This window comes from Schistocerca gregaria, chromosome 3, assembly GCF_023897955.1.
Source record: "Schistocerca gregaria isolate iqSchGreg1 chromosome 3, iqSchGreg1.2, whole genome shotgun sequence".
Classification (NCBI taxonomy): Eukaryota; Metazoa; Arthropoda; class Insecta; order Orthoptera; family Acrididae; genus Schistocerca; species Schistocerca gregaria.
In genome coordinates this window covers 566,684,362-566,828,540 of record NC_064922.1, presented here as the reverse complement: position 1 = coordinate 566,828,540, position 144,179 = coordinate 566,684,362, and the positions used below count along the sequence as shown (strand labels likewise).

The window sequence follows — 144,179 nt, the reverse complement described above, 5'->3', positions numbered from 1 at the left end:
GTCACTGGCACCGAGCGATGGTTGCGCGCCTGCTTCACCCGGCTGCCGCTGGTGCCGGAAGCAAACGCTACGACGGAGGATCGCGCAGACCCGCCGCCAAAGGAACAAGCTGCCTGCATGGGCTCAGTTTGATGGCTCCCGGCTGCGCTAGATGTGCTCGTACACGGAAGAGGAAGATTCTCAGCGCCTACAGACACAGAGCTCAGAGAACAGGTACCCCGCCATTCAACCAGCAAACTCCAACAGGCGTTCAAAACACTCCTCCCCCGCCGTAAAGCGGTTCAGGAGGCGCTTCCCTGATGTGGGCCACTGTGACATTAAAGTACGAAAATTGGCGTGACCAGTGAACAAAAGCGCCGGCCCGGTATTAGCCGGGGGAGGGAGTGGCGAGGGGGGAGGGGGAGGAGGAGGGGAGAGGAGAATGGGGAGGGGGAGGGGCAGGGACGCCAGTCCAGCGATATCTCGGTGATTTTCCTTTGAGTCTACTAAAGTCAGAGCCTCTCTTCCTACCTGTCCCGCTCACTGTAATTCGCCCAGCCCAGTGACAACACCGCTCCGTAACGTACGTCCTCGGCAAAAGCAGGCATTAAAGAGACCGCAGAAAAACACAGAGAAATGGAGGAACGATCCATCAGCTAAGTATAACCAGAGCAACAAGTTGTCGAGGCTCTCAGTACCCAGTCACTGACATTTCACAACATTAACCGGCACGCAATCAACAGATACAGATGGCTGTAATTTCGCGTACACAAGGTATAAAGGGGCACCGCGTTGGCGGAGTTGTCATTTGTACTCAAGTGATTCATTGTGAAACGGTTTCCGACGTGATTGACGTAATTATGGCCGCATAAAAGGAATTAACAGACTCTGAATCCGGAATGGTATTTGGAGCTAGATGCATGGGACATTCCAATCCGGAAATCGTTAGGGAATTCAATATAACGAGATCCACATTATAATGAGTGTGCCGAGAATACCGAATTTTAGGCAGTACCTCTCTCCTCGGGCAACGCATTGGTCGATTGCCTTCACTTAACGACCGAGAGTAATGGCGTTTGCTTAGAGTTGTCAGTGCTAACAGACAAGCAACAATGCGTGAAATAACAGCAAAAATCAATGTGGAGCGCACGACGAAAGTATCGGGTAGGACAGTGCAGCGAAATTTGGCGTTAATGCACTGTGGCAGCAAACGACCGACATGTGTGCCTTTGCTCATGTCCAAATCGGTTGGACTCTAGGCAACTGGAGAACTGCGGCCTGTTCAGATGATACCAAATTTCAGTTGGTAAGAGCTGACGGTGCTCCAAGTTGTCAACAAGACACTGTGCAAGCTCTTGGTGGCTTCATAATGGTGTGGCCTGTGTTTATGTGAAATGTACTGGGTTCTGGTATTGTTCGTCTACTTGGATACCATTTGCAGCCATTCGTGGACTGAACGTTCCCAAAAAAATATGGAGTTTTTACGATGACAGTGCTCCATGTCACCGGCTCACAATCGTTCACGGTCGGTTTGAAGAACATTCTGGTCAATTTGAGTGAACGATTTGGCCACTCAGATCACCGACATTTTTTCCGCCTTGTACCAACTCTAAGGTCAGATCGATGAGAGGATTTGGAACAAGAGAAGGCTGATGAACTTGCCTGTATTTCCGAAAATGCATGATTTCCATGCTGGAGACCATTCATTCAGTCATACATTGTTACAGAGAATGCGGTCTAATACGCACTGTGCCTTGCAGCCACAGTTACAGTATGTGCTGAAAATGATTTCCATGTGCCTCAACGCATGCATGTACGCGCCGTAGCACGTTCTGTCTCACACGTTCACAATGGTCAGGTAGAATCCGAACAGTGTCAAAGGCAGCATGAATAAGCTGCTCCAGAGTCTCCACATCTGGAATGGGCTGTGCATGTAAGATACTTTTGATACGATTCATAACTAGAAATCGCACGGATTGAGATCCGGTGAATGAGCAGTGCAAACAACTGGACCCCCCTTGTCAGATCCATTGACAAAGGAAGACACGATTGAGATGCTTCCGGACGTTAAAGGCGAAGTGGGCTGAAGCACCATGGTGTAGCAGCCACACAACCCTTCGAATCATTACTGGCACTTCTTCCAGTAGGGTAGGTCTCCTAATGCAACCTTGCTGCCCGCCACCCGTTGCCATTTGCCTTTCCGTAAGTGAACACCATGTCGGCAGGCTCTCGATTCGAATATAGAACTGTTGTGTTCAACTCTGTATCACATCCACTACAAGGTGAGTTAGCAAGAGGAGTGAATCGGACAAAACATTACTAATGACTATGGCAGGAGAGGGCCCTAGGTACGACGTATGAGGAACAGTACCACCTTCTAGGAGGAAACCATGTATACTGTAACTGTGGATGCATGGTACAGTGCGTAATAGGTGCAGTCTCGGTAGATTAGATTAGAGATTAGATTAGTTTTTCGTTCCATAGATCCGTGTTGAGGAGATCCTCGTGGATGTGGTACATGTCACTTTTTTTAAGCTGAAATAATAATAGTATGAATATATACAATACATCATTTGTTTCTATTAAAATACTCGTCAATGGAGTAGAAGGAGTTGGCCACTAGTAAGTCTTTCAGGCTCCTTTTAAACTGATCTTTATTTGTAACTAAATTTTTTATGTTTGCTGGCAAATTATTGAAGATGAGTGTTCCTGAGTAGTGGACCCCTTTTTGTACTAACATAAGTGCTTTCAAGTCCTTGTTCAGATCATTTTATTTCCAGTATTGTATGTATGAACTGAGCTGTTTGTTGGAAAAAGAGATATATTATTTAGGACAAATTTCATTAAGAAGTAAATATACTGAGAGGCAGTAGTTAGTATACCCAGTTCTTTGAAGAGGTTTCTACAAGACGTCCGTGAGTTTACTCCACAAATAATACGTATTACACGTTTTTGGACGCTGAAAACTTTTGTCTGACTTGAAGAGTTACCCCAAAATATTACACCATATGACATTATGGAATGGAAGTAGGCAAAGTATGCAAGCTTTTTCACTTTTACGTCGCTCTGTGTCTGCTAACACTCGAATGGCAAATACAGATTTGTTATGGCGTTTCTGCAGTTCTGTGGTGTGCGCCTCACAACTGAATTTATTATCAAGTTGTAATCGCAGGAATTTAAGACTGTCAACCTCTTCTATCTGCACTTCTTCGTACTTTATGCGTATGCTGGGTGGAAACCTCTTACAGATTCTGAATTGCATATAGTGAGTCTTTTCGAAGTTTAATGTCAGTGAGTTGGCTTTAAACAATTTATTAATATCCATGAATATATCATTAGCAGATCTCTCTAGAACTACACTCGACATACTATTTATTGCAATACTTGTGTCATCTGCAAACAAAACGAACTCTGCTTCTGGCAGTGTAACTGATGAGAGGTCATTAATGTACACAAGAAAAAGCAATGGCCCTAAGATGGATCCTTGTGGGACACCACATGTAATTTCTTCCCATTCTGATAATGACTGATGACTTAATTCACTAGTCCCTTGCACTGACACCCTTTGTTTCCTGTTAGCGAGGTATGACTTGAACCATTTTGCAGCACTGCCCGTGACACCATAGAATTCTAATTTATTTAAAAGGATGTTATAGTTTACACAATCGAATGCCTTTGACAAATCACAGAAAATACCTGCTGCTTGTAACTTGTTATTTAATGAATTTGCTACATTTTCACTGTAGGTGTAAATAGCCTTTTCGATATCAGAACCCTTCAGAAATCCAAACTGTGTTCTTGGTAATATGTTATTTGTGGTCAGATGGTTCGGAAGCTGCCTGTACATTACTTTTTCTAAAATTTTTGAGAAAGCTGACAAAAGTGAAATCGGTCTGTAGTTTGATAGCATCTCTTTACCCCTTTCTTGAATAGAGGCTCAACATATCCATTTTTCAGCCAGTCAGGAAATGTCCCAGTTATAATTGACTGCTTACACAAGTAACTTAGAGTTGTACTAAACTCACAAGAACATGCCTTTGTTGATATTTCATCATAACCACTAGAATGCTTTGTTTTTAAAGATTTTATTATGGAAGTTATTTCTTTTGGTGAAGTGAGTGATATATTCATGTACCTGAAGCTATTTTTAAATGGTAGTTTCAGATATTCAAGGGCGTTATTTACTGATCCTGACAATACCATTCTATCAGTAACGGATATAAAGTACTCGTTAAATAGATTTGCCACACTATGCCCATCGGTTACTAATGTGTCATCTACCCTCAGTGCTATTTGCTCCTGTTCCTTTCTGAATCTACCAGACTCCTCTTTCACTATATCCCATATTGTTTTTATTTTGTTCCCTGACATTGCTATCTTCTTCTCATAGTGCATTTGTTTAGATGTCTGAATTACTTTTTTAATATTTTACAGTATTCCTTGTATTTAGCTAAATCATCAGCATTGGAGCTATTCTTGGTCGGCAGATACATTTTCCTTTTTGTCTTACAGGAAATCTTTATTCCTTGTGTGATCCATGGTTTTATTATAGACTTCTGTTTAATTTGAGTAACTTTTAGAGGAAAACAATTTTCAAACATGGTACTGACATTGTTCATGAATGTGTTATATTTTTCATTCATGTCATGAGCACTATAAACATATTTCCAGTTCATATCTTTGAGCAGTTTTCTAAAACACTCAGTTTTTGGTTGATTGAATACTCTCCTGTACTCAGATTTAGCTGTCTTAATAATCTGCTTAGAATTTACGTCTAAAACAAGGAGCTGCATGTCATGATCTGATAGTCCATTTATTACAGGTTTTATGATATGATTTTGTTCTTTTGATTTGTCTATAAAAATATTATCAATGGCTGTCCTTGAGGATTTAGTGATCCTAGTTGGAAAGTTTACAGTGTGAGTTAGATTGAAAGACAACATTACTGACTGCAGTAAATGTTTACTGGAAGATGGAATTAGAAAATCTGTATTAAAGTCGCCAGCAATTAAAATTTCTTTGTTTCTTCCTGTTAAATAACCCAAAAGAGCTTCTAGATGATTTATGAATAGATTATAATTTCCTGCAGGTGCTCAGTAAATAGTTACTATTATATAGAATCTGTTATGGAACTCTACTTCTGTAGCACATGCTTCTAGATGCTGCTCTAAACAGAATTTATCAATGTCAATGTTCTTGAATTTATGGCACTTTTTAATAAAAGTGGCAACTCCTCCCCCATCCATATCTACTCTGCAGAAGTAGGAAGCCAGCTTAAATCCTGAAATGTCTAACATATCTATACCAGTGGTCACTTGATGTTCAGAGAGGCAATTCAGGTAAGAAAGTGTGATTGAATAAATGATCTCTAGCCTGGCAACCATTAGATCTTTTTTGTTCTGTGTCCTCTCATCGATCAATCCCTATAGCGGAAAAAATCACCCTATGTATGAGACATAATCGAGAGGTCAGTTCGCACTCAAAATCCTGCACCGGCAAAACCATCGCAGTTATGGACGGATACAGAAGCAGCATGGCTAGGTATTTCTGCAAGGGTTTCCCAACGACTTGTTGAGTCTATGACACATCGAGTTGCTGCACTAAACCGGGCAAAAGGAGGTCCTGTACAATATTAGGAGGCATCTCATGACCTTTTCCGCATCAATGTAAACATCACACTCGTAATGAAAGTCAAAGGATGGCAAACCGAAAGGCTAAAAGGGCTTGACACATTTCAAGAGATTATGTTATTAGCACCCCCTCTACTGAATACCGTTTACTACTACTTAAAGTGAAAAAGCTACCATGCCATGATGGAACTGCAGTTACATTTTATGCTGACTGCGCTGCAGAATTACCTCCTTTCCCATCTCATATTCATCAAGAATCTCTTGTGCAACGCATAATCCCATTCGTGGGGAAAAGTGTGTTAATGACCCATGTATAAGATGACCCATGTATAAGATGCATAGAATTATATATCAATATCGCAGACTTCGCTCTATTGCAGGATGTTAGAGTATATTCTAAGCTCAAACATTGTGACTTTCCTGGAGGAAAACAAGATTCTCTCACAGAATTGCAACCAGTGGAGGATAACTACTTTTCACAAACATGTGACTGGTCTGAGAAATATTTGTCTGACAGAACCCAGTGCTCTACAGAAACGAAAGTAATATCAGGTGTTTCCCAAGGACTTGCACTGGAACCTCTGGTGTTTTTAGCACACATGAACGATTTACTAGACAGCACTATAAGATTTTGCACTTACGATGTACAAAACCGTATTTTCCTTGGACGATCTTAGGAATTTGATCAAAATTTCCATTTTGGTTATGAATACCTCTTCTCCTTAAGGGTAGATAAGGATCACATAACGTCTGTAACGCAGATAAATGTCCCTTTAGTATCTTATTACAGCGTTGACGGTGAACATAATTGAGAACGTCAGGTCATGTAGGTATTTAGGGGTGAAAGACTACATCCCTGATGTAGTCTTTCGCCCCTACTGTTCAATCTGTACATCGAAGAAGCAATGGAGGAAATAAAAGAAAGATTCAGGAGTGGAATTAAAATTCAAGGTGAAAGTGAAGAAAAATTACTTGATCTGCTAATAGAACGAACAGTGTAATGTGTACAGAATATGATGGAGAGTAAATCAAAGAAAGACAAAAGTAATGAGAAGTAGCAGAAATGAGAACAACAAGAAACTTAACTTCAGGACTGTTGGTCACGAAGTAGATGAATTCAAGGAATTCTGCTACCTAGGTAGCAAAACAACAAATGACGGTCGGATCAAAGATGACGTCAAAAGCACACATCACTGTCAAAAAGGGCATTTCAGGCCAACAGAAGTCTACTTGGAGCAAACAAAGGCCTTAATTTGAGGAAGAAATTTCTGAGAAATGTACGTTTTGAGCACAGCATTGTATGGCAGGGAAACATGGACTGTGGGAAAACCGGAACAGAAGAGAGTCAAAGCATTCGATATGTGGTATTACAGACAAATGTTGAAAATTATGTGAACTGATAAGGTAAGGAATGAGAATGTTCTGCACAGAATCGGAGAGAAAAGTAATATGTGGAAAACACAAGGAGAAGGGACAGGATGATAGGACATCTGTTAAGACATCAAGGAATGACTTCCATGGTATTAGAGGGAGCTGTAGAGGGGCAAAAACTGTAGAGGAAGACAGGGATTGGAATACATCCAGCAAATAATTGAGGACGTAGATTGCAAGTGCTACTCTGCTACTCTGAGATGAAGAGGTTGGCACAAGAGAGGAATTCGTGGCGGGCTGCATCAAACAAGTCAGAAGGCTGATGGCTCAAAACAGTAAATAAATAAAATGTGTCCAATATTATGTAAGTCAGCAGCATTTCGCGGCTGTTTTCATTGAAGGTAAAATCTTATAGGAAATTAGACCACCTCATATTCCTCTTCAATGTCTTCTACACAATCGACGTTTCGACCCTTCTGCTGGGATCTTCTTCAAGATCTTCTGGTACTCACAGTTTCCTGAACAGCTAACCGTGAACATCGAAAGAGCCAGCAGAGGGGTTGAAAGGTCGATCGTGTAGAAGAAACTGAAGAGGAACATGACAGGGCCTAATTTCCTATAAGATTTTATCTTCAATGTGCAGTTTTTATAGGTTACAGAGATACAGCTGTTTAGGGAGATACGTTTTCAGTTCCCGCGTTGGTATTCCAGTTGCTATGTGTTAAATTAACGACTTTTATATTTGTTTTGAAATTCAAACTTTAAAAGTGTGCTTGTGTTTACAAAATTAAAATTTTTAGTGGTACCTGTTATTTTTTGACCGTACCGCATGTATTTACAAATGCTGAGTATGCCGGTATGCTATTTATGAACGGGTTTTGTAAAGGAAACCCTGCTCATAATAATTTTAAAGAGTACTGCAGGTGATTTCCTAACCACAGTGGACCAGATTAGACAGTATTTAGCTAGTCGTGTCTTCACTAAACTGTGTGAGACTAATGTAGTGCCCAGCAGTAATACTTTATCTGAACGTGGATGAACTAGAAAACATTGTTCAGATGGTAGTGCCCAGTCCTTCAAAAAGCAAACGCAGAATTTCTACCCGTTTCGTTGGATATTACGAATGTGCGGCCTCTATACTTGTCATTCACATCGGATTCAGTACTTTCGAGAAGGACAATGATGTAGACGATCGGAATTGTGTCGTTGCCTAGTTGCAAATGGCCGAACAAACTTATTAAAAATGTTTGGGGATGAAGGCACTTTCACACGCGAAGGTATCAGTAACACTCGTAATTCACACCAGTTGTCCGACGAAAACCCACTTGTTTTGTGGCGACGGATTTTGCAGAACGCTTCTCTGTAAATGTGTGATGTGGTTTGAGAAGCAATCAGTTGGCTGGGGTTGTTATGGTACAGCATACATAAATGATTTGGCAACTTTGACTCTCGCAGGCATACGTACAATCAGGTGCTGAATCTTTCTTGGGACATGGCAGTCCATTCTTCACGGAGTGCTGCACTGAGGAGAGAGATCGATGTCGGTCGTTGGCGCTTGGCGCGAAATTGGCGTTCCAAAACATCCCAAAAATGTTCTACAGGATTCAGGTGCAGACTCTGTGCAGGCCAGTCCATTACAGGGATGTTATTGTCGTGTAACCATATCGCCACAGGTCGTGCATTATGAACAAGTGCTCGGTCGTGTTGAAACATGCAATCGCCATTTCCGAATTGCTCTTCAACAGTGGGAAGCAAGAAGGTGCTTAAAACATCAATGTAGGCCTGTGCTGTGATAGTGCAACGCAAAACAAGGGGTGCAAGCCCCTCCATGAGAAACACGAACACCAACGCCTCCGAATTTTACTGTCGGCACTACGCACTCTGGCAGAAGACTTTAATCGGGCATTCGCCTTACCCACGCCCTGCCATTGGATCGCCACATTGCGTTCAGTGATTCGTCACTCTACATAACGCTTTTCTACTGTTCAGTCGTTTGTTGTTTACTCCTTACACAGAGTGGGGCGTCGTTCGGTATTTACCGGCATGATGTGTGGCCTATGAGCAGCCGCTCAACCATGAAATCCAAGTTTTCTCCCCTCCCGCCTAACTGTCATGGTACTTGCAGTGGTTTCTGATGCAGTTTGTAATTCCTGTGTGATGGCCTCGATAGATGTCTGCCTATTACACATTACAACCCTCTTCAACTGTTAGCGGTCTCTGTCAGTCAACAGACGATGTGGGCATGCACGCTTTTGTGTTGTATGTGTCCCTTCACGTTTCCACTTCACTATCACCAGTGGACCTGGGGATGCTTAGGAGTGTGTAAATCTCGCGTACTGACGTATGACAGAAGTGACACCCAATCACCTGACCACGTTCAAAGTCCGTGAGTCCGCGGAGCTCCCCATTCTGCTCTCTCATGAAGTCTAATGATTACTGAGGTCACTGATGCTGAGTACCTGGCAGTAGGTGGCAGCACAATGCATCTAATATGAAAAATGAATGTTTTAGGAGGTGTCCGGATACATTTGATCACATGGTGTAGATGTAGATCTAAAGAGCTCCGTTAACTAAGACTTTCTTGATAGTGAGTTTCCCGTGTTGTTGGACGAGGTTCCTTTGGCTACAAGGATGCATATATTCTGATCGTCAGAAACACCCCAGCTAAGCCTAACAATATCTGAAAGGCGGATCAGACTTTATTCCTTTAGAATTTTGCCTGTGTGGGGTGGTCGAAAGGGAAGTCTACAACGATAAGGAAATGCAAGAGAGAAATTGTCGTTCCGATTACGAGTAGTAATGTCCTTATAAAAAAAGACAAGGCGACCTGAGAAGAGCTATATGTGGTGTTGTCAACAGAATCCTAAAGTGCACTGAAGTCGAAGGTGGAATTTGTGAAAATCAACTTTCAACTTAATCATTTGCCTTTGCTTAATATCATCTACATTTATTATAGGCATTTTGACGGTAATAAAAGCTTCTGTACAGATGCACATTACGTCCGAACTCTTGTGGGAATCAGGTAAAGCAGCGAGCAATGAGGACCGTTGATGTTACGTGTGTGGTGTGCCACAAGTTGAGAATCTGGGTTGGAAGTTACTTAGTTGAATAGTTAGTTGCATGTTCCATAGACCATTTGAACGATTCTTTTGTTGAAATGATGTGGAACGAGTAGGTTACATTAATGAATGCATTACCGTTTTATTCCTACTTACGCAACTACACTTTTTGTCTGTCTACAAGTTTTTAAGTACAAATTCGTCAATGGAATGGAAAAAGTTGTCCAGCAGAAATTATTTTAAATTAGATTCAAAATTTTTCACTGTCTGTCAGACATGTTATGTCATTGGCCAAATCATCAGAAATTTTTTATTGCTGCATAGAACGAACTACTCTCTTCTCTTCAATATTCTTTATTTGTTTGGATTATATTCAAACGACTTATCTTTGTAACCAATAAAACTGGACAGATGTTACATCTTATATAGAATGTTTTACTGTCGTCTACCGCCACCTAAAGTATTTTCTGTTCCGCCTGATAAACTCAGTATACGTAGATGAAGAATCGGGTAAAAAATTTATGGCACAGTTTTTTACTAAAAGAACGAACTAGCTGATAGGACAGACACATCTTGATGCTTCAAGGAATAGTTTCTTTAATAAAGTAGGTAAATACGTGTGCGGGAGGAGAGGGAAGGGAGGAATGGAGGGGGGGGGGGGGGGGGGGCGTTACAAACTGTAAGGCAGGCCAACAGCGTGACTGTAGCAAGCAGACTCAAGTGTATGTAGGTTGTTTAATAGTTATGCAGAGAGGAAGAGATCAGTGAAGGATAGATTAACATGAAGGGCTGCATGAAACTAGTCTGTGAACTGAACTACGACATTACTCTAAAAGCCTTTGTGTGGCCGCTAACGACAGCAGAGCATTGCAGTCTTTAAACCGCAGCTCGTAGACTTCTTCCGTTTCTGGAAAGCAGTGGCTGGCCTTGCTTATTGCGTAACTACCGGCTAAGCGTTGCCCCTGCCTGTATACAATACGTCAGCGACTGGAGTTCTGGAGCGGGAACATTCTCTTCTCAGAAAGGACAAGAGCGCTGCCGCACCACGGACAAGGGCGAGGGGCAGCCCCGCGCTCGCTGCAACGCAAGAGACGTCACTTCTGGTCGACACCGTGAGTGTAGTCCCATGCTGCCAAAGCGCCTAAATTGCGTTATTCACTTTGAGTAACTGAGCGTTAGAAATATACGGTAGTTTTCCAGCTTTTGACAAGTGAGTAATAGCTAGGAGCAGCAATGTTTGGACTGTATTTAGCGACTGCTGGCGTTAGTAGTGTATCTCTTATTGTACACGATCCTATCACATTAATGTGACCACCACCTATGTTCGACATCAACTTGAAATAACCTCTCACAGACAGCAGGTGGAAACACTATAAGTGAAGGGTATATAAAGTGAAGGGTATATAAAGTGAAGGGTATATAAAGTGGAGGGTATATAAAGCGTGTCGATGGGACCTACAAAACAGTGCAGTCATTGTCGTAATGCACAAGTAGTGTGATTTGCCTTATGTCCAAAACAATACGATCATTGGCTTTCGGGCCAAGGGTGGTAACATTCTCGAAACGGCTGTCTGTAAACTGTTCACGAGCCGCCATTGGTAAAGTATACCGTGCATTGCAAAATGGCACTACTCAAAACTGGTGCTGAGGCAACTGTGTGCACCACGAGCGGTAAATGGCAGGGGTCATCGATTGTTGCGGAGATGTCCACGGGCAGACTGACGTGCAACTGTCGAGCAACTGACCAGCCAGAAGATCCAAGGGGCAACCATCAGTGTTTCGTCAATGATCGTTCAGTGGACGTTCCTGCATATGGGCCTGCACAAGAGTCATCTGGTTCATGCAATCACGCTGACTACTGTTCGCTGGCGACGAAGACTGGAATTTGCATGCCAATACCGCAACTAGACGTCCACCGAGTCGCGACAGGTGGCCTTTTCGGATGAATTACGTCCTGCATTCCATCGAACAAATTGCCATTGGTGTGTACAGTGTGAACCGTCTGAAAACAAAAACCCTGCAACAATTTTTAGAAAGGTACAGGTTGGATGAGGAAGCTTTATTGTCTGGGAAATGTTTCCAGGCATCCCTGGGTGATCTTGTCATACTGTAAGTCACAATGGATAAGTATGCATGTATCCTCAAGGAGAATGTCCATCCCTACATGCAATTTGTTTTTTCTCAGCACAATGACATCTACCAGCAGGACAATGCAATGTGTCACACAGCTCACAGTGTATCTGCCTGGTTCAAAGAGCACCAGGATGCGTGCAGTAAGATAGTCAGTGAGCATTTGGGAAGTACCGACAGAGACGTGGAGTCATGCTGACTACGGGTTTCTTATTTGCATATCCATGTCTGAGCAGCCTAATCGATGTTGTCCCACAGATTCTCGACTCGGAATCTGGTGGCCAGGGGAGTATGGTAAACGCATCCTGGTGCCAGAATGAGATTTTGACTCTGCAGTGGAGTGTGCGCTGACATGAAACTTCCTGGCAGATTAGAACTGTGTCCCGGACCGAAACTAGAACTCGGGACCTTTGCCTTTCGCGGGCAAGTCCTCTACCAACTGAGCTACCTAAGCACGACTCATGCCCCGTCCTCATAGCTTCACTTATGCCAGTACCTCGTCTCCTACCTTCCAAACTTTACAGAAGCTCTCCTACGAACCTTGCACAACTAGCACTCCTGCAAGAAAGGATATTGTGTGTGAGTGGGGGTGGGAGGGGGTGGGGGGAGGGCTGAGTGTGTGTGTGTGTGGGGGGGGGGGGGGGGAGGGGGTGCTTGTGCGGGGGTCATGTGTGTGTGGGGGGGTGGGGTTGCTTGTGCGGGGGTCATGTGTGTGTGTGTGTGTGTGTGTGTGTGTGTGTGTGTGTGTGTGTGGGGGGGGGGGTTGCTTGTGCGGGGGTCGTGAGTGTGTGTGTGGGTGGGGGGGAGGGGGGGAGCGTGTGTGTGTGGGAAGGGTGCCCACGCTGTCTATTCTGATGAAGGTCTGTTAGGCCAAAAGCTGTTTGACAGTCTTTTTGTTGTCTCTATCTGTGACTGAGCATCTCCACTATATGGAGAGTAGCAACTATCCTTTTCATAATATTGTAAATAATGTATAAGCCTTCTTCCACCACTGATCCCAATGCTACAGTTTCACCTGACAAGGTGCCCACAGAAGATATCGGAGATATTGTGATGAGCAAAATTTTCATCAAGGTCATCCACCAAGAACCTTCAGAGGGATACCTAGAGCCTTATACTGAAAAAAAGGGGTCAATAGATCGCGTGTTGATCATGTACTGTTCAGTAAGCCCTTTTATAAGTGTGTTGTCATGAATCTCAACTGAGTATACAGTTCATTTCAGTCAACTGCATAACTCGTAATGTAAGAGGTACACAGAAGTGTAGTCCTTAAGCACTCTTACAAAGTTATGTGCCACAACAATCCAGTTAAATTAAATAGTAATTATACTACCACTAAAATTGGTAACCTGACAAAGGGTTTGAGGAAGCATAAAAAAGTGGTTAAATAAATATGCCTATATTCAAAAGAAAGCAATAATATTTTTGTCTCTAGAAATTATAAAACTTGAAAAAGTCTCTCTTTTCCCCCAAGAAATTGTTGGTACAAACAAAAAAACAAATTTGTTATCTGTTTCACACATTTTGTGACACCACCTGAAATAAAGTGCAAATTTGAATCTTTATGCATAAACTTGGTGCTCTCATCCAAAATTAAACCAAACACTTGTGATTCACTGTCAAAGACAGTAGTTCCCAAACAGTAAGGTAACTGGAGTGTCATTTTTACAAAAACAGAATGGGTTTTCAAATTCTGACATGAAAACTTACCTATATTATGTGATCAAAAGTATCCAGACACATGGCTGAAAATGACTTACAAGTTTGTGGTGCCCCCCTTCGGTAATGCTGGAATTAGGCATGGTGTTGATCGACCCTTAGTCTTGATGACAGCTTCCCCCCCCCCCCCCCCCCCCCCCCCCCACACACACACACACGTTCTTGCTAGAAGGTTTCTTAGGGAATTGCAGCCCATTCTTCAGAGAGTGCAGCAATCAGGAGAGGTATTGGTGTCGGTTGGTGACTCTGTGCAGGTCAGTCCATTACAGGGATGTGATTGTTGTTGTGGTTGGCAGGAGAGCCAACCATGTTTTTCTAAAGGAGGCTGAAATGCACGCGTCTCAGCTCACGCAGGCTGGCGTGAGGTCTGGAACATGACAAGGGAATTAGAATTGAGGAAAAACGGACGTAGCTGGTGGAATACTTAACTTTAATCCATTTATGGAGAACGTCGCTCTTTATGGTACATGATTCACAATATCAATAGTACAGATACTGGCACCTTGCTAGGTCGTAGCAAATAACGTAGCTGAAGGCTAGGCTAACTATCGTCTCAGCAAATGAGAGCGTAGTAGTCAGTGAACCATCGCTAGCAAGTCGGTTGTACAACTGGGGCGAGTGCTAGGAAGTCTCTCTAGACCTGCCGTGTGGCGGCGCTCGGTCTGCAATCATTGATAGTGGCGACACGTGGGTCCAACATATACTATCGGACCGGGGCTGATTTAAAGGCTACCACCTACCAAGTGTGGTGTCTGGTGGTGACACCACAATTGTCATGTAACCACTCTGGCACAGGCTGTGCATTATGAACAGGTGCCAGATCATGTTGAAAGATGCAGTCACCATGCCCAAATTGCTCTTCAACAGTGAGAAGCAAGAAGGTGCTTAAAACATCAATGTAGGGCTGTGCTGTGATGGTGTCATGCAAAACAACAAGCGGTGCTGTCCCCCTCCATGAAAAACACAACCACACCATAACACCACCACCTCCAAATTTTACTATTGGCATGTGACGTTCACCAGGCATTCGCCATACCCATTACCCTGCCATCGGCTGGCCACACTGTGTACCATGTTCAATCATCCAACATTTATGCTCCTTATGCCAAGCAAAGCATAGTTTGACATTTACCTGCATGATGTGTGGCGTATGAAAAGCTGCTCGACCATGAAAATCCAAGTTTTCCCATCTTCTGCCTAAGTGTCATACAGGCCGATTCAAAAATTGTCAACAACAGATGGCGCTGCGGTCTTGGGAAACTCTATAGTACGATATTTTCCACATATCCACCATGCGTAGCCTACACTAGATCGCGTGTTCGTAGTCTCTGAATGAAATTACCCGAAACCTTTGACAACGTGTTCTGGCAGAATGGCTTCACATGCAGATGAGATGTACTGCTTCAGCTGTTCAATTGTTTTCTGGATTCTGGCGGTACACCTGGTTTTTCAAGTGTCCCCACAGAAAGAAGTCACAGGGGTTCATGTCTGGCGAATAGGGAGGCCAATCCACGCCACCTCCTGTATATTTCGGATAGCCCACATCACACGATCATCGAAATATTCATTCAGGATATTAAAGACGTCGGCCGTGCGATGTGGCCAGGCACCATCTTGCATAAACCACGAGGTGTTCGCAGGTGTCGTCTAAGGCAGTTTGTACCGCCACAAATTCACGAAGAATGTCCAGATAGCGTGATGTAGTAATCGTTTCGGATCTGAAAAATGGGCCAATGATTTCTTTGGAAGAAATGGCGGCCCAGACCAGTATTTTTTGAGGATGCAGGGACGATGGGACTGCAACATGGGGCTTTTCGGTTCCCCATATGCGCCAGTTCTGTTTACTGACGAAGCCGTCCAGGTAAAAATAAGCTTCATCAGTAAACCAAATGCTTCCCACATGCATATCGCCATCATCAATCCTGTGCACTATATCGTTAGTGAATGTCTCTCGTGCAGCAATGGTAGCGGCGCTGGGGGATTGCCGCGTTTGAATTTTGTATGGATAGAGGTGTAACTCTGGCACATGAGACGATACGTGGACGCTGGCATCATTTGGACCGCAGCTGCAACATGGCGAACGGAAACCCGAGGCCGCTGTTGGATCACCTGCTGCACTAGCTGCGTGTTGCCCTCTGTGGTTGCCATACGTGGTCGCCCTACCTTTCCAGCACGTTCATCCGTCACATTCCCAGTCCGTTGAAATTTTTCAAACAGATCCTTTATTGTATCGCTTTTCGGTCCTTTGGTTACATTAAACCTCCGTTGAAAAATTCGTCTTGTTGCAACAACACTGTGTTCTAGGCGGTGGAATTCCAACACCAGAAAAATCCTCTGTTCTAAGGAATAAACCACGTTGTCCACAGCACACTTGCATGTTGTGAACAGCACACGCTTACAGCAGAAAGACGACATACAGAATGGCGCACCCACAGACTTCTTTGTCTTCTATACCTTTCGCATCACTTGCAGCGCCATCTGTTGTTGAAAATTGTAACTACTGTAATTTCGAAAGTTTGTCTGACTGAAAATGTACTGTTGTCCCAAGCATATTGCAACAAATGGTGTATTTCTATCGCTGCTCATTTAGTTTTTATTGCCGTTTCAAATATACCGGTCATTTTTAAAACACCCTGTATATGGAGTTTGTAATTCCTGTGTTATGATGTGGATAAATGTCTGCCTATTACACATTACGAACCTCTTCAACTGTCGGTGGTCTCTGTCAGTCAACTTCACTATCACATCGGAAACAGTGGACCTAGGGATGTCTAGGAATGTGGAAATCTCGTGTACAGATGTACGACACAGTTGACACCCAATCACCTGACCATGTTCGAAGTCCGTGAGTTCCACAGAGCACCCCATTCTGCTATCTCACGATGTCTAATGACTACTGAAGTCGCTGATATGGTGTACCTGACAGTAGGTGGCAGTACAACGCACCTAATATGAAAAACATTATGTTTTTTTTTTTTTTTTGGGGGGGGGGGGGGGGGGGGGTCCGGATACTTTTATGGCAATTACTGCTGTATTATTTTTATAATATTACATTTAAGGAGAAAAGCCTCTACCCCCCCCCCCCCTTCCATGAACCATGGACCTTGCCATTGGTGGGGAGGCTTGCGTGTCTCAATGATACAGATAGCCGTACCGTAGGTGCAACCACAACGGAGGGGTATCTGTTGAGAGGCCAGAGAAACGTGTGGTTCCTGAAGAGGGGCAACAGCCTTTTCAGTAGTTGCAGGGGCAACAGTCCTGATAATTGACTGATCTGGCCTTGTAACACTAACCGAAATGGCCTTGCTGTGCTGGTACTGCGAACGGCTGAAAGCAAGGGGAAGCTACATCCGTAATTTTTCCCGAGGGCATGCAGCTGTATGGTTAAAAGATGATGGTGTCCTCTTGGGTAAAATATTCCAGATCTCCTGGTGGGGACTACTCAGGAGGGCGTTGTTATCAGGAGAAAGAAAACTGGCGTTCTACGTGTCGGAGCATGGAATGTCAGATCCCTTAATTAGGCAGGTAGGTTACAAAATTTAAAAAGGGAAATGGATAGGTTAAAGTGAGATATAGTGGGAATTAGTAAAGTTGTTTGGCAGGATGAACATGACTTCTGGTCAGGTGAATACAGGGTTATAAATACAAAACCAAATAGGGGTAATGCAGGAGTAGCTTTAATAATGAATAAAAAATAGGGGTGCGGGTAAGCTACTACAATCAGCATAGTGAACACATATTGGGGCCAAGATAGACATGAAGGCCATGCCTACCACAGTAGTACAAGTTTATATGCCAATTAGCTCTCAGATGACGAAGAGATTGATGAAATGTATGATGCAATAAAAAGAAATTATTCAGATAGTGAAGGGAGACGAAAATTTAATAGTCATGGGTGACTGGAATTCGATAGTAGGAAAAGGAAGAGAAGGAAACGTAGAAGGTGAATGTGGAATGGGGTTAAGGAATGAAAGAGGAAGCCGCCTGGTAGAATTTGGCACAGAGCATAACTTAATCATAGCTAACACTTGGTTTAAAAATCATGAAAGAAGGTTGTATACATGGAAGAACCCTGGAGATACTAAAAGGTATAAAATAGATTATATAATGGTAAGACAGAGATTTAGGAACCAAGTTTTAAATTGTAAGACATTTCCAGGGGCAGATGTGGACACTGACCACCATCTATTGGTTATGAACTGTAGATTAAAACTGATGAAACTGCAAAAAGGTGGGAATTTAAGGACATGGGACCTGGATATATTGAAAGATCCAGAGGCTGTAGCAGAGCTCAGGGAGAGCATTAGGGAACGACTGACAAGAATGGGGGAAAGAAACACAGTAAAAGAAGAACGGGTAGCTTTGAGAGATGCAATAGTAAAAGAAGTGTAGGATCAAGTAGGTAAAAAGACAAGGGCTAGTAGAAAAGATATTGAATTTAATTGGTGAAAGGAGAAAATACAAAAATGCAGTAAATGAAACAGGCAAAAAGGAATACAAACGTCTCAAGCATGAGTTCGACAGGAAGTGCAAAATGGCTAAGCAGGGTTGGCTAGAGGACAAATGTAAGGATGTAGGAGCATGTATCACTAGGGGTAAGATAGATACTGCCTACAGGAAATTTAAGGAGACCTTTGGAGAAATAAGAACCACTTGCATGAATCTCAAGAGCTAAGATGGAAATCCATTTCTAATCAAAAAAGGGAAAGCATAAAGGTGGAAGAAGTATATAGAGGGTCTATACAAGGGCGATGTTCTTGGGGACAGTATTATGGAAATGGAAGAGGAGGTAGAAGAAGATGAAATGGGAGATATGATACTGCATGAAGAGTTTGGCAGAGCACTGAAAGACCTGAGTCAAAATAAGGCCCCGGGAGTAGACAACATTCCAATAGAACTACTGATAGCCTTGGGAGAGCCAGCCCTGACAAAACTCTACCATCTAGCAAGCAAGATGTATGAGACAGGTGAAATACCCTCATACTTCAAGAAGAATATAATAATTCCAATCCCAAAGAAAGTAGGGGCTGCCAGATGTGAAAATTACCAAACTATCATTTTAATAAGCCAAGGATGCAAAATACTAACACAAATTCCTTACAGATGAATGAAAAAACTGGTAGCAGCTAACCTTGGGGAAGATCAGTTTGGATTCCGTAGAAATATTGGAACACACGAGGCAATACTGATCCTATGACTTATCTTAGAAAATAGATTAAGGAAAGGCAAGCCTACACTTCCAGCATTTGTAGACTTAGAGAAAGCTTTTGATAATGTTGATTGGAATACTCTCTTTCAAATTCTGAATGTGGCAGGGGTAGGAAGCGAAAGGCTATTTACAATTTGTACAGAAACCAGATGGCAGGTATAAGAGTCGAGGGGTATGAAAGGGAAGCAGTGGTTAGGAAGGGAGTGAGACAGGGTTGTAGCCTGTCCCCGATGTTCTTCAATCTGTATGTTGAGCAAGCAGTAAAGGAAACAAAAGAAAAATTTGGTGTAGGAATTAATATCCATGGAGAAGAAGTAAAAACTTTGAGGTTCGCCGATGACATTGTAATTCTGTCAGAGACAGCAAACGATCAGGAAGAGCAGCTGAATGGAATGGACAGTGTCTTGAAAGGAGGGTATAAGATGAACATCAACAAAAGCAAAATGAGGATAATGGAATGTAGTCGAATTAAATTGGGTGGTGCTGCAGGAATTAGATTAGGGAATGAGACGCTTAAAGTAGTAAATGGGTTTTGCTATTTGGGGAGCAAAATAACTCATGATGGTCAAAGTAGAGAGCATATAAAATGTAGACTGGCAATGGCAAGGAAAATGTTTCGGAAGAAGAGAAATTTGTTTACATCGAGTATAGATTTAAGTGTCAGGAAGTCGTTTCTGAAAGTATTTGTATGGAGCATAGCCATGTATGGAAATGAAACATGGATGATAACCAGTTTGGACAAGAAGAGAATAGAATCTTTCGAAATGTGGTGCTACAGAAGAATGATGAAGATTAGATGGGTAGATCACATAACTAATGAGGAGGATTGGGGAGAAGAGAAGTTTGTGGCCCAACTTGACTAGAAGAAGGGATCGGATGGTAGGACATGTTCTGAGGCATCAAGGGATCACCAATTTAGTATTGGAGTGCAGCGTGGAGGGTAAAAATCATAGAGGGAGACCAAGGGACGAATATACTAAACAGATTCAGAAGGATGTAGATTGCAGTAGGTACTGGGAGATGAAGAAGCTTGCACAGGATAGAGTAGCATGGAGAGCTGCATCAAACCAGTCTCAGGACTAAAGACAACAACAACAACAGGAGAAAAGCAACTATACAAAACCTTCATTGCTTTTCCTCCTACATTACTCAGTTGTTGTTTTTATCCACTGCTTCGTACTAAGCACTTGTGTAATTTTACTGGTTTCAAATAGCATCTTGAAACTGGAAAAGTTTGAACCTACTTAGAATGTAAACTCCAGTAAACACTAACATTTAATATTAGAGTGCAAATATTTTGGTAAGTTGTAGGAGTTAATGAAGGAAGTATTCATTTACTTTGAATAGTTTTTTAGACCAGAATATAAAACTTCAAAGTAGAAACTGCAGTCAACTGGGGTGAAACATAGCTACAGGTGGCATGGGCATCATGATTAATGAGGAAGGCAGTGGGAGGGTTGGTTTGTTAAGGACAGCTGACAGCTGATTGAGGGAGGCAGCAAATGCAGTGAACAGGAATGTAACCACAATGAGCTCATTCCACAGCTACAGACAGCAGGATGAAGGGGGAGAGGGAGGGGGGAGGGGGGAGGGGGGGGAGAGGGGGAGATAGAGATAGGGGGGGGGGGGAGAGAGAGAGAGAGAGAGAGAGAGAGAGAGAGAGAGAGAGAGAGAGAGAGAGAGAGAGAGAGAGAGAGAGAGAGACTGGTGCAGTGCTCAGTGCTCACTGGTGCATACTGTAGATTGCGAGGGAGAAACAGAACAGAGAAAGGTGGAGGTTGTGGAGAAGAGGGTGTGACTGCAGATTAAGTGAAATTAGGGTCATAAGGCAAATGTGGAGGTTAAGGCAGGGCAGGTGTTGCAGAGATTGAGGCAGGAGGATTACAGGATAGAAAGCTGTTTTACAAGGACAACTAACATGTAAATAATTCAGGAAAACTGGTGTTGGGGGAAGGATCTAGATGGCACAAGTCGTGAAGAAATCAAGAATGGTAAGCTCAGCAGCATATTGTCCCATTGGGTTGTGAACTCTCCTCTTGGGCACAGTTTTGCAGTGGTCTTCCATTCAGGAGGACAGTTGGTTGGTGGTCACGGCCACATAAAATGCCGTGCATAGCTTTTATAGCAGAACTGCTATATGGTATTCATGGGTCACAATGCAGAGGCATCTCTCCATCCCATGTGGGGAGAAAAGTAGAACTGTCATGCACAAGTCTGTGGCTCTCTCCATTTATTGATTGATTTACTACCTTCACTGTTAAAAGATTCAGCTTGTTTTGCACGGACTCAAATTTGCATTTGCATTAACACTTTGGCCGAGTAGTCCAATGAGAAACATGGATTTTGAACAGTATTTTCAAGCACTTCCTTTTTTCTAGCTGATTAATTCAATGGATTATAAAAACATAGTGAAACAAAAGTATTATCTTGAATGATTCTGGGACCTTCGACATGCCTAAACTGCCTGGTTCCTTTACTAGCCATTTCAATTCATAGTTTGCATCAACAAAAGTAAACAAACACTGAAAATGTGCTTCTAATTGAAACAGCTGCTTCCACTGCTGTTCAGGTGATGCAGAATCATTTGTCTACCATCTAAAGACCCCCACACATTGTGTGAAATTCCACCTCACTTCAGTATCTCTCCTGACATCCAACCACTCTCCTCTAGAGTTTAGAGACTGAAGGTAAACAAAAATTAAACTAAAATATCCACGTACTTTTGATAAAATAAGATGTTTTCTCACTCCTCATCAAACACATACATGAGCATATTCAGAAAACAACACATATTCGTATACCCTGGAACTATTGACTGTAAATGTTAACCATGAAATAAGTGTCTGATTTTCCAGATAATGAAAAGTTAAGTGGTCATGAACTTACTTCACTGTAACTTTCCTGAGACTGTCAGAACCTGGCAAACGTCTGGGGCAATAGATTTCTATGCATTAGATATCTGGAACTGGAACTTTAAACTGCAATAACTGTCCCCAGGAGCAAAACTTTGAAGTGTCAGATTAATCCTTGTTACAACCGGTATAGTGTCCCTGTATACAGTATTTTCTTTCATTGTCAATTGTCAGACATAGTAGAGGGAGAAGAGCAAGTAATGGTATGTAAATGTCAAAGAGGTAGGTAAGCATGGAGAAATTAAATGATCTTTGCCCTATGTGTTGTCATCTTTCTATTAAACAATCTATGGTCTATGGTCTATGAGTGCATACAGTAAGTTAGTTGCTGGAGAGTAATTTGTCTAGAGAATTTGTGTATGGCAGCAGGTGGTCAAGGTTGGATGAATTTTGCTCATTAAGTCTAAATAACAATGCTCAAAAGTATATTTCCCTAATTGTGAAGCACAAGGAAAAGTGTTATTTAAATTTGTGAAACGATTTCAAGAATATATCAACAATGTGTTTTGATTACAAATGAGACAACAAGATAAAACCCATGAACTCCTGCAAATCCAAATATTTTGCCAATATTCTACAAGGAAACGATAAAGAAGACCCCCGACGTGAACCACAAGAAACAAAATGTTCAAATGTGTGTGAAATCTTCAGAAATGTGCCAGGAAGTGTCAAACGTTACCAGTGTATTTTACACTTGAAACCTCACAAGACCTCCTAGTGTACCAATAGCCAGAAGACTAGCAGAAGACAAAGAATTATACAAAATGGAAGTATGTAATGTTATTGAAAGAAGTACTTGTCTTTGCAATAACCAACTTCTTGTAACTTTGGAGAAAGATGAAAGCGTGAGATTGGTGCTGACAAGTTAAATTTTTAAATTGGGAAACGCACCATCCTGAAAATATTGATCAGTTTTTACAAAAATTTAGGAACACACAATTTGTGTCAAGCATCAATGTGACCTAAGGATTTCACGTTACTTTTAGCAAAAGATTCAAGAAAGTATACTGCTTTTTTTTTTTGTAATGGTCATGGTTATCAATACTGTGCTGTACCATTTGGTTTGATTTCATCTTTTGCTTAATTTATTGGAGCTTTGGATCATGCACTTGGTAGAAAACATGTATCACAACTGACACTCTATAGATGATATTTTGGTAACTGGGCATGATTGGAATGAACATCCAAGTTTTGAAACAAGTATGCAATAAACTTAGACTAGGGAGAATGACACTTAAATTAGAGAAATGCAAATCTACTGTACTAGAACTTCAATTTTTATGTTATGTTACTACTAAAGATGGGTTTCTTGCTGACCCTGAGAAAACAGAAACCGTTTACAGCACCACATTACAGAAAGCAGTTAATGTCATTTTTTTTGGCTTATATGGATCTTATCAAAAGTTTTTTAGTAATAGGTTTGAATGCACCATGTTTGAGAAATTGAGTTAAGAAGAACACTGTTTGGCTTTGGGGTGATGAATGTCAGAAGGCTTCTGAATGTATTAATAAAGAATGAAACAGCCAACACACACACCTAATTTCAGTTTGCCTTTTTGCTTACACACTGACAGCAGTAATTATGAATTAGGTGCTCAGATATTTCAGGAAAAAGAAATTAATTGTAAAATTACATACTGTCTAATTGCTTGTGGCAGTAGAATGTTACTCCAACATGAAAAATCTTACACCATTACTGAAAGAGTTATTGGCTAGTCACTGGGCATTTCACAAGCTTCAATATTATCTGTTAGGTCATAAAATCAAAGTATATTCAGATCACAAAGCATTAACTTACTTTCAAGAGTGCAGATTACACCATGAAAGACTCACAAAATGGGGTATGGTTTTACATAAATTTGACTATAAAGTGGTCTACATCAAAGATACTGACAATGTTGCTGCAGATGCTTTATCTACGTTCCTCTTAGGTGCAGTTAAGGAATTACATGATCAGGAGGAGGAAAAGGAGTTTAAGATGAGATATATGAAGGGTGTTCCTGACGATAAAGTCATTAGAGCTGTGTGTCACAGAATTATGAAAAATCAAAATCATCTTCCAAACTGGGGGTTAGTCAAAAACTGTTTAGATAAAGAGTTGGTATGAAAAAATGGATAAATTTTACGAAGTACACAAAGGTATGCTGTTTAGGAGAAGAGATTCTGACTCTGATAAAGTTATGTTGGCCAGCGGAGGAAACTGAAAAATTAATCGGGTACACTCATGAATCATATGTACATTGTGACATTCAAAAGCTAACACAGTATGTTTACTTTTACAATATGGCTAAAAAGGTAACAAAAGAATTGTCATCCTCTCATAGACATCAAATAATAAAGGTGAGTAACAGGACTTGTCAAGGTGAATTGCAAAGCATCATTCAGGAAAAACCTATGGATTTTGTAGCTGTCGACTTCTATGGATCTTTGCCACAGCGTAGAGGTGATCACAGTTACATTTTTGCTATGGCTAACATCTTTTCCAAATTTATAAAATTGTACCCTGTCAGATGTGCCACACAAACAGATTATTTAGAAGACAAGGATTACTTTATAAATGAAGGAAAACCAAAAGCCATTCAGTGAGATAATGGATCACAGTTCACATCCAAAACTTGGAAAGCATTTGCTGAAAGAAAAATAGTTAAACACATTTTGATTTCAGAGTATAGCTCTTCATCAAACCCTGCAAAAAGATACAAGAGAAACTGTTCGCCTTTGTTGTACACATTGCATTCACAAGCTCCTATCTGGATTGAACACTTTAGTGATTTTGAAGACATAATGAATAACTTACAACACAGTTCTACTGGATTTACACCTTTTTGAGATCCGTGTATGTGCGGATGGATGTGGATGTGGATGTGTGTGTGTGTGTGTGTGTGTGTGTGTGTGTGTGTGTGTGTGTGTGTGTGTGTGTGTAAACCCACATCCTTTCGTCTTTCCCTCTTTCCAAGAAGCAACCGTCGGTTGCGAAAGCTAGAAATTTTGTGTGTGTGTTTGTGTGTTATTTTATTGTGCCTGTCTACCGGCACTTTCCCACTTGCTAAGTCTTGGAATCTTTGTTTTTAATATAACTTTGTATGAATTTAGATAAAATTTGAGTCAGGTATTTGTCTGACTATTTGTGCCAAAGTATATGCAGATATGATGTCTTGATGTCATGACTGTAACCTAAACTTCTTGTACATTAAATGCTTGGTGAGCACAAGGGCCTTAGCTGCTGTTGTACATTACCTGCTAATTTTATGTACTACAGCTTCTTCTGCTAGCTTTGAACCTATCAATATTTCTTCTACTGTCAATGCTATCTTTTCTTTCTGAAACCATCAATAATCAAGGAACAATTGCAATTTACCTGGAAAATGTTTAGCTATAAAATTCTCTCTATTGATTTAACATTACATAATGCACTTACTGTGATACAAACTTCTAATCTATGCTTTGAATTTTGATATGTACCACACTTTTGAATTATTCTTTTGTAAACTGAAGTCCACTAGGATGATAATGTAGCTGAGAGGAGTAGATACAATGGAAATAATAAGAAAGTAATATTTTTCAAACCTGTGTATACTGGAGAGTAAAGTGAGACTAAAACTTCTGAGGTGACTTGGGTAACTTCTTGTTAATAAATGGGTTAACTGTATGGAGGAAAAATAATAAATGTGATACTGAGTTGAAATTGAGATAGAGATGATGTATTGGGTTATCATAGAAGAAATGTTGAACTCAGTTACTGAGAAGGATGATGTTTTTGGTGCTTGTTGCACATATTTGTAGAATGAGATAATTTGTGATGAATAAGGAGCAGCTTTATGGTAAAGAAAATGAAGCTTAAACACAATACAAAAAAACTGATTCTGCATTATGTACAAAAACGTAGCTATAGCAAAGGAAGGAAGGTCAGGCTTAAACAGACTTAAAAAGGCAAGTGTTAAAAAGTTAGTGTATAGAACAACAGATACCAGTTGGAATGGTCATGAGTAGCTCACATGGTGCCTGAATTTAAAAGGTGCGCAGAAACTAATACGTCTGATTAATAAAGCAAACCTTTCAAAGCAATATTCCTATACTTACACTATAATATCTAACCAAGTAGCTAATGAACTACAATAAGCACGGTATGATACAGTTTCTCTTTTTTCTTATTACCTGTATTATTTATTGTGTCTTCTATGCTATGTACTTTCGTATTATTGTCATTGTTGTATTATCCTAGTTCTGTGACAACATCTTTCACATTTTACAATCCACTGTGTCATCCACAAATCCTATTGTGATTGTGATTGTGTCCTCAGCAGTTAGTGATAATGTGTCATATCTGTTGTAGCTATCTCCAGAAATATAAAATGATTGTGAAGCAGTATGAGGATGTGCCATACAACCCATCATGCTAAAGAAGTACAGCAGGAGAAACTCTCAATGGTATGGAGAACAGGTCAAACGAGCCCTTCATGAAGAAAAATAAAATGTACTATTTTGTTTTGTATAAATATAATAATTCCAGTCCCAAAGAAATCAGGCTTTGACAGATGTGAAAATTATCAAACTATCAGTTTAATAAGTCACAGATGCATAATACTAATGCGAATTCTTTCCAGACGAATGGAGAAACTGGTAGAAGCCGACCTCGGGGAAGATCAGTTTGGATTCCGTAGAAATATGGGAACAGGTGAGGCAATACTGACCCTACGACTTATTGTAGAAGCTATATTAAGAAAAGGCAAACCTACATTTCTAGCATTTGTATACTTAGAGAAAGCTTTTGACAATGTTGACTGGAATACTCTCTTTCAAATTCTGAAGGTGGGAGGGGTCAAATACAGGGAGCGAAAGGCTATTTACAATATGTACAGAAACCAGATGGCAGTTGTAAGAGTCGAGGGACATGAAAGGGAAGCAGTGGTTGGAAAGGGAGTGGGACAGGTTTATAGCCTTTCCCCAATGTTATTCAATCTGTGTATTGAGCAAGCAGTGAAGGAAACAAAGGAAAAATTTGGAGTAGGTATTAAAATCCATGGAGAAGAAGTAAAAACTTTGAGGTTCGCCGATGACATTGTAATTCTGTCAGAGACAGCAAAGGACTTGGAAAAGCAGTTGGACAAAATGGACAGTGTCTTGAAAGGAGGATATAAGATGAACATCAACAAAAGCAAAACGAGGATAATGGAATGTGGCCGAATTAAGTCGGGTGATGCTGAGGGAATTAGATTAGGAAATGAGTCACTTAAAGTAGTAAAGGAGTTTTGCTATTTGGGGAGTAAAATAACTGATGAAGGTCGAAGTAGAGAGGATATAAAATGTATACTAGCAATGGCAAGGAAAGCGTTTTGAAGAAGAGAAATTTGTTAACATCAAGTCTAGATTTAAGTGTCAGGAAGTCGTTTCTGAAAGTATTTGTATGGAGTGTAGCCATGTATGGAAGTGAAACATGGACAATAAATAGTTTGGACAAGAAGAGGATAGAAGCTTTCGAAATGTGGTGCTACAGAAGAATGCTGAAGATTAGATGGGTAGATCACATAATTAATGAGGAGGTAGTGAATAGGATTGGGGAGAAGAAGAGTATGTGGCACAACTTGACTAGAAGAAGGTTGGTAGAACATGTTCTGAGGCATCAAGGGATCACGAATTTAGTATTGGAGGGCAGCGTGGAGGGTAAAAATTGTAGAGGGAGACCAAGAGATGAATACACTAAGCAGATTCAGAGGGATGTAGGCTGCAGTACATACTGGGAGATGAAGAAGCTCGCACAGGATAGAGTAGCGTGGAGAGCTGCATCAAACCAGTCTCAGGACTGAAGACCACAACAACAACAAATTGTAAAAGTGTAGACAGAACAGTTCCCTTTCTGATTTCATCAGCCTGTTATCAATCTCATGCTCACATTCTGACTGATGGGCTTGTGTAATGAAACTGGTCTGATTACTACGTTTCATGTACCAAGTGTAATTTCCAATACAAGACATTTTGTCACGTGTTTTGCAGTTCCCTTTTTCAGTTGTCATATATTTTGTAAATATTTCTTGTAAAAAAATTGTTTTGATTATTTTGATGAATGTAAATGTCCGAGGGGTATGTAGACCAGAGAAATTTAATGATCTTTTTTTACCAGTTTGTTATCTCTGTATTTAGTAATCTATGGTCTATGCTTTGGTAAAATAAGTAAGTTGCTGGGAAGTTTTTGTCTAGAGAATCTGTGTATGGCCACGTGTGATAAAAGTTGGGTGAGTGTTGCCCATTATCTTTAAACAACATTGCTCGAAAGTATCTTTCCATAACTGTGAACCACAAAGAAAAGTGTTACTTACACCTACCACTCCAAATATTTTGTCAATATTCTACAGGAAAGCGAGAAAGAAGACCCCTAGATGTGAAGCACAAGAAACAATGTAGAATAATTTTACCAGTTACGTAACAATTATTTTGATCGATCAACATTTCTAAATTTTCGACCATGTTTGCTCACTGTGCTATTACAAAGGACAAAATATATGTCCTGAAAGTCAGTAGAGATAGAATTTAAATAATTTGAATCAGCAATTATATGATGGGGGAGGGGGAAGGGGGGGGGGGGGGCAAAGTATGCAATTCCTATCACAGCAAATTTAATGGATCTGTGTTTGATGTTCCATATTTTGTTCCTTTCCTTTCTGCTACTGTTAAAGCAAAGTCATAGAATTTAGTGAGCAATGAATTAAACTACCATCATTTGTCTTGAAGTTATATTAATCAGTGTGTTTAGTATCAGTTGCCTTACACAGTTTATTCTTTTCATGTTTAATATTGCTAAACAGTCTTTGCTTTGATTTGCAATTCGTTTTTGTGTATAGAGTCTTGGTTTCTGATGATAGTTAATTTGCAACATTACTTCTACTTTGCTTTCTGTTTTCATTAAAGTTAATCTTTTGCATTAAATAGAGCCCTCCCCCTGGTACAAGACTCTCTTATTGCAAATGTTAATCACTCTGTCTCCTGGCATCCATCTAAAGGAAAGCTGGATTCCTAGTGTTGTAAGAATATTTTTAGGAAAGAACTGAATTGTCACCTACTTTGTTCCCTTAACCCCCTACTGGCCATTGCCCCCTTTTTGGGACACATATTTTACTTATTTCTACGTAAGCAATGGAGCTTTTAGCCTTTATTGTTGCACCTGTAGGTTCAACTAACTGCTATAATGCCTGTAAACGTAAAATAAACAACTTTTTTTCTAAGTACTTCACGTCAGGAAAATTATAAACTTCCCGATTTTTTGTTCTCACACTTGGCAGCACTGTATGTCTGCTGGTAGTTCCTGGATGAAAATGAGCTGTGATTTAGTTGTCTGGGTGTGTTTGTTATGATCATATGGATGTCCCTGTAAGATTAAGTATACTTTAGGTTTTTTCAAGTAAAGCAATATCAATGTATTTTATGCGTCCGAATAATGGGACAATGGCATGTTACACTATCATTTATTGTTGATGTGCTCTGTTCTTGTATACACATATTATACAGAGAAGAATTGCACTTGACATTCTTTATATCTGCTTTTTTCATATTCTATTCAAATTTTACGATTCCAACAGGATAAAAACATGCCGCGTGGACTTACACTTGAAGAAATTCTAGCAGAACTAGAGAACCATCAAGAGAATGACGAAGATGATGACATAGAATTGGCGGTTATTCCACCCGATGCAGATGTAATAACAGATGAAGAAGACATTGACGAAAATGTACTGAACAATGAGTCTGTTGTATAAGATGTAAAGAAACTTCCACATGGGAAAAATATATTAAAAACAAAGATTCCAAGACTTACCAAGCGGAAAAGCGCCGGCAGACAGGCACATGAACAAAACACACAAACACACACACAGAATTACTAGCTTTCGCAACCGATGGTTGCTTCTTCAGGAAGGAGAGGGAAAGAAGAAAGGATGTGGGTTTTAAGGGAGAGGGTAAGGAGTCATTCCAATCCCGGGAGCGGAAAGACTTCCCTTAGGGGAAAAAAAGGACAGATGTACACTCGCACACACACACACACACACACACACACACACACACACACACACACACACACACACACACACACACATTCATCCGCACATACACAGACACAAGCAGACGCGTGTGCGCGCGTGTGCGCGCGTGGGCGCGCGGGCGGGCGCGCGGGCGGGCGCGCGGGCGGGCGCGCGTGGGCGTGTGTGGGCGTGTGTGGGCGCGCGCGCGCGCGAGTGTACATCTGTCCTTTTTTTCCCCTAAGGGAAGTCTTTCCACTCCCGGGATTGGAATGACTCCTTACCCTCTCCCTTAAAACCCACATCCTTTCGTCTTTCCCTCTCCTTCCTGAAGAAGCAACCATCGGTTGCGAAAGCTAGTAATTCTGTGTGTGTGTTTTGTTCATGTGCCTGTCTGCAGGCGCTTTCCCGCTTGGTAAGTCTTGGAATATATATATATATTAAAAACAAAGATTCCAAGACTTACCAAGCGGGAAAGTGCCGGCAGACAGGCACATTAACAAAACACACAAACACGCCAACATAACAAAATATATTTTATGCTAACCAAAGAAGAACTAAAATCATTTATTGGCATACTACTTCTGAGTCGTTATCCTAAGCTTCCCCATGAGAGTATGTACAGGAACAGGCTCCCAATGTCGGTGTTCTTTAGTCTTCAACTCCATGTCAAGAAATAGGTTTCGGGGAAAAAGATATTCATGCATCTAAATGACAACTCCAAAATAGACAGAAACGACAAGATGTACAAACTGAGGTTGTACTTTGAAATGCTGAAAAACGAATTTGGTAATTTTGGCCTATTTCATTCAGAACTCTCAATTGATGAAATGATGGTATGTTATTATGGCAAACATTCAGCTAAAATGTTTCTTAGGGGAAAGCCTATCAAATTTGGATATAAAATTTGGTATCTTACAAGTTCCAATGGCTTGCTTTATAATTTTTCGCCATACTGTGGCAAGACTGACAATAAACAGGAGCCTTTAGGTGCAAGGGTAATAAATGGACTAACCAGCATGATTCTAGAATCAGAGTATCCGAATTATAAGCTTTTCTTTGACAATTCTTTCACCAGTGTTGACACACTGATCACACTCGGAAAAAGTAAAATGAAAGTTACAGGAACAATAAGAGAGATCCGAACTAATGCATGTCCTTTGATGGACTTGAAAGGAATGGCAAAAGAAAAGGAACGAGTATTCTATGACCACATGTTTGACAAAGAGGATTAAGTTTCGGTTGTAAAATGGACTGACAACAAACCAGTATGTGTAGCGACAAATTACAGTACTATTACTCCTCTGAGTTCTACTAACGGATACTCACCTCATTGAAGAATACAATGCCCACATGGCTGGCGTAGATCTACTGGACAAGCAGAAATCACTTTGTAGGATGAGAATAAGGTCAAAGAAATGGGGGTGGCGATTATTCACACAGATGATAGATATCTGCATAGTAAACACATGGTGTGCATACCAAATTGGTAACTCTAATGAGAAGCTCTCACTTTTGGATGTCCGATTGACATCAAAGAAAACAGGATAAGTACCAAAACGCAGAGGACCACAAGGAAGCAAATTGATCGGAGGATGGGTGAGCACAGATGTACGACTAGATCCAGGAAATCTTTTCATTGTGCCAAGTAAAAGACAGATGTGCTTACTGTAAGGAAAAAACAACAAAAATTTGTGATAGGTGCAATTTTTGTGTACATGACAAGTGTTTTGCTTCATTTCATACTGAATAGACATTCAATAATATTAAAACATTCTTTATTTATGGTTTGTGTTGTTTCTTACAATATTATGCATGGAGAATAAGATTGTGAATTTGGATAGCGCATTTGGCCAATGTCCCAAAAATGGGACGGTCTGTAGTTTTTGTTCTAATAAAGTGAAAATTTTCAGAACAACTTTTTATTCAGTTAATCACACAATGTAACGTATTTATGTATAAAAGTTTGCAAAAAATGATCCAATAAAGTTTAGGCCAGTAATGGGTTAATAAACTGCTTCCAGCTTCCTGGCCTGTAAATTATTCCTGAATTGTGAGGCTAAACGAGTATTTTTCCTCTCTTAGCTAAACCAAATTGATAACTAACTTCTGCTGTTTAACCATCATAGACAATTTATTATGGATGTCCACATCTGTTTAGAGGAGAACAGTTGTATTTAGATATCAACTAACAAATGTTCTTGCACTATGCTTCCTACTCACATTGGTATTGTTATATTAAGGACCAAACCAAAGCTGGACATCAACTCAAGGTTCCTTTGACATGTTCTATCTGAATTGAAAGCAGTTTTTAAAATCATCAGATAACATACTTTCCCAGTTATTTCTAGCAATCACTTCTTTATCAGTACCCTGTATAACTGCCATACAAAGCTGAAACTTTTCGTTTAGGGGATCTGACATGAGGGAAACTAGTACTAAAACTTACAATACTTACCCAGACAAACTTTTTAACTGACATTTAATTGTAAAGGTAGAAGTGCTTACTCATACTTCACAAAAATGACTTTCTTGTAAATAATACATAGTCAGGTCACGTATGGCCATAAAATATTACAAAACAAGATAAAGCTTACAACTTTATTTTTACTGTCAACATGCTATTGAACAAAATACAACTCAACAAAAAAATCAACACTGAATAAATATTTTTTTATAATTTTAATTGTTGTTTATATTTTGCTAACTGCAATATCACACTTTGTACTTCCCTAAATTTGTTATACCAGGAACTACATAAATAAATCACTCTCATAGGTAACACGATTCCAATACAGGGAAAAACAGGTGGCTAAATTAGTTTTCATTCAAATATTACTGAAAGACTTCACTAGTCATGTTAAAGGCAACAGCACCACAACTTGAACAAAGGAACAAATATTTGAAATTATATGACATAGCTGCCTTGTCATACAATTACAGTGGTTTAACGATATGCCCAAACATACTGAACACTTCTGAACCCATGTACATTGCCCACACACTAAAATCTAGTAGCAGGCATGAGTGGATGCATATTAAATCTCAAAAGTAATACTCTTGAAACGGCTGTTAAACGTTAGCTGCTAGCTATAGCAATACCTTACGATCTTACAAAATAAGTATCTTACTATCTCATCCCAGACAACTTCGTATGCAACCAAAGATGACAACAGTAGTATTGATGTTACTTGATACATTTCGTTTTCCTGTCTTATTAACAATGTTCAGATTACAGCCATTTAAAGTCAACACATTCAACTAACACCATGGAGTATGATTTTATGTGAATAATACAGAAAGATGGGTAGCAGGTCTGGGAGTCTTGAACTAAATACAAATAAATTCATTTTTTACCAACTCTGGTAAAACCAAATTATATGAAAATAGATCTCCAAATATCTCTGCAAGAATTGTTAGGAGAAGTGAAGTACATAGAAAAATTCTTGATTCCAACATCAGTGAAAGCTTTGAAATATCATTGGGGGTAAGAGTGGAATATGACTCTGGGGAAAATATAATTAGGTATCCGATTTTACAGTTGCATATACCTAATATTTGACATGCAAGTTGGCGAAGTGGTGTCTATTCGATGGGAGGCCCTAGCCAAAAATCATCATCATCATCATCATCATCATCATCATCATCATCATCATCAATATAACATGATAATGCAATGAACGATTAGTGGCTGTCTCAGGTCTTGTGTAAGTAATATTAGTTAATGACCATTGTTATCTAAGAGAGCAAACTTTTTGAAGGCTATGGAGTTATTTTTGTTTACTGTAAATACAAGTTTTTCTGCAAGGACATGGCTAAAAGATGTTCTCTCGGAAAAATAAAAGTTATCTAATGAAATTAATGTTTTAACATGCAAGGTGCGTTCTGGAAATAACAACTGTCACTGAGGTTAACTATTTACAGTCTTGCTGTTATTCAATAATTTGAACACACTATTAGATGGTTTGAAGGTTTTGTATAGTATTATACAGAAGAAACATTTAATGGTGAAATGGGGAAACTTTCTTCATAGTAAAATGGTACAAAATACTGTAACAGGCTGGCAGTAAAAATGGTGTAATGATAAAAAAAATGCACTAAGTCAAAATAAAATTTGAAACCATGTAACAAAAAGCATAAAAATTGCAGTTATGATCAAATGCAGATTCCTCAGTTACAATCTTAAAAGTAATTGCTGTTATCACTTATATTTTCACAATGAACAAGGTTGTTTTTTCAATATTTTGCAAATATTGCAATATTAGGCTTATATGTAGCTTATCTCAAATTAATAATTAAATTCATCAGTGTGACTTTAACAAAAATTGTATGTGCTAAATAACTTTATAGGCATAATGCAAACATATCATAATGACTGCTGCAGAATACCACTAAAATGTTCGAAATGAAAATATATGTAATACAGCAAAAATAAATATTTCAGAACTGCAATAAACTGGTAATGTTCTATACAGCAGCAAGCTTCTATATTATAAAATGCAAAAAAAAATAAAATAAAAAATCATGTAACACTGATTTCTATACCCGTCTCAATATGTTTTTGCATAATGTCATTTTTTTAGTCAGCCACAAACTCATAATAACAATTTTCTCAATCATTTCATAAATCTATATAAAGTTGAACTACATTCAAAGTATAAAAATATTTGCTTTCTCAACAACCAAAATTCCCCTTTTTAGAGTGCAATTCCATCTACCACATTATTCTAATTTAACATTTTTCTATTTCATAAACTCGATTAAAGAATAAATTTGACACAGTAAAATAATTAAATGTATTTTCCCTGAGAGCAAACTATGTTCATAAAACCACATTCCACAATGTTTAGTGTACTTACACAATATTTCCTTTCTCCTTCACACACACACACACACACACACACACACACACACACACACACACACACACACACGAAATATAAAATTGGGCCCTAAGATCAGCGTAAGACTTTATATATACTTGGTGTTTTAAGAAATTCAGCTGTCTACATACTGCAATGGCTACTCAAAACTGTTGCCACTGCAGAAGTTAAAACTATCCAGTGCAACTGCACGCATTCGCCAAGACTACAAAACCCACAAATCCTCAACAAATCTGGTTGGCTGCAGACAACCAAAGTATGTCACATATTAATACTGAATAAATTTTTCATATTTTGCTTTCAGGCAATAGTAGGATTGTATCATGGATTGCTTTGGCAATGTAATCTATGTTATGTGTAGTGACACCACACATATTAATACGTCCACTCTTCAGGAGATAGATGTGGTATTCACTCATGAGATGTTCACACTGACGAGCTGCAAAGAGAAAAAAAAGATAAAAGTGATATTAGATAAATGAGATAGGAACTTATAAAGGTACAACAACCTAGTTGAAACGCAATATATCAAATGCCGCAAAATATAATAAATAATTACTTTTAAAATTGCCGAATTCACAATCCTAAATGGGCTTAATTAAATGGAATTTGTGGGTTTGAAACATAGGAAGGTGAAATAAGTCCATATTCTGCATATTTAAAGACATCCCGCAATACTCATTTTTTCACTCTCTTCTATTTAAATTATGTGTGTGCAGTCTACATAAAATACCATAATGTTGTTATAAACTGTGTTTTATAATCTTAATTGTTCAGTCTGTACTTTTTCATGACAATGGTTTATATTGCTTCTGATCACATAGGAGAGACATTGAGTCACAGACAGGCACAATGAGGAACACTGCAACCAACTGCCTCTGAGCGCTCAACCGTGTGCAGGCGTGTGCTTTTTCTTTTGTTGTTGTTGTTGTTGTTGTTGTTGTTGTTGTTGTTTCCATTCCCATTCCTGTTTCTGAAGAAGGAGCTTGCGTCAAAGCTTAATTATTTTAGCGCTCTTCGGCATTGCTCCAGCCTGCGACTCAATACCTCTTCATTGTGCTGAGTAGCAATCTATCTTTTCTACATGTTATTCCTATACCTTTTGGCATAAATATTTCATAGATAAACGTTTTATTGAAATGAGTAATTGAAAATTATAATCTGGATAACCCAGGTGCACCTTAGAATCTTTTATTGCTAGTAACTATTTGTTTGAGAGCCACATTTCCGATTATGTAAAGAACATCTTGTCTTGTTCTAAATGTAAGACATATTATCATTCACAGCTGCTATTGTATAACCATATTAAAGATCCAGCTATGCTGTAGCCCTCTTTTTCTGTATAGAAAAGTCCATACTTTTGCTAGATAAGCATGTTAGTTGATGGAAATTTCATGAATCTGAAATTTGGATTTCTATAGAAATCTTGGACAGAAAATATTTTGCTGGAAAAAAGTGCACTCCTAAAAATATTCTCATCGAAATAGAACCTAGTATTAATGCGGAAGAATACATGGTTTACAGTTAAAAGAAATAACTTTATCAGCAGATATGAATAATTGTTATTTATTATTCATGCCATCTATGTTATTTATTGCACATGTACCAGTAAAGTGAACAGCAATCACAGATTAGGCCTTACAACTGTTCTGACTGGTCAACTGAACCTACAAGGCAGTACAGGGAGCGATCTATGATGGTGCAACAAGTCATTATTGCTCCTAATTTGGCATCACAAGAGTTGAGTGCACCCCATACCAGACCTCCCTACCTCAGAAAAACCCAATGAATCTAAACCGTGTCCTTTTGCACTGAAGACAGCAACACTAAATGTTCGGCTATGGAGGGTGTCATAGTATGTAATTGCTCTGTATTTTGATATTTTATAAAAAAATAATATTCCAATGCCAGTGACGGTCAATCTTCAATGAGTAATGTTGCATGAAGTCAGTCTCCATGAATTTGATTACACGTATATTTACGAACTACCATTCATTTAACTGGACTCCTTGAAACTGTTTAGATAATTGAACTATTTTTTAATAACTGGTACTATGATCACAATTTATTAAGATAAAGGCACTATGGTTAGTAAACCTATGGGCCCTAATCCTTCTATACCATTTTGTTTTGCTGAGCAGTGATAACAGATAACCCCCAGTCTACTGTATTGTGGGAGCAACCTTCATACAAATTCTGTATCAGCCTGCAGGTGTGTGATAAAACTCTTCAGCGGAAATTCTGAGATGGAATAACAACAACATTATGATAAGGATAGACAGCTGCTCACCATATAGAGGAGACCATCCCTAATGAGGATTATACTTCATGCACATGTAACTTAACCTGAAAGGCAGTAGTTCAACATGGAGCAAAATGCTGCAACTGCACAAAGTAGGAATAACACTATGTTTGTTAATTTTATAAACAATGAAAGACTGCTCCAACAGAGTACTATTAATTAGGTTCTGTAACTAACATTTTTATATTGTATCACCTTCAGAGTAAATGTAGCTACTGCTTGGGGAAACAAAAATGCAAAATATCATGTCACAAAGATAGGATGAATCAGAGATATTTGAAGCACTTATCTGGTCCTCTGTAAAATCTGTGTTCGAGCTGAAGATGATAAAAAAGAAGCCAAAGATTTCAACTTCACATTTAAGAAATCATTCACACAGGAGAATCACGTAAGCATACCACTATCTGACCACTGTACAGACTCCTGTATGGATGACATAGTAATAAGCATCACTGGTGTAGAGAAATGACTGAATGAGTAGGGAACAAGTAAGCCAGCAGGTACAGACAAAACCCCAATTTCGATTTTCAACGAGTACTCCATGGCATTGGTCCCTTACTTAGTGGCATTTATCATGAATCTTTCGCCCAGCACTAAATCTCATGCAACTGTAAAAAAGTGCAGGTGACTCCTGTCCACAAGAAGGGCAGAAGACCAGACTCGCAAAATTACAGACCAATATCCCTAACATCAGTTTGGTGCAGTATCCTTAAACATATTTTCAGTTTGAATATGACAAATTTTTTTGCGAACCAGCATGGTTTTACAAAGCATTGCTCATGCGAAACTAAACTTGCCGTTTTCTCACGATATATTGCAAATTACGGATGAAGGGCAACAGGCAGATTCCATATTTCTAGGTTTCCGGAATGCGTTTGACATGGTGCTTGGAAGGTATGAGCATTTCAAGTAGATTCACAGATATGTGAATAGCTGAACACTTCTTAAGTTATAGAACCCAGTACGTCGTCATCAACGGGGAGCGTTTATCACAGACAAGATTATTGTCACAAGTGCAACAGGGAAGTGTGATAGGAATGTTATTAGTCTCTATATACATAAATGATTTGTTGGACAGGGTGTGCAGCAATCTGCAGTTCTTTGCTGATCATGATGTGGTGTATGGTAAGGTGTCAAAGTTGGGTGACTAGGAGGATACAAGTTGACAGACAATATTTCTAATTTGTGATATGAATGGAAGTTGGCTCTAAATGTAGAATAATGTAAGTTAAGGCTGGATGAATAGGAAAAATAAAACTGGGCCACACAGAGGTCACTGGAGCCCACTCAGCCTCTCAACCAGGTTCTATTCTACAGGAAACAATATAGTTTGCACAAATGACTTGCGTGTACTAAAAAGAACATAATGTCAAACAATGTGTTCTCTGAACAGTAAGAGCTGTGGATGTGCAACGTAATGAGAAGCAAAGAACAAAATGCATAATTTTTGTGAATAGATCATTGTCTGGTGTAATAAAGACATCTTTGTTCAATACATATCCATATTCCTTCCCTGTGAAGGGAATTTTTGCTGTCTGTTACTACCTTTTCTTTTACTTTTAGTTAGTAGCAGAAAAGCTTGATCTCCCTCATATCACACCAAAGCATACCACATCAAAACACAGTACAGCACAGTGCTACAAGCACACATTTTGCTTTGACATATTACATATATTTACCTTTACACTGCCCATATTACCCAAAATGCATCGATATATGCCAGTTTTTATACGTGCAGAATCAAAATTTGAATTCCATATAGTGCCAATAAGATCCAAAACAGTTGAAGTGGGAACCAGTTTACATTATTTCCAGAAAAATAAATTAGAGGCCTTAGGGGCAATGGAGTGTAGGAGAGAAAGGAAAGAAAGCAAGCTTGGATACAAAGATAGAAAGCAGAAGACAGGCACCATCCAGTGGTTCCAAGGAGAGAATGTGAAAGAACCAATGGAAAGAACAGGAGATTGGACCATCAAATGAAGAATGAACTGCAAGTGTAAGTCCTTAGAATACCCAGAAGGAAACAGAAAAACCAGTTTACTTGTATGTCATTTCTGTGACCAGCAGTGTTCAGCAACATAAGGTAGTAAAATATTAAATGCTGTACTCTTAGTATTATAAAGCTATGTCACTATAATGAAATAGAAGAAAATATTTTCTTAATTTACTGTGACAAATCGAAGGTTATTTGCACTATCCTGTTAAAACATACACAGCCCAATTCAGAACACAGCTCTTATGTTTCTCTTCAAGTATTTCTTCATTATTTATTTTGTCCTTGTGATATGGTCATTTATTCATTTACTTACGTCAACTGATCTGATTAGCACCATCAGACCATGGTTTCACAAGTACAGTACCTTTTTTTACATTTTATTTATCTACAAAATAATTTTAATAATAAATATTAAAAGGATACGAATGCCTTCTTTGGCAACATGAGTAAATAATACTAATTATGAACTAATAAAGTTAATACTGGCAGTACTTTTATTAGAAGTATGACTGCTGCTGCTGCTGCTGCCACAAACAACAACAACAACAACAACAACAACAACAGCGACAACCATAGTAGCAATATACATGTTGTTTTGCATGATGTCTATCAACATAGTATTGATTTCAACGTAGCAAAGTACTAATGACCACTGTTATACCTTCACTGAAATTATTTGTTTTTTGACATTTGTCAGATGGTATTACAGGTGGGCTTTACAGCAAACACGTTTCATGAGTAGAAAGTGAGCACATGTCTGCAAGCAGTGAATACCGTATCCCTTTCATCACTTCAGGGGATACGGTGGGGAACTGTTTACAGATTTTGGAAACAGGAATCCATCCTGAGGAAAATTCTTTGAAAAATCTAGAATAGGGTCATTCCACATCAACTCATCCAGGCCTCCTGCTCAACCATCACAGATTTCGATGAAATTTTATGTGAACATTTGGCCACTTCCCAGTGAATGCTGGTAAAGTTTAATGTCTGTCAAGACAATACTTGTTTAGATACAGTTACTTGTTTGACTCCATGAAATTCCAGAGTGTGAATGTGAATTTACAGTTACATTGAGCTGTTATGTCTCCAGCAATATTTTGTTGAAAGAAACGAAATTTGGCCATCTTGTACAATTCCACGCATTCTCTTAAGAATTATAATCAAAAGAATTTTATGAGCCACATTTAGTCAGAAAATTTTAGACACAATGACCCGAAAAAATTTCAAAGTTTGGCTTCTTATAGTTTGGGGACTGAACACATGACTAACATGAAAGTTGGCATGTGGTAACCTAATGACACATAGTTCTCAGTTACAAAGTTTCATTTTTTTCCAATACTGAATGAATGATGTATAAAATTGAAGATTTTGTAAATAAGAAACAATGTGGTATTTTCAACCTGAATTATATTCTATAAAATTTTCCAAACTGGTGTCATTAGCAAGACCATAGTTTTAACTTTTTTTTTCTACATTATCCAATGCGGGCTGACAATGCTAGACTATTTGAATTAAGTGAGGCGCAATAATCACATCATGAAAGAAACGTTAACTTCAAATTCTTATATGTCATGGAATAAATGCTTGCTGAACATGAAACTTAATATGCAATATGTTGGTAGTACAAGGACTTGAATACAAAATTTCGTTCGCCTACTATTTTGCAATAATCTACAAAATATGATGATTTTTTGGGAAAGTGAAAATAGGGTATATTAGACACTTTTTACAAATGCCATTTTCTATTAAAGTTCCAAAACCAGTCTCATTCAAAGCAATGTGTTTTAAGGCCCCCAATTGCAAACAAAATATTACTCTGGCTTTTTATATGTTGTTGATTAAAGCCATGACATACACTGAACTCTGGAGGGAACCAAGTTTTCCAATATACAGTATCATTAACTTACTGCTTTCTAAATTTCTACAAAATCAGTTAAAAAACTGTTTCACATAACTGACTTCAGACTAATCACAGTTGGAAAGAGCATTTATTACTGCTTTCGTAAAATCACATTTTATTTTCCAGAATACAGTATCTGAAAATGCCAGACAAATTTGAGGGACTGTACCATAGTAAAAGGCTACATTGCAGCAACCTATTGCCCGTGTTTCGTTGCATGTGGTTTTTGTTTTTAAATTGACAAGTAATATCTCATTGCATTGCATTGCATTGCATTGCATTAGTCCATGGTGACACTGCCACTAATGGTTCAAGGAATATGAACAGGCAACCCCATGGCCACACAGGTCACACCTGATAGCTGTGCAATGCCAGCCATGGGTGGGTTCCTTCAGACAGGTTCCAAGCCTGTAATTTGGTTCCATAAGTTAGATTCCAAAAGGTTGTGTATCACTGCAATTCTTTGAAACCTAAATTAAGAAACAAAATTACTGGCTTGCAAACCTGGATGAGGAAACCCATCCAAGGCTGGTACTACACAGCTATGGGGGCTGACACCTATGGCGATGGGGTTGCCGGTTCTTGTTCCTGAACGGTAGTGCTAGTGTTATCACAGAGCAATGCTATTTAGTGAGATATTAAATGTCAAATTTTAAAATAAAAACCACATGCTACAAAAAATGGATAACAGGTTGCTGCAATGTAGCCTGTTTCCATGCCACATTCCCTCAAATTTGTTAGTCATTTTCAGGTATTGTTAGAACACATTGGAAAATCAAATGTGATTTTTCCAATTATGGTTTCAAATCCATTATGGAAAACTGATTTCCTAAAAGCAAATTGAATGCCACCTTTTTTTGCTAATTTTTACAAAAAAGTTTGATTTTGTGAAGTTTAGAAAGCAGCACATGAACGACATTTTATATTGAAACCCCCTTATGCTACTAATTTGTTGTGTCCAAAGTCTCACATTTATCGCATCTTTAATCAATGATTTATTTGAAGTGTTATTTTTCTGGCTACTTTGCCCCTGTTTATGCATCTTTGGTAGCCTGTTTTGGAGATTGAACTACCTATTTGGGAGGGGAGGGGCTTAAACACGTTGTCTTGAATGAGACTACTTTTGAAGCTTTAACAAAAGATGGCATTTGTGAAAAGCATCTAATATAACACATATTCACAAAAACCATCTTCTTTTTGACAAATTTATAGATTATTGAGAAACACTTAGTGAATGAGATTTTGTATTCCAAATCCTTGTGCTGCCGACCTATTTTAAGTTTCATGTTCAGCAAGTGTTTACTCTACATGACATAATAATCTGAAGTCTACATTTCTTTTGTGCCAAAATGTTTGTGCCTGACTGACTTAAATCATGTAGCATTTAAATTGTCTTGCATTGCTAGCCCCAATACACTTTGTTTAATGGCTAAAACCAGAATCTTTCAAATCAGCCCCAGTTTGGATAATTTTACAGAACACAGTTTTTGCAAAATCAGGTTGAAAATACCCTTTTTTATTCCGATTTTGCACTTCATTCATTCAGTATTAGAAAGTGGTACATAAATGAAACTTTATATCTCACAACTTTGAGACATTAGATTACTACATACCAACTTTCATGTTCATAATGCATTTAGTCCACGGGAAGTAAGAAGCCAAAGTATGAAATGTTTGAGTGCTAATTTTTTCAGGCAACTTTGTCTAAAATTTTCTGGCTGAATATAGCTCGTACAACTCATTTCCTTATTATTATTCAGAAAATGCACAAAGTTGAACAAGATGGCCAAATTTCATTTCCTCCAACAAAATATTGCCAGAAATATAACAGTTCAAAGCAACGACAGTGACTATATCTCGGCCAGTATTATTGTAAATTTTATCAATGTTCATTGGGGAATTGGGCGAATGTTGACATAAAATTTCATCAAAATCCATGGTGTTCAAGGATTAAATTGTTTGAAACTCATGCAATTTGGCGTGAAATGACCCAATATCTCTATATTCCCTATCAAACTTCAAATCAATTACTTCAAGCTACAGATAAGCATTAACTGGATACTGGAAGCTTTAGAATTTCAGTTGCCCTATGAATCCCGATTATTTCCCAACGTGACTCATGCTTCATCCGTAAACACACAAACTAATAAATTCTGTAATAAACCTGCATCTTCTACAACTTCTTTCGCACTGCTAAAAATGTCACATCTAGCTGTATGCCTGTGTTGTGTGCCATAACCTACGTGGGATGTACTGAATATAATGTTTGTAACAGCACCACACCAAACTGCTCTACATGGACATAATGTGCTGAAAGCTTAGGACCAAGGCAACGAGGTAGATGCAGTATTTTTTTTATTTCTGAAAAGCATTTGACTGTTCCACGCCTATGCTTACTATCAAAAGTACAATCACATGGGTGGTTATGTGAAATTTGTGACTGAATTGAGGACTTTTTGGTAGGGATGATGCAACATGTTATCTTGGATGGACAGGGTATCAGATGTAGAAGTAACTTCAGGTGTGCCCCAGGGAATTGTATTGTGACCCTTGCTGTTCATGTTGTATATTTACAACCTTGCGGACAATACTAATAGTAACCTCAAACTTTTTCAGATGGTGCAGCTACCTCTAATGAAGTATTATTTGAAGAAAGCTGCATAAATATTCAGACAGGTCTTGGTAAGATTTCAAAATGGTGCAAAGATTGGCAACGTGCTTTCAATGTTCAGAAGTGTAAAATTGTGCACTTCACAAAACGAAAAAATGTGTTAGCCTACAACTGTAATATCAATGAGTCACTGTTGGAATCAGCAAACTCAAATGATTACCTGCTTGTAACACTTTGTAGGGATATGAAGTGGAATGATCACATTGGCAGTCATGGGTAAACAGGAGGTAGGCTTCAGTTTATTGGTACAACACTCGGGAAGTGCAACTAGTGCAAGGAGGTCGCTTATAAATCACTAGTGCGACCAGTTCTAGAACATTGCTCAAGTGAATGGGACCCATGCCAAACAAGACCAACAGGGGATACCGAACATGTACAGGAAAGGGCAGCACAAATGTTCACGTGTTTGACTGATCCTTGGGAGAGTGTCTCAGAGATACAGAAGGAACTGAACTGGAATACTCTTGAAGATGAAGGTAAACTAGCGCAAGAATGTCCACAACCAAGTTTCAAGAATCGGTTTTAAATGATTACTCTAGGAATATACTGCAAATCCCCTACATATCACTCACATGGCGATATTGATGGTAATATTAGAATTACTTCACGCACAGAGGCATTCAAACAATCATTCTCCCTGTGCTCCATACATGAATGAAACAGGAAAAAACCCTAATAACTGGTACAGTGGGACATAACCTCTGCCATGCATCTTATGGTGGTTTGTGGAGTACAGTAGACAGTTGCAACTACCAAGTATGACACAGCACTTTACTGAAAGTAGCACAACTTTGTAGCTCACCCAAACAGCAGGCTCACTCCCTCTTCAGAGAGCTTCCTTTTAAGTTTAAAAACCTCTGCTACGTGCTCAGGTCATCCACATTTTCCATTTTTGTATTCTTTATCACTATAAGGTAAGTAGAGAGTCTTGCTAACTTTAATTCCTGAACGTATTCAATTTCTTAAGAAACACTGAATATTTTTTGAGAGCCAATCTTTCCAAGTGACAAGCTACAATTCCTCACACTGCGAACTGAAATGCAAAAAAAATTGCAGTGTTACACAATGCTGACTCAACTACTGCTGTTATCTGGCACTGCTCACCGTCAAAACTGACCCTCCCCCATTGCGTGGGTGTGCGCACGTGCTTGTGTCCCCACCCCGCAACCGCACTATGTTTGTACAGTGTGTATATGCGGACAAGGAAAAAATATTCCCGGATATTCTGTTTAAAAAATATACTTTTTCCTGGGCAAAAATACACTTCTTCCATACTAAGTGACAGTAGGTTTCCTGTAGATTTTTCCATCAGGACTGTAAAGCTTATAAATCCTTTTGAATGGTTAACTTTTATACACTGGCATAGAACTTCCAGGAGGGGGAGGAGAAGAAGGAAAAAAAAAAAAAAAAAAAAAAAAAAAAAAAAAAAAAAAAAAACCATGTGGAAGAGAAGTTTTGGAAAGACTTGATGATAAAAAAGGAGAGAAGTTTTGGAAAGGCCTTTGATGTGCAGCAACATATATGCTGCATATTTTCATATTACAAAAGTATAAATTCGAATTGCACCAAGCACAGCACGTAAGTTTCCGGAGCTTTGAAATTGAGATTGTGATGTACTTTTGTAAGCCAGTCATATCTCATGCCACATGATCTCGCCAGCCGATGACAGCAGATATTCAGAGCACAGGACACATGTTCCAGTCAGCCAATAACAAGATCACTGTTACATAGTGCAATCACACAAAGAGGAGAAGTTAACGGTTTACATTAATATACATAATATAGCTACAAGAGAAGCTAAGCTTTCACATGTAATATTGATTTTTTTTCACGTGTGTTATACTTTAAGACACACCACACGAATGTGACAGTAAATTTAAAATAATGACAAATGTCTGGTCTTCTAGGCTTGAAATTCTTGTACATGTCTGGTCCTCACAGTGCTCAGTTTTAAATGCTCTGTGATTTAAGAAATTCATCCCACTTTCTCACATGTAACATAATTCATCTTTCGAAAAAAGAAATTTACTTTGCGAATAACGCTTTTCAAACCACCGTTCACAATACTATTCTGAGACTATTATAAATCGGTTCCATTTAGCATTTGCCAGAGAGCGCCAGAAAAGAGGCATTATTGTGCGTGTGCTGTAGTGGTGTAGGAAGCCCGCATGTTCATATGTATAAAGCACTAAGAGAGCATTACACCATAAAAGAAACAGGACATCAGAGGATACTCCAAAAGCATCAAAATTTTATAAACCACACTAAAATGCATAATTTGGCTTTAAGTACACATCGGCTTTCTTCAGATTCGCAATGAAGTAGGTCACATCTGATATTAAGCTTTCCAGTGTGGTTCTTAGGATGTACATTTTCTTGGAATATCAGTACTGCACTATTTCATATTTGGTTCTTTATTATGGCGTAATGTCATACATAGCAGAAGATGAAAACGTGCACTTGAAATCCAGCGAGCAGTTGGAACTAGCCAATACTGTGGAATGAAACACTTTCTTTCAAATAAATGGACTGCCTCAGAGGAAAGATTAATAAAGCCAAATTTCTTTAACAAACTGACAAAAGTAACTTCATTGTTCTGCAAGGCAATTAATGCTCGACTGCTTATAACTTAGAAATAAAATAAAATCAGAAAACTGAAACTAGTAATACATTTTTGTCCTCTGTAATTATGTGACTACTTTAATTCACTTGATAGTCCCGGGCACAGACATCCGTTTTGTTTTCATTTGACATGGGAGCTGTAAACGAAACAGTGAAATCACTTAACACAAACATGGGTCACATGGAGACTAGCCCCCTCCCCACTACAACTCAGTCAACTCTGTGCATATGCGAATCTGGCAGCTAGGGTATGCGAGAATAATTTCTCTTGTTAGCATCTGGCTGCTTGCTGCTACTGCCTATACAGCGAACACCCACACTTCAAGTAACGTGAAGTGGGAGAGGGTACTGCTCATACGCAAATCAACTGTGCATGAGCCCACTGGCAACTGGTCAAACGAACCTAACTTAAACATTCGTGATGTCATGCTCATAGAAAGCAGTTTATTGTTACAAAGTATTGCACAGTCTTCACCCTAAGGCTTTTGACATATTTTTGCTGTTTGCAGACGCTTGTGTGTGCATGGTGCTTTGTTGTTGCAAATGGCGCATTTCATTTGCCACTTAAGTTTAATTTTTAATTTTTTGTCTCGTTTATATTTTATTGCTGCAGTGTCATTCTCCAGTAGCAGGACACAGTAACATTCTTTGCTAGAGAATCAATTCTTACCAGTCAAAATTAAGAAAATTTAACTGAATGCTAAAACAATGAAAAATTCCCAGAATTGCGAAAAATTCCTGGGTTTTTCGCCGTTTTCTCCCAGATGAAAAAATTCCCAGGTTTTTCCCAGATTTCCCAGTTGTCCTGGGTCGTATACACCCTGTTGCATGTAACAGCTCAAGTAGTCACGAATGCTTACATTCAAAACTGTTAGGCCCCTAATACAAAGCTGTCACACTGGCTGTCCACTATACCGTTAAGGCTTCACAGGAATCGGGCTGCTAAAATTAGTAGAAAGTGTTGCAGTTATATGAACTACCAGCAGTGCCCAATAATTATGCACATATGGTGCATGCACTGAAAATTGCCTGTGAACTTGTGTTTTGTTGTGGTGCATTGCAATACCAGAATGTATGACACTCAAAGCACTGATTGTAGGAAAAGTTTCAAGGTGGGGAGTGTCAACTACCAAGTAATTTTGGTTAGACTATTAATGTTACTTTGAAGCTAATTTTTAAGCTCATTTTATTCTTTAGAAGATATAGTAAGGAATGTACCCTTTTAAGCATATAGGGTGGAATAAGTTCAACTTTAAGCTCGTTTCTAATTTTCACCGAAATCCCAACTTTTCTCTTGGTAGTACAACTAAGTGACAACTTTTGCATGAGATGAAAGATAGCTGTTTTATAGCGTTGGTCTCTGGTACATGGCTTACAAAACAGTTATTTCTCTCAAAATGCAGAAATGAGAGATTTCACATGCTCATGTATGAAAAAGGACTCATGGTTAATTCCAATGGTTGAATACTGAGATTAAACACAAGCATGTGATTGCACTATGTTTAGGATCTCCTTCCTACTACATACTGGCAACATGCAAGCATAACTAAGTCAAATGCCCATATACAACCTCTGACAAATTCCTGTGAATAACACTGTAACATTAAATGTATATGAACTGCGAACTACTGTTACCTTGCTGTCCTTCGAAACTGTCACTTCCCATAACTAAGCACCACTGAGCTCCGTGATGCATGTCCTGGAAATTGTGTGTGAAGTCTTCCTTCAGGATGGTGTTCAAAAGCCGCATCACATTTCATTGGATGTCACGAATATCGTCAAATCTCTTTTCTGTCAAAGTGAGTTTGGGTCGAGGGAATAAGAAGTAGTCTAGAGGTTTGAGATTCGGCGAGTATGGTGGATGTTCAAATTTCACTACCCTTTATTTGCCAGGAAATGTTTGACGATATTGGCTGTGTGCAGTTGAGAAAAAACCAGAAACCTCGTTGTGCGTACTGGGGTCATACCCTGCATAGACATTGCACGAAACAGGTCAAAATTTCAAAATATACCATGCAGTGTTCAACGTCGTTAGCTCAGGTAGAAATGCCTTGTGGATAATGCCTTGACTATTAAAAAAGGTGGAAGATCATTTTGATGCATAATTTTTCAGCTCTGACCTTTTCCCAATGATGTCAGAGCACCATTCCATGCTTTGCCATTTCGTTTCAGAGTCATACCAGAGACATCAGTTTTCGTCCTCTGTGACAATATGGTTCAAGAAATTGGGTGTCGCATCCACTGTTTCCACAAAATCCTGTGGAGCCTCAAAATGTGCCTGCTTCTGATCATCAGTCAAGCGATGTTTCACAAGACAACACCTTTTCCTCTTCCATAACTCCTGGATAAGGATTTGTCGCACAGAATCACGGTTCACCTGCAGTTCATCCACTATCATGCACACAATTAATCGACGGTTGCTCATGATTAATGTCCTCACTTTCTCAATGTTTTTGTCACTGATGGCAGTCACCAGTCATCCACTACAGAGATTGTCAGAAACACTTTCCCTGCCTCCTCAGAAACAGGTGTGCCACTTATACACACACTTCATGGACAGTGCTTGAACCTCTTAAACACTTACCAGCATTGCATGCGTTTCTGTCAGTGACATGCCAAGATTAAAACTTTAAATTGAACCTTTGCTCGTTCATTGTCCTGTTCTCAGTTCAGAACCAACACACTGCACAAGCACTTTGTCCAACAGGTATAACACACACGACGCTCAACTGAACTACGGTGGAGACAGATTGTCAACACCAGCAGCTACACAGGTGCAGCATTATGAGACACCAGTGTTGCCCGATCGACTGTTCTGACTTCATTCACTGAACTTTATTGTCAGAGGCTGTAAAATGTGTTGTCATGCTTTGACAAGAAAAAGGTTTCAAGAGGATACTCACGTGATAGCCCTGTGTAAGAGAACATTCCAATCTGTTGTGTGATGTGGTCCCATGTACCAGGAGTACCCAGTCGTTGAAGTCGCTCCTTTAAACCTTGCCTCATTTCCTTGATACGAGATGACATGGTAACAATGCAATCTTTCCTAGAATTCAAACACAATGCCAAAGTACATAACACCTCTGTGGGAAGAGTGAAGTGAAATCAACACAAAGTTTGTACTCATAACAATAGCTGAGAGAGAGAGAGAGAGAGAGAGAGAGAGAGAGAGAGAGAGAGAGAGAGAGAATGATATCAATTATTGATTAGGTAATCTATAGTACATCACTGCATTACTAGTCTATTCTGTAAACTCATTTTCCCACTCAGTTCTTAGGGAGCAACACCAGGCACACTCCCAACTAATTCACAATGTGTGTGTGTGTGTGTGTGTGTGTGTGTGTGCGTGCGTGCACACACTCAAGCTCATGAAGGGATATTCCAAAAACTATGAAGTTTTCACTCTTTTTTGTGTTCCTATCGATAATTCCAAACTTCTATTATTTGGCGAGTGGCCTCCTTTACTCCAAGCAATATGTTTTATTAATAAAAAGCTTATCATTTACTGAAATTTAATCCTACTTCAGTTCTGCTCATAATCAAGCATGTTGTTTAAGTATTTACATACCTGTCTACAAACTTATTAATTTCCATGTAGTACATGGCCACTGCCAGTTATTCACTGCATTCTTAGCCTCATCATCATTTTGAAATATTTCCCACTTATGAACTGTCAGAGCTTTGTAAAACTGAAAACCGTTAAGAGAAAGAACGAAATGTAATGTAGATGTTGAAAAATTTCTCAAGCCTCTGGTTGCAGCAGCATTGTAAGAGCACATACTTCCATGAATGAGCAGAATGCCATGTTGAAGCATTTTGGATTGCTTATTATAGTATTCAGGGGATGTAACACTGTCGATATGGACTACCTACAGATATAAATAAAAATCCACTTCAGCTGCTAGTAATTTTCTTAATTTATTCTTCAACTGGTTTTGAAGTTTAAAGTTATCTTCAGGTGCAACAAAATAATTAGTCGAGTCAGTCAGCCATTGGTGATCCCACCCGTGTCAAACAAATGCATTGGAGCGCAGGTGCAGCAATCCCAGTGTCTGCCTGTGCCTGGACAACACCTGCTGTCACAGATGTTCACCTGATCAAATATTTTGCAACAAAAAAACTCTTTTACAGTAAAAAAGGATTAAAAATAAAAATCACTAAACTTCCACACTGACAGAGTTAGTCTGAATTTTCATGGATCTTTGGGTAAAAAGAGATGACATCATTTAAGTTACTGCCATGTGGGAGAAGTAAAATACTTGTCTCACTGCCAGTAAACATCTTAATCCAGAAAGATATTACACATCTTCATTGTACTGTGTCGGTAATGGCAGTACTGTGGCAATTCACTGTGTTTTGTGTTGGCCACTCGGTTATAGCAAAATTTGTCTCTAATGGGTTCCCTGACAACTAACATGTTTGAACACAATTTCACCACAAAAAGAATGAGAAATATTTGAAAAAGGCATATGTAACTCGTCTTGTGTTCTGTGTCTGTGCTACAAGATTTCATTCCTCATTTCATTCTACCAAATGTCTAATGAGTAACAGTTGTTCAGGTCAAGTTTAGTCATGCACAGTTATTCCCTCATTGCTGAACATTTCATACAACACTCCCATATGCCATTTGTTCACTGGTACCACTTTACACTTTCTGCAAGTTTCAGTTTCCAAGCATTCAAAAAATTCAACGAATTCGCTGGGCTCACACTTCACAGGGCTTTGTCATTCAGTTCATTTTAATGAATCACAAAATGGAGAACAATGGCAACTACTTTCAAATGGTACTCAGAACACAGACAAGATGGTGAAACACCTCAACCTTGCATAGAAGCCTTTAATTAATCTGCGCAGAGGGAATATGCAACATGTCGTTACTTCCTAGATGACCCTTATTCATATACATGGTGACAGCACAGGATAAAATGGTGTCAATTGCAGCTAATAAGTTTCTTTGAGTTTGAAGTTTCAGTATTGAAACTAACTTCATTACAACTTGACAACATTTATTTCAAATATAACATATGTGGGGGTGTGCTTAGTACTATAAATTAATGGCAAATGATCATTTGGCCGCAATGCTCTCAGGCTTTCAAGTATAAAAAAAGTTTTAGATCAATCTTCATTGGATTAAGAGAAAACTTAAGTCAAATTTTTAACAGTGCAAACCTACCATTCTTGGCACAAATGTTCATTATTGAGAACAGTGCTAACAATCTTTGCTCCATGATTAGGTGGATTAGAGTACATTCCTCTCACAGTAAGAGTAAGCTGTGATTTAACATTTATAATCTCATCGTTGCTGTTGAGTACCACTGTCAGATTTCCTACTCGTTCATCTGAAAAAGAATAAAATATATATATATATCTGTAACATAAGTGCCAATAGTACTGAACTACTGACTAGGATATTGCATCCTTTATCTCACATCTTCGAAAAGATGTTACAATGCAGCAATGGGAAGAAATATTATCTTTTAGAAATCTTCCGTGGACAGCATAAAATACAAAACAAATGGTAGCGAAGTAATATATGTAAAGTACACATTATGGTCAACAAAATGCCCCCAAACATTTGGTTTTAATGCAGTTAAGTGAACTACACACTCAATTTTACAATTTTGTGTTTTCTTCTTTAAAGCAGTCTGTACGGCACATGGCATTATGACAGGCCATTTGAAATGTACTTGATGCACACTAACAATACATTATAATCTCCTGATGGGATATTTAGCAGCTCTCTGCTTACCATCCCAGCTCTCACCACCATTTTTGGGTTATACGTAAGAATCTGTATGTGCAATACAGAAATAAGGATATAGTGAGATGTATCAGCAGCCTGGCTTTGGCATAAATCAACTCTATTTTAGAACCATTTCCACTTTTAAATGAAATATTCAATGACTAATAGTAACATGAGGATGACATTGTATATGAAGCTATCAGACTCTTACTACTTTGAAATTAGAAGAACTTGGTGATATGCAATGAACAATTTCTCTTTCACATCCTTAAGTGCATGCTTGAACCACATTCACACTACTGTAGGAGGTGTACATCCATATAAATATGTATCTTACAACCGTTTTGGCCATAAAGTCTCTCCACAAATGACTGAACAGTTTTTCTATGCAACTGCATCACTTCTTCTTGGGCACTTTGTACGAGTTTGTCTAATAACTGTCAGCTACTTCTTTCCAAGTCAACTGTTTTCCAGAAATGTTTAAAGAAATTTATCAATTTCAGCTTCAATCTCAGCTGGCTAAAGAGTACTTACAGCTAGTGTCAACTTAGATATGTGGATACTGGGGGAATATTTTTACAAAGAACAACTTTTTGAAGAGATCCTCTGCATTCTTACAGGAACTGAAGCAATTCTGTTGTCTTAATGTTTTTATGTAGGTTCAATTCCAGCAAATACGAAATCCAAAGGAAATGAACATTGCGAGAAGTGTATTACTGGAAGTTTCAATATCTTCTGTGTTACTGAAGCAGCAATATTTAACATTCCATACACTTATTGTGGGAAATTTGTGACTGAATTGAGGACTTTTTGGAAGACAGGACACAACATGTTATTCTGGATGGAAGAGAAGTAATTTCAGGGGTGCTCCAGGGACATTTTCTGGGACCCTTGCTGTTCATGCTGTATATCAATGACCTTGCAGACAATATTAGCAGTAACGTCAGACTTTCTGCAGGTGATGCAGTTATCTATGATGAAAGACTGTCTGAAAGAAGCTGCATAAATATTCAGTCAGATCTTGATAAGATTTCAAAGTGGTGCAAAGATTGGCAACTTGCTTTAAATGTCCAGAAATGTAAAACTGTGCATTTCTCAAAACAAAAAAATCATAGTACACTACGATTACAATAGGAATGAGTTACTGTTGGAATCAACCATCTCTCACTAATACCTGTGGGAATGGTATGATCATACAGACTCAATTATGGCTGAAGCAGGTTGAAGACTTCAGTTTATTGATAGAATACTGGGAAACTGCAGTTAGTCTGCAAAGAACATTGCTTACAAATTACTCGTGGGACTGGTTCTAGAATATTGCTCAAGTGTGTGGAACTCGTATCAAACAGAACTAACAGGGGATATTGAACATATACAGAGGGAGGCAGCACAAATGGTCACATGTTTGTTTGATCCATGGGAAAGTGTCACAGAGATACTCAAGAAAATGAAAAGGAAGATTCTAAGACAGACTTAAGCTATCCCAAGAAAGTCCATTAACAAAGTTTTAAGAATTTCCTTTAAACTATGATTCTAGGAATATTCTAAACCCTCTATGTATCACTCACATAGGGATCATTAGGATTACAATAATTACTGCATGCACAGAGGCATTCTAATAGTCATTCTTCTCACACTTTATATGTGAATGGAACACGAAGACACTTCAAAAACTGATACAATGGGACTGCCATGCACCACAGTGGTTTGCAGAGTATTGACATAGCTGCAGATGTAGATTTCATGTCTTAACAGCAATTCTTTTGCATTTTTCAAAGTCCACAGCAGTGCTTAAAGTTGCAATGGAAATAAGGTAAAGCATTGGACTGATATTCTCAAATGAATGCTTCCATGTTGAATGTGAACCAGCATGTAACAACTAATTGTTGAAAAAACTACTGTATAGCTCCACAATGTGAATTCAAGTCTTTTCTCTTTCTGTTTTTTAGTGTATTTCTCAAAAAAGTGGAAACTTTGCACGACATGTGGAATGGAAAATAACGTTGCACAACCAATTTTCTGAAATAACATGGCGCATTTTAAATTAGAAAGTAATCAGAATTACAGACGCAGTACAAAATACCTAAGATAGTTTAGGCAGCAAGAGTATGTTTATTTAGTATCATTAGCCAGGCAGAAAAAATAAAAATATCCCTCTAAAACTTATCCATCAAGTCAAATTAGAAGTTCTTCCTGTTGTAACGCAATAGAGTGAGCACACACAATCAAACAGTGCATGAAACAAATGCCTCCAAGGCCAGCCTAGAGATGTCACCTCACTACCTGGACACAAGAAACAGCAAGCTCTGTGCCGTGAGCTCAACAGACCAATGTAAGCCCAGTGCGCCAAGTCTTCGGCATCACTTTTACTTACTTGCTTATCATATGCTACCTACAATACTATATACTGATGTGTTCTACAGTTAGGATACTTTGTACTATTCTATACTTCATTCAGTGTTATTGTGGATCTCTTCATGTGAAAGCAAAATAGAACTTGATTGGCATTATTTCTGGTATTGTCTCTGTACAACATACTTGGCAATGAGTGCAATATTCCACTCTACGTGTTTCGTTTCCTTTGTTTGATCTACAGCGAACATGTCAGTGGAATAAGTTCTTCAATCTCTTGTTGAACAACAGTGAACTCTCACCGACCAGTAGCATGCTCTCACTATAGCACTTACCAATTTAGCAGCCTTGCTGACGTACCATGTCCCACCACCATTGACGCGATTCACACTGTTTCCTCCATATCATGATTCTGCAGAAGATTGGTACACACATGAAAATTTCCTTCAGAAACATTTTCAAGCTCTTTGTGCTGCAGACCCCAACTCGTATAGGGCTTTATTTCTTTCACAGATTTCTCCTCATGTTTATCACCTTTTGAGTCAGCTATCTCTTCTTTAGCAATGTGCCAGTCTCTTTTTTGATGAAGTGTGTCAGTTGCTCTATTATTATCACTGCAAATGTAGTTATGTCATTGCTGCTTGCACTGAATTCTACTGTTGTCACAAGCAGCCGCAACAGTCGTACAGAGCTTAGGTAGCAGAATTTCTTGAACTTCTGCATCGTTGCCAGTTCATTACTGAGGTTCACGGCTTCATGATGCTGTACTATACCTGGCCTGATAGGGAAGTTTTGGTGAATGTGCTTTACAATGGTAAAAATCCCTCCCTTGCAGATGTTTTGAACAGTGCTCTGTCTTTTGAAGTATCTAGGGCAACAGGAAATCAGATAGAAGAATGGTGTGAAGTAGCTGCTTCTCTTACTCAGCCGCCATCTGTTAGCTCATGGGGGAAGAAGACGTTGCGGTCATGCAACAGTGGCCCCAACGGCACATGGGGCAGCACCATACTAAGCAGCAGCAGACATCATCACAACAGTGGTCATGTGCTCTTCTTCCATTGTGCTCTTATTATTTCAATCAACATGTGTGGGTCAGGAGCCCAAAACATTAGGCAACATACTGCTATTGTAAAAGTGGGAGGGGGGGGGGGGGGGGGACGCTGAGCCTGTGTACGACATTCAAATTCCTTCACCAGGTATGAACATGGCTGTGAATCATGTTTCCCAAGTAAAAGCAGCCCCTAACAAACTCTACATTAAAGTACATGTGATGGACAAGATGTTAAAAATTCATGTGCACATGGGTGCAGCAGTGGCTTTGTTACATTCTCAAAGCTATGTGCATATGGACCACACACATTGTCCCTGTTCTTATCAGTTGGGGAGTTACAACAAACTACAAATATCTATACTGGGGTAGTTTTCTACTTCCTTAGTGTAAAAAGCAGTTCTTCAGCCTTTGACCTTTCTCTTCGTGGATGATGTCAACATTGAAGACTTATTTGGGTTAGATACCTTCAAAAATTTTGGCTTCTGTATTTTTGACAAAGTGCATTGGGTGTCAGATCAAGCTTCATACCAATAACTGGATGTGCTCTGCTTGGAATATTCCTCCCTGTTTTTGGAAAGTTTTCAGTGTGCTGCCAATTTCAACATTCACATCACACTGAAACTGACAGCAAGTCCCGTTTCTTTCATCCTCGCCCAGTCCCAGCCGATTTACAGGAACCAAGTCAGATTCGAACTAGATCGACTTACATCTTTGGGCATTATCATGCCTGTCTCCTCTAGTGGATCACCTACTCCATGGGTAAGTGTCAAAAAACCTAATGGCAGTCTTTGGCTCTGTGGTGATTTTGAAGTGTCATAGCCTATTATTGATACCTATCCTTTACCCCATCTAAAAGGACTCTTAGCACAGCTTTCTGGGGCTAATATTTTCCCAAATAGACTTGTCAGAGGCCTGCTTACAACTGCCTCTGGGTGATGATCTCAAACGTGTCCTCTTAGTGAATACCCCCATCAGGTTATATCAGTATCAGCAGCTGCTGTTTAATGTGGCTAGCAATCCTACCATTTTACAACGATTTTTGGAGCAACTGAGGGCATCCATGTCAGGGTGTGTCAACTACCTAGATGATTCTGTTGTCTGAAGTTCTCCAACAGATGAACATTTGAAAAACCTTTGCGCCTTGTTCACAGTGCTACAGGTCACCAGTTTGAAATGTAACTTGCACAAAGCACAATTTTTTTCAGCCCTTTATCATATATTTCGGTTTTGAAGTATCATGTGCTGGGCTCAAGCCTTTATGCCAGCACGTCGAGACCATTACAGTTTTGTGGTGTCCAACAATATCAATGATTTGTGAGCATTTCTCAGAAAGACTATGAATTACAATAAATTTCTTACTGGTACAGCCGTAATGGCCCAGCCACTTCATACAGTCTTACATAAAGATGTTTGTTTTCACAGGCCGCCCACCTGCAAGTAAACCTTTCCCCTCTTAAGATCAAATTTATACTCAGCACCTTGCTTGGTTGCCTTCCAAACAGACTGTTCTCATGCATAAATGTGCAAACGGTTCTGAACACACTATTGCTTGTGCTTCCAAAACTCTGATCAAATGCAACAGTGATACCTGCAGATAGAAAATGAAGCCGTTGCTATTGGGTACTCACTCAAAAATTTCATGTTTTATATGGTTCCAAGTTTTGTTTGATTGCTTATCAAACTTCTGGTTTCTCACTTCTGGTTTCTCATTTCAGTTCTTCAGCATCTTTAGTGGATAAAGCAGAACACCACCAACAATGCTCGACTCTGTTTTTGTCACGTTATAACTGTGAGATACATTCCAAACCAGAGCACAATACACTAATGTGGATGCTCTTTCTCAATTCTCGAATGGCCCCGATCCAGTATTTGATCAGGATGAACTGTTGTGTTTCCATTTAGAGATCAAAGCCCAAAACAACATCGATAGTTTTCCTATTACTAGTTCTTTGATTTTGGTGGCTGTAATGGCATATAGACTTTGCTGCCTCTCTGGTTGCTGATGCCTATAGCAAATACCCTTTTGTTATTTCAATATATTTGATGAATGCTGCCAGCACCATGAAGGTACTAGCTTTTGTATTTTCTCTCCAATGATTGACACAAAGAATTGTTTCTGACAATGGACCTCAATTTTCTTCAAAGGAATTCGCACAATTTTTCAAACAAAATGGAATACAGCATGTCTGCACAACACCATTCTTACCACAGTCTAATGGAAAGTTTTTGCCAAACATTCAAGCCACAAATGTTGAAACTTCAAGCTTCACATTCACTTTAAGATGGCTCACTGATGTTCCCGAGTACATATCAAGCTTTGCCGCCTCCTGATTTTTCGCTGGCAGTACATTTGCATGGGAGATGCCATTGGTTTTGCTGCATTTGCTTCATCCTTACCACTCTCGTACAGCTTCTAGCCTCACTATGAAGTTTCACCCAAACGTCCGAGTTCAATATCATGTGACAAGAAGCCACATTTATGGGAATCAAGTGCTGTTCTTAGATGAGCTGGCAGAGTGCAGTATACTTTTCACAGCAGTGCAAGCATGCACCAGCACCACCAAAATCAGCTACGGCTCCATGAATTCAGTGATCCTGCCGTAGGTCAAACTGTTTCAGATTTCTTCACTGCACAATGTTCGGATGCTGTGACGCAGCCATGTCTGGCCGTCACAATGCAGCTTCCTAGACAGCTAACCAAGCCATCTCACCAATGGGTGTTGATACCGGCCCACCTGCGATACAGTTGCCATCAACACCCCAGGTCACCTCCTCTCGCTTGGACATCGACGTTGTTGCCATCAGCTAATCACCAGCACCCTCTACGATCCCACCTGTGCTTTCAGATATATCTTGTGCCTGGTTTTCTGGGGCAGTTTCCCTGGCACTCACAAGGTGCGATACTGGGATGCAGGCTGATCTCTCTGCAGCCAGCCAAGCAACCAGCCTCATAATTTTCTATGGCACTGGCCTCCCCCCATACCATACCCACAAAGTTAGGCAGGGAGGGTGCGGTATCATCCGCCATTGAGAGGGTCACACTTTAAAACATGCACATCGCACACCTCTACTCCTGCAGCAGCCATGGCGGTATGAGGGCACTACCTGCCAGAAACGACTGAGCTACTAACAAAGATTGTACGCATCCACTATCCGGAGCTCCAGAGGCAGGTCTGTTTCAGCTCAAATATTGATGCACAGAGCATTCATTTTGAGTTTCTGCCACTTAGTAACATTTACAGACAGGGCGTGTCATATACGGAGTAGTCATCGAACTGCAAATCTTTATATATGTATATATACCAACATTCACATCTACTGTTAGCAACTGATGTTGCAACTACTGTATTATTTTTACTATTTGATATTAGATGTAAATAAATTAATATCTGAATTCTCTGCCAATGAACTGCATCTGTTCCTCGCTCCTGTATCCGCTAAGGAACCATTAAGCATGCAAAGGAAGTTACAACAAAACAAAAACAGGGAAAAAGAAGGGATCCTAAATACACAGTCAAAACTTGCAACTCTGGTTTTTTGCCTGTTTGAGAGCTCTACCTTTCAAATGAATTCCAACTGCCTGAATTAAATTAGCGAATGCTGTTCATGTAATATGTGACGAATTGAGGAGTGAAGCTTCTACTATTCATAATTATTTTCCTGTTCTCCATTTACCTTTATCATGATAAAATTTTTAATAATTCTTTAAGCTGAATGCACACTAGTGGGCCTAAGTAAACTGCTAAGTTTACACAACATCCAAAACCTACACAACATGTGCTCTTTCTTTTCCACATGCAGTTTCAGAGAGAGATTGTTTGATTGAGTCAGCATAAGGAAGTGACACACTTCATTATCACAGAATTTCATTTTTATGATGAAGATGACAGTAGGGAAGTAAAAAGAGCACAAGAAAAGCGATGTTTCACTATTTTAGATATCATGAAAGTTCACAGCATTGTTTAGAGAAATAAAATTTGTTGAAGTGATCTAGTGAAACAATGTCCATTAGATTAAATTCCAGTTGCTCCATCTAATGACAGTCAGATGAGTAGAGAGAACAGTGATTTAATTAAGGGCCAAAACCATAGATTTTCTAATCTCCTTTATAGAACTGAATTAAATCCAACTACTTATCACAAGTAAAAATGATGGTTGGATTTGAAGAGAGACTGAAAGCAGTGAAAGAATCTGCCATTTGAAGTCAACTGTATCTAGGCCAGATCTCAATTACAAAACTTCACATCACTGGAGACAACACTGTCTTGCAGCATGTTCTGGACAAACACTAGTCCTGTGGCTAAGTCAGAAAGAAAAATGATAAAGTCAGACAAGCACAGCCTAATTAATTTCTGTGCACAATTCAAATGGTAAATTTGAGAAACTGCAATTCCCAAAGGAAACTAATGACAAAACAAAATCAGTGAAAAATCAATAAATAATCCACAACAACAGAAAATTTGAAGGGAAAACAACAGTAAAATGAAGTGGTTTCGTGTGGACAAACGGCAATGCATCTCGCAAACAACACACCAACACAAGATGCAGGACGTAGTAACAAAATCATGACTGGAATATTTAAGATAAGTAATGTACAAAAGGAGAACTAGGCAAAAAGACACAGACTAGGGAAAACAGGGTGTTGAGAAACAAAGGGCAACTCGTAGATCAAAACTGACGACAAATACAGAAAATGCCAACAATGTGTGATCAACAACAACAAATGTCTTGCTATTGACATTTAGGTTAAATGCTTCTCTTGTACTCAATGATGGTAGCTCAATCAATAAGCAACGCATACTTCAAAGCTACATACACATGCAACATTTCAAACGAAAAACAAAATCCACCATACTTAGTAAATAATGTGTGAACACACTGACGTGACAATCACAGATCAACAGACAAAACGAAAAAATAAGCAGATGCATGGAAAACAAATGAACTAAAAGGAACTTAGTCTCAATAATCAAGAAGAAGGTGATTAGGATCAGGAAACATTCTTCTTCCTAGTACATGACAAAAACTGATGTTTAATTTAAAAGTTCAAAATTTTAAATACAAGCAATACCATTCAATGTGAATTATAAACAAACGTTAAATAAAGAATACTTTATACTCACTATACAGGCCAAAGTTTTTGGCAAATGATTGGGCACACACAAATTCAAAGCCTTGCTGAGCAAAGTAACGAACAGCCCACGCATCTTTATCAGGATCTCCAGAAGCAAAGCCTTGGTACGCAGAGTCAAAAAATGGAAAAAGTTTCTTTTCCTGCAAAGAACAAAAAAGGATCATCTTTATAAATTACTTAGAGAGGAAGAGTTTAAGTTGTTTCATAAAAAATTACAGCTGACAAAAACTGTACAGAATTAATAATGCAACTTATAGTTTGAAAGACTGCATTTTGAACATCTGAATAGTGAACACGGAATTACACAAACAAATAAAAATGAAATATAAATGAAAGACTGGCAGAAAAGGCACTAGGATTAAGATTTATCTGTCATTTCAGAAAAAGCCAGAAACACAATATTACTAGTGATATGCAATGGAGAATGTGAAATTATCTATGGCAGAACTAGTACAGTAGTAAAGGAAAGTAAATGAAGGGAAGAGCATAAATTTATAAAATACAATTCGAAACAGTGGGTAAGAATTTAAAACAGAAGGCACACTAAATGCAATTAAAACCAAATGAAGATACAACAGATACTTGTGGGCATTAACCAACAGACACACAACATAAGGAGGTACAAATGACAGTTTTCATAACTAGTAGAAACTTACTTAATCTGGAAAGATAACAAATGGTTTTAAGAAAGACGACAACTCGGGAATTAAATAAAAAATTGTCGAAGAAGCCTACTTCATGGACGACATTGCACGGTTGCTCTTTGGGTGGCTGGGAGAGAGAAAAGGATGGCGATGGTGACCAGTAGGGGGTGGATTAACAGTAAGATGCATAGCTGCACATTGCTGTTGAGTTTTTCATGTCTTTTGTGCTGTGTGCTCCTTGGTGATCCTTGGCTATTAAACTCTTGCATAAATCTTTCTAGCACTGAACATTACATGTGCCTGTTGCATGCAAAGGACCTTGATAGTAGAGTGTCACTGGATATGCCACAACATTCTTGCATCTCATCACTTTCCCTACACTGTTGTGTGACAAAACCTTCATGGTATGAACCAAAGAACACAACACAAAGAAACAGGTTTCAGAAACTGCTTTTACATGCCACATTATAAACTAAATTAAAACATTATTTACATGATGTTACAGGCAATGAATTTATTTTTTTTGGGGGGGGGGAGGAGGGGGGGAGGGGGAGGTGGGGGGAGTGGAGGGGAGGGGGAGTGGAGGGGGGAGTGCCATTAGCCAATTATATAGTTCTGCTGCCATTTATCTGCAACACGCTCATTAAAAGAACTTATTTGACATTTGTCATGTACTGCTGCAGTGCTGTTCCACTGTGTAACGGTCAAAAATTTTTTTTTCAGGCAACTGTCATCAGCGTTGATATACTCTGAGAAAAGCATGGTAAACACTGTGCTGCCTTACAATACATTTATTCACAAGCAGTTTCAATAGTTGATCATCTTCACAGTGCTGGCACAAAAATGGGAACAAAGTGAGAACTGTGAATATCAACACAAATTACATTTTCATGACAATTATTAGTCAGAAAAATTACTTATGAACATGATGTGCACCAATAAAAAATAATGTGACAACTTCCATGTCATCAGAAAACAACACTTCATGCCATAATACTAGCTCAAGCAAACAGAAAACATTGAAAAATGATACCATGTGTCAGCAGTAAGTGCAAAACACCAGTGCTCAGGCACAACAATATCCAGTAGGTTAACACACAAGTGTTGATCAAAGAAGCTACAAACCAGAATCGAAGAACAAGTACCAAAACGTACACTATACTATACTATAGTCACAGAAAAATATACATGCACTACAATTATAATAAAAGGAGTACAATAAAAACAGATATAAATGTATTTTTTAATCCTATTTTTCTTTTTCACTATTTCAAAACAATAGCAGGTAATTATACATAGTTGCATACAATAATATGCAATAAAACAGACGAGTGATGCTATTGCAATGCCACACATGGTTAAAAACTAACTTATCATTAAGACCTATATCATGTAAAATTCTACATATGTATACAATGTTGCAAAAAATTATATTAGGCAATACAACTACCACAAATCATTCAAACTGGCAGCAGCCGGAGGTCTGAGGATACAAATAGTGTTAACAAAATGAGGAGCTACATACTGCACAAAATTTGCATAGATATATAATGTTAAAACACAATGAGAATCAGTAACCACTGAAAGCAGAGAGCATAAAAACCAAACAGCAACTAAAACAATTCCAGTGTCAAGTCCATATCGGAAGTCGAGGATTAAACATAGCGTAACCAACTGAAACACCAAGGCTAAAATCGCTTCTCAGAGTGTCATACAGAAGATGTAATTATTCATATATTACAACATTTGTGACACTACTGTCCATCCCTAAACAACTTTGTTAAACTAGTTTACCAGTCATCTGAACATCTATCTATCTATCACAAAGCACATCCATCTCTTACCATATACCAATAATCCAAATGTGAAGTAAAAGTCAGAGTTTAAAAAGAGAGAACGGGGAAGGGGGAGGGGGAGGGGGAAGTGTAGATAAATCTGAGTAAAATTTGCTCTATGTCTCCATGACCTATCATACGGTGTGCAACTATGAACCCCACACATTATTCTAACCACTTTCTTTTGAACAGTCAATACTTTTTGTTTAAATGGCAAGTGTTGCTTTAGAAGATCCAAAATATGAATTTTCCAATTAAGATTCTCATCTATATGTACATCCAAAAACTTAGTATGCTCTACCCTGTCTACTGACTTCTGTTGATGTATTTATTGAAGGAACTGTACTTTTTACAGCAGAAAATTGGGTGTAGTGTGTTTTTTCAAAGATTAGACCAAGCCCATTTGCAGAAAACCAATTAGTGACTTTTCCAAGGACCTTATTTGTATTATTTTCAATTGGAGTTTCTTTTACTGGATTAATAATGATGCTTCTATCATCAGCAAACAGTGTCAGTTCAGCTTCCTGTTTCAGATAGGAAGGGAGGCCGTTCACATATATCAAGAACAGAAAGGGACACATGACTGAAACCTGCGGAACACCTAATGTCATTTCACCCCAGTTAGATGAAGTGGCACATATAAGGAAACTTTCTTCCTGTTCTGTAGGTATGACAAACAATTAATATGCTATTCCATTTATACCATGCAATTGTAATTCCTGTAACATAATGTCATAGTTCACACAATCAAATGCTTTGGACAAGTCACAGAAAATTCCTATTGGTGACATTTTACTATTTGAAGACTATTATGTGGACAGTGAAATTGTACATTGCTCTCTCTGTGGAACAGCATTTTTGAAATCCGGACTGTGATTTACTAAGTATCCCATTACTGTTGAGATGGCTAACCATTCTTGAGTACATTACTCTCTCGAAGATATTTGAAAATGCTGTAAGCAAGGATACTGGATGATAATTATTAACATCTGTGGTGTCCCCCATTTTGTAGAGAGGCCCGACCATGGCATATTTTAACCTGTCTGGGAAAATACCTTGTGTTAGTGATGCATTACATATGTGACTCAGAACATCAGCTGTAATTGCTCCACATCGTTTTAATATCTTATTAGAGATGTCATCTACTCCAACAAAACACTTTTCAAAGATGTAATAATTTTACTTATTTCACAAGAGGTTGTTAGGTGAAAGTTAATCTGACTAAATTGTTTTCAAAACAGACTCTTCCCTGTACTGCCTGGCTTTTTCTTTTGAACTGTTCTCGCCAATTTCTTCTCCTACACTTAAGAAATGGTTGTTAAATACATTAGCTACTTGTGTACTGTTGGTTAGAATGGTCTTGTTCTCTTTAATAGTAATACTACCTACCCCAGTGGTTACTTTTTCTGTATCCCTCCTAACAACATTCTGCACTGATTTTATTTTATTGCCAGAGTTGTTTATTTCTTCTGTAACAGATCAATAATTTTTATAGTGTAAAACTACTTCTGGCTCTTTACTAGTTCTTGCTGTCTCAGAGTTTTCTTTTCCTTTCTGAAGACACTTTAATGCCTGTAGTAATCCAAGGTTTCTTTGAAAAGTGTGTGGTGTTGCATTTAGTAATTTTCTTTGGGAAACAATGCTCAAAAAGGAATATAAATTTATCAAGAAATATGTTGCATTTATCATTAGCATTTGGCTCATTATATACATCTTCCCAAGTAATATTTCTTAAGCTTTCTCTGAAAAGCTGTATAGATACTGGGTTGAGTGACCTCACACTTTTACTTAATGGTTTCTGAACTGCACACATGTAATATATGAATAATTACGGTTTCTGTATGACACTATTGTAACTGATTTTAGTCTTGATATCTCAATTGGTTACACTACTTTTAACCCTGAACTTCTGATATGGACTTGACATTGGAATTGTTTTGGTTGCTATTTGGTTTTCATGCTCTCTCAGTTTATTGGTTATTGTTTCTCATAGTGTTTTAACATTACTTATCTATGCACATTTTTTATTATGGTGTTGTTCTCACCAAATCTTTGGCTTCAATTTTTTTTAACAGTCATGTGATTATTATATGACATAATACTGTATGCAGCTCCTCATTTTGTTACACTATTTGTATCCTCAAACCTCTGGCTACTGCCAGTTTGAATGATTTATGGTAGCTGGATTGCCTAATATAATTTTTTCAGCATTGCATACCTATGTACAGTTTCATATGATGTAGGCCTTACTTAATGGTGAGTTAGTTTTTATCATGAGACTTGCAATAGCACCACATGTGTATTTTATTGAATATTATTGTATATGACTAAGTTTTTGCTGCGATGGTTTTCAGCAAATGGTTAGCATCATGTGGCTATTGTAATACTTAATATACTTTATTGAAATGAAGTGAAAAAGAAAAATAGGAATACAAATACATTTATATCTGTTTTTATTGTATTCCTTCGTTGTGATTGTAGTGCATGTGTATTTTTCTGTGACTGTACTGTAGTATACCCATGTTTTGGTACTTGTTCTTTGACCTTTTTCTCTGACTCTGGCTTGTAGCTTCTTTGATCGACACTTGTGTGTTAACCTCTTGGATGTGTTGTGCCTGAACACTGGTGCTTTGCGCTTACTGCTGAGACATGGTTTCATTTTTCAATGTTTTCTGTTTGCTTGAGCCAATATTATGGCATGAAGTATTGTTTTCTGATGTTTGCAAGTCAGCTAAGGCATCTCTCCTGGTTGGTTGGTTTGTGGGATTAAAGGGACCAGGCTACCATGGTCATCGGTCCCTTTTTCCGAAGGGTGGTGGGGGGGGGGGGGGGGGGGGGGGGGGGAAATCACCCAAGGAGAACAAAAAACGGACAACAGGAAAGACAGCAGACAAAACAGGACATGAAATACTCTGACAGAGACCAGACAAAACAAATTAAAACACACAGTCTGACAGTGGTTGGCCGACCATGGAGAAAAAAAAGGAAAAGCCAACCACCAAGAACATATTAAAATCTCAGTTTAAAATCAGAGGCTAAATGCCAGAATCAATACTATAAAACAAACACTGAGATTAAAGGATAAAAACCCCCTGCCCGAATAAAACGCAAAACCAAGTCCACCATGGCAGAGTCATCTAATAAAAGAGCAGAGAGCGTGTCAGGCAGCGCAAACGTCTGCCTGAGCACAGATAAAAGTGGACAGTCCAACAAAACGTGGGGACACCGTGAATGCCAAGCCGCAGCGGCATAGAGGGGGTTCCACACGGCGCAATAAGTGGCCGTGGGTCATCCGTGTGTGCCCAATGTGCAGTCGGCAGAGGACAACAGAATCCTTGCGAGAGACTAGCATGGAGGAGTGCCACACAGTCGTCGTGTCCTTGACGGCACGGAGTTTGTTAGGGGTGGTCAGACCGCACCATTCAGCATCCCAAAACGAGATAACTTTGCAGCGTAAGACTGCCGGCAAATCAGTCGCCGGAAGGCAAACCTACAGAGATGGTGCACTGGTGGCCTCTTTCGCAAGGTGGTCAACATTCTCATTGCCGGGTATCCCAACATGGCCTGGGGTCCACACGAAGACCACAGAGCAGCCGCAACGCGCAAGAGTCTGCAGGGACTCCTGGATAGCCATCACAAGACGAGAACGAGGGAAACACTGGTCGAGAGCTCGTAAACCGCTCACGGAATCGCTACAGATAACGAAGGACTCACCTGAGCAGGAGCGGATATATGCTAGGGCACGAAAGATGGCGACCAGCTCAGCAGTGTAAACACTGCAGCCAGCCGGCAACGAACGTTCTTCAGAATGGTCCCCTAGAGTTAGTGCATAACCGACACGACCAGCAACCATCGAACCGTCGGTGTAGACAACGCCAGAGCCCTGATACGTGGCCAGGATGGAATAAAAGCGGCGTCGGAAGGCCTCCAGAGGGACTGAGTCCTTCGGTCCCTGTGCCAAGTCGAGCCGAAGGCAAGGGCGAGGCACACACCACGGGGGTGTATGCAGAGGGGCCCGGAAAGGAGGTGGAACAGGGAAACACCCAAGCCCGTAGAAAAGCTGTTTGACATGTACGGCGATCGGACAACCCAACCGGGGCCGACGTTCTGGCAGATGGACGACTGACTGCGGGAACAGGACACGATAATTTTGGATGCCCGGGCAAGCTAAAAACATGGACCGCATAAGTAGCCAGTAATTGTTGGCGTCGTAACCGCAGTGGAGGGACACCTGCCTCCACAAGTATGCTGTCCACAGGGCTGGTTCGGAAGGCACCAGTGGCAAGGCGTATCCCGCTGTGGAGGATTGGGTCCAGCACCCGAAACGCAGATGGGGATGCTGAACCATAAGCCAGACTCTCGTAGTCCAGATGGGACTGGATTAAAGCCTGGTAAAGCCGTAGGAGAGTAGATCGGTCGGCGCCCCACCTGGTGTGGCTCAGGCATCGCAGAGCATTTAGATGCCGCCAACACGCCTGTTTAAGCTGCCGAATATGAGGCAGCCAAGTCAACCGGGCATCAAAAACCACCCCCAAAAACCTATGTGACACCACCACTGTAAGAAGCTCGCCGTCGAGATAAAGCCGCAGCTCCGGGTGAACAGTGCGTCGCTGGCAGAAATGCATAACGCAGGTCTTGGCTGCAGAAAACTGAAAACCATGCGCTACAGCCCAAGACTGCACCTTGCGGACTGTGCCCTGTAGCTGATGTTCAGAAGCTGCAATGCCAATTGAGCTGTAGTAAAGGCAGAAGTCGTCAGCATACAGGGAAGCGTAGACAGAATTTCCCACGGCCGCAGCGAGCCCGTTAATGGCTATTAAAAACAGACAGACACTTAGACCAGAACCCTGCAGCACACCGTTCTCCTGGACTTGCGAGGAACTATATGAGGCTGCGTCGTGCAAGCGGAAGGTACAATACGACAGAAAATTGCGGATATAGATCGGCAGAGGGCCCCGAAGACCCCACCCATGAAGCAAGCGTAGAAAGGATGTGATGACGCCATGTCGTATCATACGCCTTCCGCATGACGAAAAAGACAGCGACCAGATGCTGACAGCGGGCAAAGGCAGTACGGATGGCCGCCTCCAGGCTCACCAGATTGTCGGCGGCGGAACGGCCTTTACGGAACCCACCCTGAGACGGAGCCAGAAGGCCCCGAGACTCCAGTACCCAATTCAAGTGCCGGCTCACCATCCGTTCAAGCAAACTTGGAAAGAACATTGGTGAGGCTAATGGGACAGTAGCTGTCCACCTCTAAAGAGTTCTACCCCGATTTCAGAAAGGGAACAACAAGACTTTCCCGCCATTGCGACGGAAACTCACCCTCGACCCAAACGCGGTTGTAAAGGTCGAGGAGGCGTCGCTGGCAGTCCACTGAAAGGTGTTTCAGCATCTGAGAGTGGATGCTATCTGGCCCAAAAGCGGTATCAGGACAAGCGGCGTGGGCACTGCGAAATTCCCACTCACTGAATGGAACATTGTACAATTCAGGATGGTGGGTGCGAAAAGAAAGACTCCGACGTTCTATCCGCTCTTTAATGGAGCAGAAGCCCAAGGGGTAGTTGGCAGAAGCGGAATTCAGGGCAAAGTGCTCTGCCAAGCAGTTTGCAATGACGTCAGAGTCAGTACAAACTGCTCCATTCAGTGAGAGCGCAGGGATGCTGACAGGGGTCCGATAGCCATAGAGGCGGCGAATCTTGGCCCAGACCTGACATGGAGTGGCATGGAGGCCAATGGTGGACACATACCGCTCCCAGCACTCCTGCTTGCATTGGCGGATAATGCGGTGGGCTCGCACACGCAGCCGTTTGAAGGCGATAAGGTGTTCAATTGACGGATGTCGCTTGTGACGCTGGAGCGCCCGCCGGCGAGCTTTAATCGCTTCAGCAATCTCAGGCGACCACCAAGGCACAGTCTGCCACCGAGGGGATCCAGAAGAACGGGGAATGGCAGATTCAGCGGCAGTAATGATGCCGGTGGTGACCGATTGAACCACTGCATCAATGTCGCCGTCAGAGAGGCTCAATAGCAGCAGTGGAGGAGAACAAGTCCCAGTCAGCCTTATTCAGAGCCCATCTGCTAGGGCACCCAGACGATTGACGCTGTGACAGAAAGATTGGAAAGTGGTCACTACCACACAGGTCGTCATGCACTCTCCATTGGACAGACGGTAAGAGGCTAGGGCTACAGATGGAAAGGTCAATGGCGGAGTATGTGCCATGCGCCACACTGAAGTGTGTGAAGGCACCATCATTTAATATCGAGAGATCAAGCTGCACCAATAAATGCTCAACGATGGCGCCCCGACCTGTTGCCACTGACCCACCCCACAGATGGTTATGGGCGTTAAAGTCGCCCAGTAACAAGAAAGGTGGCGGCAATTGGGCTATCAGAGCAGCCAGGACACGCTGCGCGACATCACCATCCGGTGGAAGGTAAAGACTGCAGATGGTAACAGCCTGTGGCGTCCACACCCGAACAGCGACAGCCTCTAAAGGTGTTTGGAGAGGGACAGACTCGCTGTGAAAAGAGTTCAGGACATATATGCAGAATATGCAGACTCCACCAGACACCCTTTCATAAACTGCCCAGTTCTTATAATAACCCCGATAGCCACGGAGGGCGGGGGTTCGCATTGCCGGAAACCAAGTTTCCTGCAGAGCAATGCAGAGGAAAGGGTGAAGGCTGATAAATTGGCGGAGCTCAGCTAGATGGTGGAAGAAACCGCTGCAGTTCCACTGGAGGATGGTGTTGTTCATGGCTGAGAAAGGCGTGATGGGACTGGGAAGGCAGATTACGCCGCTGGGTCACCTGCTGCCTCCAATGGAGCACCCAAGCAAATGCTATCCATTGCGTCTGAGGGACCGGCGAGAGCGAGGTCCTCAGCGGACACAAGAATCTCCACCGCATCCTCAGACACAGAGCTTGTAGGTAGTGGTGGAGTAGGAGCCATCCCAGGTGCCTTGGTCTTACGGGGCTTCAGTGTCGTTTTGTCTCGCTGTTCCTTTGGTTGCCATTGCTGATAGGGCTTATTGGAGTCAGTCTCCGGAACCGAAGATGATCGCGAAGCTCGACGACCAGCGGCCTGTGGCTTCTTCAGCCACTGGTTGGTGTCTGCTGTGCCGCTGGTAGGAACCTGGGAAGGGAGTGACCCAAGGGATCCCTTCCGAGCGAGAGAAGCCGAAGAAGATTTACGCTTCTCCGGCTTAGAAGTGGGGACTGGTGTCCCCGGTGGTTTAGTGGGTGCTGCTCCCGAGGTCGATGGTGTGAGAGCAACAGCAAGAGAAGGGGCCAACATCGTCAAGGGGGCAGGTGAGGTCCTCTGACGCTGAGAGCTGACTGTCTGTGGTGCAGCTAAAGGAGCTGGAGCAGGAGTGACAGTGGAGGCATAAGATGATGACATGCACACGGGATGTAGCCATTCAAATTTCCGCTTAGCCTCAGTGTTAAGTCAGTCGGACCAGGGTCTTATATTCCATGATTTTGCGTTCTTTCTGTAAGATCCTGCAGTCTGGCGAGCAAGGTGAATGAGGCTCTCCACAGTTGACACAGATGGGAGGCAGAGCACATGGAGTATCGGGATGAGATGGGCGTCCGCAATCTCGACATGTGAGGCTGGAAGTACAGCGGGAAGACATATGGCCGAACTTCCAGCACTTAAAGCAGCCCATCAGGGGAGGGATATAGGGCTTGACGTCACAACGGTAGACCATCACCTTGACCTTCTCCGGTAATGTATCACCCTCGAAGGCCAAGATGAAGGCACCAGTAGCAACCTGATTGTCCCTCGGACCCCAATGAAAGCGTCGGACGAAATGAACCCCTCTACTCTCTAAGTTGGCGCGCAGCTCATCAGACAGCAAAAGTATGTCCCTATGGAAAACAACACCCTGGACCATAGTTAAACTCTTATGTGGTGTGATGGCAACGTTAACATCCCCCAACTTGTCACAAGCAAGCAACCTGCGTGACTGGGCGGAGGATGCTGTTTTTATCAAAACTGACCCAGAGCGCATTTTAGACAAGCCCTCCACCTCCCCAAACTTATCCTCCAAATGCTCTAGAAAGAACTGAGGCTTCATGGATACAAAGGATTCCCCATCAGCTCTGGTACAGACGAGATACCTGGGGGAATACATGTCACTATCATTCATTGCCTTTCATTCCTCCCATGGTGTGGCCAGGGATGGGAACGATTTGGGGTCATAAATGTTAGCTTTAAAATGAGCCCTTGAACACTTAGAGACTACTGGTGGCTGGCCACCAGAAAGAGATGATGTACCATGCTTCATTGCAGGACATCCGCCCTAATGCCATCTACTCCAACCAAGGGCTCTCCCCATGGGCGCCACCCAGCCACAGCAAGAGCCACCTGGCAGGATGGTCATTGCCGGGAGTCCTGATGCCCCAGGGAGATGGGTTGGTTGGTTGGTTGGTTGATTGGGGTTGAAGGGACCAAACAGCAAGGTCATCAGTCCCTCGTTACAAAGACGGTCAGTTCCGACAGAGGGACAGCTCAGAAGAGTCAAAAACGATAAAGGTAAAAGGTAAAAGGCTAAAAAAGTGCAGTTGTATCGTCAATGATAAAAACACAAGGAGGGAAGTCAGTAAATGGGCAAACGCAAGAGAGGAAATATCCCACCTGTGAAGCAGTACAAGCAAGACCACATGCTATTTAAAAGCGTTCAACCGCCAGAGTGTAAAAGGGCGGATTGTAAAAGGGATTAAACAAACCTAAAAGGCGATAAAAACAGTAAAAGGAAAAAGTAGGAACATGGCCAGGGAGGGGAGTCAGGAATCTCCAAGCACAGCCTACAGTGGGAGACATCCCAACCCTCACCGCCCTGCCCCTACTCCAGAGGGAGATGAAAATCCTTAAAACTGAGAATAAAAACCACTTTCACGGAGGAAACTGAGAACCAGTTCAACCATCCGGGAATCGTCTGCTAATATTAAGGGTAAAGTGCAGGGAAGTCTGTACTTAGTACGCAGAGCTAAAAGAAGGGGGCATTCCACCAAAATGTGGGCCACTGACTGGAAAGCTCCACAACCACAAAGTGGGGGTGGCTCACCACGCAAAAGAAAACCATGGGTCAGCCTGGTATGGCCGATGCGAAGACGACAGAGGGTGGTTGAGTCCTTTCGCGAGAGGCGTAAGGAAGAACGCCATGGGACAGGTGTCACCTTAATCGTACGAAGTTTATTAGACAAGGAGGTAGCCTCCCAGGATGTGGCCCATGATTGTGCGAAGTGGGATTTGAGATGAAGCCGTAAATCCGCCACAGGAGGGGTGACAGGGAATGGGGGGTAAGAGACTGCTCCCCCAGCCAAACGATCAGCAAGCTCATTTCCTTGGATGCCCACATGGCCAGGGACCCAAAGGAAGTTAACAGAACAAGCAGCATGGTGGAGATCAGCGAGATGGTCATGGATGGAGGAGACCAAGGGATGACGGGAGAAACACTGGTCAAGTGCCTGAAGGCCACTCATTGAGTCTGTACATAACAAAACGCGATTGAGCTTGGACTGTTTAATAAAGGCCAGGGCCCGGGAGACCGCCATCAATTCCGCAGTGAACACCCCACATGCATTTGGCAGGAGATGATTTTCCATGCCTACAGAGGAGGTGAAGGCATAGCCCACACGATCAGCAGATTTAGAGCCATCAGTGTAAAAAACAACAGCATCCCGAAACTCAGATAAAATGCGGCGGAAAAAACAACGGAACACCATCGGGGGAACGGAATCTTTCGGACCTCGGCAGAGATCCATCCGAATTCAGGGCCGAGGAACTAACCAAGGAGGTGTGTTGGGGAGGGAACGTGGGATACAGGAAAAGGAAGGAAGCTGAAAATCACGGCGAAGAGACGCTAGGCGGAGCCCAACCGGTAAACCCGCCCGAGGGCGGGAGTCAGGTGGGCGACTTCCTTGGGCAGGGAACAGGATAGAATAGGAAGGATGAGTGGGAGAGGAACGGACAGCGATTGCATACGAAACCAGAAGCTGGGAGCGCCGAACGGAAAGGGGGGGCATCCCAGCCTCAACCAGGAGACTATCTACAGGGCTAGTCGGGAAGGCACCGATGGCCAAACGGATACCACGATGGTGGACCGGATCCAAGAGGTGCAATGTAGAAGGGGCAGCTGAACCGTAAACTTGACAACCATAGTCCAAGCGAGACAACACTAAGGCCCGATAAAGGTGGAGGAGAGTGGAACGGTCAGCACCCCAAGAGGTGTGGGCAAGGAAGCGAAGGACGTTTAGTTTACGGAAACATCCTATCTTCAGGCGTCTGATATGAGGCAGCCAAGTGAGCTTGTTGTCGAAAAGAAGGCCAAGGAAACGAAACTGTGGGACCACAGGTAATCGTTGTGCATTGAGATAGAGCTCTGGATTGGGGTGGACTGTCACACGGCGACAAAAGTGGACCACTCGCGATTTTAAAGGAGAAAACTGAAATCCGTGTGAGATGGTCCATGCAGAGGCACACCGTATAGCACCCTGGAGCTGACGCTCTGCAGCGGCCATCGAAGAGGAACTAACCCAAATGCAGAAATCATCCACATACAGAGCAGGAGTGACCAAAGGACCGACGGAGGCCACAAGTCCATCTATAGCAATGAGGAACAGAAGTACACTCAATACGGAACCCTGAGGGATGCCATTCTCCTGAGTTCGCGGAGAACTTAAAACTGTACCAACCCTAACCCTAAACGAACGATGAAACAAGAACTGGCGGATAAAAATCGGGAGTGGGCCCCGAAGACCCCACTCATGAAGTGTAAGTAAGATATGATGGCGCCAAGCCGTATCATAGGCCTTGCGAAGGTCGAAAAATACAGCAACCAAATGGCGGCGCTGGGAAAAGGCCTGCCGAACTGCGGATTCCAAGCGAAGTAAATGATCGATCTGAGACCGTCCCTCTCGGAAGCCACACTGGTAAGGGGACAACAGACGCCGAGATTCGAGGACCCAAGTGAGCCGACGGGCTACCATCCGTTCAAGTAACTTACAAACAACGTTCGTCAGACTAATTGGCCGATAGCTGTCGACGAACAGGGGGTTCTTACCGGGCTTAATGACGGGAACCACGATGCTATCCCTCCATTGAGAAGGGAAGTCACCCTGGAGCCAAATATGGTTAAATACCCGGAGAAGATGTCGCTGTTGTGGAGCACTGAGATGTTGAAGCGGTTGGTTATGAATGAAGTCTGGGCCAGGGGCCGTATCACGAGAAGAGGAGAGTGCGGAAAGAAGTTCCCATTCAGTAAAAGCGTCGTTGTATGATTCTGACTGGCTGGGGGTAAAACATAAGGTGGAAGCTTTGGCCCGCTGTTTCTGGGGAAGGAAAGCAGCCGGATAGGAGGCTGATGCCGACGCTGTTGCAAAATGGGTCGCAAGGTGTTCCGCGAGAATCAACGGGTCCGTGCAAAGGCCATCCGGGAGGTGAAGACCCGGGAGGGTAGACTGCCGATGGCAACCTTGAAGAGAGCGAAGTGTAGCCCATACCCGCGACAGAGGGACAGCAGAACCGAGGGAAGAAACAAAGCGTTCCCAACACATCCGTTTGCTCCGTTTGATTAAGTAACGGGCCCTTGCGCGAAGGCGTTTAAAGGTAATAAGATTGGCAACGGATGGATGCCTCTTAAGGTGTTGCAAAGCTCGACGGCGATCACGGATGGCAACGGCAATGTCCGAACTCCACCAAGGGACCTGCCGGCGGCGAAATGGTCCAGATGAGCGCGGGATAGCAAGGCTAGCAGCGTGAACAATCGCGTCAGACATGTCACGTATGACATCATCAATACCATCCGACAATGAGGGAGAAAAAACGACCTGTGCAGTATACAGAGGCCAACTGGCACGTTGGAAGGACCAACGAGGTGATCTGTCCATGGGGGAGCGGGAAGGGAGCGAGAGAATCAACGGGAAGTGGTCACTATCGCAAAGGTCGTCGTGCGGTGACCATTGTAGGGAAGGGAGGAGGGAGGGAGAAGAGAGAGAAAGATCAATGGCAGAAAAGCTACCATGACCGGCACTGAAATGGGTAGGGGAGCCATCGTTTAGAAGGCACAAGTCGTGGTCGGTAATAAACTGGTCAATGAGATGACCCCGACTAGATGGGAATGCACTGCCCCACAAGGGATGATGTGCATTAAAATCGCCAAGTATAAGGAAGGGAGGAGGAAGTTGCTGAAGGAGGGCACTTAAGGAGGCAGGTGTAGGAGTTCTGTCAGGAGGGAGATACAGATTGCAAATTGTGACTCCAGAGTCCAGGTGGATCCTAACAGCAACTGCTTCCAATGTAGTTTGGAGAGGAATCCACGTGCTGGCAATGTCCGTTCGGACCAACGTGCAAACTCCGCCAGACGCCCGTAGGGGGCCGACCCGATTTCGACAGAAAGCACGGAAGCCACGGAGGGTTGGTGAGTGACCACCAGTAAAATGAGTTTCTTGTAGAACCACACAAGCCGCAGAGTAAAACGAAAGAAGGGATTGCAACTCCGGTAGGTGACGGTAATAGCCATTACAGTTCCATTGGATAGCCAAAGAACGATGAGTCAATTGGGGGGTGAACAGGCTAATGTCAGTCATGCCGGTGGGTCACCACCCGTCACCGACAAGGAGGGGGCGACATCCATGAATAACAGGTCAGAGTTAGGTTGTGAAGATGGGGACGAGACCTCTGGCGATACCAGAGACTCCTTGTCCCGGGACTTGTGCTTCTTCTTTCTTTCTGTTTGGGATCGTGGAGGGCTGTGCAACAAAATGGAGCCAGCCACAGCAAGATCAGGAACAGAAAGAGAGCGGGCGATCTGGGGGCCCGCAGACCATGGTTCTCGTGGTGGCCGCGTGGCAGCAGACCTTTGGCCTGGAAGGTGCCGGGAAGGGGGATCCCGCGAGGGGCGCCCATGACCGGCAGACGCCGAAGAAGCAGGACACTTCTCCAGCCGGGGAGAGGAAGCGGTGCCCTGGGGGGATGGTGTGGGAACCGCAGGGGGAGGGGGGAGGAAAGGGGTTCGGGACTGGGGTAAGGAATGAGGAGGAGGGGGTGAAGATACTGCTGAAGCATAACTAGTTGTCAGGGTCACTGGATGAAGGCGTGTATACTTTTTACGGGCTCGGTATAGGTGAGACGATCAAGAGTCTTATACTCCTGTATCTTTTTCTCTTTCTGATACACTGGGCAATCCAGTGACCGTGAAGAATGATTTCCACGACAATTTACGCACACAGGAGGGGGAACACAGGAACTTCCCTCATGGAATGGATGTCCACAGTCACCACAGAGGGGGGCCTGCGAACAGCGCGAAGACATGTGGCCAAAACGCAAACACTTGAAACATCGCATAGGTGGTGGGATGTATGGCTTCACGTCACACCGATAGACCATAATCTTGACCTTCTCAGGGAGGGTGTCCCCTTCAAAGGCCAAGATAAAGGCACCAGTGTCAACGCGGTTGTCCTTTGGACCCCTCTGAACCCGCCGAACAAAGTGAACCCCCCGCCGGCTTAGATTGTCCCGAAGTTCCTCATCAGATTGAAGGAGGAGGTCTCTATGGAAAATTACACCTTGCACCATGTTCAAGGACTGGTGTGGGGTAATTGACACAGGAATCGTACCAAGATGGGTACAGGCACGGAGAGCTGCAGACTGGGTAGCTGAAGCGGTTTTAATCAACAGCGACCCAGACCGCATCTTGCTGATAGAGTCCACCTCGCCAAACTTGTCTTCGATGTGTTCAACAAAAAACATAGGTTTCGTATGAGTAAAAGTATCCCCATCAGTTCTGGCGCAAACCAGATAGCGAGGGAAAGGTTTCGCCCCCAGCCGACGAGCCTGGCCCTCCTCCCAGGGGGTAGCCACGGAAGGGAAGGCGGAAGGGGCAGAGGAAGCAGCACGTGAAGAATCTTTTCCAGTCAAAGAGACGGCCGGAGAACGGCCAGAGTTGTGGACTCTTATGCGTTTCATGAGCATAGTGTCCGCCCTGATACCACCCACTCCGATCAGGGGCTCTCCTCATGGGCGCCACCCAGCCACAGCAAGGGCCGTCTGGCACGGCGGCCATTGCTGGGAGTTCCGATGCTCCAGGACGACAAGCAACCACTCCTAGGCTTACATGAGGAGGTCACAGCTCAGGTATCAGACGTGTGATCCCTGTGTTTTCAGGGGGCTCAACCAAAAGGGTACATAGCGACCCCACCACACGGGCTGGCTACCGTGCTGGCTATGGACCCTAGCGTCAAACAACGACGTAAAGGAAACGATGGAATCAATGATGATGGCACACGCCGGAGACACTAGGTAAGGTGCTCTTCCCCAAATGGCTCACACTACGGAAGAAAATTTAGTGATGGAGGTCAAACCCCAGAGGGGACCAGAGAATACCAAAAGGATGAAGGAATTACAGAACAAGGCCGAATTGCAAGGTCAACAGAACCAGGAGAATAGCAGGGCCAACGTAAGGAAGGACACCATAAGTAGGGACACCAAGAGAGGGAGAGGAGAGGTCGGAGGGAAGGATGAAGGACAGGAAAGGAGGGGAAGGGAAAGGAAATGCAGCCCGGAAAAAGAAGGAAGGCTGCAATAGCTCGGGGCCCCGTGCTCGCCACGCACATACTCACGAAAGGACCGCGAGCCCCCTGGGGGACAGGGAGATGGGCATCTACTCCTTGGCATACATGGGGAGTAAACGGCGCAGGCATCAGTAGAGCGATCCCTGTGTTGTCAGGGGGCTACAACCAACAGGGTACATGGTGGCCCCACCACAACGGACTGGCTACCGTGCTGGATCTTAGGTGCAAAAATGTATAAGGTCATCGTCGCAGCAAAAAGCAACACTGCACAGTACAGCGAGGTAATCGCATCCAGGGACGTATCCTCGCCCAAGAGATGGAAAACGAGCGGGACACCATTGCAACGAAGAGAAAGCCAGCTAAAAGTCTCAATGCACAACAGATACAGTGCACCATGTAAGGCGCCCTTCCCCAAGTGGCTCGCTCTTCAGAACAATTTAGAAAGATGGAGGTCAAACCCGAGAGGGGACCATCATATAAGGCCGAAAAGGTTGAAACTCCTTTTAGTCGCCTCTTACGACAGGCAGGAATACCGCAGGCCTATTCTTACCCCCGAACCCACAGGGGGGGCATCTTTCCTGGTTAAATAACACACATGACATGTGAAGTTGTTACAATATATTTCAAAAGTACACACAATATTTCTGACTCTTAATTCTCATGAAAGTGTAATTTTGTGGTTGATATTCACAATTTCCTCTTCATGCCCATTTTTGTGCCAGCACTGTGCAGATTATCAATGATCGAAACTGGTTGTGAGTAAATATACTGTAAGACTGCACAGTTTTTACCATGCATTTCTCATAGTATACTGGTTAAAGCTCATAAAACAAAGAGTGGACTGCCAATGTGAGCAGAGTTCATTCTTGCTTACTGCATGTAGTGACTGTTAAATAGACACCTGACACTGCCCAATAATGACTACAAATGTAAATCACACAGCTTTAGTACTTCAAGTCAGCTGATGCTCTGTTAAGGCAAGTTAGCAACAGTGGTGGGTGAGAGTGAGAGCTCTGATTGGAGGAACTGAGTATGCTGTGTTAACTAAAAAGAAAGTTTAATCAAAGCAAAGCGCATACCCCACTTACACATGAATAAATCAAGTACTTCATCCTCCTCAAAGGTAAGTTAATCACGCAAATGCTCATCTAAGATGCTGCATAGTTCATGATGATGATAAATGATGATTATGATTATGATTATGATGATTAAGATTAAGGTGAAGAAGTGTATTCTGCCCTCATAATAATAGTAGTAGTGTTTTATTGGTTGTGTTATGGATTTTTAGCCTTCTTCAATAGGCTGATTCTAATTTTATGCTGAATCCTATTTGTATGCTGCAACTGCCTTTTATTCTGTAACTGGCAGCTTATTGTTTTTGCATTAATATACATAGAACACGCACTTTTAGCTCTGCTGCTGATTGCTATTCAATTCTGATTTTCCATAAGTATGTGTGGTACTAGCTTAGCACCCTCTGTCCCACTTGCACGGTCTCCATTATTATTATTATTATTATTATTATTATTATTATTATTAGTTTTCCTTTAATCAACTTTTTATGTTGTTCACCAATTGCAACATGGTTTTTTCCAAATTTACTTCTGACAAAAGAGTGATTCTTGTCACAGAGTCTAAGATTTTTGGTCACCATGCCTTCTGTGTTCTTGTGGTGATATTTCTATATAAACTTTCATCCACTGACACATATTCCATTATACCTAACTGAGCACTGGAATACCGATTTTCACAGAATATAATTGAATATGTTCTTAAAAATTTTCATCCCCTATTTCACATCCTTTCTGGATGAATTCCAAAAACAGCGAAACATTTTTTATTTCTAACACAGAATCCAAATAAAATTTTCATATACACTCCTGGAAATTGAAATAAGAACACCGTGAATTCGTTGTCCCAGGAAGGGGAAACTTTATTGACACATTCCTGGGGTCAGATACATCACATGATCACACTGACAGAACCACAGGCGCATAGACACAGGCAACAGAGCATGCACATTGTCGGCACTAGTACAGTGTATATCCACCTTTCGCAGCAATGCAAGCTGCTATTCTCCCATGGAGACGATCATAGAGATGCTGGATGTAGTCCTGTGGAACGGCTTGCCATGCCATTTCCACCTGGCGCCTCAGTTGGACCAGCGTTCGTGCTGGACGTGCAGACCGCGTGAGACGACGCTTCATCCAGTTCCAAACATGCTCAATGGGGGACAGATCCGGACATCTTGCTGGCCAGGGTAGTTGACTTACACCTTCTAGAGCACGTTGGGTGGCACGGGATACATGCGGACGTGCATTGTCCTGTTCGAACATCAAGTTCCCTTGCCGGTCTAGGAATGGTAGAACGATGGGTTCGATGACGGTTTGGATGTACCGTGCACTATTCAGTGTCCCCTCGACGATCACCAGAGGTGTACGGCCAGTGTAGGAGATCGCTCCCCACACCATGATGCCGGGTGTTGGCCCTGTGTGCCTCAGTCGTATGCAGTCCTGATTGTGGCACTCACCTGCACGGCGCCAAACACGCATACGACCATCATTGGCACCAAGGCAGAAGCGACTCTCATCGCTGAAGACGACACGTCTCCATTCGTCCCTCCATTCACGCCTGTCGCCACACCACTGGAGGCAGGCTGCACGATGTTGGGGCGTGAGCGGAAGACGGCCTAATGGTGTGCGGGATCGTAGCCCACCTTCATGGAGACGGTTGCGAATGGTCCTCGCCGATACCCCAGGAGCAACAGTGTCCCTAATTTGCTGGGAAGTGGCGGTGCGATCCCCTACGGCACTGCGTAGGATCCTACGGTCTTGGCGCGCATCCGTGCGTCGCTGCGGTCCGGTCCCAGGTCGACGGGCACGTGCACCTTCCGCCGACCACTGCCGACAACATCGATGTACTGTGGAGACCTCACACCCCACGTGTTGAGCAATTCGGCGGTACGTCCACCCGGCCTCCCGCATGCCCACTATACGCCCTCGCTCAAAGTCCGTCAACTGCACAAACGGTTCACGTCCATGCTGTCGCGGCATGCTACCAGTGTTAAAGACTGCGATGGAGCTCCGTATGCCACGGCAAACTGGCTGACACTGACGGCGGCAGTGCACAAATGCTGCGCAGCTAGCGCCATTCGACGGCCAACACCGCGGTTCCTGGTGTGTCCGCTGTGCCGTGCGTGTGATCATTGCTTGTACAGCCCTCTCACAGTGTCCGAAGCAAGTATGGTGGGTCTGACACACCGGTGTCAATGTGTTCTTTTTTCCATTTCCAGGAGTGTATTTAGCTTTGGAAATGCTTATGTAATTAAATAACTTCACAGAACTTTTGGTATAGAATTTCCAAAAACAAAGAAACGCACTTTTTTTATTTCAAACCAAGAAAGCAAATACCAATTTTCATATGTGTAACTTCAAAAATACTTTGATGGTTCTTAAATAATTATTTATTCTCAAAATAATTTTTATCCACTATTTCACCCCCAAAGGGATTAAATTTCCAAAACTGCTGAGCCACATATTTCTTTATTTCTGACCTAAAAACAATTTTGTAGGTTTAGCTTCAAAATTGCCTTAATAATAACATATTTTCAAAAAGCCTTTCATCCCGTATTTCACCCCCTTAGGGGTGGAATTTCGAAACATTGATGCCGGTTGGGTAAGGTCAAAAACCTCTTCAAATTTCAAGTTTCTATCCTTAGCAGCTTCATCTGGGCAGCTATGAGTCACTCTGTAAGTACATTGCCCTTTATATATACTGAGGCTACAAAAGTCATGAGCTACCTCCTAATATCGTGTCAAAAATCCTGTGGAGTGCAGCAACTCAATGTGGCAAGATTTAACATGTCTTTGGAAGTCCCCTGCAGAAATATTGAGTAATGCTGCCTTTATAGCCATCCATAATTGCTTGTGTGTTAGCAATGCAGGATTTTGTGCATGAGCTGACCTCTATTACACCCCATAAATATTTGATGGGATTAAAAAAGTTCTATTACAGTACATAATGAGAAAACATTTTTAGCTAACACACCTGACAACAATGACACTACTCAATTGGAAGGCTCGTATCTAGGCTTTATATTAACATTCCGATTCTGAAGAAACTAATCAACTTAAGAGATAATGTTACAGTTTGAACACCCCTAGATTTTCCATCGCAAATTTAGCCAGACTGCTTGTTAGATTCCAACTTTTGCCAAAATACATTTGTTGCTCTAGATTTCCCCAACCAAATGACATGCTTCACTAATTAATTAGGCGATTAATTAAGAATTGGCTAAAATAGGTATAAATACTTATAAATCTAAATAAGGCATCTGTTCCTGTAAATGAGTTATTCCCAAAGTAGATACATAACCTGGTTCCTTGATTTTTCATATTTTCTTAAACCTCTAAATATTTTGTGAATGAGATCATTGCTGTAAAATACAATCCATGTGAATTAGCAAAATCTAATCTCGTCATTTTTTATTTGCTTATAGTAAACACTTTATATTGTATACTTGTTTTACTTTGTTCAAAATTCTGCAAATTCTGCCTGAGATGCAGGAAATGGCAGACTAATGAAAGTGTCCACTCTAACAGAGGGTGACTTTCGTACTATTAATGGCTGAATATAACGTAAGTTGAGTAATTTGTTGTTAACTTCATTTACTCTCCTGCGAGTAGCCTCATTTTTAATTGTGAAATTCTGGTCATTAACCATTTTCTGTTTGCTGCAAGCTTGAGCCTTGATATGATTTTTGTTTTTTTTGTTTTTTAAGTCATCAGTCTTCTGACTGTTTTATGTGGGCTGCCACGAATTCGTCTCCTGTGTCAACCTTTTAATCTCAGAGTAGCTACTGCAATCATCATTCTTCCATTATTTGCTCAATGTATTCCAATCTAGAGTTCTTACTCTCTACAGCTCCCACTAGTACCATGGAAGTTATTCTCTGATGTATTAACAGATGCCCTTCCTTCTAGTCAGCTTTTTCATATATTCCTTTCCTCAATGATTTTGGAGAGAACCATCTCACTGCTTACTTGTAAGTCCACTTAATTTTCAACATTCATCTTTGATGCCACATCTAAAATGCTTTTATTCTCTCCTGTTCCAGTTTTCCCACAGTTTATGTCTCACTACCATACAATGCTGCAATCCAAACATACGTTCTCAGAAATTTCTTCCTTAAATTAAGGCCTATGTTCGATACTAATAGACTTCTCTTGGCCAGGAATGTCCTTTTTGCCAGTGCTCATCTGCTTTTCATGTCCTCCTTGGTCTGTCCATCATGAGTTATTTTGCTGCCTAGATAGCAGAACTTAACTGTTTTTTGTTCTTCTCATGTCTGCTACTTCGCATAAATTTCTTCAATTTACTCTCAATCCATATTCTTTACTCTTCATTAGACTGTTCATTCCATTCAACATATCTTCTAATTCGCCTTCACTTTCACTGTGGATAGCAATGTCATCAGCGAATCTTATTTACATCCTTTCACCTTTCTTTTATTTCCGCCACTGCTTCTTCATTGTACAGATTGAACAGTAGGGGTAAAAAACCAGCTCCTTGTATTACAACCATTTTTAATCTGAGCACTTATTTCACTCTTATTGCTCCTTCTTGGTTCTCACAAATACGCAATTTCTAACATTTTGCACCATTTTATCGTCAAACACTCATTTTCAGGTTGACAAAGCCTATGAACATGTCTTGCTTTCCAACAATCTTGCTTTCATTATCAACTGCAACATCAGAATAGCGTCTCTGGTGCCTCTACCTTTCCTAAAGCCAAACTGATCGTCATACACCAGATCCTCAATTTTCTTTTCCATTCTTCTGCATATTTTTCTTGTCAACAACTTGGATGCATAAGATGCTAAGTTGATTGTGCAGTAATTTTTGCACTTGTTGGCTCTTTATCTCTTTGGAATGCTGTGGATGATGTTTCTCTGAAAATCTGATAGCGCATCACCAGACTCACTCATGCCATACATCAATGTGAATAGTTTTTTTGTTGCTATTTCCCCAATGATTACAGATATTCTGATGGCATTGTACCTATCCTTCTGCCTTATTTGATCTAAGTCTTCCAAAGGTCTTTTAAATTCAGATTTCAATACTGTATTCCTTAGTTTTTCCCTATCGACTTCTGTTTCTTCTTCCATCACGCCATCAGACCAGTCTTCTCCCTAACAGAGGACTTCAATGTACTCTTTCCAACTATCTGCTCTATCCTGTGCATTTAACAGTGGAATTCCCATTACACTCTTAATGTTACTAGCATTACTTTTAATTTCGCCAAAGGTTGTTTTGACTTTTCTGTATGCTGAGTCAATCCTGACAATCTTTCTTTTTTCCTGTAGCCATTTCACCTTTAACTTTCCTGTACTTGGTATTTATTTCATTCCTAAGTGACTTGCGTTTATGTACTCCTGTGCTTCCAAAACTTCCTCTTTTTGCGAATCAACTGAAGTATTTTTTCTGTTGCCCTCGGTTCCTTTGCAGTTACTTTTCTGTTACCAATGTTTTTCTTTTCAATTTCTGTGTTTGCCTTTTTTACATATGTCCATTCCTCTTCAAATGAACTGCCTACTGACCTATTCATTATTGGAGTATCTATGGCATCAGAACTTCAAGCAATCTCTCTTCATTCCTCAATACTTCTGTATATCACTTCTTCGCACATTGATTCTTCCCGACTAGTCTAACTCCATCATTACTGAATTGCGATAGAAGTCTGTATCTGCTCCTGAGTATTCCTTACAATTCATTATCTGATTTTGGAATGTGTCCAGCAATGATACAAGCTAACTGGAATTTTCCCATATCTCTGGGTCATTTTCAAGTATGTCACCTCCTATTGTGATTCTTGACTATAGTATTCAGTATTGTGAGTTGAAATTTATTGCAGAGTGCAATTACTCTTTCTCTTTTCTCATCCCTACTACCAGGCCCACATTCATCAGTAACCCTTTGTTCTATTCCTTCCTCTAAAATTAAATTCCAGTCCCCCTCGACTGTTAGATTTTCGTCTCCCTTCATGAACTGAATTATGCATTCATGATCCTAATATACTTTTTCCATCCCTTTACCATCTGCTTTCAATGTCAGCATGGATACCTGAACTACAGCTGTAAGTGCTAGTTTGCTGTCAATTCCAATGAGAACAACCCTATCACTGAACTGCTCACAGTAACTCTCCTCTAAGCTACCTTCCTATTCATGAAGAATATTAATTCTGTTATAGTATTTTCTTTTGCTGTCGATGTTACCCTATACTCATCTGACCAGAAATCTGTCTTCCTTCCATTATTACTTCTCTGATCCACACTACATCTAAACTGATCCTTAGCATGTCCCTTTTCAGATTTCCAGTTTCCCCCACCATATTCATGCTTCTGACGTTCCACACCCTGTCTCAGAGTGTTATCATTTCGTTTATTATTCAATCGTTTTCTCACGGTTTCTCCCCCTCGGCAATCTCCTCCCAGAGATCCAAAGGGGGTCTAGTCCAGAACCTTTTGCCAGTAGAGAGATCACGGCACTTTTTCAATTACGCACCACATGTCCTACGATACACATTGTGTGTCTTTAATGCAATGGTTTCCAGTGCATTCTGCATTGTTATGTCAGTTATCACCAGTGATTCTTCTGGCTTTTCAGGGTAGTTTCCTACCCACAGGGCAAGAGTGCTTTAAAAAGAAGCTTCAGGGCACACTCTTGCCCTATGGGTAGGAAACTACCCTGAAAAGCCAGAAGAAACAGTGGTGGGCGCATGCACGCACGCACCCATCCACCCACCTTACTGCAGTATAGTGTCAAAGTTTTGCCCTGCAAAGAAAATAACTAAAATGTTTACGTCAATAGTTTTGAATACAGTTTTTGTTAGGTGATTTTAGGTTCTCCCAGTATAGAAAGACCTTTAATAGTTTTTGGGTATTTAGATGGGTGTCTGTCTAAAAGGTACAATATTTTGGCAAGCTAACTTCTTGCTATCTTCAGGCTTTCCTGATAACTAAGCTGCTGGGTGCTGCGTTTATTACCCCCTTCCCCTCCGCTCCTGTCACCTCCAGCCAGCAGCTAAGGGCACGGACCCGGTGCGGTGGTGAGGGAAGTGTGGCACTGGGCATTCATCCAGGGCCTTCAGCAGCACTACAGCCAGCAACACATGCAAATCTCTGCTGGTGTGGCAACAATGCTTTTTTGTACTCTTGAGTTGTCATGAATGGGGTGGAACTCCATGCAGACTGCTACTGTGTTCTGATCATGCTCATGGCTGGATACCAGGCCTTGCATAACTGAAACCCATTGTCCTAGGGTATTAGTCCGACATAAGTCAGATCTCTACAGCTTCATTGATAATACAATCCCACAAGGTGCTGGATTGTTGCAAGAACTTTGTGTCATCATAACTTGTGGAATGTCTGTGGGCGATGCAGTGTTCTGCGACAGCGGACTCTGTTGGTCGAATGCTGTCTATATGATGTTTATGCTTAGTGCGTGTCTCCTGTGCTGTCTGGATAGTTCTGCACTACATTTTCACACTGGCAAGGGATGCAGTAACTCCCAGTTTCTGGAGTCTTAGGTCATCCTTGACTGATCCTAACAAAATGTTTGTCTCAGCAGATGGGCTGGACACACAACAGACACTGTCTTTCCGAAGCAGTCTCCTGATGCATTCCTGACAACCGGAGTAATAAGCATCACAACCGCTTTCATCAGCAGATTGTCTTGGCTTCTTCAGTTTTAAAGCATACTCTATCTAGCATTTGTTGCAACTGTTCGTCTGGAACATGGCCTGTAAGAGCTGCAATTCACCTGCTAGGCTGTTACAGTTTGAGATTGTGTGTGCTCTGTGCACTACCGTGCTTGCAACACTTCATTATGAAGGTGCACAAGAGCTCAACCCTGCAAATACAAATCTGGAAGGAAGAAGTGTACTAGTACTGCAAGGTTCACTGGAGAACTTCTGTGAAGTTTGGAAGGTAGGAGATGAGGTACTGGCAGAAATAAAGTGGTGAGAACAGGCCATGAGTCATGCTTGGGTAACTCAGTTGGTAGGGCACTTGTCCACGGAAGGCAAAGATCCCAAGTTCGAGTGACGGTCTAACACACAGTTTTATCTGTCAAGAAGCCTAATATCAGTGCACACTCTGCTGCGGAATGAAAATCTCGTTCTAGGAACTGGCCAGTTGTTGGAATAAAAATCTGAAGACTCACAGACAAATGATTTTATACGTGTAGTTCCATAGGCAACTTATGAAGTTTTAAAAATTCAGTAGGAGGAAGGGAAAACTACAGACACTGAAGAGAAAGGAAATTATTACAGTTTCATCAGAAGTTCTTTTCAAGAGTGCTTGTATGCCAACCATCAATTCAGTGTTACGGCACACAAAGATAAACAAAATGTTTGCCAATAAACGTTAATTATGAAATCATCATACACTAATTTTCAGTTACCTTTAAATCCCAGTATGTATATTAGCATACCTTCAAATGGGACCAGTGGAAGAGGGTAAATTAATCGATCAGTCTACCACAATAAATTCTGATGCTAGATTATGGTATATAAGTTAGCATACCTTCATTACATCTGCAATTTTCATCCATTGCTCTTGTGTTGGGTCACTCCCTGTAGGATTATGGGCACAAGCATGTAATATAATAACAGAATTTTCAGGTGCGTCCCGCAGGTCAGCAATCAATCCATCAAAGTCTATTGCCCTCTTATTTGGATCCCAGTACCGATACTCCCTTGGATCAGTGAAGCCAGCATTTGTAAAAATCAAGCGATGATTTTCTGTAAAAATATTACAGTTTGAATAAAATCCATTATGAAGTCAACAGTTTATGGACTAATCAACAACAAGAAAAATAACAATCCATACTGCAACTCAAAGACTCTAACAAGTAACAAAATGTAAATCAGCTTACTAACACTGGAAAAAGTGTCCTTGGTTGAGGGAATTACAAATAAAACTTATCTCAAGAGACATTCTTTGCAGCTGCACACTGAGAAACTGATGAGTCGAGAAATTAATGATGTAAGTTATAGGACTGGAACCGATAATTCCATCATAATTATTGTGACATCATTATGTTAGTCATATATTTTTATGCCAGTAGTTACAGTTCGCATGTTGCTCTGAGGGTAACTTAAGAGTACAAATATAATTGAAGACTCAAAGCCTCCTGTTTACGTGGGATAAAAGCAGAAAAATTAATTATATAGGTCTATCAGCAAGCAGCAATGTATCCCATAAACTTCAAGTTACAACACAAATACTTTAAGCATGATTTAATCTGAAAGAAATTCATCATCATTGTGATACCAATTTTACTGTGTGTACAACTGCTTATATGAAATAAAAGATTATATCATTCGGCATGAAGTTTGAAGAAAACCACATCTAAGTACCTTCACTCCACAACAATTGGTAAAAGATTCCTCAAATTAAAAACCTGGTGGAAGATGACAAATGTCATTTAGCGGACCAAAAGAAATCGTGAATATGACATCAGCTATAATGCAAACTTTATGTACTGGCCACTTGCACATGTGCCAGGGAAGCACTCAGACTATTACATATGAACAAGAAGTGGTTGTTTCACTGATGGCTTTACACACTGTAAACATTAAAACGAAGTAATGTGGGAGTGTGAAATGGGAGAATAAAAAGGTGGCAAAAGACTGTACAAGTGACTTTTCCATGTGCAAAACTATGGTAATTTTGTTAAAGAGATAAGAAGGCTAGTTTCTTATGCTTGTAAAGAAGCATAGCTTAACAATATAGAAATCTGACAAGGCCCACTTAAACCACAAAATAAAATGAAGTGAAAAACTGGGTTGGCTGCAGAATTCACACCCAGTAGTTGTAATGCAGCAAAACATGTATTGTTAAAGATCATCATGACATTTTGGATAAAATAATTTTGGGTTTTGGGCCGCATCATTGTAAACAGTTAAAATAACTAAACTGCCAACATTTCAACCGAATTGCTGCAGTCCTCTTCAGGACAGTTCACTGCTGTACAGTGGTGAATGTCTTCCTTTATATACAGTCATTTTCAGTTATCTTTGATTACCAACATCACATATCTGAGATGTCAGACAATCTGAAGAGGTTGTTATGGAGAAGGTGGCTCTATGGTACGCTACTGCCCGTGCTACCCTGGTGGCTGCTTGAAAGGCAACTCTAGTAGATGTTTGGTAGAAGGTGTATCAGCTGTCTGCGGCCTGTGCCATTCTGGTGAGTGATTAGTAGCCAATCTCACAGTGACTGGAAGACAATAGCAAATCAGCAGCTTGTATCCAGGGGGTATTTTTTTCCTACAGCAAAACAGCAAGGATGCATAGGAGTTCTCTCATAGCCTTGTCTGTACTGTCAAATCTTGATCAAGTGGTGCTGCTGGCTGGCAAACACACACGGTCCACCAGGCTGGAATAGCTGGAGTCCAGGTCATAGGTAACATGTTGCCATATTCCCTGTTCATACTGTTGGGCATCTAATTACTTCAATAGCCTATCCCATTTTCTGTTGCTGCATTCCATGGCTACCAAGCAAGCACACAAGGCTTTTGAAAACTCATAGTATGGCCACATTTCTGGTGGTATTCTGCTACGGCTAACTTTTTCCATCCCAGTACGTCATGTTCACACTCTAAAATGCTAATGCTAATGGGTCTCACAGTTTCATCAACTAAGATTTCACCACATGCACATCGAAGATCATAGATACTGTAACATTATGTGTATTTATGCGAGTTAATTGGTGGCAAAGTAGTGGTACGAGATAAGATGGAACTGTTGTACAGCTGAATGCTTGTAAGTCCAAGAGCTCAAGCAGCCCTGAGGGCTCAGGGCACAATGCGGCAGGTCTGGTTAGGTGACTGGTCCAAGGCCAGTCCAGGTGCAGAAGCAGAGACAAGCAGCATGTGACCGGTAATGGGAAAATCCAGGTACAGGGAATTTTGACACTTAAAGAGGTCTAACAACGCTGTATGAAATAAAGGAGTGTCTGGCAAGCTGAAAGACAGCTTCTTACACCTCTTTGAGGGTCTACAATAATTTACAACCTAATATTAATGCAAATTTGAATGCTTCAGAGATCCCAGAAAAACAATATTCATCCCATGACAACAAAATTTTACTATCTTTTTTCTTTGTTATGGCTTTAGGGCGCAAAACTGCTACAGTCATTAGCACCCGGTCTGTGACTTAGGAAAAGGTAAGAAAATGAAACTGGAAACCAGCAGCAATGGGAACGAAAATCAAAAATTGGGGAAACTAAAACCGAAGGAAAGCTTAGAAAACCACTATAGAAGGGGGGTTGTTTGTCCCTAAAAAGAGCTTCAAATGACTGATGTCATCTCACTGGCACTAATAAGCTCGAGAACACGATCGGCTGAGCACGTGTCATCTGCTAAAATGGAAGATATATCAGGCGACAGCTGTAGACGGGCGCGTAACTGTATAAAATAGGGGCACCCAAGTAAAAGGTCTCTCACCGTCCACAGCTGAGAGCAGTGGGGGCAGAGTGGGGGAGAATCGCCACTTAAAAGATGTCGATGGCTAAAAAGACAGTGCCCTATCCAGAGTCTATTTAAAATTACCTCCTCCCGATGACGAGTTCAGGGGGAAAGAGGTCAAAGCACAGGGAAGAGCTTTCACGTCCTGCAATTTATTACTGGGAAGTCTCGACCAATGTGTGTGCCATAAAAGAGCAACACAACGACATAAAACAGTACGCAAATCGGTGAAGGGAATCATGCGAATGGCTGGCTGAAGGAGAGAGAGATTGCAGCGTTGGCCGCTATATCTGCCGCCTCATTTCCACGGATACCAACATGTCCTGGAATCAAGAGGAACGCCACAGAGACCTACCCCAAGTGGAGCAAGTGGAGGCAGTCCTGAATCCAGTGGACCACAGGGTGGACAGGGTAGATAGCTTGGAGACTAAGGAGAGAGCTGAGCGAATCTGAGCAGATAACATAATGTATCTGCTGATGTCGACGGATGTATTGGACAGCCTGGAGAACAGCGTAAAGCTCCGCAGTAAAAACCGAACACTGGTCAGGAAGCCGAAATCGATTGGGGGTGTCGCCAACAATATAGGCACTCCCAACTCCAAACGATGTTTTTGAGCCATCAATGTAAATAAATGTGGCTTCCTTCATTTGTGCACAAAGAGCAGAAAACACCCTACGATAAACAAGTGAAGGGGTACCATCCTTGGGAAACTGACAAACGTCAAGGAGCAGGCAGGTCCGGGGACGGAGCCAAGGAGGTGCTGTACCCCAAGTTGTCAAGAAAGTTTTAGGAAAGAGAATGGAGCAGCTGACGGAAGCGGACTCACGGTGGTAGTAGGGAGGAAGGGCGGCCTGCATACCCTAAATCCAAGGAGGCATCGAAAAAAGTGTCATGGGCCGGATTAGCAGGCATGGAAGACAAATGGCTAGCATAACGACTTAGGACAGTTCACCGATTGGACAGCGGAGGTTCAGCAGTCTCAGCATAAAGGCTTTCCACAGGGCTGGTAAAAAAGCTCCAGACACTAAACGTAATCCACGGTGATGGATAGAGTCGAGACACCAAAGAATAGGCGGCCGAGCAGAGGAGTAAATTATGCTTCCATAGTCCGATTTTGAGCGCACTGAGGCACGATAGAGGCAGAGAAGGATCACACGGTCCGCTCCCCAGGAGGTACCATTTAGGACACGGAGGGTGTTGAGGGATCGCAGACAGCAAGCCGAAAGATAGGAAACGTGGGAGGACCAGCACAGTTTTGTCAAACATAGCAACGTCCAAAAATGGCAGGCTGACAGGTCCTAGATGTAAGGAAGGTGGAAGAAACTCGGTACGAGGCCAAAAATTAACACAAATGATCTTACTGGAATAAAAGCTGAAGCCTGTTTCGATGCTCCGATGTTCCAAGAGCGGAGGCGATCCAGACAGCCTTGAAGACGTCGTTCAAGAAGGCTGGTCTGTTGAGAGCTGTAGTAGATCGCAAAATCGTCCACAAAGCGGGAACCCCAGACATCAGGAAGGAGACAATCCATAATTGGATTTATGGCAATGGCAAACAGTACAACACTTAGCACGGAGCCCTGGGGTACCCCGTTTTCTTGGGAGAAAGTACAGGAGAGAGTAGTGTTCACCCGCACTTTTAATGTGCGCTCTGCCATAAATTCGCGAAGAAAAAGGGGCAACCGACCTCGAAAGCCCCAAGAGAACAGAGTGCAGAGGATGCCTGTCCTCCAACAGGTATCGCATGCTCTCACCAGATCAAAAAATATTGCTACTGTTTGGCGTTTCCAGAGAAAATTGTTCATGATATAAGTGGAGAGAGCAACAAGATGGTCAACTGCAGAACGATGCTTTCGGAAACCGCATTGGGCAGGGGTTAAAAGGCTGCGGGACTCCAGCCACCAAGCTAAACGGCAATTCACCATATGCTCCAAAACCTTACATACACTACTTGTGAGAGAAATTGGGCGATAGCTAGAGGGGAGATGTTTGTCCTTTCCAGGTTTCAGAACAGAAACGACAATAGCTTCCCGCCATCGTCTGGGGAAAGTACTGTCGGTCCAAATTCGGTTATAAAGGCGAAGGAGGTAACGCAGACTATTGTATGATAAATGCAACAACATTTGGATGAGGATACCATCTGGTCCTGGGGCAGAAGAGCGAGAAGAAGAGAGTGCATGTTGGAGTTCCCACATAGAGAAAACAGTATTATAGCTTTCGCGATTTTGAGGAGAAAGCTAGAGGTCGCACTTCCGCTGCACGTTTCTTTGGGAGAAAAGCTGGCGGGTGATTTGAAGAGCTCGAAATCTCAGCAAAGTGTTGACCCAAGGAGTTAGAAATTTCGACAGGGTCCACTAATTTACCATGCGTGACACTGAGCCCAGAGACTAGGGAGATACTAGGTGCACCAGGTAACTGTTGAATCCGACTCCAAAATTCCGAGGAGGGAGTAGAGGTGTTAAATGAGCTAGTAAAGAAGTCCCAGCTTGCCTTCTTGCTATCGCGGATGACACGACAGCATCGCACATGGAACTGCTTATAGCGAATACAATTGGCCAAAGTAGGATGGCGACGGAAAACACGAAGAGCACATTGCCACTCACGTATTGCGTCTCGGCATGCCTCGTTCCACCAAGGAACTGGGGGACGCCGGGGAAATTCGGAGGTGCGAGGTATTGAACGTTCCGTAGCTGTAAGAATAACTTCTGTAATATGAGTGACCTCATCGTCAACACTAGGAAAGTGACGGTCATCGAATGTCGCTAGAGACGAAAAGAGTGTCCAATCGGCTTGGGCAAACTTCCAGCGTCTCGGGCTGATATATGGCAGTTGTGGCTGCAATCTAAGGACACATGGGAAGTGGTCACTGGAGTGTGCATCAGCAAGAGCAAACCATTCGAAGCACCGAGCTAGCGGAACAGTACCGACCGAAAGGTTCAAATGAGAGAAATTTGTCGTGGAGGCAGACAAAAATGTAGGGTCCCCAGTGTTGAGGCAAGCAAGATCTCCTTGGTGGAAGACGTTTATCAATAGTGAGCCGCACGGACAAGGACGTGGATGTGGAGATCCCCAAAGCGGGTGGTGGGCATTGAAGTCCCTAACCAGCAAATAGGGAGGCGGAAGCTGACCAAGAAGATGAAGGAGATCAGCTCTTGCCATTGGTATGAACGATGGTATGTACGCAGTACAAAGAGAGAAGGTGTATCCAGGAAGGGAAAGACGAACAGCGACAGCTTGGAAGGAACTGTTTAAAGGGATTGGGTGATAATGGACAGTGCCATGGAGAAGAATCATGAGTCCTCCATGTGCTGGAGTGCCTTCAACAGAGGGGAGATCAAATCGGACTGACTGAAAATGGGGGGGAAACAAAGCGATTGTGAGGATGTAGCTTTGTTTCCTGAAGACAGAAGATGATCAGCAAGTAGGATCGTAAGAGGATTGACAATTCATCCCGATTGGCTCGAATGCCGCAGATATTCCAATGGATAATGGACATTGGGTGGACAGAAAAGGGAAGAATGTGACCAAGGTTGCCATCAACTCAATGACTGCTCAGACCTTGCGACCGACAGCGTGGAACAGCTATCAGCTGAAGGCAGAAGATCCTCATTCATAGGTTCTTCGGGAGCAGCTCCTGCCACCAGCGATTAGCCAGTTGACCAGCCACCAGCAGTGCACCTCGGCGACACAGAAGACGGCCGAGGGCGGTTACCATCAGGTGATGCTGTAGAGGAGACACGCCGTGGCAGAGAAGGAGAGGAACTGGGTTTCTTATTAGCCTTCTTGGAAACTGGATGTTGAGATGGAGGAACCGATGGTTGTGAAGGTGGGATACGTAAAAAATCTTCACGAGTAGGCTCTTTTTTGAAACTCCGGGTGTCTGATTTTGGGGCTCGAGATTTAGCAGAACCCGATGATGGGTGAGCCATAGTGAGCAGGAAAGAGTGGGGACGTTGAAAGGGCGATCTTTGCGCTGGCCGATCTGACGACCGTGGCACTAAAGGTGAGATCACAAGTCTGCGTAGTTGCTTCCTTTGTTGGCCAAGGAGAGGCAAGGACGGTGCTGTATTTACCTGTGTGAGGCACAGTGGGCTTTCGACTGGCAAATAACTTTCGAGCAGCAAAGGTCGACACCTTTTCCTTCACTCTGATTTCCTGAATGAGCCATTCGTCTTTAAAAATGGGGCAATCTCGAGAGGAAGCAGCATGGTCACCCATACAGTTGATGCAATGAGGGGGTGGAGGTGGACAAGCTCCCTCATGGGCATCCTTGCCACATGTAACACATTTGGCTGGATTGGAACAGGACTGGCTGGTATGATTGAACTGTTGACACCGATAGCAAACGCGTAGGGTTTGGGATGTGAGGGCGAACGGAAATTATCTCATAGCCCGCTTTTATGTTCGATGGAAGTTGAACTTCGTCAAATGTCAAGAAGACAGTTTGGGGGTGGAACGATGTTTCTGTCAACCCTTTTCATGACGGGATGAACAGCCGTTGCGCTCTGGTCAGACAGGTAGTGTTGAATTTCCTCGTCAGACAATCCGTTGAGGGAGCGTGTATAAATGACCCCACGTGATGAATTTAGGGTGCTGTGTGCTTCCACCCTGACAGGTAAGATGTGTAGCAGTGAAGCACACAGCAATTTTTGTGCCTGGAGGGCACTGAATGTTTCTAACAACAAGATGCCATTTTGTAATCGGAAACAAGACTTTACAGGACCTGCAATTGCGTCAACACCTTTCTGAATAATGAAAGGGTAGACTGTGGAGAAGTCTTGACCTTTGTCAGACCAAGAAACAACAAAGAACTGTGGCAACAATGGAAGAACTGTCCTTGACTGAGACTCATTGAACTTTTGCTTGTGAGCAGACACAGTAGATGAGGAAACCATTGCGGAAATATCCCCCATAATTACCGGCATCTCCTATGGCGCGCTCCTTCCTTGTGGGGGCCCACTCTGAGGGCACTCCCGCCTTAGGTGATTGTTCACACCTCAGGTGACATCTCCCGAGAAACGGACTGAGGGAGCAATTGGCACTTTCAGAAGGTATCAGCTCGGGCAATCACCCCTCCCTGGGCCTGGCCGTTACCAGGGGGTACGTACGTGTCCTTCCTGTCTACCCGGGGTGGGGAATTACACATTACCCTGTCACCGGCTACGCATGAGAATGTGTGGGTCGGCCTTCAGACACGCACAGGGAGGAAAAAAGAGAAAGGGAGAAACAAAGGAAAGGAAGGGAAAGAAAAGAGGTCTCAAACACCGCAGAGGAGGAAAGGGTAAAGAAGAGGTAAGGAAAAAGGAAGGACAAAGACTTGCCAGCAGAGAAAGCATAAAAGAGTAAGCAGAGAAGAGAGACCGATGTACAGTTTCGAGCATCCGTCTCCTGACATAGGCACTAAACATACTCCCAAAGGGGGAGAAAGGGGGAGAAAGGGAAGGGAAGAGGCGGAAATGGGGGGAGGGGGGGGGGGGGAGATGAGGGATGGGGAAGGATGCCGAAAAGGATGGCCACACTAGCTTGGGCTCCCGTGCTCGCTACGCACGTATCCACAAAAGAGTTGTGGACCCCCTGGGGGGATTTTACTATCTGTAAAACTACAGACGTTAATATTTTACAGCAAACATTTTCATAATGAACCTCCGAATTAACACCTTTTAAACGCTTCATGCGATTTCAACATACAGTATCTCAGATGATAATATTGCAGTATTGTTATCTGTGAAAGATACTTATCTGTATCTATTTTGTTTCTTGATTTATTACATCTTTTATATCTTGTGTTTTTATTTAATGAAAAGTTTACTATTTTGCCTGTAACATTTTTTTAAATGTTGACTATAAGTGCTATTAAAAAACTGTGCTAATTTAAAAGTGGTTGATTGCATGTGTTAGTGAACACCAAAACTGCAAGTCAAAAAGCCATAAATAATTCTGTAAGCAATATTTGAGGACAATCTGTTGTCATTTATTGAGAACACACATCAGAATGGTGGCTTATTTATTTGTGAAACAACTATACCTCATATTTATTGTAAAAGATCTGAGTGCAACGAAATGTTTATGACACTTCTTTATTTAAGAATTGTTCAATATATTAGTTCAGTCCTGCAGGTGGCCAAGATGAGTCATGTCATGTCCGTGAGGCTTAAGAAAAATGATTTTTGGTGGGGATGGCCTCCAGCCAAAGGAGAATGGCTGCTACAATACTTAAACTTTTGAAGCAGTTCTATCACTAGAGATCTGTATGTACCCCAGAGTAGTCCTCAATTTTTTCCGCTTGTATTAAGATCTGAGAAGTGATGGTTTATGAGTTACTACTCTTAATTACCTTTGATAATTTGTAAATCATAATGTTGAACCATGAACTGCTGGCAAATATTTTGTATATTGTGATTACAAAATGGACTTAGTTTTTGTGTATTTGATGACCATTTAGTTTGGGGATTTTGATACACAAGTAACTTTGAAGTAGATGTCCTCAGAGCAGTGAATCAATTTAAATCATTTAATAAAAGCAAGTCTTCCAATCCAAACTGTTTACCAATTAGCTTCCATTCAGAGTATGACGGCGCAATAGCCCCATGCTTAACAACCATATACAGTGTGTTAACTGCAAGACGGCAGAGTTGTGAAAGGAGTGCGGGGAGAGGAGGAAAAAAGCATTGGCTGGCGAGGGGAGAGGAGCTGTTTGAGGGAGGGGTGGGCGGGGGGGGGGGGGGGGGGGGGGACAAGGGACAAGGCACAAGGCACACCTACCAGTTGCAGTGCTGGCACTACAAATTGCGCGTCATGCTTACACGAAAGCAGACGAAAGGCTTGGAAGTAAAACTCGCTTTAAATGTTGTTCGTAAATGAAACTGAAATATTCATGTACATTAAAATCTATATATATACATACGCCCACGAAGGTTCCTAGCCGAAAAGAAAAGAAATAAGACACATTCTTCAGGAGACATGACGTCATAAACAATAAGATGACACCTTGTGAAAATACCCAGATTTATACATCCACTATTTGAGAATGGGAACACTTAGCGACTAGCAACAAATTTTACATACAATTTCAAACCTTTAATAAAAATTTTCTCGCTGACGCCCCCCCCCCCCCCACACACAAAATAATGAAAGGAAGTAAGGTTGTTGCCTACTACATTTTCTCAGTACATACTGTAAATCTGTCGCAGTAGGCATGACGTTTTAATGTATTATTTCATTACTATTAACTCTAATCGCAACATATTTTGAATACAGTATCCACATATCAGTAAATGCACCGCCAAATTTATGTCTCTTTACGACATATAATTCAGGAGATATGATGTGGTAAACATCGAGATGCATGAAAAAGTGCCGCGTCAGGGATGACGTTTTGTTCTATTATTTCTTCACTACTAACACCATTCGCAACATGTTTCCCAAACATGTTAAAAAAGTATATAAAACCATGGGCGTATTCCTAAAAAATGTTGTGCCAAAATTTTAAATCAATCAGTCAACAACTTTCCGAGATTTATTGCGTTGCGAAGCATGGGCGTAAAGCTAGTGTTTAATAAATATCTTAACTGCAGCAATGAAGTACGCTTATCACAAGGAAAGGAAACAGTCTGAAATAAAAATAAAATCTACGGCACAATGAATGGCAGATTGTTTTTCGTATTTATTCGAGATGTCATACTTTTGTAAAAACATTTCACGCCATGTGATCAATCGCTTTCACTGTCACTGTCTTCCATTTGAGTCCTCCTCACTAACATCTTATGTGGCTGTGTTAATGAAAATTTCGTCCACAGCAATTTCGATGACACCATCACGTGCGCAATATTCTTCTTCTGTTTCTTTAACTTTCATGCAATATCCCTTCCAATCATTGGCAGTAACCGACTGAAAAGCTGCATCCACAAGATTCAGCACGTTTGTGGCAGCCAAGTCCCCTGATATGTTGTGCTCCCTAACATGCCTTTTTATCTTCGCCCATGCTAATTCTATTGCGTTTAAGTTGCAATTGTAAGGTGGCGAGCGAACGACCTGGTGGCCTTTGCTTTCAGCCAACAGGTTTACAGCAAAAGACTTCTCAGCTGGCTTATTCGCTCGTACTTTTGCATACAGCTAGTCCTTCCTCACTCTCATCACAGGGGATATTTCTGCGTTGCAGCCACTCCAGAATTCGGACTTTCGTGTCAAACTTCGTTGGAGTTCTCTCTGTTTGCCTGTTATGGTAAGGAGCGTTATCCATAACTATTACTGAATAGGCAGGAGATTTGGCAGTACCTTCTCTCCGAACCACTTCTCAAAGTTTGCCGAATTCATCTGACCGCGATAATCGCTATTTGTAGACTTTGCCCAGAACATGAGTTGCCCTTCCTTAACGAAACCATTTTTGGATCCGACACTTGCAACTATCAGTCTTCTCGATGAGCTCCCCCATGCAGTAACACCAACGACACTATTCACGTAAGTCACCCTTCCTCTGCCAACATTTATTAAACGTTGAGTTATTATTGATCCACGATTCATCGAGATAAAATATTTCTCTGCCTGCTTCCCTGAAGTTCTTCATGTCAACAATGAAACGAGATCGCCAGTGCACAATGTCTGGACGTTCTAACAACACATTCCTCTTGTTTTCCACCTTACGCCATATGAATCCCATAGACAAAAGTACTCTTCTCAGCAAGACAATACTCCACTTCCAGCCTATTTTGTCATGCAAAACTGCTAGCAGTGTTCGCAGGTTCGGCACAATCTTCCGCACTAGATAAAAATCCGCTATCGTGTCACGAATGACACGCTGGTTGAAATCATCAATCATTACTTTGATTTCTCCACTTCTTTTCATAAGTTAAAAAAAAGAGAAAGATTTATAAGAAAATGCCTTCTGCACTGCATGTATTTTTTTGAATTTGGAAATGCATAGTAATATGAATGTGTTTCAAAATAATACAGTAACCAGTGGTGTTTCCATACAAAGCAATACGGTAGCAAGGAAGAATGAAATATAAGGTAATTCGGACGAAATAGGGGGCTCCTTCAAAGTGATCGCGAACAAAATATCTGAAATGGAAACTTACCCTTTCTTGCCAGGCATTCGTGGTGATACGACAGGATGATTCTTGGAAAATCGAATCTTTCAATGCTATGCATGCTTTGTCCTGGTATGTAGCAGCTCTCACTGAAGACTTGTAAATGGGGTGAAGCAATTTTTTCTGCTCCCTTTCCCTTTCGCAGCATTCAATCACACGCAATATAATTTTGTGAGCATCGCTACGTAATACTGGTTTCCTTCTAACCGTAGGCCTACCGGTAGGGGTTGTTGGCGACTCCCGAGATGGGCTAGCAACACCCTCTTCACTCATTTTGATAATGTTTAGCACAACTGCACAATAAAAACACGCAGAACAGTACAGCGCAAAACAATAACAAAGCAGATGACAATGGCTACCTTGTACAACACAGTCAGCTACGCAATGTTGACAGCAGTCGAAACTGCGTGCCTACCGAAGCCTCCCGATGTTTACCGACTTCTACCGATTCAGGACTAGGGAGAGGTCTGGCATCTGAAAGTTCACACACTGTACAACCGTTCACTCAACAAAAGATCTGTACCCAAAGACTGCAAAGTTACACATGTCACACCAATATTTGAGAAAGGCAATAGGAGTAATCCACTAAATTACATGCCCATATAATTAACATAGATACACAGTAGGATTTTGGAAGATATATTGTGTTCAAACATTAGGAATTACCTCACAGAGAATGGTCTATTTACACACAGTCAACACTGATTTAGAAAACATCTTTCCTGTGAAACACTACTAGCTGCTTATTCATAACAAGTTTTAGAGGCCCTTTGTCATTCCTTATTTATATGAACGATTTAGGAGACAAATTGAGCAGCTATCTTCAGTTGTCTTCGGATGATGCTGTGGTTTATCATCTAGCAAAGTCGTCAGAAGATCAAAAGAAAAAAAATGTCAAAACAATTTACAGAAGATATCTATATGGTGCGAAAATTGCAAGTGACACTAAATAATGAAAAGTGAGGGGTCATCCAAATGAGTGTTAAAAGGATTCTGTTTAACTTCTGTTAGAAGATAAATCAACTAAATACATAGGAATTATAATTACAAACAACTTAAATTGGAAAGAACACACAGCAGATGTTGTGGGGAAGGAGAACCAAACACTATGTTTTATTGGCAGAACACTCAGAAGAAGCAACAGATCTACTGAAGAGAATTCCTACACTACAGTTTTCCATCCTCTTTTGGAGTACTGCTGCACAGTGTGGAATCCTTACTAGATTGGATAAATAGTGCACACAGAGAATATTCAAGACCAGCACATTTTGTACTGTCACAAAACAGGCGAGAGGCGCCATCGACATGATGCAGGATTTGAGGTGAACATTATTAAAACCAAGGCATCTATTGTTGTGGCACAATCTTCTCACATAATTTTAATCACCAACTTTCTCCACCAAATGTGAAATTAAATTGCTGAGATCAAACTACAAAGGATGAACGACCATCATAATAAAATAAGGGAAATCAAAACTCACATGGAAAGGATAGGCATTTGCTTTTTCCACACACTGTAAGTTTGGGATAATAGATGATTAGTGTGAAGGTGGTTCGCTGAACCCCAAGAAAGGCACTTTCGTGTGATTTGCAGAGTATTCTTGTAGATGTATATGCAACTTTACTACATTTGATATGAACATTTTCTGTCTGTATTTAATGGAATATTGTAGGACGACTTCCTGTTTGAGATGGCCTTTCTCGAACAAACATTATTCAGCATAATTCTCTGTAGTCTACATCCATTACAGACATTACAATAGAACCCATGTTATCAAATTATTCATTTAACTTTTATTTTGTATTTCTGTGCATTTTATTAACTCTCAATTCTAGCCAATGTATAGCTATCTGACTACAGGATCACAGCTAATTTTCAGCGAATCATCTGCAGGGAATGAAAGCAGACGTGCACAGCTTGACCCTAAGATTACATCAAGCTATTGTTTTTAAGCAGAGCCATGCATAGCCCAAGTACCTAAAGTACAAGTAACTGCAGGTAAAGAAGCAACAGGTTTGCTCATATGAGATGCTGTTTGCAACAGCAATTACACTAGCTGTAATAGTCTAAACAACTTCAGCGTGGAGAAGTTTCACAGGATCCTTAGTGGATGTCAACAAATCTCCGATCTTGCAAGCACTCTTGAATATAGATCTGATACCTGTGCAATGCAGAAACTTGCCTAAATGATCACAGACACCGTGTAAGGAACGTGAGCAACATGAAGAGTATCTTTGTTTTGTCTTAGCTGCACCTCACAGCTTCTTGTGTGTCTCAATTGTATCCATATGTATAGAATGTTTTCTTGAGCTCATTCAGTTCCTGTTTTATGTGGATGGCATCACTAGTCCAATAAGCTTGGGCAATCAGCATACATGGCACAGCACTCTTTTATGCTGATAACGGTCCAAATCCACACGTAGGTACCTGTTGATGTGCGTTGTCTTCCTGTAGACTTTATGGCCTTGTTTGCCACTAGATGTCCTTTAGACCTCCACATCCAGGAAAGGAATTACTCTGTTTTCCATTTTTAGTGTGAACGGTACATTCTTATGTAAGCCTTTGAGGTGCTCAAAAAATATGTGTAGTGCTGCTGCTTTCTCTTACTGCCAGGTGACAAACGTGTTTCCCACATACCTTAGCATGCAGTGTGGATGCAATGGCATGCAAATTAGCACTGTTTGGCTTCCGTGAACATATCAGTTGTTACAGGTGTGGGAGGGTGTGAGGGGGGGGGTTTAGTCACTCCATTTGTTTGCTCATATAATTTGCCCCGCTAAGTAAAATATGTCGATGAGAAGCACAATTGCACTCGGTCACAGGTGTCCGGTGGTATTTGTATCTGCAGGATGGTATGGTACTGTCATCTCCTCAATAACAGCCTCTTCAAACTGTCAAATGACATCTCAGATATGTGATGTCAGTAGCCACCAGATAACCAAAAACGACACTATATAAGAAATCTACTCACCAAGCAGCAGCAGGAGAACACACATACGAAAGGATTTTACTTTTACAAGCTTTTGGATCCAGTGGCTCCTTCAGGCAGAAGAGTTGAAAGGGAAGGAAGATAGGTAAAGGGAAAGGACTGGAGAGGTTTAGGGAAAGGGGTACAGTTTTAAGTCACCCAGAACCTCTGGTCAGGGAAGACTTACCAGACAGGACGAGAAGGAAAGACTTAGTCTTCTCAGTGACTTTTCTACACTTTACCCATTTCCTTAAACTTCTGTAGTCCTTTTCCTTTACCCCTCTTCCTTCCCCTTAACTCTTCTGCCAGAACAAGGAGCCACTGGCTCCAAAAGCTTGTAAAAGTTAAAACCTTTTGTGTGTGTGATCCCCTCCCGCCACTTTGCGAGTAGATTTACCTATTCATTCACATTATATTATCAATAATTAATTATTTTCATTAGTATATAAAGGAAGACATTCACTAGTATATAGCAGTGAACTGCCCCGAAGAGGACCACACGAAGTCAACCGAAACAGCACCAATTTCATTGCTTTAGTAATTTACAATTATGCAGCCCAAAACCCAAAGTTATTTTATTAATGGAAAGCCAAAATTCACTTAGCTTACTCACACTATCAGATTTTGTACTGAAGCACTTATTTAAATAAGCTGAAAAATCAAGTTTGATTTACATAGATAAACCAGTGTGATTCTACTTCATGATAGCGATTCTCAGAAGAGGCTGCATGTTATCAAAACAAACTTTTTTTTTTTTTCAAATGCCTTAATTTCATCCAGCTCTTTCATGTCAGCACAAAATACTTTTTTCCATTTCAATGAAGTATGTATGCAGCATATGCATAAAATTTTTTAAAAGTCATCCAAACAAGGAAGTTCAATGTACCTCACCAGCAAATGTTCTGTATTTGGAATACTCCACATTATTCTGATTGTGATCCTTTCCATACTATTATTAACAGCACCTGTTTAGTATTATAGCTTACAATGTTGTTGTAGTAATTTCTAATTCATTTAGTATATATTTGTTTGAGTGATTATATCTACATTCTTGCTCCACAAGCCACCATATGGCACGTGGCAGAGAGTACGCTGTACCACAAATAGTCGTTTCCTTTCCTATTCCATTTGCAGATATTGCAAGGGAAAAGTGAGTATCTGTATGCCTCTGCATGAGCCCCAATTTCTTGTATCTTATCTTTGTGGTCCCTACGTAAAATGTATGTTGGCAGCAGTAGGACAGTTATGCAGTCAGCTTCAAATGCCAGTTCTCTAAACTTTCTCAGTAGTGTTCTTCAAAATGAATGTCTTCTTTCCTCAAGGGAGTCCCCCCTCAGCTCCTGAAGCATATCTGTAACATTCACATGCTGACTGAGCTTACCAGTAACAAATCTAGCAGCTTTCCCCTGAACTGCTTCAATATCTTCCTTCAATCTGACCTGGTACAGATCCCAAACACTCAAGCAGCACTGAAGAATAGGTCACACTAGCACCCTACATACAGTCTCCTTTACAAATGAACCACACTTTCTTAAAATTCTCTCAATAAACCAGAGTCGACCATTTGCCTTCGCTACCACAATCCTCACATGCTCACTCCATTTCATATCACTTCACAACGTCATGCCCAGATATTTAAATAATGTGACTGTGTCAAGCAGGAGACTACTAATGCTGGATCCGAACATTAAGGTTTGTTTTTCCTACTCGTCCACAGTAAATTACATTTTTCTACATTTTGAGCTAGCTGCCATTCATTACACCAGCTATAAATTTTATCTAGGTCATCTTGTACCAAGCTACAGTCATTTATCTTTGACATCTTTCGGCACAACATAGCATCATCAGCGAACAACTGCAGATTGCTGCCCATCCAATCTGCCAGATCATTTATGTATATAGAAAATAGCAACAGTCCTATCGCATTTCCCTGGGACACTCCTGGTGTTACCTCTGTCGCTGATGAACACTTGGCATCAAGGAGAACATACCAGGTTCTATTACTTAGGAAGTCTTTGAGCCAGTCACATATCTGGAAGCCTAGCCTGTATGCACGGACCTTCGTTAACAGTATGCAGGGTACCATATCAAATCCTGTTCGGAAATCTAGAAATATAGAATCAACCTGTTGCCCTATATCTACAGTTCACAGTACATCATCTGAGAAATGACCACGCTGGGTTTCGCACAAGAGATGCTCTCTGAAGCTGTACTGATTCGTGGACAAAGGCTTTTCGATCTCTAGGAAATTTATTATATTCTAACTCAAAATATGCTCTAGAATTCTGCAAGAAACGAGTGTTAAGGATTTCAGTCTGAAATTCTGTGGGGCCATTCTTTTACCCTTCTTACATACAGGAGTCACCTACACTTTTTTTCATCGCTTGGCACGTTGTACAAACTAAGTAAAGAGCCAATGATTTAGAGTACTCTTTATAAAACCAAATTGTGATTCCATCTGGACCTGGAGACTTATTTGTTTTCAACTCTTTCAGTTGTTTCTCTACACCAGGGATCCTCAAGACTGTCATCCAAGCTGGGTGGTCAAACGACAATACGTTTGTACGATTCTCCTGTGTGAACGATTTCTTAAATGTGGAATTTAAATCTTCAACCTTCCTTTTGCTATCTTCTACTGCCAAACCAGTCAGGTCAATGAGTGACTGAATTAAAGCCTTAAAATCTGTCAGTGATTTTACATAGGATCAGCCAAATACCTGTGTACATTCCATCACATGTCCAGCTCTTTCTGGCTAACAGATCAACAAAAATAATTTCTGAAAATATAATTGGACCAATAAAAAAATTGGTTCATCAAGCAGTGGCAAGAGAAAACACATACAACGGTTAAAGAAATGTGCAAGTTGTCGGAGCCAGTGGCTCCTCCTTCCGGCAGAAAGGCTGAAGGGGAAGGAAGAGGGATGAAGGAAAAGGACTGGCAAGCTTTAGGAAATGGGGAGAGTTTGGCAAAGTTGCCCATGACCCTGAATCAGAGGAGACTTACCAGACAGGATAAGAAAAAAAGATTGGCTATTGGGGACTGCACCAAATGAGTATATTATATGTGGTAATGGTGGCAGGGGGGGGGGGGGGGGAGGGGTTGGTGTATCAGACAGGTCAGAAAATAAAAGATAAAGAAAACTAAAAGGGAATGAATAAATAAATAGTTAGAGAGAAGAAATGCTAAGACAAAGGAAATTAAAGAAAGTAATTCATGTAAATTAAGGCCAGGCGGGTGGCGAAAGGCAAGACCATGTTTTAACATGTTTCCACTTGTGCAGTTCTGTGAAAGTAGTGCCTAGGCTGTCACAACCATCACAACCGTCACAACTGCCACATTGCAGAGCATGCTCTGTAACAAGATACTGTGTGTTGACAATACACGCCCTTCATCTATGCCCATTCATCCTAACTGGTAACCTGGAGGTAGTTATATCAACCTAGAAGGCCAAACAGTATTTCCATAATAGCTAGTACATGACATGTCATTTTATTTCATAGGTTGTTCTCTCTCTGATAGTGTATGTTATGCTGGTTACAGGGATGGTATAGGTGGTGGTAGAAGTGCGCATAGGCCACGTCTTACAGCAGGGACATTTACAGGGATAGGAATCATAGGGTAGAGAAATTGGTGCAGAAGCAGCATAGGATCTGACCAGGATGTTGTGGAGATTGAGGGAGCACCAAAAAGCTGTTCTAGGTATGGTAGGCCAAATGTCAGACAGACTGGGACTCACTTTAGGGCACAGTTTTAGGAAGTCACAGCCTTGTCAAAGTAGCTCATTAATACATTTGAGATCTGACTAATACTGAGAGACGAGAGTTGTACCCCTAAGCTGTTTTTTTGAAGGGATAAGCAATACCTGGATTAGATGTTACGGTGAGAGAAATCTGCTTCTGAACTAGGTTCGTGGAGTAATTATGTCCAGTGAAGGTTGAGGTGAGACCGGTGGTGTGTTGCTGTAAAAAGTCTGCATCTGAACAAATATGTTTGTCTTAAACGCCAAGGCTGTATGGGAGGGAGCCTCTGACATGGAAAGGACAGTAACTGTCGAAATGTAAGGAACGTTGTTTGTTAGTAGGTTTAATGTAAACAGCAGCCTGTAGCTGAACCTCAGTGAGAATGAAGTCAGTATCAAGGAAAGTGGCACGGGATTCAGAATATGATCATGTGAAATTTAACTGGGAGAAAGTATTACAAGTTTCCAAAAATTTTAACAGGTAAGCCTCACCGTGACTCCATATGAAAAATATGTTATCAATTTATCTAAATAAAAGCAGGTGCTGAAGTCTAATGTTGATGAAATGATTGGCATACAGTAGGAAGGAGCTATCCTGGTTCCCATGGCTGTGCCCCTGACCTGTTTGCATGTCTGCCCCTCAATAGTAAAGCAATTTTTGAGAAGTATAAAGCCGATGAAAGTGAGCAGGAAGGATGTCATAAGATTGTAATGGGGAGGGCAGTGATTGAGGAAATGTTCAGCAGCAGACAGACCACGTACATAGGGGAATTTGGTATAATGGAAGGTGGCATTCATGGTGACAAGCGAGGTGTATGATAAAGAGTGCAACATGCACAGATTTCACACAATCGAGAAAACTATTAACCTATAGTAGAATGGATGACAACATACTTTTGTACAGATTATTATAAAAATCTTGAGCCAGATGCACACAAAATCTTTCCATTAAATTCCCAAACGACAAGAGTAATGTGCAGGCACGCCAAAAATAGATGCTAAAAAAGTTCATAATTTATATTTGTGTAATGAAATGAATGAGCTTTAGTAGTGTTGTGATTCCTCACATTTTCTATTTTATTCAGTATTATTTGGTTACAGACATCAATGGTCTCAATCTAAGAACAGGCTGTAACCATGTTTGTCCACTTTCTGTTGGCATGCCAGGTAGTAATTATGGCCAATATATTTGCAATCACACTGCCTAATCTTTGCGTTCTGTAAACGCAAAGTGTTGCACTATAATAGTAAATTTTAAGATTAGTTGCGCTGGCTCCAGACTTTGGATTGAACACCACTGCATTTTAATAATGTCCCAAAAGTTTGTCATTCAGTTTAACTTCCTTTTATAATTTTTAAAATAAATAATTTTCTTTAATATTTATGCTGATGCTTCCTTAGCTGTGCTCTCATAAAGGTACTTGCAGTTTTGTGACAATAGAATGTGTTTATCGTAAATATAATGTATAGCATATCTTAACTACGTTTTGCCAGGAAAAAATCATCAATAAGTTTTTCTTACAGAACTTTTATATTTGGGATCGTGGTTGGATTTAAATTACGTATTTAACTCTTAATGGCATAAACTATGCTCTGCAGTGATGCCTGTAGTATCTATCAGTTCATATCATGCATTGGCTGTTGACAGTTAGTCTTGTGGCACCCTAGTAGGCAATTTTAGGATTTACTTTTGATGTCCCAATACATCATTCATATGCAGCACATCTGGGGATTTAATGGAAAGATTTTGTGTCTAGCACAAGATTTTTATAATAACCTGTGTGAAGGTATGTTGTCACTGATTCCTCTATGGGTTAGTCTGGCATTATTTGTTAAACAGTTTGTAGCACCTTTTGCAATGTTATTACAGATCTGATGGTGGTAACATAGTTTACCGAAACCAGCTATCCCAAATACAGTGTTATATTGCGATCTTGGCTAAGAAGTTTTCCTTCTACTGAGAAAATAAATACAGATTACCCCTCATATTCAGTGTGAGTAAACTAAAAACTAACCACATTCATTTGAACATTACCTACAATACAGGGCAGATCTCTCAGCAAACCTGCCGCGGACCGCCGGTCACAAAATAAAACACAGTACGCCAGAAGCACCACACATTGGAGGGTCCTCTCTCTGAAGCAAGAAACCATGCGTCATAGGGCTGTAGCCTATGTGAAGACGAGTGAGGAGGACCTCATCCCAGCAGCACAGCTTGAAGAAGGTATGCCACAGACATGTTGTGGGGTTTACTAGATGGAGCTTATTGTCTGTCACTTCCAGCCATTCATCCTCCCCCTGAAGCAACTCTTGAGCTCAACAGCGAGGCTATAGCAAGTAGGGGGATGGCATTCTGAAACAGCTGAGGATCACGACATGCCTCCTTGGCTGCTAAATCCACCATTTTGTTCCCTGCAATACCTGTGAGCCCTGGAACCCAACAAAAAAACAACTCCTTCCCCAGTCATTGTAGTTTGAAGACGGTGTCCTAGATATTTTGGACTACTTCATGTGCTAGGTACAAGTGATGGAGAGAAAGCTTATTCCCGTGAAGGTAGGACCCAATGGTGATGCCAAGGGGACACTACCACTTGTCAAACAGCAACACAGATGTCATAAGAGGGAATATAGGTACTCGCAGGCTGAGGTACGTGGACTGCAGCCTTGGCAGCAGCAGCAGCAGCAGCAGCAGCAGCAGCAGCAGCAGCCTCGTTTCCTGGCAGACCAACATGACCAGAAACCCACAGAAACATCACACTAGCTCCACAAAGAGTGAGCAAGTGACAGTCTTCCTGCACCTGCTGCACTAAGGGACGAGCAGTGTACAGCATACATACTATCTGAAGGCCACTGAGTGAGTCTGAGCAGAGGACACAATTGAAAAGCCTGTGTCACCAAATGTACTCCGTAGCCTGATTCAGGGCAAAGAGCTCACTTATAAATACAGAGGAGCGTGCCAGAAGCCGACATCAAAAGACATGGGTGCCAATGATGAAGGCACACCGAACCCCACAGTCAGTTCAAGAGCCATCAGTGTATACAAAGGTACTATTGCAAAGTTTGATGCAAAGGTTGTGAAACCTTAGGCGATAGACCAAGGCTAAAGTAGTGTCCTTAGGAAGCGAACGAAGGCCTAGGTTAACATGGGCTGCTTGACTAAGCCAACATGGTGAAGGGTTCACACCCACTGGGAAAGTTGCAGGTAGTGTGAAGTTAAGCCACCTTAGCAAGTGCCAAAATCAGACCCCAGGAGGTGCCAGAGAAGAGGGATGAGCCCCATACTGACAATCAAAGGAATCATCAAAGAAGGAGGCATACGAGGAGTGGCCACACAGGGCAGGCAAACAGCATGCATAGCTGCCGAGTAGAAAGTCAGGGCAGTAGGACAATGGTAACTTAGCAGCTTCAGCATACGGACACTACCGGGCTAGTGTAAAAGGCACCCGTGGCCAAACTGATGCCACAATGGTGGATAGTGTTGAGACGGCGTAAGAGGGATGAGCGTGCAGCGCATAAACAAAGAACCCATAGTCAAACGGACAAGGGATCGGTACAAATGGAGGAGGGTATTTCAATCAGCACCCAAGGAAGTACCATTGAGGACACACAAGACATTGAAGAACTGTGTACAGCAGGCTGGAGGTAAGATACATGGGAGGACCAGGAGTGTTTCCTATCAAACATCAGCCCCAGAAATTTCATAGTTTCAATGAAAGGAAGGGTAACAGGCCCCAAATGTAAAGATGGTGGGAGAAACTATTTGCGCCGCCAAAAATTCACACAGATGATTTTGTCAGTGGCAAAGCGAAAGCCTTTGTTCAGGAGTGAAGACAATCAAGACAGCACTGAAGATGCCGCTCAGTGAGACATGTCCGTGTAGAACTGCAATTGTTAGCAAAATCGTCCACAAGAAGCCAGCCAGAGCTGCCAGATGGGAGACAGACCATTATAGGGTTAAAGGCAATAGCAAATAGGACAACGCTCAGGACGGAATCCTGAGGCACACGATTTTCCTGGATAAAGGTGTCCGACAAGGCATAAACCACGTGCACCTTGAAAACTCAGTCTTGTAAAAATGCCCGAAGAAAACAGGGCAGGCGCTCGCGGAAGCTTCATGTGTAAAGAGTACAGACTATACCTGGGTGTCGACAAGACGTTCAAGTGTGGTTGAAACGACGACACCGGTAGCAGCGCATCGGGTTTGGAATGTTCAGCTGAACGGTGATAATTTCATAACCTGCTTTGAGCTTGGACAGAAGCACCACTCTATCAAAGGTGAAAAAGAGTGCGGGTACGCACTAAGGAGGAATCTACCTTTTTCATTACACGATGGCCAGCAGTGATGCCCTGATCAGAGAGATAAGATTGGATTTCAGCCTCGGTTAGACCATTGAGCAGCATAGTGTAAATTACACTATGGGAAGAATTCAAAGTTCTATGCGCCTCGACACGAACAGGGTAACCACGGAGAAGCGAGGCACCAAGCAGCGGTTGTGCTTGAGAATCAGAAGTGGTCTCCAAAAGCAAAATGTCATTCTGTAAACGAGAGCAGGATTTCAGTGCCCACAACTGCATCTACACCTTTCTGAATAATAAACCCATTTTCCATGGGCAAAGGACTGACCGTCTGGAGTATGTGAGACCATGAGGAATCGTGGTGCAGCAGGATCTTTGAATCATTAGCCTCATTACGTTTATGTTTTGTAGATATTGAGGGGGAAATGGATTGACTCATCGCAAGGAAATTCCCACCAATTGCCAGCATCTCCGATGGTGCACTGCTTCCAACTGGGGGCCCTCTTCACACAGGGGCACACCCACCTTAGGTGATTGTTCACACATCATGTCACGCCTCCTGAACAAACTGACAGGTTGACCTATCGGCAATTTGGGAAGGTTACAGCTCAGGCAATCACCCCTCCCTGGTACAGCTCAGGCAATCCTGAGGGAAGGGAAAAAGAATAGCAAGAGGATAGACATGCAGCACAGAAGAGAAAAAAAAAAAAACACTGCAAAGGCTGTGGCCCCGTGGTAAACACGCACAAACTGGCCAAAGAGTGGCAAGCCTCCTGGGGGGCTTAGCCTTGATGACAACTTCCACTCTCGCATGTGTAAGTTCAATCAGGTGCTGGAAAGTTATTTGGGGAATTGCAGATCTTTCTTCATGGAGTGCTGCACAGAGCAGAGGTATCGATGTCAGTCGGTGAGGCCTGGCACAAAGTTGCCATTCCAAAACATTCCAAAGATGTTCTATAGCATTCAGGTCAAGACACTATGCAAGCCAGTCCATTACAGGGATGTTATTGTAGTGTAACCACTCCGCCACAGACCGTACATTATGAATAGGAGCTCAATCATGTTGAAAGATGCAATCGCCATCTCCGAATTACTCTTCAACAGTGGAAAGCAAGAAGGTGCTTAAAACATAAATGTAGGTCTGTGCTGTGATAATGCCACACAAAACAAGGGGTGCAAGCCCCTCCATGAAAAACACGATCACACTATAATACCACTGCCTCCGAATTTTGCTGCTGGCACTACACACACTGGCAGAGGACATTCGCCATACGCGCACCCTGTCTTTGGATCGCCACTTTGTGTACCGTGGTTCACCACTCCATACAATGTTTTTCTACTGTTCAATCATCCAATGTTTACACTCCTTACAGCAAGTGAAGTGTCATTTGGCATTTACCAGCATGATGTGTGACTTATTAGCAGCCACTCAACCATGTGATCCAATTCACCTCCCGCCTAACTGTCACAGTACTTGCAGTGGATCCTGATGCACTTTAGAATTCCTGTGTGATGGTCTGGATAGATGTCTGCCTATTACACATTACGACCCTCTTCAACTGCCAGCAGTCTGTCAGTCAACAGACAATGTCGGCCTGTACGCTTTCATGCTGTACGTATCACTTCACATTTCCACTTCACTGTCACATCAGAAACATTGGATCTAGGGATGTTTAGGAGTATGGAAATCTCACTTACGGACGTATGACCCAAGTGACACCCAATCACTGAACCACGTTCAAAGTCCACGAGTTCTGCTCTCTCACGGTTTCTAATGACTACTGAGGTCATTCATATGGAGTACCTGGTGAAAGGTGGCAGCACAATGCACCCAATATAAGAAACGTGTTTTTGGGGAGCCCAGATATTGTTGATCATATAGTGTATTTCTGCATCTAAGACAGTACAGTCTTGAGGCAGTCAGACCTTAAGGACACAATTCTGGGTAACAGAGCAACCAATTGAAGGCCCCTCACTAGACCCATCCGTAAAGACAGCTACATAGTAGTAGCTCACATAAAATGACATAATGTCACATGAAAAACAGAAGCAGAAGTGCAGTCTTTCCTATACTGCAGAAAATCTAAAAATACGCTACACCTCTGTAGTCACTGGGACGAAAGACAGCTAAAACCAAGCATCTGGGGTTGCACATGGTCCACACCAAATGAATCTGGATCCCAAATGGCATTGTGGCTCATGGACAGTTGGAGAAAGGTGTTCCAGAGGCGAAAGGGCAACAGTGCAAATCCAGGTGAAGTCATAGCTGCAAGGAACTTACACACCTGATGCACCAAAGAGTTCTGGCTTTCACATCAACTATGACAATTTGGAGTCAGAAATGAGGCCCAGAAACTTCACTGAGTCTCAATTGTAGGATCATGTCCCTCATATTCAAGTCGGGTAAATTAAAAGTATGAGAGGAGAACACACACACACACACACACACACACACACACACACACACACACACACACACACACACACACACACACACGTGATGTCAGTCATACGACCACACCACCGCCTGAGAGATCTATCTGCCAGATGCGATTATCTCGATAAACTTAACAGAAGAACGGCTGTGTTAGCCAAAGAGTACACAGCCAGTCACAGTACTTACACTTGCCGTAAGGCAGCCACTTCATGTGCAGCAGAGAGTAGTGCAGTTGCGCCAGTCTACAGCCCGTAGCAACGCTCAGTGGTCAGCCACCGCCAATGTTAGGCATCGTCTGCAGCTCAGTCATTGCTGACACCAAGTCCTTGTAGCTCCATTCCAAGTTAGTCTTCAAATTCACCGGATTCGACATTCAAGATTACGAGAGATTAATTCGTCACTGCAAGATTTGTGACTTGTAAATTACGTCATTCTACAAATGTTTAGTCTAGTCGCGTCTTCTAGAATTGTCAACCAACTGATCATGGACTACAGCAAAGTTAAGTAATAAATACTTTCTCATTTTGTACTCCTGCTAATTAACTGTGTTTTCCTGTTGTAGCTACCAAGCTGTCTTGGTATAGTAGAAACCATGTTTCCACCTCCTTGGCTACCTCATACTTGCCACCTCATGTTGATGGACTCAATTATGGTGCAAGATCCAGAGCCATCAACACACACACCTGCAGAAAACTGAAAATGCATGCATTGGGTTAGGAAAATAAGGCCACATGCTGAAGCGGATGAAATAGCCTTAATGTGCTCTGCAAGTTTCATGCTGGTGAAAGTTAGTACAAGGGAGTCCAATTTCACAAGGTCGCCATCCACCCATTTTATTAGGTTCTGTGCATCATGACACCTTCCTGAGACCACTCAGCTTTCAGTTATTTTCAGGGAATGTCAAACAGATCCCAGCAAGTCAATATCTTTGCTATAGTTCAAGGTGCTGTGCAGTTCACTTTCTATTGCATACTCCCCAGCCACTGAGTTTCCTGGATGTTCTTCACTTGTTGGGAATTGGATGTTTCTAGCAACAGGGTCCCATTTCACAAGCACTTGATAGTTTTTAAACTTCCAGTGATTTCCTCTAAACCTCTTTGTATATAGAAGGATGAAATTTCTCAGAGTTTCCCTCTTTCCATTTAATTATAAGAAACACATTTTGGCCACCAGCATGTGTTCTGTTACTCGATACTGAAAACATCTGCGTAATCACAAGGTCTAAAGGCTTGCCTACACAAGCACTCTTGTTTGACTGTGCTTTGAAACCCACCAGCAACCACCCTTTCCACTGAGAGGAGGAAGAGAAGATTTTGAAAGATCCACACTAGCCACCGAGCAGCTAGGGAAATAGATGTCCACCTAGACATAGCCCTGCATGCCTAGGTAAACCTTGTACAACTGAGGTGCAGCAGGTTCTCCAGAGGTTGCTTGCTGACAACTATTACACCTCTACAGCCACGCATCTCATCAGCATGTGCACTCCATGTGAATGAGGTTTTTTAGTTGAGGTTCTTACCATCCCCATGATCTGGGCGGTCAAGCCAAGATCCCTGTTCCCTCTGACACAATATTCCACCACTGTGCCACACAGTGGTCAATGAAGCATGCCCAGAGCTTATGGTGACAGAAGAGTGATGGCACTTACCAGCCCCAACTCATGAACCCCTGGATCGCCAAGCCATACTCAGAAAATGAATGCTGGGCCCCTGAGAGGCTCTGTACTATCAACTGCAGATGTTACAAACTAAGGCAGATATACGTTCAGTAGGTGCTTTGAAGCCAGCAATTATGGGATGGGACACCCAGGTCAACTAGATTTGTTGGTCTTTGGAAGAAGGTAAAAAGAAGGAAAAAAAGGGGGGATAAGATATTCTATGGACTGAGGCGTTAGTCAATATGAGGGGAATGAGGTTTTAAGGATGATATGTGTATCAGTTTGTATCACGGAGGTGGTATCTTGATGGCAGATGCTGTATGCAAAAAGCTGGCATAGACCCTCCCTCACTTTGGCCAAGTACCAAAATGATAGATCCCTTGTCCACTGAAAGATAATGACTGACTCATAAGTTATTACGGAACAAAGAGACTGGAGTTCTTATGAGGACTGGTTAGGGTCATCTTATAAGGACCTGAGAAAGGGTTGTGAAGCAATGCTGGATGTTATGAATTCTCAGAAGACTTGCAAGGGGTGATTCTGAAGTAGTAATAGTGATGGTGGATCAAGTTGGGATTGTGACTGGAAATGTTCAAGGCAGATGTCAATATCTGGTTTCCTGTTTGAAAGGTTTTGGGGTTGCAAAGTGATATTTCCAGTTGACATTACACGTGAAGGAAAGTAGGTCCTTTACCAAAGCAGCATGATTGAATGCAGGTCTAGAGCTGAAAGTGAAACCCTTGGATAATACAGATAATTCAGGAGGGGGAGAGGGCCTTGGGTAAGAGGCTGAGAACACTGTATTGTTGTGGCTGGCTTTTGTGACCATCAGTTACCATTGTGAGTTGTTTCTACTGAGGACTGACAACATTTCTTCACATTATAGAGAAAGTTACATTATATTAATTTCAATCAATGTTGTTTTAAATGGAAAACCACAGCAGGATTCAGTCAGTAAGAGCACAATTTATATTTCAGATGTAGTACTAAGTCTCTCTATAAAGCATAAAATTTTTCTAAATTTACATTACCCCATGTTGGTTTTGAGTAATAGAATGTGGTGTAGTGTAGGTGCCTGTTTAGAAACTCAGCACCAACTCTCAATGCGCCTGTACCACTCAATGTCTGGACGCCAAAAGCCTGAGAGCACACAACACGAAGATAAAGGACTCTGAATAAGTTAAAAATGTAAAAGTTATCATCAGGAACAACATCTGGTACAAGCTTTACTTACCCGTCCTTGAACTACAGCACTCGAGTCATGCCCAAGTAACATCTTTGTTGCTGCAGATGTGAAAGATTCCATTCCCAGCACTGGCAAGTACTCATGGTTGCTTGTGTCATCCTCTGCCATATGTTTCTCTGTTTTTCTGACAACTGGCAGCACCCATGGCTTCCCTTCATTTGTCCGGTATGCTGATAAAAGCAAATAATCATCAGTGGAGAACATCTAATTCATAAATACACTAGTAATAACAAATACTTTTTTAAAAGGTTTTTGTGATACTTAATATAAATGGGAACATTACTAGATTTGGAAAGAGTAAACAAATTACCACCATGAAACAAAAACTTTTCCGTATAAAAATAGCAGACATTCAGTATCACTAATGTTTACATTGGTGTACACATATTTTTAGTACTCAAGTATGAGTTACGAAACCAAATGAATTACCCAACATGTCACTCAAGACAAATTGTTTCTTGCATTAAAACAAATAACCAACCTGGATAAGCCTTGGCTCCAATGGCTCTGAGCACTATAAGACTTAACATCTGTGGTCATCAGTCCCCTAGAACTGAGAACTACTTAAACCTAACTAACCTAAGGATATCACAAACATCCATGCCCGAGGCAGGATTCGAACCTGCGACCGTAGCAGTCGCGAGGTTCCGGACTGAGTGCGGATAAGCCTTGGAAAGTGGTTATGGTACAATGTGAACTGAGCTTGAGTATTTTGTGCTATGTTAGAGTTTTATTAATCTTTCTCGGACTTTTCTGAAGGTGTATTATGTACTACACCCTCTTATACATGGAGTTGTATTCTTTGACAATGGCAAATAAAGCAAACATCAATAGAGTAATCTTCTTCAAACAATGACTGTACACAGCTCAATATTGAAACAACAACAACAACAACAACAACAACAACCACCCCCCGAGAAAACATCAACAAAAACAGGGTATTTTAAATCATCTTCAATTAATTTACATAAGTTTAGGGACTCCTTGTGAATCTGAAGGTCTGAATGACTCTCACACACTAATTACTATGCATGATTTCCAGTTATGTCTATGGATTTCTTAAGAACACATTCACCCCTTATGCAAGTTAGTCACAATTTTTGCAACAATATTGGAAACCTAACAATCACAAGAGAGCGATGTGTGTGCCAAAATACAGATTATTGATCAGATTTTCTACTGATTACTAAAAGCTAAGAGGAGGATGACAGGGACTTCTTAGCAAACTTTTGGAATGTATGTTGTCCATCTATTGGCAACTCTTACAATTTTGAAGTCTGCTTCCCTTTTCCAGTTACCTACATGTATTCATCATATTTTATGCCAGTTTTTGATGTTTCCCCTTTGCCTTTACCACATATCAGGTACTCCGGATCCCAAGCGATGACCAGGCACACAGTGATTGGTCTGCTCCTTGACACTACAATACAAAAACTACCTCATGGTTTTGTTTATTTTTGGAAATTAATTTTATTCATTTTTATTTATTCTCATTTGATTGTCAGTGGATCTATATGCAACTTTTTTTAGAATGTGCTAAATACAGGGTGTTGAAAAAGGTACGGCCAAACTTTCAGGAAAGATTCTTCACACACAAAGAAAGAAAATATGTTATGTGGACATGTGGCAGGAAATGCTTACTTTCCATGTTAGAGCTCATTTTATTACTTCTCTTCAAATCACATTAATCATGGAATGGAAACACACAGCAACAGAACGTACCAGCATGACTTCAAACACTTTGTTACAGGAAATGTTCAAAATGTCCTCCGTTAGCGAGGATACATGCATCCACCCTCCGTCGCATGGAATCCCTAATGCGCTGATGCAGCCCTGGAGAATGATGTATTGTATCACAGCATCCGCAATACGAGCACGAAGAGTCTCTACATTTGGTACTGGGGTTGAGTAGACAAGAACTTTCAAATGCCCCCATAAATGAAAGTCAAGAGGGTTGAGGTCAGGAGAGCGTGGAGGCCATGGACTTGGTCCGCCTCTACCAATCCATCAGTCACCGAATCCATTGCTGAGAAGCATACTTCTCTGACACTGACATTAGGGTTATCGTCAACTGCAAGAAAAATTGCCTCGTCCATTGCAGGTGTCCTCGTCATTCTAGGTCTTCCCCAGTTGCGAGTCATAGGCTGGAATGTTCCATGCTCCCTAAGACGCCTATCAATTGCTTCGAATGTCTTCCAGTCGGGACACCTTCGTTCTGGAAATCTGTCTCAACACGAACATACCGCACCACAGCTATTGCCCCATGCTAATCCATACATCAAATGGGCATCTGCCAACTCCGCATTTGTAAACATTGCACTGACTGCAAAACCACGTTCGTGATGAACACTAACCAGTTGCTGCTACGTACTGATATGCTTGATGCTAGTACTGTAGAGCAATCAATCGCATGTCAACACAAGCACCGAAGTGAACATTAACTTCCTTCAATTGGGCCAACTGGCGGTGAATCGAGGAAGTACAGTACATACTGACGAAACTAAAATTACCTCTAACATGGAAATTAAGCGTTTCCGGACACATGTCCACATAACATCTTTTCTTTGTTTATGTGTGAGGAATGTTTCCTGAAAGTTTGGCCGTACCTTTTTGTAACACCTGTATAAGTTTTTTTTTGTTTTGCCACCCGAAACTTATTCCTGTGGAGCTCCTAGCAATTTGCCAATCTTTATTCTGACAATATTTTCATTTTGTGATAACACCCACTGCTCATTTTTTTTAGGCTCCTATCACTGACAGGCTGGTAACATTGACAGCTTTGGACGCTGAATTCACTGTTTACTTTTCCCACCAAGTAGGCTTTCTAGTTCAGATCTTCTATTTTGTGACAACATGCAACACTGATGATTATAATCACCACTTTACAAAGGCTGCAGTGATTTACATGTTGCCCTCAGCCATGTTATTCAATCAGTTATTAACAGTGCACTTCCAGATAAAACTGAGCACATCTGAATATTGCCAATTTAGGCCTTTTACAGGAATAATGTATGCATATCAAGTTAAAAAGTCATATTTACTTAAAATAATGTGAGAAGGCTCACAGTTCAACTTTCTCTCTTGCAAACTCACCTTAGGCAAATTACTTGATGCTAATGATAAGATTGTTTCAACAGTGACACTACACCTAACTGTTTACCCTTGTTTCTCCTCCATATAAGCTTACACCCTGTCTCTCGTGACCCCACCAGTGATAAGATGTCTAATCAACCATTTTTCTTCACATTTCAACTGGAAAACACCCTAAACAAAAATTCCCTTTAACACAGAAGCAGTCTAGATACCAAATATCAAGTTGGATAGACTGCTGATTAATTATATGCCCCACTTTTTTCACCATTTCAGACAGACTGCAATATTGCAGCTTGGGGATGTAATACAAAATGTAAGGTTCCTTGGAACAATGCTCCTCTAGTACCACACACAGTACACTCAGTTCCTGCAACACAGTACAGTTAAGACAATTTTTAGAACAAGCTACAACAGAAGATGAAAATTTTATTATCTTCCAATAAAGATAAACTCTCAGAGCATTACAGCCAAGAAACCTTTCACAGGCAGAGTGCTGTTGTCATTAGGATCCCAACTAGTGAGGATGAACAGTTCAAAGACTTCGTGGATTTTCAATGTGCAGTGGCCTATGCCCTACATACCAGGCTAAAAAGGACAGGTTAAAACTACCAACACTAATATGGGACCAAGCTTTAATCACGTAACACACACTCACAGAGTCATCCAGCATGATTAGGTTTGATGACTGGTGATACCACTTATGTGGCAATGCCTTTCTTAAACATCCCAGCCAGTAGAAGACACGGAAATAAGTTGTCTTTGCTGATGACAGCAACATCATAGTCACTGGTAAAACATCTCACCAGTACATTTTGGTCTTAAGGTTCTGGCATCAGTTTGTAACACCCAATGTCTTGTAGTGAGATACAAGGTTACTATAAATGACTGCAGTGATTTCATAAATTCACTGCAGTTATGTTGACATATTGTCATAAAACTCACCAGTCATATAGAAAAACTCTAAAAGTTTTGTAATGTTGTAGCCACACTTCAGATTTCTGCAACAAGAGCTTAGCAGTGAGCAGTTAGGCAAGAGGGCGGCAGGTGCCAAGAAAGTGTATATTGAGCTTGAAATGATCCTGACCTAATCCAATGTATTTTGTGTGTGTGTGTGTGTGTGTGTGTGTGTGTGTAAAAGATTCAATGGTTACATCTCTTCTGCCAATAAACCTACCAGAAATGGAAGCTCATGTCAACAGTGCTTTTGAACAAATTGAAATGAACATGCCGTGCTGAATGGGGGAACACATGGTAAGAGGGATGCAGGGGGGGGGGGGGGGGGGGGGCACATGTGGAACATTTGGGATACGTCAAAAAACTTGATTGGGTTTTTCAATATGTGTGCGTGCAAAGCCCTGTGGCAATATGTCAAATAATATAGCTACAGCAAATCCACGAAATAATTTAAATCATTTATAACGATACTGTACTGTTCCTACCTGCACTTATTTCTTAGCTATGGGAATTTTTTCTGGGGATTGAAAGCACAAAACAAAGACATAACTTTTAAGAGGAAGAAAGGGCCATAAGGATAAAACTGCCAGCAGTAGTCAGACCCATCGTGAAGAACTGTTCAAATAAAACTCTGCATCCTTAATGTTCCAATCTGTTGTATATTTCAGAGAAAATGTTACTAAGTATTTCATTAATAGTTCTGAACATCCAGGTAGACTGAAGAGAGTATATGGATATGTGCATAACATGCAGCAGCATGTTTTGAGCCCAGAGTCAGTTTTCCGGACAGACAAAGGGAACCCAAGTGGCATAGCAGCATGTTCATGGTCCTTGAGTCACCAGAGGGTGTCATGGTGTGGGCAGTCAGTGTAGAGAGATGCAAAGGAACAGTGTAGAACTGTTTTTGTACAAGAACATCATACATATGGGACCAACTGAATGAGGGAGTGCAGCTGTTAAGGAGGATGGAGGTTTTTTACTGTTTGGCTACCCTGATTTAGTTTTTCCATGGTTTTCCTCTTTCATTTTAGGCCACTGCTGGGATGGGGCCTTCATCAAGGCCATGGCTGACCACCTAACTATCCTCATAACATTGACATCTCTATTTTATCTGTATGTATAAATGAGCTAGTTATTTCATTTTATTATCAAGACAAACCCAGTAACATTGTAAAATGATTACTGCACGAATGAATAAAGGAAATGAAATGACCTGCCGTTCTGTTAGAAACCCAAAATATTCATATTACAGAAGAACGCCATTCAAATTATACTGAAAAAGAAGCAAGAATAACGAAGAAATTTTATCAAGACTTTAATATTTACACACTTCCACCACTGCATATACAGATCATTGTGACTGCATAACGAAATTCTACTAAACTAGAGAACAGGGTAAACCCAATAAACAGCAAACAACTGCAGTGCATTTCACATAAACATGTAAATACTCTGGTATCAAGTTAATACACCCTCCATCAAGAGAATTACAAAATCTCAAAACTGCGACCTCTGGGGGGGGGGGGGGGGGGGGGAAATCCGATAGAAGAAGAATTCTATAGTGAGGCTGAGTATGTGTGTTGACAGTGGGCAGAAGTTCACCCTCTAAGCGGCAAGTTTTATTCATCACATTAAGAGATGCCAGAATCAGAAACTAGTGTTAGAGAGTAAACTAGAATTATAACCACTCATGTGCTCTATATGATGACAATGTGACACCAAATTGCATTTTTTCAACTCTGGGTGGTCTAAGTCATATGTTAGCCTACTGTAAATCATTAAGAATTATGTAACATTATGTAGGCCTATATAATGTGTACGCTAGTATGTGTAGAACCTACAAATTGTCTAGATTGTAAGCATAATTATGGGTGCTATGTTACAAGTACACAGCTGTACAAAAGGTAATTTATGGGACCAATAAAAATCGCAAACGCCGTTTTAATGTCAGCCAGTTTCATAATAGTTCTCAGATAACAGTAATGTGAAACGTTCACCTTACCAACACCAATCACACACAGAATATTTCGAATTCACACATGAGCCATGAAGTGGAAATAACATAAGCAGTCAGAAACATTACGTGCACCTCTGTTAACATACCGCAGAAAGGAAGATTATAAAGCTACCTATGCCGAAAATAGTTCTTGTAACTTCGTACATTGCCTCTAGTTATTGCAGTAATACTTCACGATAAGTGTTCCCTTTATTATAATGAACTCAGGAAATTTTAGAAGGGTTATCTCTTTGATACGTACTTTAACAAATATTATGCCAGTAGAAATTTTTCCCTTATGCTGTAGTGGCCACGAACTGTAGTTTTTCGTCGGTTTACTTGCGCTGTATACCCTGACAATACAGGCACCCCTGCCTCGAGTAGGCACAATTATAACAACTGAAACAATAAACTCATGTTTATGCATACGGATGGTCTCCGTAGGAAAAGCCCGTACCAAACTAGTAATAGTAACTAACAAATTCATTGCTGCTACCTTCGAAACTTCAACGAATTAATTTTTTTCATACTTAACAAAAGTGCAGGTTACAATCTCAATCACCTCTCCAGTATTCTGTTTCTATAACTGGATCATAAGTTTATTACGCCTCACTGCTGCAAGATATTTCTGTCACACATGTTCGTCTAGAAAAAGAGGCACGCACAGACTGGTGTATCTGATATTTTTCATGCCACAAGGAAACACACAACGGCACTTACCTCCTATAGTTAAATTAGCTTTATTAGGATGAGAATCATCTAAATATGCTTTATTTAATGCAAAAACTTCAATGGGAGGCCCAAGCTTTACGCCAGAAAATCTGGATGACATTCTGCTGCTGCCAGCCGACGGACCACAGTACCACACCTCCCGCACTCCTTGCTTGACTGACCTTACAACGACCTCCAACCAAAGCATTTGAGACGAAGAAAATACGTTCTGTCGTGACTATGTAAACAAGATTCCTGTCAAAACAATCATTTCTACAGACTTGCAGCGAATCGTCGTCAGAACATAGGAACCTGCATCTTAACAGTGCTCCTTTCTGTTTCCAATAATGTGAATTTTTTCACAGAATAAATATTCTATTCTATTCATTGTACAGTGCTAGTATTTTCACTTTGCTTGTCAGAGGAAACAGTGATTTAAGAGTTATCAGTCTGAGCCGAACTGTCGCGGAACAAGGAATACGGACAACGCAACAATCCATTTAAACAGTCACACAACAGAACGATCATGAAAGAGTTTATGGTGACGGCGGTCAGAAAATCTAAGTTTCTAAAACACACAGACTGCCAAGCTGTATACTTTGGAGAGAATCAAGAATTTTTATTCACCATTGATCATTTTACCATGAAATAGGCTTCGGCGTTTTAGTACAATACAGGCTTTAGTAACGCATACCGGTACACGAACATAATAAAATAATGCCAGTTAACTATAGTAGCCTATACATATTAAGCACAGCAGTAATAAAAAACACTACAGGATAATATTTAAGAACATGCGTCAATAATTTGTGGTATAAAATAATATGGTATAAACCCTTTGCACAATAAAAGGGTAGCGTACATATACAAGAAGTAATTATACAAAACATAACATAACTATACAAACATAACCATAGCTCATAATAATACAAGAAACTATAGGAAAATTTGTTAAATGCGAAATCCTCCTCAGGCATCTCAAATAATTCTTTAATATGGTAAAATGAGTGATCTGATAGCCAGCTGTACCCTATAATTTTAAAGAAAATTTAGATCCATAGATCTAACAGAGATTGGTTATTTGTGGAAAATTTTGTTTGGGTTCACTCTGTGAGAAATTCCAGTTCTTGCTAACTGGTGCCTTGGTGTATCCAAATCAGCCTGAGCTCTGGTGTTGTATTCACAAATTCACCCATCCCCTCCCCCCCCCCCCCCCACCATCCACACCAAATTCTGGATAATATTTTTTTTTTATTATAGAGCACACACACACACACACAGCTATAAATTTATAACTGTAAGTATTCTGAGCCTGAAAAAAAAAAGAGGACGACAGTGCTCCATAAGAACTGTTTTACACATTATGTGCAACCCTCCTTTTTCGATTTTTAAAATATTTTTGATGTGAGGGGAGTGTCCCCATACAATCAGACAATATGACATGTGTGACAGGAACAGTCCAGAGCATGTCACCCTAAGGTAATCCAAGCTCACTACATCCCTAAGTTTCAAATAGATATGACACACAAGATATTTTTTCACATTCCTATCTCAGCTGTTGTATTATCCATTGCATAGGATTGAACTAACTCGATCTTTGACTTTCCAGACAGACACATTATAGGGCTAGGCTATATTCATAACTCTATCATTACATATAGAGCTTTGTTGCAACCTTTCAAGATGAAAAAGGATTCAACATCTGGAGGGGACATCTTTCCTAGCTTGAATTTTTAGTTTGTTTTTTAATTTTAGTAGGACTACAGAACGGCATGACAATTTTTTCAGAGTCTACTATAATTTCTCGTCCACAAAAAAGCCTGAATATAGTCTCAACAAGCTGTCACGAGTCTAGTTTGTCCATGGACAAAAAGGTAAACTCCTGTGATGATTAACTTGGGGTGGAGGTATTTTTGTGGGATTTGAGGATATCCGATAGACGTATTACAGCCTTGTGTATGTACCATACCACTATTGAGAAAAGGGTACGGCGTCCTGCTAATTTCCACTAGACTCTGCACCGACTTTCTACCTGGTACTTTTCTACAGTTCGATAATGTCTGTATGACCAAGAGAGGGATGATACGTTGTGGGCTCTGTGTAACAATGTTCTGAAAAGATTTACAATCTCTTTGGTTGTAGGGCACGCTAGAAGTGCAACTGCTCCAGGGAACGGCGTATTTTCCCATAAACAGAGTGACAACCAAATAAATTTAAACTGCTTAGTGACTGCTAAATCTACAGATTTCCCTGTGTGCTCTTAATGACAAATCTGTGCCTGTGTAGAATCACAATAATTTCTAGAAGTACATCAGAAATATTAAATGAACGAGAAGTGGGTTGTTGGTAGCCCTGCGCCTGCTATACGGACGTCTGAGTCACAGCTCTCGTACAAAATGAGTAATTTAAGTAGCAATAAACTGGTTTTAAGACTTCAGACCAATTTATTACCTTAATTATAGTGCTCTTCAAGCGTACCATTAAAGGTTTTTGTCTTACTCGCATATTTTCACAGTAATCACGTAAAGTTCGTTTTGTTTACATATCGCGGGAGGCCGAAGTTTTGAGCTTTCAGATTAAACTTCATACCGCAATTTTAAGTGCATTTACTGATAGTTTAGTGTGCTGAACACGTTTGCTGCCCCGTTATATCTGTAGAGTATCGTCATCTCTTAAGTAATTTCCAGTAAAAAACTTCTGAACCGTTGTTTACAAAGTCGCGAGTCGGCCTAATTTTTCGTACACGTATTTTCATTGTTAACCGGTAACTTAATTGTCTTTCTGTAACTAAAATCGATTTGTACCATGAGTGTAAAGTGCCTGACGTGCCTTAGAATCGTTAGCTCCAGGGTCTAGTGTGATGGATGTAGTAACTTTTTTCTTTGGGGCGATTGTAGTGGCGTGGGAATTGGGAAAATGAGCGAGACTCATCAGTGGTTCTGTAGGCTATAAAGCAGAGATAGAAAGGAGGGGAAAATTTCTGCCCTTCAGGATGAGTTAGATGAGGCTAGGCGAGAATTGGGCAGGTTAAGGAGGAGAAGGGTAAACAGGGGTGGGAAGTGGCAACAGGCATAAGGAACAGGCCAAGAAATTTAATGTACATAATAGGTTTGACCTGTTGCCTCAATCAGAAACTGATGGACCTCTCACAGAAGTAGATGTAGACGGCTGAACAAACTTTCAGCAGCAAATTGAATAAGAATGTAGGGGAATATGCAAAGAGAAAGAAAGTCTTGTTGCTAGGTAGTTCGCATGCTAGGGTCCCCCTCAGGGAATTTCCAGATATTTATAGAAAACTTGGATGGTTTATTGTGCTACCTGTCAGACAGGGGGAAGCAAATTATCATTTGTGGGGATTTCAATGTTGATTCCCTGAAAGAGTGTAATAGGAAGAATGACCTTGTAGTATTACTCAGTTCTTTCAATTTGAGCTCTGTCATAGATTTTCCTACTCGGAAGTTGAAGATAAGTTTAAGGAGATAAATGATTATCCTGCTGAGAACGGTCTTTCAGATCATGGTGCACAGCTAGTTACAGTACATGACATAGCTCCTTGCAGTATATCAAATCAGGCTTTCAAAGCAGTGCGTTCAGTTAACAACATAAAAATTGCAAACTTTAGGGAAAGCCTACAGCAGCTAGACTGGGATGAAGTGTATAAGGAACCCAATGCAAACTTGAAATATAACTTATTTTGCGGTACATTTTTAAAGGTATTTGAAAATTGTTTCCCAAGAAAATAGTTAAACATAATTCCAAGAAAACATATAAAAAACCTTGGCTAACTAAAGGAATAAGAATATCTTGCAACTGTAAAAGAGAACTGTAGCTAACAGCAAGAGGGAGTACTGATCCTGAGATTGTTCAATATTATAAAATCTATTGTGTGGTACTAGAAAAAGTTATTAAAAAGTCCAGAAGCATGTGTATCATGTCTGAGATCAGTAACTCTGATAGTAAAATTAAAGCAATTTGGAATATTATTGAAAGGTAAACAGGGCAACCAAGAGCACAGGAAGACTTTAGGGCCATAAAACTGAATGACAAGTAGACTAACAAACAATCAGAAATTCAAAATATTTTCAATGATCATTTTTTAAATGTTGTGGAGAAAATAGGATCTAGATCTTCACTAGAAGAGGCAAGGCTATTAATACAAGGGGCCATACCTGTGCAGTTTGAAACAACTGTAATTCCACCAACCTCTCCCTCTGAAATCAGTAAAATAATAAACTCACTGAAAAGTAAAAACTCTTGCGGAATTGATGGCACTTCCAGTAAGGTACTTAAAGCTTGTTCCCCACATATAAGTAGGATTCTCAGCCATGTATGTAATAGCTCTTTGGAGCAGGGTGTTTTCCCCGATAGACTGAAATATGCCATTGTAAAACCATTGCATAAAAAGGGGGATATGGCGGATGTCAACAACTGCCGCCCAATCTCTCTTCTGCCAGCTCTATCAAAAATTTTTGAGTAAGTAATGTATTTAAGACTTGTTGTTGTTGTTGTCTTCAGTCCTGAGACTGGTTTGATGCAGCTCTCCATGCTACTCTATCCTGTGCAAGCTTCTTCATCTCCCAGTACTTACTGCAACCTACATCCTTCTGAATCTGCTTAGTGTATTCATCTCTTGGTCTCCCTGTACGATTTTTACCCTCCACGCTGCCTTCTAATGCTAAATTTGTGATCCCTTGATGCCTCAGAACATGTCCTACCAACCGATCCCTTCTTCTTGTCGAGTTGTGCCACAAACTCCTCTTCTCCCCAATTCTATTCAATACCTCCTCATTAGTTATGTGATCTACCCATCTAACCTTCAGCATTCTTCTGTAGCACCACATTTCGAAAACTTCTATTCTCTTCTTGTCCAAACTATTTATCGTCCATGTTTCACTTCCATACATGGCTACACTCCATACAAATACTTTCAGAAACGACTTCCTGACACTTATATCTACACTCAATGTTAACAAGTTTCTCTTCTTCAGAAACGCTGTATTTTACTCCTGCCACCTTTAGAATTTGAAAGAGAGTATTCTAGTCAACATTGTCAAAAGCTCTCTCTAAGTCTACAAATGCTAGAAATGTAGGCTTGCCTTTCCTTAATCTACTTTCTAAGTCGTAGAGTCAGTATTGCATCATGTGTTCCAACATTTCTGCAGAATCCAAACTGATCTTCGCCGAGGTTGGCTTATACCAGTTTTTCCATTCGTCTGTAAAGAATTCGCGTTAGTATTTTGCAGCTGTGACTTATTAAACTGATAGTTCGCTGATTTTCACATCTGTCAACACATGCTTTCTTTGGGATTGGAATTATTATATTCTTCTTGAAGTCTGAGGGTATTTCGCCTGTCTCATACATCTTGCTCACCAGATGGTAGAGATTTGTCAGGACTGGCTCTCCCAAAGCCGTCAGTAGTTCCAATGGAATGTTGTCTAGTCCCGGGGCCTTGTTTCGACTCAGGTCTTTCAGTGCTCTGTCAAACTCTTCATGCAGTATCGTATCTCCCATTTCATCTTCACCTACATCCTCTTCCATTTCCATGATATTGTCCTCAAGTACATCGCCTCTGCATAGACCCTCTATATACTCCTTCCACCTTTCTGCTTTCCCTTCTTTGCTTAGAACTGGGTTTCAATCTGAGCTCTTGATATTCATGCAAGTGGTTCTCTTTTCTCCAAAGGTCTCTTTAATTTTCCTGATTCAAGAGTAGCCTCCCATATTTGTAAAAATAAAGTACTAACAAAATGTTAGTTTGGTTTTCAGAAAGGCTTTTCAAAAGAAAATGCCATATACACTTACGCTGATCAAATATTAAATGCTCTGAATAACCGGACATCACCCATTGGTATTTTTTGTGATCTCTCAAAGACCTGTGATTGTGTAAATCATGGAATTCTTTTCGACAAGCTAAATGATTATGGTTTCAGTGGGGCAGTTCACAAATGGTTTAATTCATACTTAACTGGAAGAATGCAGAAAGATGAAATAAGTGGTTCATGTAATGTTAAAACAACAGCTGATTCCTCAAACTGGGGGGGCTATCAAGTATGGGGTCCCACAGGGTTTGGTCTTAGGTCCTTTACTGTTCTTGATATACATTAATACACTTACCATTCCACACTGATGAAGATGCAAAGCTAGTTCTTTTTGTTGATGGTACAAGTATAGTGATAACATCCAAAAACCAAGAACTAAGTGATGTAATTGTAAATGATGTTTTTCACAAAATTATTAAGTGGTTCTCAGCAAACGGACTCTCTTTAAATTTTGATAGAACACAGTATATACAGTTCTGTACAGTAAATGGCACAACTCCAGTAATAAATATAGACTTTGAACAGAAGTCTGTAGCTTAGTTAGAATTTTTAAAATTTTTAGGTGTGTCCATTGATGAGAGGTTAAACTGGAAGCAACACATTGATGGTCTGATGAAACGTCTGAGTTCAGCTATGTGTGCTATTAGGGTTATTACAAATTTTGGTGATAAGAATCTCAGTAAATTAGCTTACTATGACTACTTTCATTCACTGCTTTCGTATGGCATCATATTCTGAGGTAATTCATCGTTGAGTAGAAAAGCATTCATTGCTCAAAAACGTGTAATCAGAATAATTTCTGGAGCCCACCCATGGTCATCCTGCAGACATCTATTTAAGGATCTATGGATCCTCACAGTATATATATATATTCACTTATGAAATTTGTTGTTAATAATCCAACCCAGTTCAAAAGTAATAGCAGTGTGAATAGCTATAATACCACGAGAAAGGATGATCTTCACTATGCAGGGTTAAATCTGACTTTGGCACAGAAAGGGGTAAATTATGCTGCCACCATAGTCTTTGGTCACCTATCAAACAGCATCAAAAGTCTGACAGATAGCCAACTAACATTTAAAAATAAATTAAAAGAAGTTCTAGATGACAACTCCTTCTACTCATTGGCTGAATTTGTAGATATAAATTAAGGGGAAAAAAGAACAACAACTTAAACATTACTGTCATGCACTATTTTGTGTAATGTAAAATCTTGTACAGCCATCTTTTCTTAACCTGACACATTCCACATCATTATGAAGTGTCGTATTCATGATCTATGGAACAAGTATTAATCTAATCTAATCTAGAGTCTAAGAGGGGGAAAGTGCCACATCTTGCCTGGCACCTATCTATCCCCTTCATGGATGCCTATGGTCGCCATACCTGTGTAAGTGATTTGATGTGTGATGGATCCACAGGCTTCATGTAATTATTATGTCTACATCTATACTCTATCAAACCACTCTGAAATGCATAGCACAGTGTACTTCGTACTCTATCAGTTATTAGGGCTCTTTCCCATTCTGTTCACAAATGAAGCAAGGGAAGATTGATTGCTGAAATGCCTGTGCTTGATGTAATTAGTCTAATCTTATCTTCATGATGACTATGCGATTGATACATAGCAGGTTGTAGTATATGCCTAGATTCATCCCTTACAATAGATCCTACACAGGAATGTTCTAAAAGTTTATCAATGGGATGGGGGGGGGGGGCTAATGGCAAGAAGGGGAAAGGTTGAGGGGAATGAAATATCGTTTAACAAAAGGAGAGTTGGGGTCCTCCACAGACAAACTGGTAAAATTTGGTGTTGCTTAAAGTAGTTTTCAGTAACTGTTTTGGAGTTCAGAGTAGAAACGTGTCTATGGAATGTGTGTGCTTGGGAAAATAATACGATTTGACCCAGATGTCAGTGATTTCAAAGTTTTTGTCTGGGGTCAGCAATTTAAGTGTTGGTACACATACCCGGCATATTCAGCTTTCTTGATTTTTGTAAGTGGTAATCGTACATTAATATACATAGAATGTATATTAATAAATAATAAGACACCAATTTTAAGTTAAGTGATATTTACTGGTTTCGACAGTAAGCTATTTGCCGCTCTTATTCAATTATTGAAATGTATTTGAAATACATTGCAACCTACATTGTTACACAATTATAAAAAAAAAGATTGAACCTGTTGAAGTAATATATTAGCTGATTTCTGAATTCATTTCATCCAGTGTAATATGAAACTTCATTTGGCGGGGGGGGGGGGATATAGCCCCCATAGCCCCCCTCCCATTGCCACCGTCCCTGGTCCTACAAATTTTCTAAGTAGACTTTCAGAAGATAGTTTGTGTCTATCTGCAAGTGTCTGCCAGTTTAGTCTTTCATCATCTCTGTGAAACTCTCCCATGGGTCAAACAAATCTGTGACCATTAGCGCAGGCCTTCTTTGTGTAAGTTCCATATCCTCTGTTAGTCCTGTATGGTAAAAGCCCTAAACATTTGAGCATTACTCTAGGATGGGTCATGCGAATTTTTTGCATGCAATCTCCTTTGCAGAGTGATTACATTTCCCCAGTATTGTACTAACAAACAGCAGTCTGCCACCCATAGGAGTATTTAGGCCTACTCAGCATGAATGAAAAAATCCAAAACTACAAAAATATCGTGAAATATTGGCGGGAATACCTCATGAGGACGCCAGATCATAGAATTCCCCAGAACATCCTGAACTACAAGTCGAGTGGGAAAAGAAATATTGAAAGACCTCAAAAAAGATGGGAATGATTTTTTGTTTGTGAGTTCAGAAAAGGCAGCAGCCTATCCCTGAAAGAAAGATGATGATGACTTACTCTGGTCTCCAAGCTAGAATTTTAAAAAAATCTACCCTCTTGCCAGGCTTCATTTTTTCATTTTTCTGTGACAAATTTACACTTTCTTCTCTGCTTCCACGAGCCATTTAAATATTTACAGTCAAAATTTAATAGCTCAGTTTCTGTAAAATGACCTTAGAGAAACATGATGGTCTGGGAGTCATGATGCGTGCTATGGTCTCCATGTTAATGGGTAGGAATAATATCAACTTTGGAAACTATTCAGGATCCTGAAACTCAAAAGCCTTCACTAGGATGCAAAGTAACTGGAAGGGTGAGCAGTCTGCACAGTCTGGAAACTGCAATAATGTCAACTTCTTTGTCACCGACATTGAAGAGCTTTAATGCTAAAAATAAATTGCTGCAAAGTGTTGTTACTGGTATAGGGACTGCAGTAAAGTTCTATGATTCTTCAGTTGAATACATTCCAGAGAATAGTTCTATGTGTGACACAAATAGAACTCTAGCACGGAAAAAAGGAAGATAAATATGCACAAAACAGACACAAAAAGGAAAAAGTCAAGAAAATTGAAAGTGACAAAACCGCCCAACATAATATTTCTCTTGAGGAAAGGAATATTTTAGACCGAACACATTTCTCGTTATTACAGGCAGATTGATAACTTAAAAGAAGAAAAAAACTGTTGGAAAAGCTTGAAAACAATTTTGAATTCCTAAGTAATTTCCTGGATTTGACAACACTTAACAATTGTAGTGTGCTAGAAAACTGCAACAGCATTACAAAGATAAGTTGGACGAATTTTTGAGTGATGCGATTATTCATTTTAAACCATTATGTGATTTGGAGATTGCACTGTGAGTATTTTTGTCAACTGCTGCAATTCAATTAGTCTCTAGTCAAGCGCTCTTCCTCATTCTTCAAAAGATGCAAGAATTACTTGCGATCATGCATGTCGCAGGATGAAGTTAACAGTCTTGCCATCTTCTCTACAAATTCTGACATTACACAGCAACTAGACGGCGGAGATGTGGTACATGAATTTGATGCAAAGAAAGCATGCGATGAGCATCTTTATCTGACTTGAGTGTGGTGAGTTCAATATCTGTATTTTTATTAATGTTATTTTATTATTGTTGTTATTTTGTTATTATTATTATTAGCATCAGCCAACATAGAACTCAGTTACCTACAGATGTAAGTTAGTTGGTTGTACATTATGTCAGGTGAGGAGTGAAAGTATTGTTCTTTATCTAAGGGCAGCAAAAAGCTAAATTCTCCCCTCCTGCCACTTGCTTTACCTGTGACTGTGTCTATGTGATAATTTAATTTTATAACCCTACAAGTTGTCACTCCCAGGTATTTGAGCGATTTGACCAGTTGCAAATGTGACTCATTGATATTTTAGTCATAGAATGCTATGTTTTCTCGTTTTGCCCAATATACAAGTTTACATTTATGTGCACTTGAAACAAGTTGCAAATATTTGAATCGCTCCATGCAGAAGGGGCTTCAGTCCATCATACCTAGTTTCGAGAAACTAAAAAAAAACAATCTAGACACTAGAGTATGATATGAAACCTAAATGAAAAAAATATGTTGCTTATCGACCGAGTATCAAGGTCCTTACAGAGTTTACAGGCATTTAAAGTGTTTTAATTTAGGAAAAAAATGTTTTTTGGTGATGGACTGAAGTCCTTTCTGCATGGACCAAAATAGATTTTCAAGCTTTTAGTAGTTTATTGAGGAAAACATAATGATTCCTTTATTACTTTGAGGATATGGTTATAGTTTAGGAATGTGAAAGGATCATGAGCATTAGATAATGCAAAAAACTGGTTTTCAATAAATATTTAATAAGAAAATAACTGAGAAGAAAAACAATTCAATACATCATTTTAAGTTTCTTTAGTCAACTTGCTCTTCACTATTAACAACGTCACTTGTGGGCCAATGTGTCAGTTCGTGATAGAATTCTTCACGCTCATTCAGTATATAAGGTACTAATCTAGTAATGTTCTTTATTTTTCTGCCTTTATTGGAACTTTACCTATGGGAATGTACAGTTGAGTGGAAAAGTAGAATGTGACATATGGCCAGGTTGTGACAGACTGAATGTGTGTTTCACAATACCATCAATACAGTGGGATGTTATAATACATCCATAGATTTGGCTGCTGTATTAAAAGTGCATCAGTGTACTGATTCCGAAATGTACTTTCTTGTCTCATGGTATTGATTTCAGTATAGTTTCTTCTGATATGCAGTTTCTTTTATAAAGAATTAGCCACCAGTCCTTGAAATCCAAGATACCCTCTGTTTCAATTCACATACTTCAAATTTCACAGATGCGCTACTTTCTATGATCAGTTTTGTTATTTCATGCACACAACATAGTCAATCATGTCTTCTAAGGATGTATTTGATTGTAGCAAAATCCCTGTCACAGGGCAGAAAAGAGTGATCTCTGGCTGGAAAGAATTGCTCGATTTGTTTAAATCGGCCAGTGTTTGTTAAAAATAGAAGTAGCCTTACTAAAGTATGGTTCTTATCCTGCCCTGCACAGTTATCAGAATACAAATGTAGCTCTGTAATTTCTATCATGAATGCAAAACACATTAGTAGTCAGCTGGAGCATGTAAAAAGTTTCCTGGACAGAGATCACTGGTTACTGAATGTTCTGCATAACATCTATTGCCAGAGATAATACATGGTGTTTATCTTTCATTCAGCTTCCATTTCAAATTTATTATAGAATTTTTTGGCCCGTCTCTTGTGCACCATCAACTCAGCCACTGCACACCATTTTGCCGCATCATTAATATGGGGATTTCGAATCTTAATTTTTAATTCCTCACACAAGCAGCATGCATCTACCTGAGGTCGCCCAAATGACAGGGAGTAGTTTTCATTGAAAAACAAAGCAAATGTCTGGTAGCTACATTTATCATCAGTATGTTCTCCTTGAACATTTTATACACTCCTGGAAATGGAAAAAAGAACACATTGACACCGGTGTGTCAGACCCACCATACTTGCTCCGGACACTGTGAGAGGGCTATACAAGCAATGATCACACGCACGGCACAGCGGACACACCAGGAACCGCGGTGTTGGCCGTCGAATGGCGCTAGCTGCGCAGCATTTGTGCACCGCCACCGTCAGTGTCAGCCAGTTTGCCGTGGCATACGGAGCTCCATCGCAGTCTTTAACACTGGTAGCATGCCGCGACAGCGTGGACGTGAACCGTATGTGCAGCTGACGGACTTTGAGCGAGGGCGTATAGTGGGCATACGGGAGGCCGGGTGGACGTACGCCGAATTGCTCAACACGTGGGGCGTGAGGTCTCCACAGTACATCGATGTTGTCGCCAGTGGTCGGCGGAAGGTGCACGCGCCCGTCGACCTGGGACCGGACCGCAGCGACGCACGGATGAACGCCAAGACCGTAGGATCCTACACAGTGCCGTAGGGGACCGCACCGCCACTTCCCAGCAAATTAGGGACACTGTTGCTCCTGGGGTATCGGCGAGGGCCATTCGCAACCGTCTCCATGAAGGTGGGCTACGGTCCCGCACACCGTTAGGCCGTCTTCCGCTCACGCCCCAACATCGTGCAGCCCGCCTCCAGTGGTGTCGCGACAGGCGTGAATGGAGGGACGAATGGAGACGTGTCGTCTTCAGCGATGAGAGTCGCTTCTGCCTTGGTGCCAATGATGGTCGTATGCGTGTTTGGAGCCGTGCAGGTGAGCGCCACAATCAGGACTGCATACGACCGAGACACACAGGGCCAAAACCCGGCATCATGCTGTGGGGAGCGATCTCCTACAATGGCCGTACACCTCTGGTGATCGTCGAGGGGACACTGAATAGTGCACGGTACATCCAAACCGTCATCGAACCCATCGTTCTACCATTCCTAGACCGGCAAGGGAACTTGCTGTTGCAACAGGACAATGCACGTCCGCATGTATCCCGTGCCACCCAATGTGCTCTAGAAGGTGTAAGTCAACTACCCTGGCCAGCAAGATCTCCGGATCTGTCCCCCATTGAGCATGTTTGGGACTGGATGAAGCGTCGTCTCACGCGGTCTGCACGTCCAGCACGAACGCTGGTCCAACTGAGGCGCCAGGTGGAAATGGCATGGCAAGCCGTTCCACAGGACTACATCCATCATCTCTATGATCGTCTCCATGGGAGAATAGCAGCCTGCATTGCTGCGAAAGGTGGATATACACTGTACTAGTGCCGACATTGTGCATGCTCTGTTGCCTGTGTCTATGTGCCTGTGGTTCTGTCAGTGTGATCATGTGATGTATCTGACCCCAGGAATGTGTCAATAAAGTTTCCCCTTCCTGGGACAATGAATTCACGGTGTTCTTATTTCAATTTCCAGGAGTGTATATCAACTTAATATTTAGACTTGCGTCTAAATACTTAATTGTGCTCCCACTGTAGTGGCTTTCTCTTACTGTGTTGGTATTAAAGTGTTCTCTCATGAGCTGTCTGACTTTGGATGACCAAGTGTCTATCCTGCGACTTTTCCCTCTTTTATCATGTGGACTCTGATATGATATAGACAGCTTTCTCGGTCGTTTCACTCTCTTGTCACTTAAAGAAGAGCCATAAATGCTTTGTAACATACACTCCTGTTGGTGTTACCCACAATAAGATGGTAAGTAAATACTTTGTCGACTTGTTGAATTGAATCGTCTTTTCTAGGTCGAAATCGCTGGACGTTATGTATGTCTATAAGTGACTGAATATAAATATCTTGTTCATCCTTAGAACGCCAGTTGTGAAGCAGCACTAAAATAGATTCCATTTCATCTCCACTGATGTCTTGAAAGCACTTGAACCTCTTGCACCTGAAAACATAAAAGAATCATATTTAGAAACATATTCTCAGTTTACTTCCATACTAGCAGAGGCAACGCCAAAATGTGTGTGATCAACTAGAGCAGTGTCATGGATGATCCATAATAAAGTTTAGCCAAAACACTAGTTACAGTGTTCAAAAAACTGTCAGTAACATCCAATATAATCAAAAATTACCTGCAGTCACATCCTGTAATTTTAGCTGGTATGCGTTGTCCTTTATGGTTAATATATTCTTGGCCTTTTAGCTTTGCTTTTTTTTTAAAATATTCCTCTTCCATGTTGAAGGATTCCTTTTCCTTTTCTTCCCTTGTGTACGTTCTTCTTCTCGTGATACAGTGGCGCCTTCCATCGCTTTTGGAAATAAAACTGGAAATATTGTCAACAAACGAATGTTTAGGTTAACAACATACACTTTCTGCTGTTTCCCTCCACTTAATAAGTTGTGCAGGTTAGCCAACATGCTGTTCACATTGAAGTTAACATTTCTGTGTGAAGCGTTCAACTTTGTGGCTGAAATGCAGTTGCTTAGCAAGAAGGGCTTCAGTGCTGGACTGAATTCCTTTCTACACATAACTCAAAACAAGAAGCTTCAGTTTGTGTATTTCCAAGCACTGGACGGAATACATTTTTGCTCAGAATGATGGGAACAGGTATAAAGATACGATTTCCATCATAATCTCATTTTCAAAATTTTGTGACTGAAGCCCTATCTGCATGGAGCGATTCATTTGCACTTCTTTGGAAACATATCAAGACGTGACTGAATATCTGTGCAACTTTTTCAGACAGTACTTCATTATACGTAACTGCAAAACTGCGATAAGTCTCAGGTTTGTGATTACTAGCAGAATCGCTATGTTGAATGTTAGGAACAGTTCAAGCTGTTGCCGCTAATTGGTGCTGCATTAGTCTAAAAATGCAAGATGGTGATGGTGCAAAATTCAAAAACAAATATGGCATCGGCAGGAAACTTAAAAATGCGAGATAACATTGGCAAGAAATTCAAAAATGGGCAAGATGGCAGTTGAGTATAATTCAAATAATTCAGGATGAGGCAACTAGCCAATGTGTGCTAGTGGGATATACAAAAAAAAAATTACAAGATGGCAGCAGTAATCCACTTGTACTACCAGCCGTGATCTGAATTTTGTGTTATGCTCAAAAGCATCTGAACGATCCGAATTATTTATCAACAATATGTATAGGGTGCGACTTCCAGTATTTCCAAGTCTATATTATTTATACTTTTATCAATCATCTCAGTTCTCTCGTAATGTAACCGAAAAATTTTGTTTGCTTATAAGTAAGTTCCCTCCAATCATAAGGCAGTCGTCGGAGGAGACTTAAATCATCCAAAAAGCAGATGGGATAATTACAGTCTTGTTAGTGGTGGGCATGACAAGACATTCTGGAAACATTATTGAATGCCTTCTCTGAAAACTACCTGGAAATATGGTTCTGAACCTCACTAATGATGTGAAGGGTGCAGGATAAGTGGTGGGGCAGAAGTCCTTTGTGGAAATGCTGTTGATAGTTAAGAATGATTTTATTAACCGCAACATATGATGAAGTGAGGCAACCATGCCTCTCCTTGTTGTCTTTGGCCAGTTCTGGTGCCTGGGCGGTAGCATCTGTCCTGCCTGAGTACAGGCTGTGGTAGGCCAGCAACATTTAGAGGCCACGGCCATTGCCGTCAGTGGCGCGCTACTTGCATTGGGATTGTGAAGGATCGATAGCCCCTTGCCCCCATCACATCACTATGACTGCATGTGAAGACGGTTGTGTGCGGGTTGCGACTCGCTGCCCTCTGGCAGGATCAGATGGCAGCTGGCACTGTGGCGCCATGTCCTGCTTAGAAGCTTAGAATTGAAGGTGGCAGCAGGCATGTTCGGCAGGTTAGCAGGGCTGTGGCTGCTAGTCCCGTGAAGTACTTAGTGCTGGCAGCAAGTAGAGCCTGGTCTCGAAACCATGGCTGCTGCTGGCAGAGCTTAGTCATCTCGGTGTTCAGCGTAGCTCTGGCATTGTGGTCGTGCTGCTGGTTTCTGGTGATAAAGAGTGATCCCTGCCTCAAAATCCAGACTTACTTCTATGCCTGTTTCATGCTAGTTTATAATCCGAAAGATAGGCAAGAAATGTGTAAACTGACATACGTAAAAATCAATGTGCTTTTCTGTTTGGGAGCCAGTCCATGGATCCTCAATCCACTCCTGCAGATGGAAATCACCAGAAAATTCACTCCATAAGACAGTAATAGAATTTAGATACAGAGAAGCTACTGCAGTAAAATAAATAGGAGTCTATTAAGAATGAAAGTTTGAAACTCGGCTAATTCGGTGGGTGATACAAATATATAAACTGTGAAGCAGTATGGTTTTACTTGGCGCCAAAGACATTGATTAATTTTCTCTCTCTGTCTCTCTCTCTCTCTCTCTCTCTCTCTCTCTCTCTCTCTCTCTCTCTCTCTCTCTCTGTGTGTGTGTGTGTGTGTGTGTGTGTGTGTGTGTGTCTGAGGCTGTTTTTTATTTTTCTCCCTGATGCTTACTGCACTGAAAATATTGTAGTAAATTGCCTATGTACTGCCTTTTATACTGATTAGAAGGAGCCTCGGTTCTGGGGTGGTGCACTGACTCTCCATTTACCCCTCGCTAAATACAATGCTTGACCCTGAGGGGGATGGGGAGAACTTCATGGGCTGAAAGGATCCGTGATGTTTTTCTTGGTGATTAAAAAATCGAGTCAACTTTAAAAATAACATGGCGGTATGAACCCACTTATCAGTATGACATTGTACTCCTTCTGGCCTGGATACACGTGCTAAGTTGGTTGGGAACGGTTCCCTGTAGCCACCGCGAAGGCCCAAGTTTGAACTAACCCCATGCGTCTAACAGGGATAGCTTTGGGGCTCTTACTGGCCACAGTAGTACCTCAACATCACACTGACACTTCATGGAGACACACGCCACATGTTGATGAGCATTGTCCTGGTAAAAAAGAGTTCCCTCAATCACTACCAGCTGTGACATGAAGTCATATCCGATGGCTCACCTACCACGACTCCATGAGTAACACTGTTATGTCTTTCCAAAAAATTGGGAGAATGGGATTCTCCCCAGATCGTTGCCATACTCACTGACGATGCTTATCTGCAGTAATGGAGAACCACGATTCATCGCTGAACACAGCACAATGCTCCATGTTTATCAGTCGCAGCACCACTTCAAACAGCCTGTGTTCTCGTGTTGATTGTAGCCTACGCATGGGATGGTAAATCCCTAGTCTGACTGCTGTTAGTCTCCGACCAGTGGCGTGGGATAACACAGAATGTTGCACGTATTCCAATGCGTGTCTTTGGATGACAGGCATAGATGTGAATGTGTTACTATGTACTCTGTACACAGTATGGCACCTGTGGTGTTCAGACGTCGTCGACTGGCACCTTGAAAAAGAGTATGGCTGACCTCAGATTCCTGTACAGTCCAATATCAGTACACCGTTGCACCTCCATGCCCCCACACACCTGGTTACTGAACGACTCGATCAGCCAGCCAAATGGAGACCGACAATGAGGTCCCTTTCGCTCTCCGTCAGGCACTCATAATGCTGTCTTCACTGATCACTGGTGCTGTTCACGCCCCTTGTATACCCTGCCAGGGCCAGTAACAGTACTAAAGATGAAGGACACTAATATACTCTGGTGGGTGTTCTCCCTGTCACAGAGGATTGATTCTCTACTTATTGACAGGCAACGTAGGCTTCCGCCCGTGGTGTCTCCAGTCCTTTTGCAGGTGCCACAGGTGCCGTGGGACTTCCGTTCAAGCAGTTTTCCGAACAGAACCTTCCCCACTGCTAATTTATGCCAGTCGTTTCCCAGCAGCAAACGTGTGGCCAGGTAGTATCCTCACCGAAAGCCTTCGTTTATGTATAGTTTAGTGGACCTAAGCTACAAGAAATCTATATGCTGTAATGGAAATAATTACAATAACGAAAGGAAAACCGTGTCTTCTCAAGAATGGATGTTGCTACAAGGTACACAAAAAGTGTGATGAGCATACGGATTGGTTGTGCTTGAATTCCGAACGGAGTACATACTGTAGGAAAAAGAGTCTGCGAAGAACAGACAGAGTCTATTTTCCAAATTTTTAAAGAGGAACCCAAGATTTGAAATATAAAGGTTTAGATTTACTAGCAAATATGCCAAATTTTGAGATCTCCAAGACTAAAAATGAGTGTATGGCACTGTCGACCGGGAGGCCCCATGCGGGCAAGTTCCGCCACCGAGTGCAAGTCTTATTTCAGTCGACGCCACATTTGGCGACTTGCGTGCTGGTGATGAGATGATGATGATGGCAACACAACACCTAGTCCACGAGCGGAGAAAATCTCCAACCCGACCGGGAATCGAACCTGCATTGTGTAAAGAGAGAAGAGAAGCTACTGGGACAACCCAGAACCCTAGCACTGGTTCAGAGATTCAGCTCCCCGAAGGCATTTTGAAAGTAACAGAAGCTAATAGCTTTCTGAAAACTGACGATGTCCCTGTTCCTGGCAAAAGAATCGTTGGGTCCAGTTTTGAAGTATCCGAGAAAATCCTGTGTGAAAATGGAACTGTTCTTACGGACAGGACATTTGACAGTTGTTCGAGATAACTTAAGCAGCTGCACACTATATATCTTGACATCGGAAGCATAGACAGAGGTATTTCCTGTTTTATTTGTTCTTCTCCCAGATAAAAGTCCAAATACACATGACAGACTATTTTCTGGATTGAAAAATAAGATGTCTGGATGGTCACCGAAAACTGCTGTGCTAGAGTTTGAAATGACTACAATTAAAACTATAAAAGCAGTGTTCTCTGAGACATCCATTTCCGGAACCAATTATCGTTTCAACCAACTTCTGTGGAAGAAAATATAAACTGAGATTAACTGATGAATACTGGGATAGGAAAGAAGACCGACTGTTTTCCGCCATGTGTGGTGCAGTGGCGCATCTTTCACCGAACAGTGCCGAAGAGACGTGGATGATAACAATGGAGGAAACGCCCAATAGAGCATGAAATTCACAAACTGTACGGTCAGTCAGTGGACGGAAAATCGTGTTATACCAATTGAAATGTGAAATGTTTTAACCAGCGCCACAGGACTACGAATGCTGCCAAAGACTGGCACAGGAAACTAAAACTCCTCAATAAATCAGAAACATCCAAAGATAAACTTTCTTATAAATAAGCTGAAGGAGGAAGCAGTAAAAGCTATAAGGGGTGATCAAAAAATATCCTTTCGAAGGCCGTACAGTCCAGAATCGGTGTGCCAATGAGGCAAAATCACCGCGTATACTGAGGAATCTTCCCACCAACACACCAGGTCGAGGCACAGCCGTTTGGCAAAACACCGTGTCCTGCTGCGTGATGAAGTACGTGACAGCCTACTGCACACACTCGTCCGACAGGAATCGCCGACCCTCGAGGCCTTTTTGAAGGGACCGAAGGCGTAATAATCACACACAGAGAGATCAGGACTATGGGGTAGGTGCTCCTGTGTCTGTCATTTGAGTTGGCGTAATTCAACACTGCGACATTTGCGATTAGGGATAGCATTATCGAGAAGCAGTAGCACCCCTTAGCGCACCATTCCACAATGGTAGTTTTCGGCAGACATGCTGCCCATGCACATTCTTCATTCTACTAGTATTCGTCCTTCGGGAATCGAGAAAAGAATAACAGCACGTTGGTCCTGTTAGCTCGCATTTGGTAATTACGTCGCCATAGGTAACGTTCCCACATTTACCGCACACATGTCGGAAGAACACGTCTGACACACTGACCCCTTGCCCAGATGTCGGTGCTTATAAGTTATATACGCATCACAGTTGTGCCACGTTGCTTATACGCTGCAGGAACGCCCTCAAAGGGAAATTTTTTGATCGTCTCATATACATATTTGAAACGAAAAACGATTAGACTGGCCTGCCTCTTCAGAAAATAAGAAAAATACATAAAGATCATGACAAAGGGTTAAAAGAAATTATAAGAATATAGCAGCTGGCCAACGCAAGCCGTCCTCTGTAGTTTTGTGTTCTCCGCATACGACAGTGCAACAAGGGTTGCCTCGTCACTGCTGTCCAAAGGGAAACTGCACGCACAGGCGAAATTCCACCGAGCTGTGCCGCCATCTGCGTGCGTTTTCCTTCTGGTTCCGCTCTGATGGACGCGTGGCCGTCTATTTATAGTTCGTGTCAGTGAAACAGGTAACAACTGCAATGTACTCCACCAAAGACTACACCGATTTGGTACCGATCTATGGAGAGACGCACCGCAATGCGTCCTGAGGTGCGATGGCTGTATTCACAATGTAAAGCGACGTCTACCTTCTGCACATGTTTTTAGACGTGTCATGGAAAGGACCAGTCCGCGACGCACATGATGTTGCCAGAACGTTATTGAGTATTTTGCAGCATATCCCAAGCATGGTTTAAATAAAAATAACGCATTCGCACAAAGTAGTATAAAGGAAAGTCTTATCGTGCTGTTGCATTTAGGTTATTTTTAGCTATAATAATAATAACAACAATAATAATAATAATGCTATTATAGTTATTATTATTAACATTATGAAAGTCACTGGACCTCCCCTAGACATACCTATTTCTCAGTAATTAGGACGAAGAAGAGCTGCAGAGGAACTGGGGATATCGAAGTCTTCGATACAAACGATTCAGGAGGAACAGAAATGGGCTCCCTTTAAGCTGTACCTACATTAACAGCTATATGGAAACGACTTGCAAAATCGGTTATCGTTGTGCTGACTCTCGTAAATAAAGTAGCCGTAAATCCGAACCTCATGAGGAGGATTTTATGGGGAGATGAGTGCTACTCCGCCAATAACGCCACTGTCAATAGACACAGTCTACATTATTGGACTCATCAAATCCTCACTGGTTACGACCACCTCACAAGCAAGCACACTGGGGTGTTACCGAATGGTGCGGCATTCTAGGGGACAACGTCATTGGACCAGTTTATTTGACTCCCAGACTAACTGGTCGGATGTATTTGCAATTCCTACAGAATGATCTGAATTTTGGGCATCTTCTAGAAGACATCCCAGTTCAGTTAGCTGTGGGGCACTGGTTTTAGCAGAATGGTGCACCACTCCATTATTGTAGAAGGTTTAGGGAATGTCTCAACTGCGTATACCCTGAACGGTGGGTAGGTCATGGTGGTTGCAGTCTATGACCAGTGAAATCGCATGATTTAACGCCCTTGGATTTTTTTCTTATACAGAACCGGAAAATCCATATCTGTTAAAAGGACGAATGCATCATGCTTGCACTTCAGTACCTGCAGAAAGATTAACACCTCTCCACGCTAATGTCGAGAGGCGCACCCAACAAGGCAGAAAGGCATTTGAATATTTTATTATGAATTGGAAATGGAAATGAAGTCCCACGCTTCGTGACAGAACGTAGGGGAACGATGCGGGCGATCCACACCGCCGTACTAGGCAAGGTCGTAATGGAGTGGCTTTTCCGTTACCTTCCTCTGACTGTAATGTGGATGAAGACGACACAGCAACACCCAGTCATCTCGGGACAGGCGAAAATCCCTGACCCCGCAGGGAATCGAACCCTGCACCCCGTGCCTGGGAAGCGAACACGCTACCTCGAGACCATGAGCTGTGGACTACTGTGAATTACGCGTTTATAATGATCTGTCAGTCTACAACATAGGTTTATTTAAAGAACCGTGGCGGGAGTGCAAAGCCTATGGATGGATACTCCATGACACCCAATTACATACCCATTGATGGTTTATACATGTAGGAAGTTACATTAACATCTGACCCTGTCTTCTGGGTGCTTCACCTTTTTTGTCAGGCAGTGTATGGCTACCACCACACCTTAATGTGGTACAGACCACCAGGATTATAATAATAACGCCAATAATATTTATGTGTTAATGTAATAATACCAGTAATAATCTGTTAACATTAGATCATTAGATGCTCAATAGATCACATTAATATAATTTGCAAGAAATTACAATAAACATAAATAAATAATTTGGAAAGTATTCTGAAAATTTTAGATTTATATGCGCTGTTATAGAAACAAACTCTCACAACTTTGACAGTGGCATAATTTACACAATAAACATCAGTGCACACCCACCATTAAAAGTACTTCACTTAGCACTAGGATTGTAAATACAAAT

At 41.3% G+C, this 144,179-nt stretch overlaps 1 protein-coding gene across 1 annotated transcript; it reads right to left on the bottom strand.

Moving 5' to 3' along the window:
* Nucleotides 1-32,602: 32,602 nt before the first annotated feature.
* On the bottom strand, nt 32,603-122,935 carry LOC126356262 (aspartate aminotransferase, cytoplasmic). Its single transcript, XM_050007103.1, has 8 exons — nt 122,452-122,935; nt 115,677-115,858; nt 115,474-115,582; nt 87,313-87,530; nt 60,659-60,809; nt 51,563-51,728; nt 49,293-49,435; nt 32,603-35,337 (listed from the first exon to the last, which is right to left on the bottom strand). Exons 1-8 carry the CDS (start codon nt 122,648-122,650, stop codon nt 35,186-35,188), a joined length of 1,320 nt encoding a protein of 439 aa, XP_049863060.1. The 5' UTR covers nt 122,651-122,935; the 3' UTR covers nt 32,603-35,185.
* Nucleotides 122,936-144,179: the final 21,244 nt, after the last annotated feature.

What these genes read in the sequence shown, in the direction of transcription:
- LOC126356262 (XM_050007103.1), bottom strand. Translation starts at nt 122,650, where the DNA reads ATGCTTTGGTTGGAGGTCGTTGTAAGGTCAGTCAAGCAAGGAGTGCGG. An exon ending in AGCTAATTTAACTATAGGAG is followed by an intron (nt 115,859 to 122,451) that starts GTAAGTGCCGTT and finishes TGCTTTTATCAG; the next exon opens with CATACCGGACAAATGAAGGG. An exon ending in CAAAAACTTTGGCCTGTATA is followed by an intron (nt 51,729 to 60,658) that starts GTGAGTATAAAG and finishes ATTCTTTTTCAG; the next exon opens with ATGAACGAGTAGGAAATCTG.